Source organism: Phocoena sinus, chromosome 21 (genome assembly GCF_008692025.1).
Source record: "Phocoena sinus isolate mPhoSin1 chromosome 21, mPhoSin1.pri, whole genome shotgun sequence".
Taxonomy (NCBI): domain Eukaryota; kingdom Metazoa; phylum Chordata; class Mammalia; order Artiodactyla; family Phocoenidae; genus Phocoena; species Phocoena sinus.
The window spans coordinates 24,225,642-24,337,325 of NC_045783.1; the positions used below are offsets into that span (position 1 = coordinate 24,225,642).

General features: G+C 39.2%; 1 protein-coding gene across 1 annotated transcript; it reads right to left on the minus strand.

Annotated features, from left to right (window-relative positions):
• Nucleotides 1-2,394: 2,394 nt before the first annotated feature.
• TEX15 (testis expressed 15, meiosis and synapsis associated) lies at nucleotides 2,395-63,842 on the minus strand. Its single transcript, XM_032618294.1, is given in 11 exon segments — nucleotides 2,395-3,005; nucleotides 3,008-3,349; nucleotides 3,352-3,638; nucleotides 6,096-6,154; nucleotides 8,008-15,335; nucleotides 19,472-19,634; nucleotides 20,494-20,640; nucleotides 22,993-23,230; nucleotides 33,497-33,662; nucleotides 42,269-42,419; nucleotides 63,802-63,842. Coding segments are annotated over 10 exon segments (9,480 nt in total). The 5' UTR covers nucleotides 42,408-42,419; nucleotides 63,802-63,842.
• Between the last annotated feature and the right edge of the window lie 47,842 nt (nucleotides 63,843-111,684).

Genomic DNA, 111,684 nt, shown 5'->3' on the forward strand with positions numbered 1-111,684 from the left:
TTATTTCAGTAGACAAAAGAACTATCTTCAATGTCCTGGCTGAAAGCGTTCTTGATACTGTGAAACTGGAAGAAAAAAAAAAGCACAAAGATTTGAGATGAATTACTGAAGCAGATGGATGGTACGTAACAGGATAGTGGAAAGAACCCAGTTAAGTTAGAGCCAAAGAGATCAGAGTTCAAACTGCACATCTGCTCTTTACTAGCCATGGGATCCCAAGAAACTTAACAGTATTGCAGTATTTAAGGCTCTCCAAAGAGTATTTTCCTCATCTGTAAAAGAGCAATAACATCCCTGCATCTCTCCCATGTATCTTGTGAGAATTAAACAGAATAAAGGATGTAATGTGGCCCGCACACAGGGCTCTCTCAGCCCTTCCTTTATTTCCATTATGGTGCTGAATACAAGTATCATGAGCACAACAGCTGGAAGTGGGTCATAGGGATTTTCACATCTTCAGAAGGATGTAGTTCGTTGTAATACAACCAAAGAAATAACAACTAAAATTTTTGAGAATCAAAGCTGGATTTGATTCCAGATAGCTTTCTTAGCATCGCAAACAGCTTAATTATTAAGAACACAAGAAAGCTCAAACCATGAGAACTTTATGAAACAATTTCATTCAAGATTTCCTATTTCAAAAATTAAAATGTCTTTAATTTGTAGGTTTGCCGCATCTACTATGCTTGGTGCGCTTATCATTACAGCAGCTACAGCAATATGTTAATCAAAAAGGAAAAAGCAGTCATATACCTTGCCCCTGCTTTCTCACCTCCTTTATAGTTTTTCTTCAGGCTATGATTTAGCTGAAAAATTTCCAGTCCTGTTTAAACTCATTTAGTGGGGCAGGGAGGAAAGGAAAGGATACATAGATAATTACACCACCACAAAATACTCATATGTGAGAAATGCACACAAAAATACTGTGGAAGTAGAAGAGGCATTCTCACATGAGAGAACAGTAAGAAGTTCAATGTGGCTTGAATACAGAGTGGAAGTGGTGGGAAATGCGGCTGTCTATGCAGGGCTGTCAAGGGCCCTGTGTTCCAAGCTAAAGTATTTGAATTTTATCTCATAGGTTACAGGGCACCAGTGGCAACTCCAATGTAGAGACGCTGCTGTCAAAAGGTTTCTTAATTAGAAATAGAACTATACTAACAGCCTGCTTCTTGTCCAATTCAGGCTAAGGAATTAATTAATTCAATTAATTTTTTCTACTTATTAGTTTGTAAGATAACCCAGGACTGAGAAAGAACTTTTAAAAAAATACAATTCAGCACATTTATTGAACTCTAAATATTTTAATGAATACAAAACCTTGTTGGTTTTAATAGGTTTTCTTCCTTCTTTTATATTGCAGTTAATACCAAGTTGAGGCAAAAAGCCAAATCAAAGCTTTAAAAATATTTTTTGGCTGAATTTGCATGTGGTATTTTTTACCTTATATATATATACAGACACACACAACCTACAAAACTGATTTTCCTTGAGAAACAACTTTTCAATTTAAAGAAATTCCTTGCATTTCTCTGTTTAAGACATTAAGAGATGATTAACTTTATACACAGTACATTTTACCTCTGTTGGTAGAATATTTGGGTGCTAATGTAGTTTTTGCAGAATTATTAATAATTGTTTTAAAATTTTGCTTTAACTATGGTAAATATACATGACAATTTAATTAAAAATTATATTCTAATCATGATATTCCATAAACAGAATTGTGTTTCAGAGAAAATATTTCAAGTCCCTGTGGCAAACTACCAAGTTGTTCTACTAACACATTTCAATTAACTCCATTCACTTATGCCACGATACTATATTAGAATACTGTTATTAGATACTGTATTATCTGATTGAAGTTCCTTTTTCCACCTATTTACTCTATTTTTTTCCTTCATTTATCAAAAAATGTGTGTTCACAATAGGAAATCTAGAAAATAATGAACACTCTCCACAAACTCCAAATTTTATCACTCACAGGGAGACAAGTTAAAATGTTAGTGTACTTTATTTCCGTATCTCTATGCATTTCTTTATTTATGTAAGTAAATTTACACAATATAGTTTTTAAAATTGTCATTAAAAACTTTTATAAACCCTTCAATGGTTGCATATTTCAATAACTATAATTTACTTAACTATTATTCCTTGAAGTTGCGTTTTATTGAAGGACATATTCAGTGATATTACCAATTCTTTCTTTCTCAGTCTTTGACAACTAGTTTTCCACTGACAATGTAATTCAACTCTGCCTGATTTTAAACAATTCTACAAGTCTACACAGAAAAATGTGCCATCTATCACCACCTGCTGTAAATTCCACTTACATAAATGTACAAAGATAAAAGTGAAAACTCTACAAAGCAAGTACTAAACTTGTGAAACTCACCGTTAAGTCCAAGGAACTTCTGGAAGCACCTTCAAATCAGGAGAGCAAGGGTATGCAGTGACCGGTTGATAGTAAACATACTGTGAAAAAACTGGCTGCTGAAAATTGTAAACAGGCATTTGAGATTGAAAATGTCCACTCACTGGCACAAAGTCGTTTGCTTGTCGTTCCCCAGCAAAGTAACCAAAATATGGAGAGTACAAAAGATTAGAATGCGTATTTTGAACAGTACTTGTAACTGCAGTCAGCATCCCAAAAGGAGGTGGCTGTACTTCATAGGATGTTATTCCCTGGTATGTCGGGGTAATGGAACTGCCATTGCTGCTGCTGTAATGATAAACACACGAAGCAGAGTAAGGATGTGAAGTTCCAAATGACTGCTCAGAAGAATTATATACCGGGGTACATGCAGACTGTGGAATTTCATTCCAATATGTGGCAGCATTCTGAGTTAAAACTTTTGAATTCTATTGTTCAGAAAAAGAGTGTTCTACTGTTTGATTCACGTTAAGGGTCATGTTCTCAGATGCTTCAACAGGTGTAGTACTGGAATTCAATGTATCCTTCCTATGTTTTTCTTTTGACTCAGTTTTTGCAGGTTGTGTTTTATTTGCAGAACAGGAATTTTGTTCTGGACATGTATGGGTTCTGGAGAACTGGTGCATTTAGAATTTTTAATGGATGAATTTAATATTTCATTATCTTGAGGTTCAAAGTCAGTGTCATGCATTTCTAAATTGGTATTGATATCCCTCACAAATTAGAAAATAGGCTTTGAGAGCACTGATGCATTAGGCAGAAGAGAAGCATCAGTTTCTGGTTTTATGTCTGAGAGACAAGATTTCTCTGCAGGATCTGAGGAATTCTTAAGAAATTTCTGAGAAGTTGTCTCCTGGTCTTTTGAAAGTGTGCCATCTACACGTTTTTGGTCAGAAATTGCCAAAGGAGAACAATCTTATCACTTTTTGTTTCAGCAACACTAAAATTTACATTTCTTTCCTTCATGTTATTTAAGCTTCCCTGTTGTCCACTAAAATCTTCTGAAGTAGCAGATGAAATATTAGTTAAATCTATTTTGCCCTCTAACTTTGACATACACGTGTCTTTTAGGTTCTTTAAAGGTAAAAGTGAGCCAGGCAGTGATAGCTGAATTTCAACTTTTTTTGGAGAGACATGGTTTCTTTTCAGATTGTCAGATGAACTTGGTCCTATTTCATTTTCACTTTCGGGATGAGATCTCATAGTCCTATTAAGTGTAACACACATACAAACAACTCTAAATATACAGAGTCACAAATTTTCAATATAAATATAGATTTGAAAATTTTATTTAGGAAAAGAATTCTTAAGATTCACATTTTCCTCTTTGTATTGGCATTATACAAGGAACATATTTCTCCAGTTTTCCTCCCTTGGTTTGAATTTAGATACTTTTCTTGCTGAAGGTGATATATTCCACATTTCAAATATATTTCCAATACATCTGAAAATACCGAGTGCTGCCAATATTGTAATAAATCATGTTATGCTTTGGACACTTCCTGATTTCAATTTTTTTGCAGTAGTTTCTAATTCATATACCTCCAACCTATTGACAATCTTCTTTACTTGCAAATGGCCATATATAGCTGGTGAAACCACTAGCTGTGACCCCTACCCCCAAAAGACTATCTTGTCACAAAGTATTGAGGTATTTTGTCTGTTCAAGGTCGAGAGTAGGAAAAGCAGACTTCAAAAATTTCTTGCCAAGTGAATATCCTTGGCATTCCTATCTAAATTTAGACAGTCTCAATCAGGGTGAAGGAAGCGTTCATTATTGAAGGTCTAGAGCCAGAGAGTTAATGCAGGTCTCCAGGGCAATTATATTTTTTTGGTGTCTCATCAAATTCTTCAAATTACAAGTGGAAAAGAACATGTTGAAAGAAAGAAGTAACCATTCCTCCACAGTCAAGAGAAATTAACCTTTGGCCTAGAATTTGTGTATCCCACTCACGAAACTAAAAGCCCCTATTTTACTTAACCCAGCCTCCTTAAAAGGCACTTGAATGACAACCTACATCATCATCCAACCCAACAGAATACTTTGACAGTTTCCAGAAAGGACAATTTTGACTTTATCACATTTCCAATGATGTTTCAGTGATGTCTCAACCTTACTGCCTGTGTGATCTATCCTTTTACCCATTCTCTTAGAGGATGTTCTTCCACGACCATGGCACCTTATATTAGAATTCATTTTCCTGCTAATTGAGGCACAGTTTGATTCTTTGAGCAGCAAATACTACCTGCACTTACAAAACTTAGTTTTGTAAATTAAGTAAAACAAATCATCTTAGTTACAAAACTAAGATGATTACAGAACTGGTTTATGTTATGCCTCTGATAGCCTATTCATCCTTATGCCACTACACAATTATTTAAAGAGTCATCTGTGCCAGGAAAAAGATTCTAGAAATGTAGTAAATTAAACATCATATTTAATTTTTAAAATAATTAATTTATTTATTTTTGGCTGGGTTGGGTCTTCGCTGCTGTGCACGGGCTTTCTCTAGTTGTGGTGAATGGGGGCTACTCTTCGTTGTGGTACGCGGGCTTCTCACTGTGGTGGCTTCTCTTGTTGCAGAGCGTGGGCTCTAGGTGCACGGGATTCAGTAGTTGTGGCTCGCAGGCTCTAGAGCGCAGGCTCAGTAGCTGTGGCGCGCGGGCTTCGTTGCCCTGCGGCATGTGGGATCTTCCCGGACCAGGGCTGGAACCTGTGTCCCCTGCATTGGCAGGTGGATTCTTAACCACTGTGCCGCCACCAGGGAAGCCCTAAAGATGTTAGAGAAGCAAAACCAAATAAGACAGAAATGAGAATGCTTATCTTCTTTTAGTTCATATTATTCATTTTCCTTCATATGATGGAAAAAAAGATGGTAAAAAATGAAGCTTGTCATAAATTGAAAATCTTACAGAGTTGAATGAAACAAGAGATGGTCAACAAGTCCAGTGGTGCCACTTCACGTCAAAATGAGAAAAACATAAATAATGTAGTGGGTTTTTAATAAAAATAACTAATTCAAAAAGAATTTAAAGAACTAGCCTTTATTCTGAAATCATGTTCTTTCTATATATTGTGGTGTTAATACATCCTTTCATGAAACAGTAGTATACTTATAATATGTGAGTGTGTTTGACTAAGCTCCCACTTAGGAATAAAACTTGTCAATTTTTATCTTGTTAGCCAGTCTTGAAATTCGACAGGTCTATAAAATCCGCAAGTTTAAAAAAAAATCTAATCATTTGCCCCATTCTATGTCCTTTTTAGTAATAAGCCAGTCACTAAGCCCCATCAATTCATTAAATAATGTCTGTCAAATACGACTTTTACCTTCTTATTCTGTAAAGTGTCACTCTTTTCTAAGCCCTGGCTGACTTACTACTTTTAACTGTACTTAGAATCTCCTTACCCTTTAAATCACTGTGAAAACGCATTTCACAGGATATTACCTTTCAATCCTTACAGAATGAAATTCAAACTCCTTAGGCCTTACCTAAGACACTGCATAATCTGAACCTTCTTCTCCCTCCTTAGCTAACTCTTCTCCCCTAAGTTACATGTATAACCCAACAGAGGTAATAAATAAAGGTTTTAGTCTTGTTCCTTAATATGTGCTCAATTTTGTTTAGTTTTTCTTCAGACAGGGCTGATGGCAACTCCTACCTTGGATGCTTGAATGTTGCCTTTTCTCTGTTGATTTTTGTGACATCTTTCATGTTAACCTATGTTTAAAAAACACAGAGAAAACGTACATTGTTGATGGTTTAAAGTACAATATTTATTATTTTAATTATCAGACATTTGCAATTGCTTGTTCTGTCATCATCTAAAATGCACTGTCTGAAACTATATTCATTAATGATCCTCTCCTTCAAAACTCAGTGACTCTGCTGGACTTCCCATATTTCATAAATGTTTGGAGAAACTTTTTTAAAAAGCAATCTGCAACATTCTTTCTACCCACATCTTACAACACGTCTATTTATGACTGCTTCCTATTTTATGCCCTTTTTAATCAACCAGTCCACTCAGTGCCACTGTTAAGTAATGTCTGTCAAGTATGGATTTTCCTTTCCTATTCTGTAAAACAGCATCTTTTTCTAAGACCCAGATGACTTCCTACTTCTAACTATGCTCAAAATCTCTACTCCTTAAAATCACTGAAAAAACAGTTTACAGGACACTCCCCTTCAATACGTACAGAACGAAGTTCAAACTCTTCAGGCCTATATTTAGAACATTCTGTTATCTGAAACGATATGCTTCTCCATCTTTAGCTTACTTCTGTCCACTAAGTTAAAATGTTTGTTCCAGACTTAATGTTAAACTCATTTCTCAAATAATATCAATAAGCATTGTGTCTCTGGTCACATTATTTTCCATAGCTTGGATACCCTCTTCATTTTTTTACCTTCATCTGATAACAGTTTTTCCTTTAAGGCAAAGCTTTGATCTGTGTCCTTCTACGAAATCAATGAATAAATCTGTTTTTTAAAAATTTTGCTTTTCTTCTCTATACTTACAACACCTTTTTAGTAATACCCTCATTTTACCCTTGATGTGGAGTACACAACTTGTGTTGTTCTTGTGTTTTGGAAGTATGTTTATAAACTGGTTGTTAATTAAGCATTTTCCCACAAACACAGTGCAATAAATGATTTGTTTCCTAGTCTCTAGAACTAAAGTTTAACTAACGAATACAATTAGAGTAAGCTGAGAAAGAACCCTGCTTTTCATTTTGCATATAGGTCTCTCTTTCTTTGCTTCTGAAATGAGAAATTCTCAAAAAATTTTGAGTAGTCTCTGAGGGTGGAGTAGGGGCAATTATTAATATGGGCTCTGGAGCTAGACTGCCTTGTTTTATATGTAGGCGCTTCCGTTTACTAACTTTGTGACCTTGGGAAAGTTAGTTAACCTTTCTATGCCTCAGTTTCTGTACTTTTTAATAAGATAATAGCAGTGCCTACATCATAAGCATTCTGTGAAGAACAGAAAAAGTTAATGTTTGTACATTCATTAGAATGCTGCCAAGTATTTAATAAATGCTATATAAAATTTGTTAAATAAAATGTACTTATGCAGGACTAACTCCTTCATAATCGTCTATTTTAAAATATCTGTATTATTCCTCTGTGTGGATGATAATGGTCAAGAACACAGACTCCACTGTCAAGTTCTGATATCCACAACATTAAGTATAGCCTCATTATATAGAAGCTACTCAATAAATACTTGGTCACTTGCTTAACTCACATTCATAATATGTACTTTTCCTTTAGCCGTTATTAAAATTCACACCCTTCCAAGAAGTGTTTTCTAAATAAAACAATTAATTTGTAAGTTTAAAAGTAGACATTTGCAAGGCTCTCTCTCACATATACAATTCATTCACATCATTTTATAGATAACATGGATTGTTTAATCCAATAGTTCAGTTAGTAAACTCATTTTGCAAGGCAGTATTTAAAGCATCCTCAATTTTTACAATTCTGCAAACTACGTACTTGTTTACTTAAAGAGTAGCCTTGTTCTCAAAAAGAATACCTACACAGGTTTCGCTTAAAACATTTGTTACCTTTTGTTTTTTACAACTGGAAACGGTAGTATTTTCCTCTTGTTCCTGAGGGTCTTCACACTTGTCTACAGTGAAAGGTCGTTTTTTAGAGGAATTTGAAACGTTTTTCATTATGCACTGTGAAACTGAGGGCACCTTCACACAAGTACTGGACTTGTTGATATTCTTCCTAGGTTTTACATGAATATTCATTTCTTCCTTTCTCTCCAGGTGCAAAGTCTTCTTTCTGTTATGTCGCATTTGGCACAGGATAAAGGAAATGGTTAATTTAGCATTTTTAGCACATATTATCTTCATATCTTCAATAGTTTTCATGACTTTCATAACATGGGCCATTTTCCCTAAGTCCTTCCGAGGGGCAGCCATCACATTTTTGAGCAGGGTGGAAAACTGATTGTAGTTGTATTCTAACTCTGTCACAGTGCTTCCGTAATTTATGGATGCTATACATGGCACAAAGTCAATGTACGTGGAAAGAGAATACTTAGACTTCTTTAGAAGTGTTTTTATTTCTGAAAGTTCTTCAAGTTCTCTTGAGAGCAAATGAAGAGCATAGGAGCAATTAACAGCTTCATTATATTTGTAGATAATATCCAGATCGTTCTTAAGTTCAGAAATAGCAGTCTCTATCACTTTCCAAAGACAATCTGTTGAATTATCTTTAAGAAATGAGAAAGAAGTCATTTCTTCTTGGCACTGAACCAGTTCAGGAAGAAGTGACAAATCAAACCAAAGCATACCTCGAAACCTCTGTTTGTCTAGTTTCTTTGCCATTGAGTTTTTAAGAAAGTGAACTGTTTCTGAGAGCATGACGATTTCAATATAGGTTTCAATGGCCGCAGGTTTTAAAATTACTGCCTCATGGTTGTGGTTTTTCACCATGTCCAAAACATTTTCTTGTGTGATAAAAATATTATCTATGTTATCTTCTTGCAGTAACTGAAAGTATTTTTTTAAAATTTCTAAGTGATCGGTACATCTCAAAGTGAGTTCCTGTAGTTTTTTAAAGTCTGCAAATTCAGCTTGATCCAATATTTCACTAATACAACAGATATCTGGATGTGAAAGCAAAGTACTGTTAAACCTAGAGTTTTCTATGCTAATTGTTGCTTTGTTTACTAGAGCATTTGACTTTCTGGAAGCAATCATAGTATTCTCAAGCCCAGTACTGGAAACGCGTTCACTGCTTAAACCTTTAGACGACGTATCACATATCTTCTGCAACTTAGAAAAAGCATGTTGATTTATTTTGAGTAGTATTTCTTTGCTGTTCTTTCCTGAGTATTTTTTGCCGAAAGACTCTCTCTTTTCTTTCCAAACAAGACTTTTTGCAGCATCAAAAAAGATATGTTCCAGACCATAAAGAGATATTTTAATACTTACTGCCTCATTGCTCTTGATAAAATTAACTTTTGAGGAGATCAATTCTATAATAATCCATAGATGGTCTTGTTTTCCTGGACAGGAATCTTTTTGGGGAGAGTCCCCATATATATTGATCAGATTTAATGTACTTTTTCTCAAGGATTCTAGGTCTCCCAAACTATCTCCAAAGTTAACTCCACAGGTAAATGGAACAGAAAGAGAAAAGTCAAAGCAATCAGAACAATGTTTCATTACTGCCTCACACTCATTAATCTGTCGTTTGTATTTTAAGAACATGTAGTATGAACTGATTTCCCTTTTGGTTTCTTCAAACACTTCAACCAACTGATCATGATAGTTTTGCAACTCACAGAATGCATGATATTTTAACCTGCCTTGAAAAGCAGGATAGAAGTTGGATTGTTGTTGAAACCCACGTGGTCTGCCAAGCAGCTCACTGTACAATGTCTCATCATACCAAAGCAAGCTTCGGAATGTTGGCTCACCTCCTAAGAGCCGTGTTTTGTTTTCAATGAACTGAATAGTTTCCATCATCATTTGAAGTTCTACCAAGGAGTCAAGAGCACACGGTTTTAATTTGCGTCTGCAGTTATACCACAGGTTTTGTTCTACCAACAGGTCTCTTGAAATCAAGATTTGTTTAAATGAACACTCTTGTTTTCTTTCAAAAGCTTCAACAAATAAAGGGAGAATATTTTGACAAACTTTAGTTTCTTCCTGTAGAATCTGCAAAGATGATGCTTCATCTGCCCTCTTCAAAATTTGAGCTATCTTAGCTATAGGAGCCAAATTATTAGTGAAGCAGTGTTCTTCTTTTAATTCATTCATGTATGATGTAGGCATCTTCGGAGGAGGAGAGACGTTGGAGGTTTCAGAGTGGGCATGTAGAAGAGGCATATGATTCATTCCTTTAATGCCTGGTTTGGAATTACAGGCTCTTCCTGAGTGCACTGTGGAGTCAGACTGAGAGTCATGACTAACTTTTCCCTCCTCTTTCTTTCTTTTGTTAAGCTGATTAGAAGCAGTGTTACTCAAAGAGACTGCCTCAGAAGCACCTTTAATGCTTAAATGAGAATCGATCAAGCTGTCTTTCACTGTTTTCTCACTTAAGTAGGAGGATTCTTCTAATGTCTTATTCTTTTGATTTTTGTACTCAGTCTTAACACTTGATCCTTCAGCCACGGTTTTGTGAAATGAATCTTTTGCTTTCTCTGCTTGTTTATCTTTCCACATTCTTCTGTCCTGAATGTCTTTCTTTGCAATATATTTTGGGGAAGAAGAACCCTTTATGTTATCTTTTAAGAGCAGAAAACTATCATGGGAAAATAGTTTCTTCATCATATTGTCCTTACTTTCTTCACTTACTGATGTGAAATCCAACTCAGAATTCTCAATAACATTTGTTCCCTTCCCGTCTATGCGGAAGCAATTACTTGAAGAGGAATGTTCTGTCTTTAGCAGCTCCTTTCCAGCACATCCTTGTTGACAGTGTGGTACAACGGTAGACACTGCTGAAGAATCTACAGCAAAAATGCTCTGTTTATTCAGGTAAGATTGTGAAGATTCTCCCTCACTGTCTGTCACTAGAGTGGCTGATAACAATTGAGGAATAATGTTACACTTTTTGCTTTTTATCAGAGTTAGATTTAATGGGTCCATAAGGAAGTTTCCTGTAATAATGCCTGGTTTGGAGCTCTCATTAGGAGCTGTCCATTTTTCTATAGGAAAATTTACTTCCAGGTTTCTTGTATAACCAGATAAAATAAGGTTATTTGGTTTGTTGATATCAATATTAAAAGCATGCGTCACACCTGATTCTAAGACTGAATTAACTGTATCAGTTTTCACCTTTGCATGGGCTATACAAGTTGCATCATAATTTTTGTCCACACCAAAATTTATGTTGCTTTCTTTTATGCAAGTTAAAGATGCTGAATTCCTTTTACTTATTACTTCGTTAGCTTCAGAATTGTTTTCTTTTGTTGTACCCTTAATATTACCACGTGCTGAATGGTTCTTAAGCTTTTCGTATTTACTAACGTTAGATAAAAACTCTGCATCGATTTGATTTTCTCTTTTAGTTAGTTTCTCATCTGGGCAGTCTGGGGAAGAGGGACACCCAGTTTTTCTAGAAAAGGGCTGAAGTTCTGATGATCTGGGATTTCTCAAACTGCTAGTGCTATAAGCTGACTGACTTGTACTTTGGGACCTGGAGCAGAGGGCTAACTGTGATTCAGGATACTCTCGATCACAACATCCTCTCACGCGAATAGTGGTGGGACTCCTGGAGACACCGGGCACATTTTTCTCAGAAAGGCACTTTGTGACTCTCTCTCCACTTGTTTTATAAGACTTGTGGTTTGATACATGAGTTAATGATTTATCAACTTCAAATCCCAAAGCCCTTTTCTCTCCAGGCTTGTCGTATTTTCTTTTTGACAAAAATTGCTTAGTGGAGTAATATCTTCTTTCAGACACAGAACTATAACCTTCAAGGTCACAACTTTCCCAGAAATTATTGCATATTACTGTATAGGCTTTTGGTAAAGGGCCCTTTCTCTTTTCTCCCACTTTAGCTATAAGCTGCAAAGACGTGTGAACTCTTCTGTGAGCTTTTTTTAAGTGACGAACAGCTCCGTCAAGTTTTCTGGAAAGACATCTCCTTTTGCATAAAGATGCTTCACTAGTTAGAATATCCGGGACACTCCTAATGTGTTTTTCTGACCGTGAAAAGGTTTCAATTCGTCCTTGGGATAATGAAGAAAAACGTTCCGACAAGTCCTGACTGGTTAGCCTCCTCCTATTCCCACAAATTTCGTGATGTCTTAAATCTTTATGTGGTATACTCTGGTCCCTAAAAGGTGTATGTGGCTTTCTTTGGCTAATTCTTGATTCTGTGTCCTTTTTACTTCCAGTATCATAACAATCGGTTTTTGACTTTGTAAAGGAACGCCTGCTTTCGTTATTTACTGTTGTGACATTAGAAGGTTCAGTAAGCAAAGGTCCCTTGTTTTGCTTTTCAGAAAGTGAGGTTTCAGATTTACTCACTAGTCCTGATTCTTGCCTTACATTACCAAATTCACCTTCTGATGGATGATGTGAATTTTCACCAGAACACTGGGAATGAATTTCAAATCGTGGAACTTCTTCCTCCTCCTCCTCCTTTATTTCTGATTTTATGGCTTCAGTTCTATATTTGCTGGAATTATCTTTCAATGCAAGGGATTCAACAGCAGAGCTGAACCCTTGCATAAATACATTAGTAATCCTAATTTCTAGATCAGGAAGTAAAATTGGGTTGAAGAGCTCTGCTTTGTTTTTTGCTGTAGAGAAGTAAAAACTACTTCCCTCAGAGCAACGCTGATCGCTATTCTCCCTCCTTGTGGTGCTTTTCAAAACTTCTGTCTCCCCATTAGTGCTTCCTAACAGACCTTCCCAACCGATGCGAGACTTCAGAGCCTCGTATGAGGCCCCGAAATCTTCATAGAGTACATTTCCATGGCTATGAGCGTCCTGTTGAAATAGAAAAGCACTGTCACTCCGTTCTGATCCTACTTCAATCTTATTATCCAATTTGATGCTTTGAAGAACTGAGTTGTCACTTACTGACTGATGAAATGAGTTGTGTAATTGATTTTTATCCATATCTGTTTCACAATCAGAAACCCTATATTTTACTAACAAACCAAAATCTGGACCCTCAGAAGAACAAGTTTCTTTAAACTGGTATCTTTGGTGATCTTTGAGGTTTGTGCCTAACGCCGGCACTGGAGCATCAGCTACCTGAACTACAGCATGTGAGGCTACATGCCCTGAAGAACCTGCAACCTGGGGAAATGTTGTGGAAACCAAATGCTCTACAGTCCTTCCAGTATCTTTTTCGTCTATGGCAGTTACGGTACCTTCATTTTCTAATAATGTAGATTCTGTGGACACATGTTTTTTTCCCCAAGTCAAATTAAATGTAGTAGAAAATTCTTCAGAACTCAGAATTTCGATGCTATTGTAATCTTTATTCTCCCTCCTTTCATCTACAGTGGTAAAATTTTTGTTTGCATGAAAACTCTGCTTCTCATCTCCATGTATATTCCCTATGTTGTTTTCTGTAGACAAAGCAATGTCTTCCACTTCAGCCTCATTCTGGTTTTCTTTATCATTATCTCTCTGCTCTCTGCAATCAACATTCAGGTGCACATCACTGTTCAACTGTGAATTACAGAACTGAGTGTGATCTTGACCTTTACTGTTAACTTGAGAATTTTCTTTGCAGTCTCTTTCACTGTTCGCTAAGGACACTGGATCATTTCCATTTCTCCTTTTAACACATATATGTTCTCTAGCTATGCTGCAATTTGCATTATGAGCTGTTTTAATGTCATGAGATGAAGTAACAGCCGGCAGTTGTTTGGCCTGGCGAAGGTCTTTTGCTTCCTGCAAAGCATCAGTCATAACGCTAACACAGTTTTGATCTGGTTCTTCCAATTTCAGTTCCATTCGTTTTTGAGAAATGGTAAAACTTGTATGAACGTTATCTTTGTACTCTAAAGAGTGCTGAGGATGCTTTTGTGAAAGGTTCTCCGGTCTTGGAGTAAGATGATTTTGTATTTCCAATACTAGGTGACCTAGCTCATACTTCTCCTCTGTGGTAGATGAGAAAGATTTTGGCTTTTCTAACCCTTGAGTAATTAATATTTGATCACAATTTTCCACCAAATAATCAAGATTCTCATTCTCTTTGTCGTCTTGATGCAAAGAAATGTAACTATCTACTGGACTGATTTTTGTTTTATTAGTAGAAGAATGATCACTTTTCCATACATTTTGCTTTTCTTCACGTTTGGAATTGTCTTCTGGCCCAGTGAAGTTTCTCATCTTTCCAATATCTTGAATGTTCTCACATATGCTTTCTTTGCTTTCGAGCGGAAAAAGCGTAGGCATTTGGTGACCAGTCTGATATACAGTTTTAAAATTAGAAGACTGTGGTTCTGGAGAGACGTCACTATTATATACTTTTGTACAAGTATTCACTGATTCGTAAGAGTCACGTGGCTCACTATTTTGTTCAATTAAAAGTGGAATGTTGCTTCTCTGCTGGGATCTCTGAGCTTTTTCTCCACTGTGTTCTTGGATTTCAACTTCTGAGACTACATTTGACACACACATTGGGAAGGAAGAATTGTCGTGGCTCTCACGCTGTTCTGTCATGGTGATTTTACTGGGCGCTGTACAGTCATAGGTCTTAGAGCCCATGTTGTGAGCCTGGGTTTGTGACTCATTCAAAGAAATTTTGAAGCAAGGGGCATCCAAATAATTAGTAAGAACAGTCTGATCACCAGGCATGACTTCAGATGACGAGGCAGGATTAGTTGGCATAGATGATAGGTTTATTTCTGAATTAGCAAAATCTAAACTCTTCTCCGATGGCAAGATCTCATTTAAACCTGTAATAGTATTATGTTTTCCCATGCTTTCTTTTCTCTTCATCAGTCTTGGGTCTTTGATGTGTTTTGAAGTAATAACTGTGCTTGAGCCAATATTGTTATGAAGGGGAAAAGCAGGAGCAAAACCACTTAAAACATCTTTAAGATGTGTCAAATTTAAGAGGTCATCATTATTAACACTTTCTCTGGTATCACTGGGAATAAATGAAGGACCTGAATCATATGCATGTACTTGAGAAGTGTCTCTACATTCTGCTGAATTGTGCTCCATCTGTCCACTGTATGCTTCAAGTACAGAAATGTTTTCATTTTGCACATTTCCATGGGAGTTAGAAATATCTGAGTTGTAAGGATTTATCTCTGAAGTTAGTGCACTGCATGAACAGTTTTCCTGAACAAATGGATCTATAGGTTTCCTGAAATGCTCAAAGATGACAGTAGCATCTTTTCCTTTTCCAATTCTTTTGGCCACTGTACAGTTATTCAGAGACCATGTTCTTTCTGTGGAAATAATAAGAAAATAAGGAAAAACAGGAACAAAAAGTGTTTCTTCAGGCAACTCTATTAATGCAAGTAAACTATGTCATAAGCGGTTTTAACTGAAAGTCCATCAAATAACCTAATGATGATTAAAGTATGTTCTCAGCAGAAAAAGCAAGAAGAGAAGAGGAAGAGTAACCGACCGATAAAGTATAAATGACATAGCATGAAATTCTGCCCTATAGACCCATTATAAGTATTTGCCATAAAAAATTTGAATTTTGACAAATACTAAGAAATAGAAAAATTAACTAGGAATAAAACCATGTTGCTCACAGACTAGGTAATTCTTATATTAATTAGATATTATTAGATATTTAATAATAGAATCTATACATTATTAGGTAAAATTGTCTCCCTCCACCTACTGTTACCTTGCTTCTTTTCCCTCTACCACAGGAGAACAAAACTGGAAAGGAAAGAGGAATAAGGTAAAGAAACAGGAGGGGGAACAGATCAAAAAGGCTGCACAAAATCCTTCCCAGGAGCCAAAGCAAACCACTACCCCTGCTCCATTATGAAATAAATATTCTGGCAAATAATAAATATAAACAAAAACCTGGAAAATAGAAGCAAATTTTCTTTTTATAATTTATAGAGATTTATTCCTAAAATTTCATGAAGCACTTCAATGTAATAACAAAGGAACTTATAAAAACACATATTTAGCAGGTAAAATGTTCACAAAGCATTCATAGCTAACTAATACCATGAAAATACCATTGTTAAAACAGATTATTAATGAGAAGTTGCTCATGAACAATATATGAAGTTATAATCATATCACTGGGAATGTACCATGAAGTTCTTTTTCACAGAATGTTAAAAAAATAGCTCTGCTGAAGATTTCTAAATTATATAACTATTGTGATTATCCTTTTAATTAGAGTAAGCTATAGTGGAAATATGTTCGAAAATACAGATGTGGGACTTCCCTGGTGGTGCAGTGGTTGGGAATCTATCTGCCTGCCAATGCAAGGTACATGGGTTCGAGCCCTGGTCCGGGAAGATCCCACATGCTGCGGAGCAACTAAGCCCATGCGCCACAACTACTGAGCCTGCGCTCTAGAGCCCGGGAGCCACAACTACTGAGCCCACGTGCCACAACTACTGAAGCCTGCGTGCCTAGAGCCCGTGCTCCGCAGCAAGTGAAGCCACCGCAGTGAGAAGCCCGTGCACCGCAATGAAGAGTAGCCCCCGATCGCCTCAACTAGAGAAAGCCCGCGTGCAGCAACAAAGACTCAAGGCAGCCAAAAATAAACAAATAAAATTAAAAAAGAAAAAAGAAAATATAGAGATGTAGTGCTTAAGCTGGAGTGGACAGAAAAAAAGGAAAGGTGGATCCCTATACCTCCTTATACTGAAATAAAACAAAATTCATTAAAAAATAAAGGCATAAAAATACTGGAAGAAAACATGGAGGGATAGTTTTATAATCCTGGGGATAGCAAAGTACTTTTTTTTTTTTTTTTTGCGGTACACGGGCCTCTCACTGTTGTGGCCTCTCCTGCTGCGGAGCACAGGCTCCAGACACGCAGGCTCAGCGGCCATGGCTCACGGGCCCAGCCGCTCCGCGGCATGTGGGATCTTCCCGGACCGGGGCAAGAACCCGTGTCCCCTGCATCGGCAGGCGGACTCTCAACCACTGCGCCACCAGGGAAGCCCCTGGAAAGTACTTTTTAAGCATGGATGGAAGTCAGAAAACCAAAAATGAGAAATGATGTCAATTACATACACATTAAATATTTTAATAGGTCAAACCCATGGTAAAACTTAGAAAAATAAACTGGTGAAAAGCATATTCTGAATGAGACAAACTTAGTACATAATTACACATATATTGGAATACATAAAGAATATACAGATATCTTCAAAAGATTAATAAAAAGACTATGCAATAGATAGTTGGGCAAAGTACTTAAACAAGAAAATCACAGGTTAAGTAAAAACTGTCAACAAACACAAAAAGACGTCCAACCCCACTAAATACACAAGAAGATTCATATTAAAAAACCTTTTAGATAGCAAAGATTCTAAAGGATAAGTAATTGCCCTTTTCAAGATAAAAACACTCAACAAACTAGGAATAGAAGGGAACTTCCTCAACAGGGTAAAGGACATAAAAAACCCCCACAGCTAACATCATATTTACTGGGGAAAGATGAACACTTTGCCCCGAGGTTCAGGAACAAGCTATACACCTAAGAGCAAAGAAAACACATGTCTACACCAAAACTTGTTCAAGAATGCTCTTAGCATAATTATTCATAATTGCCAAAAGGTGGAAGTGACCCACATGGTCAACTGATGAATGGATAAACACAACGTAATGTATCCATGTAACAGAATATTTTTCCATAAAAAGGAACAAGGTACTGATACATGCTGCAACATGCAAGAAGCCTGAAAACACTGTTAAGTGAAAGTCACCAGTCATGAAAGGCTACTATTTATGACTTCACTTAATGAAATGGCCAGGCCAGGATAGGATCATTTATAGAGACAGAAAGCAGATTAGTGACTGTGTAGGGGTCGTGGGGGGCTTAGGGGAAAAGGGACATGAGAGCTTTCAATGGGTAAAGAGTCTCTTTTTTGGAGGTGATAATGATAACATATCACACTCACTAGGCTGGCAGAAACATTTTTTTAATTTAATTTTTATTTTATACTAGAGTATAGTTGATTTACAATATTGTGTTAGTTTCAGGTGTACAGCAAAGTGATTCAGTTATACATATAAATATATCCGTTCTTTTTCAGATTCTTTTCCCGCATAGGTTATCACAGAATACCGAGTAGAGCTCCCTGTGCTATACAGTAGGTCCTTGTTCATTATCTATTTTATATATAGTAGTCTGTATATGTTAATCCCAAACTCCTAACTTATCCTTACCTTTCCCCTTTGGTAATCATACAGTTGTTTTTGAAGTCTGTGAGTCTGGCAGAAACATTTTTTTTAAAGTATATGGGGCTTTCCCGGTGGCACAGTGGTTAAGAATCCGCCTGCCAATGCAGGGGACACGGGTTTGAGCCCTGGTCTGGGAAGATCCCACATGCCGCGGAGCAGCTAAGACCGTGCGCCACAACTACTGAGCCTGCGCTCTAGAGCCCGTGAGCCACAACTACTGAGCCCGTGTGCCACAACTACTGAAGCCTGTGCGCCTAGAGCCCATGCTCTGCAACAAGAGAAGCCACCGCAAATGAGAAGCCCGTGCACCGCAATGAAGAGTAGCCCCCGCTCACCGCAACTAGAGAAAGCCCACCTGCAGCAACAAAGACCCAATGCAACCAAAAATAATAAATAAATAAATAAATTTTTTTAAAAACAGAAGTAAATGTACTGGCAATGATGTAGAGTAATTAGGTAACCTGACACAACCACTTTTGAAAACTGCTTGACATTGTCTTTGGATTAAGTTGCACATTCCTGATGTAGATGTATACGCTATAGAAAAACTCTTGCACATATGCACTGAGATACGTACATGAATGTTTAAAACAGCAATATTTGGAATATGAAGAAAACTACAAAATGTCAAAACATCCCCAGAGGAATAGTGTATAGTCACAAAATTGAATAATATGGTGTGTGTGTGTGTGTGTGTGTATGTGTGTATACAAATATATGAGTGAAAATGAAGAAACTACAGTTATACATATCAGCGTGGAAGAATCACACAAACATAACACTGAGCAAAAGAAATAACGAAAATAGCTGCAATGGGCTTCCCTGGTGGCGCAGTGGTTGAGAGTCCGCCTGCCGATGCAGGGGACACGGGTTCATGCCCCAGTCCGGGAAGATCCCACATGCTGCGGAGCGGCTGGGCCCGTGAGCCATGGCCGCTGAGCCTGCGCGTCCGGAGCCTGTGCTCCGCAACGGGAGAGGCCACAACAGTGAGAGGCCTGCGTACCGCAAAAAAAAAAGAAAAAGAAAAAGAAAAAAAAAATAGCTGCAATGTAATTCTAGATATATAAAATCGAAAATAGGTAAAGCACAACTATTTTGCTTAGATATTCATAATGTATTAGAAAATCATATTCAGAAGTTGTAAGACCAGCACAAATGCTACTGAAGTAGAAAAATATATGTATCTTACCAGCCCTCTTAGGAAATCCTGTTGAGAGGAGTCTCAAAGATGTCATAAGGTGTCCTTTATCTACTTTTTGACCAATAAATTTTACTGTTACTATTGCATATGGAAGACACTGCCTAGGTTTATCTACTGGCTTTGAAAGATTATTATATTCATAGAAGTATACCTAAAAGATAAAGAAGGAAGAGAACATTTTTATGCTGATTAATTTTTGCAGACTTGAATAAGCTCCTATTTTAAAAAATCTAGATAACTGCATGTTGTTATTTATTAATCAGCTTCCATACAGCCCCACTCTCCCTGGCTTCTTCAACCCTAGTTTTCCCGAAGAGGAATTTTTTTCCCCACAGCATATTTTTTCCTTGATAGGCTTCCAGTATCAGCAGAAACAGACACAATCTGTTTTTAAATAAAAAAGTATTTTTTCATTAAAACTTCAATGGTTTGCATATGCTGGGAACCACTATATTTTATTTGGGAGGAAAAGTCAATTAGAAAAATAACAATAGCTTAATACATCTTACATGTGGGGTATTTCTAAAATATTTATCCTCATTTAATCATATATATGATTATATATAGTATGTATTACATAATTTAATCTTCTATAAAAGATTAAAGGTCTACTAAGTGTCTCAGTAACATATGACAGAAAATTACTGTGTAGTAATTAGTCTACCATGTAATGACTAATACATAAGCCTTTTCTCCTTTTGCGAAGATCAATAACATTTCAAAGTAGCCTTGTTTGTTTTGCAAGTTAGGAATTAATCTATGAAACATCTAAATAAAAGCAGCCACTGTACTTAGAACGAAGTTAACTGTAAATCTGGAAGCCTCTTTATTAATGTTCTGAGATCACAAATATTAAAACAGCTTTTACTATCTATTTATTTAGGTCATATTATGGTGAATGAAGTAAGAGATTTCCATTTAATATTTTGGGCAGTTGTTTTAAGGCTTATATCATACAGTGTGAGGCATGTGACTTTCAAGTTGTCAAATGAACCAAAAAGTTAACATACTGCTGAACTGTAGGCTTGTAGTTCAATGGTATCTTTCAAAGAGGGGACACTTCTTGACATATGGCAGTCAAAGTTAGGAGAAGGATCCAAAGAAACTTTGTTTTTATCCACTGAAGGCTGAATTTTCTTCACTTTTCCAAAAAGAACCTGGAAAAAAAAAGGCAAAAAGAAGTTAAATTAAAATATACCAAAACACTTTAAACTCTCATACTAGGAAAGTAAAGCTAGCTTCTTTTTTAAGGAAAGAAATTCGAATGGAGAGATAATCCATGTCCCAGATGAATGGCATGACTTATTGTAATTATGTCAATTCCCCCTTAAATTAAACTCAAAGACTATAGTAGTTCCAATAAAAATTTCAGAAAATCCATTTGTAGAAATGAGTTTTAGTTTAAAAACTTCCCTGGAAGACTAAACAAGAATAACATATAAAATTTTGGAAACAATTTTTTGAAAAAAATTTGGGTCAGAAATAGAAAATGATGGAACAGGAAAGGTGACATGCACTTCCAGATATTAAATACTTTTTAAAAGAACGGTACTACCACAAAAAAAGGCAGAGAGGGGGAAAAAGCTGCACAAAACAAAAAGCCCAGGTAAGTCCAAGCATCTATAAAAACATAATATGATATTAAAAGCATCATTTGAAATAAATGAAGCAAAACCAGATTATTCAATAAATGGTGTGAACTTGAAAAAGATTAAATTCCTCTCGACCTATAAACCAAAATAAATACTAAACAAGGTAAACATTTAAGTAATATAAACACTGTAGAAAGAAATACAAGCAAATATCTAACCTCCAAGTGAGGATTCTTTTCTAAGCATATTGCCAAAAAACCATGAACTAAAAACAAATTTCACTGTAAAATATTCCAAAACTTCTGTACACTGAAAACAAATGAGTATAAAAATTTTAAAAACCATGAACTAATTAAGTGATAAAAGGTGGGGAAAAAGTGCAATTAATATGAAAACAACCACAAATTTTATTTCAGTCAGCAATTCTATTACTTTTATTTTTTAATATGCTAATAATCCATTCAAAATTGAAAACAATACTAAATGTAATGTGGTACCCTGTACTTGGACACTGGAAGAGAAAAAAACATTAGTGGAAAAACTGGCAAAAGCTGAATAGTCTGTATTAAATAGTACGGTACCAATGTTAGTTTCTTTTCATTTTATTTTATTATCATGTTTTAAATTGAGATATAATTGACATACACACTGTTAGTTTCAGTTTCTTAGTTTTAACAGAGGTGTTATAGTTATATGAAATGTTAACATTAGGGGAAGCTGGCTAAATTGTATACAGGACCTTTCTGTACTACCTTCATAATTTTTCTGTAAATTTCAATTTATTACAAAATAAAATGTTTATTTAAAAAAGAAAGCAATAAGTGATAAAACATTATACACAGAAGAGCCTAGCTCTCAACATTCACTTTAATGAATTGATAATGCTTATGAATCAACTAGAAACAAAGAAAGGAAAAACCAAGAAACTAGCAAAGGATATTAATAGGCAGTTCACTAAATATTGTCAATGAATATACGCAGAATGTTAAGCTCAGCAATAACTATGAAAAAGAATAAAAAACTGAACCAACAATGAGAAACTATCACATGTTAAGACTGGCAAATATCTTTTTAAAAATATAATACACAGAGTTGGTGATGATGTGAGATAACAGACATCCCCCACAGGCTGTGGAAAGGAATGTCAATTAGTATCACCTTTCTCAGGACAACTGGGCATTTCATATCGAAAGCTGTGAAACTGTACACATACCTCTGACTCCTAATTTGACACATAGGAATTAATCAATTAATTCTTAGCAAATAATCACAGGTGTGTGTAAAATGTACCTACATGAATAATCAAAGTAGTATTTAAAAGTACAAAAATAAGAAAACCAAGTAATTTATATTCCAACATTAAAAAATGTGTTGCACAAATTTATGGTAGAGTTGTACAGTGGAATACTATGTAGTCGTTCAAAAGGATATTACAGAAGAATATTTATTTAATGACATGGAAAATGTTGATTTTATAATCAATGAAAAAAGCAAGTTACATAATATATAAAGAATGTATTTTGGGGCTTCCCTGGTGGTGCAGTGGTTGAGAGTCCGCTGGCTGATGCAGGGGACACAGGTTCGTGCCCCGGTCCGGGAAGATCCCACATGCCGCGAAGCAGCTGGGCCCGTGAGCCATGGCCGCTGAGCCTGCGCGTCCGGAGCCTGTGCTCCGCAATGGAAGAGGCCACAACAGTAAGAGGCCCGTGTACCGCAAAAAAAAAAAAAAAAAAAAAAAAGGGGGGGGAAAATTTCAAATGATGATGATGATAGTAATAAATAATTAATATTTATTTTATACAATGCAACTTTAAAACATTAATAATTCATATTGAAAGTAAAATACAAAAAAAATACATTTAGGTCAATTTAAAGCAAACTGAATATAATATTTAGTATTTGTTTTGTGCTACCAACCTTAAAAATTATAATACTTTCTACAGTAACGCTTCTACTGTGAGCAAAATTCAAGGCCACATCAACATGTCTAAATATATAAATTCCAAGAAGAGGGTTGCCTAGTATCTTCAATGTAGATGTTCTGGTACTTATTCCATTCTGATATATCTCAGCCACATCACTCTGAGGAAGTGCTAAAAAGCAGAAATGTTCTTCAAGTTCTCTGCCGTGTCTTCCACTCCCACGCATCTCTGACCTAAAGCAAACAGCATGTAATTAAATGAGAACATCAACAGAATTTTCAAGAAGATGAATACTTGAGCTAGCTTGCTACAGTTATGGTAACTATCCTATGGTAACAAGTTAGGCTGAAAAATCATCTAAGGAAAGAATTCAGGAAATAGTTCAATAACTACTTGTGTAGGCCAATGGAAATAAGGGCTAACATTTCCTGAATGCTAATGTCCCCAGCACTGTTAAGACTTAACCGTTACATGCATTTTGTTCTCAAATCCCCAAGAATTGAATTACTGCTATTATTATTACTTATTGTCATTGTTACACACATTTTTAAAATGAGAAATATGAGGTTCAGAGGGTTAAAACTTGCCAAAATAGTAAAGTGACAGAGTCGTGCAAATTCTTGTCCCTTAAGTTCTGGAGCTAAAGTTCTTATTTGTGTTACAGAGGGAAGGACATGCGTTTCTTAAATATACACAGAGAGGGACACATAGACAATACACTTATACATGGTCAATTATTAGGGCCATTCTCTATTCTCCAGGGATCTAGGTCACAGCTGGGAGAAGCAAGCTAGAATTTGATTACAGGCTCCTATCTTGGCACTATGAAAATTATAAATCATTCTCAGAAAAGGTTATAATCTAAAGTACAGACACTGTTGAACTTTTACCCACATTCCACGAGAACCACTGAAACATATAAAACACCTATCCTTCTCCTCCACTTGGTGCACCAGGGAAGGGAGTTCTACATGGCCCGCTCAGGAGCAGCAGCAGCGGCAGCAACTACCACGGCAGGTGATGAGGACAGAGAGGTTCAATCACTGTGACACAAGTGTGATTCCAAAAGATTATCAGCAATGGATAAGCTACAGAATCGAGAAAGTAATGTGCGTACCACAAAAGGAAAGCTGCTCTTGAAGACCACATGCTACCTGTATTTATTATTTCCTGGAACACCACTCAAAGAATTTGTATAAGTATACTATGCACATTAGTGTATTCATATTTATTTGCAAAAATAATTCACCTTTACAGTAGACAGGCCCATGGCAACAAAACACATGGCAACAATAACAAGCAAGACTAACCGATGAGATCATGACCATTTCTCTCAGTTCTGGAAATGTCAGCCTTAACTTTCAGCTCCACCGTCATCATTTCCTGCTCTTGTTTTTAGTTTGACGTTAGACTCTGTAAACCGCTAAGATCTCCATGTTGACTGTCAAGGTTTAATTCTCACAGAAGAATTACAATACTTTTTTCTGTTTTCCTAATTTCTCATGTGGTTTTTCTTGGGATCTGGAAGGACTCCCACAACAAAAGCACAAAGCATGAGAGGGAGGGAGGAAATCAAAATATACGGTTGTAAGGTTCTTACAGCACACGTGAATCACATTATGTGAAGGTGTGTTGTGATAAAGATGTATACAGGCATACCTTATTTTATTGTACTTCACTGCATTGGGCTTCACAGATATTGCATTTTTTAGGAACTGAAGGTTTGTGGCAACCTTGCGTCAAGTAAGTCTATTGGCACCATTTTTCCAACAGCATTTGTTCACTTTGTGTCCCTGTGTCACATCTGGGTAATTCTCGCAGTATTTCAAACTTCTTCATTATTATTATATTTGTTATGGTGATCTGTGATCTGTGATATTTGATGTTACTACTATGATTCACTGAAGGCTCAGATGATGGTTAGTATTTTTTAGCAATAATGCATTTTTAAATTAAGGTGTGTACATTGTTTTTTTAATGCTATTGCACACTTATACTATAATGTAAACATAACTTTATATGCACTGGGAAGCCAAAAACATTGTGTGAATCTCTTTATTGTGGTCTGGAACTGAAGCTGTGATACCTCCGAGGTATGCCTGTAAAGTAAACCCTAGAGCAGTGGTGCCGTTGACATTCTGGACCAAATAATTCTTTGTATTACCTAGTCATCTTATTGGCTGAACATTATATCCTGTTAATGGACTGAGTAGAATGAAAAAAATACAACTTAATAAAGATCCGATCCAGGGCTCCAAAAACCTTTATAAATTCAAGTAGAAAATATTCCCTGGAGGTTTGTGTTAGTAATAATACTGTTAAAAACTTTGTACTTTTCAATTTATATTCAGAATTACACTTGAAAAAAATTTAGGACTAAATATGATTTACATAATCAAAATTACCAATTAAAAATTAGCCTTTAGAACTACTTCTAGGTCTAAAAAGGTTTGTAAAGGGTTGACTTTCAAAGTTACTCAGACACTAGGATCTATGTTAACTTGTTAAATGACAGTGGCTCTGAGTTTCAACAATACCATTTCAGAGACAATAGGTAAAATGAATCCCAATAGTCTTTTGTCTTTTTTTTTGGCCGTGCCACCGTGCGTGCCTTACAGGATCTTAGTTCCCCGACCAGGGACTGAACCTGCACCCTCGGCAGTGAAAGCACAAAGTCCTAACCACTGGACTGCCAGGGGATTCCCGTACACAGAATATTTTCAATAAATATACAGTTGGCTCTCTGTATCGGTTGGTTCTGCATCCATGGATTCAACCAACCATGGACTGCAAACTTAACTTACAATCCATGATTGGTTGAATCTGAGGATGCAGAACTCGTGGATATGGAGAACCAACTATGGGACCTGAGCATCCGCAGATTTTGGTATTTGGGACAGGTCCTGGAACCAGTCTCCCATGGGTACCAAGGGACAACTGTAAATGTAAAAGACTTAGATAAAACTCATATTGATGAGATGTTATATAAGTTAGCAAAGCACAATGAATGAGTGGTAGGGCTGCGCACTTACACCTGTCACCAACCTAAATTCCTGTGTGTGTACCATGGCAAGACCCTGCTGATAACCAAGGCCCTACAGCAGCATGTAGGCCCACATCCAGCCCTGTCTTCTGTCACTGGCCTGCACCACTAGGCTCACCTGCAGCTAGCCCTTCCACAGTGATGGATACCCCTGGCCCCCATCAGGCCTCCACAGCTACATGTCCATGGCAAGACCCAGCAGTCATAGTAATGCACACCAACAGCCAGGACCACACCAAAGCTGTCAGTGCACCTGCCATTGGCACTTGCCTTGATATCTGCCCTGGCCCCCATTGCTACATGTGTGTTTATTTGATTTCTTTTTAATCATAGAATTCTAAGTATTTAATCACATTTTGAGATAATCGTTTAGTTACAGTAAATGCTTTTTGCTTCCATTTTCCTTTCTTTATTTTATTCACTGTAAGTTATCTTATTGTTCCCAAGAGAGTATAACTTTAAAATGAGTTAACATGTTACATTTTCCTTTCTAACATGAAATTTAATTATATTGCATTTAATTCACGTAAGTGTTCATCTAACAAGTGGATTCTTAGATATTTTTTGAGTTACTAAGAAACAGAACTTCTCTTTTCCTTTCCCTTTGCTCCTCTTCTTCCTTATTCCTCTTTTTTCTCAAGTAACTTCCTCAGCATCGTCTTCTGCTCGCAGATTCACAAAGCTGAGTCCACTAGAGCTGGAAGAGGCTGTAATGATCCTCCTGTCCATGAGTTCCTGACCTGGGGTTCACTTACACAGGAAAAGTCCCAGGCTGGCTATTGTGGGGAGCCCCAAAACCTTAAAATTCTGTGCAAAGCTCTGTGTTGATGTGCACTTCCCTGGGAAGAGGGGCTATAGCTTCATCAAATTCTCAGAGGGCTCCCTGACCCCAAAGGTTAAATAAGTATCACTGATGAGAAAAACAATGGCCAAGATGTCAAAATAGCTCATCCAGGATCACATAACTATGTAGTGGCAGAACCAGGAGTAGAAATTTGGTCTCTGGCTTCTAGTACAAGGCTTTTTCTGCTACACTAAGAAAGCGGGCCTAGCTTCAATTTTTATGGGGTTGTTGATATACAGTTTACGTCTTCTTTTTTAAAATTTTTTCTTTGTTTTTTAAAAATTTTTTATTGGAAACAACGTAAATGTCCACCAATAGAGGAATGGATAAAGAAGATGTGGTACAGATACACACGGAATATCACTCAGCTGTAAAAAAAGAATGAGACTGGGTCATTTGTAGAGACGTGGATGGACCTAGAGATTGTCATACAGAGTGAAGGGAGTCAGAAAGAGAAAAACAAGTATCGTATATTTGTGGAATATATGATAATGCATATATGTGGAATCTGAAAATATTGGTATAGACAACCTTATTTACAAAGCAGAAATAGAGACACAGATGTAGCGAACAAACATATGGATACCAAGGGGGAAAGGAGGGGTGGGATGAATTGGGAGATTGGGATTGACATATATACACTATTGACACTATGCATAAAATAGATAACTAATGAGGACCTACTGTATAGCACAGGGAACTCTACTCAATGCTCTGTGGTGACCTAAATGAGAAGGAAATCCAAAAAAGAGGGGATATACGTACATATATAGCTGATTCACTTTGCTGTACAGGAGAAACTAACACAACATTGTAAAGCAACTATACATGTGTGTTTATAACCAGCCCTGTCACAACTCAGGCACCTGCAACTGGCCCGCACAGCCGAGCGTGTGCATACAAACCAGCTTGGGCCACTACTGCTGCGTACTCTGGTCCTCTCCCTAGTTTATGGACCTGGAGGTGCTGCTGAGAACCCCAACAGCCATTGTAACCTCTGCAGACCCCTGGCAGTGCTTGCCAAGACCACACAAATTGTCGATGTTGTGGATCCCAATGGCCTGATCTACTGAGTTACACCGTGATCCCCAAGACATGTAGCCACCACATGCCCCTCCACTTGGCACCTGCAGCACTAACCCAGGGTCACAGCACTCTCCGGCATGTCCCCACCCCAGGTGAAAGTCTTTTCTTAGCAAAGTCAGTCCATAAAGTCTCTTCTTTAAATGTGCAGACACCTATGCAAGGCTAAAGGACCATGAAGAATCAGGGAAACGTGACTCCACCAAAGAAACACAGTAAACCTCCAGTAAATGGCCCCCCAAAAATGGAGATACAGGATTTGCTACATACAGTTGTGTAGGTCATAAGTCTGACATGGGTCTCATGGGGCTAAAATCGAGGTGTCATCTAGACTGCGTTTCCTTCTTAGGCTCTAGGGGAGGATCTCTTTCCTTGTTGGCAGAATTCAATCACCTGCAGTTGGAGGACTGAGATCCCACTTCCTTGCTGGCTGTTAGCCAAAAGCGATCCCCAAATTCCAGACAATACCTGCGTTCATAACACCTTTCCTGCATCTTTAAAGCCAGCAAAGGCAAGCTGAATCCCTCTCATACTTTTCTTTCTTCCTTCAGTCTCTCACTCTTCAGTCTTCCTCTTAAGTTTTTATGATTAAGAGCTCATATCATTAATCTGGCCCACCCAGATTACCCAAAGTAATCACCCAAACTCAAGGTCTGTGACCTCAATCACATTTGCAAAGTCCTTTTTGTTAGGTTAAAGGCTGTGGGGATCAGAGTGTGGACATCTTTGGGGGAGCATTATGCTGGCTACCACAGGAAGAATCTGAACTTATTTAGTCCCTCAACAATATTAGGAACTCAAGTTTCTTTTCCTTGACTCTCTACACTGCTGTCCATAGCTTTATCTTTATCTCTGCCTGGCTCCTCTTGTGGTCATAAGAGAGCTGCCAGCAGCAACTAGGCCTACCTGCTCCCTTGCCCACAGACACCAATAGAGACACTGACTTCACCTTCCCAGGATTTCTAAGAAAGCCTCATACCGTGTTATACTGAACCATATTGACTATGCTTGTACATCAGTAAACCAACAAAGGCAAGGGGAATGGGACAAAGAATAGTTTAGACTAATTACACGAGACAGTCTAGAACTATTAGGGAGGCTGCAGCCCACTCGTCTGGCTCTCCTTTAGTCACACCCTTCCTCCAACACTTACACTTTCAAAAATGCTCATGCTCACACGGAGCAGGTCAATCCACCTCACAAAATGGGGACCATCCAGTCTCATCGAGTTACTGCATCTAACTTCAGATCAATGATGTGAGTAACACGCCTTCCCTTAGAGCGGGTCTGGAGGTAGACTCATGTAGTCAACATCCATTTAGGCAGCGTATGGTTACAAGGTTAGGTTACCTACACGAAAAATAAATTGGTGAAGAAAACGTAGGGTAACCACAACTAAATTTAGAGAAGTGAAGAATGACACAATGGTCAGTGTTAACTGGCCCTTAGCACAAAGTATATCCTTCTAGAAAGAAATAGCTAGGATTCTTGGCCCTCAAAATTCCAAAGGCTAGGAACCACAGCATGATCTTGTTTAGACAATGGTTGTCATTAGGAATTTCAGTCTCCTGGCAACAAGCCTCTGAGACCCTCCCATTTCCCAAGGCCCTGAATTTAGAATGGTCATTACCCACTGCATTACAATTTGAAACTATCCATTTCTTTCCCCAGACTGCATTTAAAATATATCTTTATTGCGCTAAGTTGAGCAGTTCCATTTACCAGGTAGAAAATGCTTAAAAGGAGGTATCTGGGAAAGGCTGAAGGCAACAGATTTGTGCCTCAGACTTCTCTCTTGTTAAATCTCCTTTCTTTCAAACCCATATTCACACTAACTTTGGAAAAGATGAATTCTTTACTTCAGGCTAATCTTGCAAAGCTGATCTGTAAAACTAGGCCATAAGTACAAAGGATTTTCTTTTTTTAACCAAATCTGAATTTTAAAGGCCTCTTGGATCTAAGCAGGAAATGGGCAGGGCACTTCAATATCCTGAATTTTTTTGTACAAGTTCCCCCCAAACCACAGCCTCATAAAATATATGGTCTGTGCCCCCACATATCATCAACTGCCCATTTAGGAACAGTGAGACATCATTACTGCCCTCTTTCCAAGTTAAATCCATATCTTAGAATCTTCCACTAGCAAGTGGAAGTACCAAGTTCAACACCAGTACCAAGTTCAATACCAGTTTAAATGCTATCGACTTCAAGTATGGAAAACCATTCAAACTGGCTTAAAATTGAGTTAACTTCTTCTTTTTTTATATACATTTATTTATTTACTTATTTTTGGCTGCGTTGGGTCTTCGTCGCTGCGTGCGGGCTTCTCTAGTTGCGGAGAGCGGGGGCTACTCTTCGTTGCAGTGCGCGGGCTTCTAATTGTGGTGGCTTCTCTTGTGGAGCACGGGCTCTAGGCTCATGGGCTTCAGCAGCTGTGGCACGCAGGCTCAGTAGCTGCGGCGCACAGGCTTAGTTGCTCCACAGCATGTGGGATCTTCCCTGACCAGGGCTTGAACCCACGTCCCCTGCATTGGCAGGCAGATTCTTAACCACTGCACCACCAGGGAAGTCCCGAGTTAACTTCTTACAACAAGAAATTCAGAAATCAGGCAGCCTTTATCAGTTGACCTATTCCACAGCTCCAGATGTTTTCAAGGATTCAGGTTTTTTCCATCTCTCTGTTTTGCTGTCATCACCTCGAGGGTCATCCAACTGGTGTCATCATTATTCCAAGAGTGCTGCCATCAACAGGTTGAGCAACATGCTTCCTTGTTCACAGCAGATTGGCTTCTCTTTTCCAGAGACGCCCCCCCTGCCCACAAGCCAATCTGTCCTCAGTGTGTCACTGGCCCAAACTGATTTAGTTCTGTACCCTCTCCCCAAACCAATCATTGATAAAAGTAGATGAAATTAAGCATGGATGGCTCAGTCCACTCATCTGGGGTAGAATGTAAACTGAGATGCCAAGTACAAATTTAACCACAGTGTCAAGACAGGTACTGACAATTTTTAAAATGATACCCTTTCACATAAATTTGAAATGTTTAAAGGTAAGTTATCTTAAAATAAAAAAGGGTCAAACTGATACAAATAGCACAATATACTTAAGAAGAAGTGAATTCAGTTCTCTTTTACCCATTAAGACCAGCTCAAGTTCTTAACTCTTCAGAACATCTCTCAAGACTCTTACGAAGAATACTCAATCCCTCATCTATGCACCTACCTCTTACTATAACGTTATTTTATATTTAGCTGTATGTCTTCTCCACTGGAATGTAAACTCTTTAAGGCTGAGGAGAAAACATTCATTTTTCTCTGAGGGTATCAAATACAACATCTGACACAGTAGGCACTCAAATGCTCAATGAATGACTTAATACACAGATGTTTAGATGATTAACGTGTTTTTGCTGATTTCACACTTAAGAAGTGGTAGGTGCAATGTGGATAAAAAGTGGAGACTGGGGAGTTCCCTGGTGGCCTAGTGGTTAGGATTCTGGGCTCTCACTGTGTGGCCTGGGTTCAGTCCCTGGTTGGGGAAATGAGATCCCGCAAGCTGTGCAGCATGGCCAACACAACAACAACAACAAAGAAGTGGAGATTGGTATCTTTCTGGAGCTACTTGCTTTTGCTGAGATCACAGATTTATAAACTCCTCTAAGGGGAACAATAAAAAGAAAAGCTAGAGGCAGTCAATGTTATTAATACTTTCTCTTTTCATCTCTCCATCCTATTTTTCTCTTCTGCTAACCAATTCTGACTTTTCCTTTTATTTTTTTTTTACCTGTGCCTAAGACTACTTAAGGATACTTTCTACCTTCATTGATTTAAAACAATGAAATAAAAATGTAACTTAATTTAACAGTTAAGTGCTCACTGTGTTGCCAGACTCGGTTCCATACTATGGACACAAAAAACAAGATAAAACTCATAATGTAGTAAGGGAATCAGACAAAACCAACATAGTGTGGTAAGTCGTGTAAAACGAGTATAAAGTACTATGGGAGATAAATGAGTTTGTCTAATTGGGCAGACACCTAAGAAACCAATAAATCCTATACACATTAGTCATTCAGAATGTTCTATCAAGTCTTGTATTGTTGGGTAGTTGTTCTAACTTTTCTGTAATGTTAACAGGGAGAAATAAATGGTTGAAAATTAAGTGTCAGGGGGCATTATGAAAAAGGACACAATTTAAAAATGCCTAATATAACCAAAATCAAGGAACAATGCAGGAATTCATTTTTGATCACACTACTATTTCAATCTGGAAGGGGCAGTGTATGGCCAGTCCATTCTACTTTTGCTCAAAACTGTGATTTTTAGATGAAAAAATATGCCATCAACTAATTCTGTCATTCTCACCAATTCTCCCCAACAGACAACAAGTGGGATAGCATGTCTGAGTCAAGAGGCATTGATTCTAAAACAAAAAAAAAGAGACCAAAAACATTCCAAAATGAGTTCTAAGTGTGGGTCCATCAAACTATAGTTATGTTCTAAGTTAAAAATGCAAAATGGTGAAGGAGGCAAGTTCAGAAAATGAAAATGCTAAAACTGTGTTCACACAAGATCTAAACGTATTAAATACAAAATGTTTACAATGAGAACTCTGCATGTGCTCTTATTTTTTCTTACTAAGATAACATAATGGGGCTTCCCTGGTGGTGCAGTGGTTAAGTATCTGTCTCCCAATGCAGGGAACATGGGTTCGAGCCCTGGTCCAGGAAGATCCCACATGCCATGGAGCAACTAAGCCCGTGTGCCACAACTACTGAGCCTGCACTCTAGAGCCCGTGAGCCATAACTACTGAGCCTGCATGACACAACTACTGAAGCTCATGTGCCTAGAGCCTGTGCTCCACAACAAGAGAAGCCACCACAATGAGGAGCCCATGCACCACAACGAAGAGTAGCCCCTGCTCGCCGCAACTAGAGAAAGCCCGCGCGCAGTAACGAAGACCCAACGCAGCCAAAAATAATTAATTAATTAATTAATTAATTAACTAACTAACATAATGGAATGTGCCTTCCCAAAAACCAGAAGGGGTACTTTTTAAAAGTGTCAGAAATTGTGGCTCTTGTGGAGTAGTTGGAAATAGGCAGATACAACTCCGCCAAATTAGAACATCAACTCAGTCTCTGAAGGATTGAGTCAAGAAAAAAAATTCCTTTCTAAATATTTTAAGCGCTATTTTATATTATGCAGGAGGCACAAGGATCTACAAAATGGCTCCTTAATAAATGTGCTGATGTATGCTTCTGAAAAACTTACAAAGATTAAAAAAGAAGGGAGTGTCCGAAGTCTGGCTACATTAATGTGCAGGAATTACTAACCAAATCCCACACTTAGCTTTTTACTATTACAGAAGGCTATGAGATGGCAACAAAATAAGGAATAAAACACCTCTGTACTTATTTTCTTAGTAATACTTATCAAATCTCAAGTGGCAGAAATAACAGATTCGTATAAAACCTCACATCAAAAACAAACAAAATCTCAAACTTCCTTAGGTCACAGTAACTTACCTCTTAGAAGTAAAATTTTTTTCCAGCTCTTCATTGTGAATCAGTTTTGTATCTCCAAACTGCCATGAAGACTGTAGATCACAGCTTACATCAAGCCGGCACTGATTAAGAGTATCGTGTATGAAATTATACTCTCTAGTATTGGTGCAACAAGGTGACAAGTAAACTAAAAATAAAGAAAAGGGCAAGTGGTTATTTGTGTTTAAAATGACATTGTTGGGACTTCCTGGTGGCGCAGTGGTTAAGAATCTGCCTGCCAATGCAGGCAACACCGGTTCGAGCCCTGGTCCTGGAAGATCCCACATGCCACGGAGCTACTGAGCCGGTGCACCACAACTACTGCAGCCTGTGTGCCTAGAGCCTGTGCTCCGCAACAAAGAGAAGCCACCGCAATGAGAAGCCCAATCGCCGCAACTAGAGAAAGCCCGTGCACAGCAACGAAGACCCAACACAGCCAAATAAATAAATAATAAAATGACATTATCGTACACCTGCACAATCACAACTGTGTATCAATATAAGACACAAAATAAACAAATATTTGGAATTTTCTTTAACCATCTGGAGGCATTTATATTTAAGATTCTATAACAGTAATACAGACTTCCTATACCTCGTATATATGAAAATATGAAACTTGCTTTTCTCCACTACCTATAGGGAGTTCTTAAAAGTTGACGCAGATATACTAGATAGTACTAGAATTCAGGTGACTTGTTTTCAACTTAAGATGTACAGACTCTATAACATACAGTGCTACACAAACCTGGTAGCTACTGTTAATGCATGAATATTTCTTGAATTTCCCCCAAATAAGGCAACCTATATACTAGTAAACTGGTTATTTTGACTTGCAAAAATACCAGAACATCGCTGTAAACTCTTGGCTGACGTGGTGGCATGACCAAGAGGCACACTTTGAGAAGACAATAAGCAGTGTTTAAGCATTGCTATATTAAGTAGATGCATAAAAGAATAAAACCCTCAAGGAAGAGGACTCGGAGGAAACTGGGGAATACAGTTGATTCTTGTTATTTGGCGAAGGTATAGACTATTAAAGTTGCTGCCAAGAGTGAATTAGTGAATACTGAACTATTAATCTTAGGAGAAATACAGGGCTACGTTCCTGTCAGCCTCTGGTCACATTTTTGACAACTGGAATGCCATCTGCAGTAAGTTTGTTTGCCAACATCCCGGTAAAACAAGCCAGTCTCATCAGGGATGGAAACTTGCCACATAACCTTTTCCTGTATAACACTTAGCAGGTGTCTTTAAAATTCTCCCCCAGCCTCCTGTTCTGCAGAACCTGCCTACCTGCATCCGTTATCACCTTTTGAAATGTGTGAGTCAGCCAGCACTAGCCAAGAGGGACCTAACATTTTCCTGCCCCTGGGGACCATGACTGTAAGTCTCTTTGGCTTTTTGCCTCACAACAATGCTGCCCACAAGCTATTTATTTATTTGTGTGTTGGGTCTTCGTTTCTGTGCGAGGGCTTTCTCTAGTTGCGGCGAGCAAGGGCCAATCTTCATCGCGGTATGCAGGCCTCTCACTGTCGCGGCCTCTCTTGTTGCAGAGCACAGGCTCCAGACGCGCAGGCTCGGTAGCTGTGGCTCACGGGCCTAGGTGCTCCGCGGAATGTGGGATCTTCCCCGACCAGGGCTCGAACCTGTGTCCCCTGCATTGGCAGGCAGATTCTCAACCACTGCGCCACCAGGTAAGCCCGTCACAAGCTTTTTATTGGTGGTCATCTCATGAATCTATAAATGTAGATTCCATCCTTTCCACAGGAAAGGAACCACAAATGTTCCTTTAACACTTTCTGGAGAGGCTTGATGTACAAACTGGCAAATTTCCTCTTCCTTTTCCTGAAGGTTCCATACTGTTGGTCAACAGCACTATAACTTACCTTACAGTGTAGCTTTTGTGACACATATTTTCTCTGTAAGGCACATCATAGACTCCTTGAGCTTAGGAACACCAGACAGCATTTCAGCATGATATGGTGGAGACCATTTTAAACGCAGACATCACCGACAAAAATGCAAACAACACAGCACTAAGTAGGTGACTAAATGGACACATTTATAATGAGAGCTGGAACAAGATGCAGAGCTCCGTTTCATCTGGCCTCATCTAGGAACGTGTGCATCAAGTGACTCAAATTTTTCACCACTCGCACGTGTCTGCAAATGACTGTGAAAGCACTGCTGCTGAGTACTGATGCTGGGGGTTACAAGCAAATTTTAGCAAGTAGGAGAATTTGCAGATATGGAATCTGTGAATAATGAGGAACAATGATATATATAATTTAAACAAATTTCCATGTATATGAATCTAATTAACATAACAATAGTCCTTTGTATTTAACAATCAACAGAATAAGTTACAATGGCAAAACTAATACAAAATATTACAATCCTCTGTTTATCAAAAAAACCTCATTCTTCATCCCCTTCCCATCTTAAATTCTATTATTAAATTGAAATAAAATTAATCCAAGTAAAACTAATTTTCGCTTTAATATTTTAAACAATTTAATTGTTACAAATTTTGATCATTTCATAAGATATGAGATATGATTTTGTGCATGTATGCCTGTGTTTAACTTCTTATTTTGAAGTGAATATAGATCACACAACATTCTTATAGAGGCCCTGTATACCCCTAACCCAAACTCCCCGGTGGAAACATGTAATTATAATAAAATATCAAAACCAGAAAAATGACACTGGTATAATCCATAGTCCTCATTAACATTGTACCAGTTTTATGTGCAGTTATGTGTGTGTGGGTAGTTCCATGCAATTTTATCTCATGTGTAGATTCATGTAACAACCACTATAATCAAGATACACAACTTTTCCACCTCTCATGCTACTCCTTTACATACAGTCATACTGGTACCCCATACCTCTTCTCTTCCTCTCAGTCCTGGAAACTACCAATCTGTTCTCCATCTCTGTACCCTTTATCGTTTCAAGAATGTTTTGTAAATGGAATTTTGTACTTCAACCTGTGGAGACTGGCTTTTTTCTTTTTTTTTTTTTTTTTTTTATAAATTTAGTTTTATTTATTTTTGGCTGCGTTGGGTCTTCGTTGCTGCACGTGGGCTTTCTCTAGTTGCGGCGAGTGGGGGCTACTCTTTGTTGTGGTGTGCGGGCTTCTCATTGCGGTGGCTTCTCTTGTTGTGGAGCACTGCCTCTAGGCACGCAGGTTTCGGTAGTTGTGGCACACAGGCTCAGTAGTTGTGGCTTGAGGGCTCAGCTGCTCCGCAGCATGTGGGATCTTCCAGGACTAGGGCTCGAACCTGTGTCCCCTGCATTGGCAGGCAGATTCTTAACCACTGCGCCACCAAGGAAGTCCAAGACTGGCTTTTTTCATTCAGCATATTCCCTCTGAGATCCAACCAAGCTGTTGTTGTTCCAGTAACTCATTTTTTAAAACTGCTGATAAGTATCCCATGGTATGGATGCATCATACTTTAACCACTCACTCACTGGAAATCAGGGTGATTACCAATTTCTGGCTATTACAAATAAAGGTGCTATAAACATTTTTGTTTGGACTTAAGTTTTCATTTCTCTGGGATAAATGTCCAAAAGTGCAATTGCTGGGTCATATGGTAGTTGCATGTTTAGTCTTTTAAGAAACCATCAAACTGTTTTTGTTACCTGACCATCGGTTGCATGACTGATTTGGGTTCCCCATATTCTTCCTAGCTTTTGGCATTACTATTCTTATTTTAGCCGTTTTAACAAGCATGAAGTGACACCTCGCTGTGGTTCTGATTAGCACTTCCTCAATGGCTATGATGAGCATCTCTTTGTGTGCTTATCTGCCATCCACACCTCTTTAGTGAAATGGCTGTTCGTGTCTTTGCCTGTTTTCTGCTTGGATGTAACACTCTCTTTTCCCTTACTATTGAGTTTTGAAGGTGCTTTATATGTTCTAGATGAGAGTCCTTGGTTAGATTTATGATATGTAAATGCTTCCCCCCACTCGTAGCTTGTCTTTTCACCTTCCTAACAGAGTCTTTCACAAAATAAAAGTTTTAAATTTTGATGGAGTCCAGTTTACCACATTTTTTTTTTTGGATTGTGCTTCTGGCATCATGCTAAGGACTCTTCATCTAACCCTAGATCCTGGAGATGTTTTCTTCTAAAAGTCTTACAGTTTCCCGGGATTCATTTTGAATTAATTTTTGTGTGAAGTTTGGGTGAAATTCTTTTTTTTTTTTTTTGCCTATGGATAGCTTTCAATTGCTCCATGATATCTGATGAAAAGGCTACCTTTCCTCCACTCAATATACCCTTGTTAAAAATCAACTGAAAGGAAACCAATTGAGCATATTTGTGTAGGTCTATTTCTGGAATCTCCATTCTGTCCCACTGATTTAAGTGTCTATCTTTGTCAATGCCACAGTGTCTTGATTATTGTAGTTACACAGTAAGCCTTAGTATTGGCTACAGTAATTCTAAACACTTCTATTTCAAAACTGTTTTCGCTATTCTAGTTTCTTTGTCTTCTCATGTAAATTTTTAAATTTTATTTATTTATTTTTGGTTGTGTTGGGTTTTCGTTGCTGCACATGGGCTTTCTCTAGTTGCAGTGAGAGAGGGCTACTCTTCCTTGTGGTGCACGGGCTTCTCATTGCAGTGGCTTCTCTTGTTGCAAAGCACAGGCTCTAGGTGCGCAGGCTTCTGTAACTGTGGCTCGTGGGTTCAGTAGTTGTGGCTCACAGGTTCTAGAGTGCAGGCTCAGTAGTTGTGGCACAAGGGCTTAGTTGCTCTGCAGCATGTGGGAATCTTCCCAGACCAGGGCTCGAACCTGTGTCCCTGCATTGGCAGGAGGATTCTTAACCACTGGGCCACCAGGGAAGTCCCTTCTCATGTAAATTTGAGAACAAGCTTATTTATTTACAAAAGGTCTTGCTGGGATTTTGATAGAAACTGCAATAAATCTACAGATAAATTTGTGGAGGACTGACATCTTCATTATGTTGAGTCTTCTAATCAATAAGCATAGTAGGGCTTCCCTGGTGGCGCAGTGGTTGAGAGTCCGCCTGCCGATGCAGGGGACACGGGTTCGTGTCCCAGTCCGGGAAGATCCCACATGCCGCAGAGCGGTTGGGCCCGTGAGCCATGGCCGCTGAGCCTGTGCGTCCGGAGCCTGTGTTCTGCAACGGGAGAGGCCACAACAGTGAGAGGCCTGCATACCGCAAAAAATAAATAAATAAATAAATAAAATAAGCACAGTATACCTCTCCAATAACTTAGAATTTCTTTGATCTCTTTCATCAGCACTTTGTGGTTTAAAGCATAAAAATCCTGTATATATTTTATTAGTTTTATACATAAGTATTTCATGTTTTGAGCTATTAGAAATGGTATTATCATTTTGATTTTCATGGGTTCTTTGCTAGTATATAGAAATTCAATTTATTTTTGTATTTTGATTTTGTATTCAGTGACCCTGCTTAACTTGTTAGTTCCAGGGTTTTCTTCTTTTTCTTTTTTGTAGGTCCCTTGGGATTTTCTATGTAGACCATTGTGTAACCTTCAAACAGGAACAGTCTTATTTCTTCCTTTCTAATTTCTATGCTTTTTATTTCATTTCCCTGACTTTTTGTGCTGGTTAGAATTTCCAGTACTATGTTGATAGTAAGAGTGGTAAAAGAGAACATTCTTGCCTTCTTTCCCTACAGAGAAAACATTCAGTTGTTCATCATTAAGCATGATGTTAGCTATGGGTATTTTTTATATACTTTTTATCAAGCTGAGGAAGTTCTCTATTCCTAGTTGGCTGAGTCTTTATCATGAATGACTTTTTTGTCAAGTGCTTTTTCTGCAAAAATTGATATGATCATGTGATTACTATTATTTATCCTGTGAATACAGACTGACTTTCAAGTACCAAACCAGCCTTGCATCCCTTGAATAAAACTCTCTTAGTTATAGTATATAATTGATTTTATACCTTGCTAAATACAATTTCCTTATATTTTGTATAGGATTTCTGTGTCAAGGCTCATGATGGATATTGGTCTGTAGTTTTCTTTTTTTTTTTGTATTAATTTAGCTTTGGTACCAGGGTAATATTGTCCTGATAAAATTATTCTCTCCTCTGCTATTTTGTGGAAGAAATTGTAAAGAATTTGTATTAGCTCTTTTCTTTAATGTTGAGTAGAATTCTCCAGAGAAACCATCTGGGCCTGGAGATTTCTTTTCCAACAGTTCCTGTGGGTTACTTGAACATTTTTAAAATGGCATTTTGATTTATTTATCGTGTTTTTATAAAAAACGTTTAATTCTGAGATAACTGCAGATTCATATGAAGTTGTGATGTATAATAGAGAGAGATCCTATATCCTATTCACCCAGTTCCCTTCAATGGTAACATCTCACTTTATAATTGCCTTAAATACCTCCTCTACATATACCAAGAATCACATTGAAGAATGTCATACTTTTTGTTCCAACTGTCAAACATAATTAAAAAACTCAAGAGGAGGACTGTCTATTGTATTTCCCTATATTTTTACTCTCCTTCGTTCTTCCGTCATTACAAATGTTCCCAGCTTTTTTCTTTTGTCATTTTCTATTTGGAGAACTTTGTTTAGCCATTCTAAACTAAGATCTACCAATAAAAAATTCTTAGTTTTACTTCATCTGAGAATGTCTACTTCAGTTCTATTCCTGAAGAATATTTTTTCTGGGGACAGTTCTTTTCTTTCTGCACTTAAAAAATGTTGTGCCACTTCCTCTGGGCTCCATGGTTTCTAATGAGCAATCTCCTGTCATTCAATTTTTTCCCCTATAAGTAACATTTAGTTGCTTTCAAGATTTTTTCTGTTCTTAGTTTTCAGAAGTTTGATTATGATGTGCCTTGTCATAGACTTCTCTGGGTTTATCGTGTTTAGGGTTTATTCAACCTTTTGATTGTACAGGTCTATGTCTTTTGCCAAGTTTGGGGAATTTTCAGCCAGTATTTATTCAAATACTCTTTCAGCTCTATGCTCTCTTCTACTTCTGGGTCTCTGAGGACAAAGACATTAGATCTTCTATTATTATTCCACAGGTTCCTGAGGCTCGGTTAATTTGATGTGTTCTCTGTTGTTTAGGCTGGGTAATTTCTGTTATTACATCTTCAAATCCACTGCTTCTTTCCAAAGTCTTCTTGATTCTTCTCTGGAACCCATCCAATCAGTTTTTTATTTCAAATATTGTATTTTTTCAGTTCCAAAACTTCTACTTAATTCTTTATTACATTTTCCATTTCTTTGTTGAGATTTTCCATTTTTTCATTTGTTTCAAGAGTGTTTGTAATTGCCTGTTGAAACATCATTACGATGGCTGTTTTAAAAGCCTTGTCAGATAATTCCAACATGTTTTATTGTGATGTTGGCATCTGTTGATTCATCTTTTCTCATTTGAGTTGGGATTTTACTGGTTGTTGGTATGATGAGTGATTTTTTTAAATATCTTGGTCATTTCGGATATTGTTAAGAGACTCTAGATCATATTCAATCTTGTGGTTTAACAAGCCTCTACTAAAACTAAGCCAGCAAGGGACTGTGCCAGTAGGGAAAGGCTGGGGGTGGGGAAGACTCTGACTCTTTACCACCAGGACGTCCTGGCTCTCTACAAGGTCTCCATGGACACCATTGTTGGGGGGGGGAGGGGTGGCTGTCTTGTTACCATGAGAAAGGGGTGCAAGTCCATGCTCCTGACTCAGCCTCCACTGACACTGTGGGAGGGGGACAGATGCTTTGTTACTGGTGTGTGTGACAGAGTCTAGGCTCCCCACTTGGCCTTCACTGACTCTACTCCCACTGAGACGAGGCAACTCATCACCACAAGGCAAGAGTGGAAACCCACTGACACTGAAGGGGCATGGGATAGCAGAGAAAGGAACGTATGAAGTTCCAAGAAGGGGAGAGGCACAGGTGGAAGGGGAGAGACACAGGTGGAAGTCTAGGCCCTCCACTTAGTCTCTGCTGACAAAGGTGTAGGGCCTATTTCTTTTTATTCCCCCTAGTGTTTTGCAGGAATAGCATGTTCACTGTCAAATAGGTTTCTATCATTCTAGGATACCCCATTCCCAGTCCCTGGCAAGACAGAACAGACTTTTCTTAGGGCTTTTTGTGTTTGTAAAAGTTGGCATTCCTGGGTTGTGGTCACCCAATCTGAGATGTGGAGGAAACAAACAGAAAATCCAGAGAACTTAATGCTACATCACTCCGTAACTCTCAGGGTCCCACACTGATCCATCTTCTTCTCTCCACCTTTCAAAGTCTTCTTATGTTTGTTTTATGTATGACGTCCAGTGTTTTTAGGTGTACTTAGTGGGAGGGATAGGAGACGTGTCTATTTTATTTTGTGTGGAACCAAAAGTACATGTGTATTTAAGGAATTAAAAGCCTGACTTAACCTAATTTTATGTAGAGTCAACCTAATTTTATGTAGAGTCAAAATAGAAGACGAGGGCTTCCCTGGTGGCGCAGTGGTTGAGAGTCCGCCTGCCGATGCAGGGGACACGGGTTCGTGCCCCAGTCTGGGAAGTTCCCACATGCCGCGGAGCCACTGGGCCCGTGAGCCATGGCCACTGAGCCTGTACATCCGGAGCCTGTGCTCCGCGGCTGGAGAGGCCACAACAGTGAGAGGCCCGCGTAACACACACACACACACACAAAAAGAAGACGAGCATTAACTAAGAATCAGAGAAATGTAGTAACAGTTAAGAAATAATCCCATCTTCCATAGAAATATTACCTTTCTCAGCTGTCCTCCTGATCTTGGGAATGGTGAATTTTTTCAAGGGATTGACATCTATACCAGTAACAAATAAAGGTTCAGTAGTTGAGTTCATTTTCCATAGCATCTTGTATTTAGCAGTCTTTTTCATTTCCATTTTGCTGGTGGCCTAAAATCAACCCAAAGTTATTAAACAAAAGGTCAATAAATACATAAGAGGCAATGGCAGTAAAACTATTTAAAAGTTATTACATGAAATTGAATAAAGATATATTTTTGGTCACACTCACAACAGATTTCCATCTCAATTTGGCAGGTTACCCAAAAGAGAAAATGAATTAACAATTTTGGGTTTTATGCAATATAAAAATATTTATTTTGTAGGTTCTAATATACATTTTCCTCGCAACTTAAAGCCTGTGTGTTTCTGAAAAGCTTAATAACATCCAAACAACAATTTCTGTTAACATTTGGTTAAGCTCTTGCCAAGTATCTATTTTTTAAAGTGTTTTTCCTATACACTTCTGTGAATTGAATGATATTCTCTAAATTAGAATCTTTGGCTTTGGGAGAAACTTATGAAAGTTTTAAACCAACTATTGCATGGCTATCCCTACAACTGATAGCCTAAAACAGTCACTATCACTCACTGGCTATTGCTCCACAGTATTACTACCAATGGTTTAAGACATCATATATTGTTATACTACTAGTAACATATTCCTTTTCCTTCCTCCTCCTTTCAACCCTTTTCCCCAAACATACACACACATTGATTAACCTTTCCAGTAGAACTCATACTGGATATCAAAGGAAAGCTATGGTGCCCACACACAGAGAAATATATGCAAAGATATATTTTTCATACCATTTCATAATATGTTTCCTGGGCCTCCTGATACCTATCAACTGCTTAGTTCAAGCATTAGATCACAATCCAAATTAAGAGGTGCCAAAATTCTACATAAGCGTCACAAAGGAAAAGATTCTAGCGAAGGTTCACAAAGGATTATTCCCCACAATCCCCACTCCTTCACCCTTTATGAAAGGTGATCTTGCAATCAAACATGGATCAGAACAGGGAACCGACCAAGACCTCTAGAAAGCGAAGAAAATCAGCCTTTCTCTCATCCAGTCACGTGGACAGACACTAGTGGTGTAGCCTACTAACAAGAATACCCTTAACACATACTAGCTCCAGAGATATTTGTCAAGACTGCCATGTCCATGTGGAAGTTTAATAAGGTGGAAAAGGGAGAAAAATTTACTTAGAATAACTTTTATTACAAAAAACTCTTCAATTCATCATGTTCTATACCTATTGCACGCAAAGGTATACAGCCATCAGTTAAATATACTTTATACTTGAAGAGTCTCGTGCTGTGACAATCAGTATTTTCTTTAACTACAGTAAGATGGGTGATATTTCAGCCACATGGTTCCTTAAAAAATGTTTCTCTAGTAGAATTTACTAATAAAGACTTCTGAAATTGACTCATTTTGTTCCTCAGTGCAATACTTAGCCACAAAGTAGCTATGTTAAAAATCGTCTGATGAAAGACGAATATTCAGGAAACAATGTATTCAACGTCCTTCATTAAGTAAGTTGTACCCAGCAAGTTTTCAAGTATAATCTTTCAAGTAGGAATGATACCCCTTTTACTTCAGTCCAAACAAATCAGCCACATTAAAGTGGTAACAAACTTATATATTTTTTCACGCTTATAGATCACAGTCCCAGAACCACTTATTTATGTTATTTATTTTTATATATATGTGCAAAAATATGTTATATATTGCAAAATATATATAATAGTCCTATAACCATTATCTATGTATTTATATATATTATTTATTTTTCTATGTATAAAAATGAAATCACAAAGTTTGAATCCAGGGAGTTCATACTATGGCTGTGCTATGGGGTCCTGGATTATTCTAGGTGACAGTAAAGGGAAAAATCAATACTAAAAGTTTCAAGAATAGTTAATGCATAGGACACTGAACTTAGTAGGTCCTTAACAGATACTAAAACGGATGAACTAAAGATCAAACAAAGAAACCAAAATCAGAAAGCTTCCCCAACAACTAAAACATCTATTCATATAGGTCCTAAGAGCACGTATATTATGAACAACTATAAGTCAATACATTTAAAGATTACACAAAATAATAAATTCCAGGAAAAAATTTATTAAAATTGATTCAAGAAGAAATTAAAATAATGCATCATCCTATTACTACTAAAAGGAAGTTAAATTAGTAGTTACAAATTGATTCTAAAAATGAAAAAGATATTATTATATCATAAATAAGCCAAGTACATCCCAGAAATGCAAGAGAGATTTAATAACAGGAAATGGGTATACTTCATTTACTACATAAACCTATTAAAGGAGAAAAAAATCAAGTGACTATCACAACAGATGAAGAGAAAGCACCTAATCAAATTCTAAATTCACTTATAATTTAAAAAATAGTCTTAGTAAAGGAAACATTCATAACTTGATGACAGGTATCTGCCGAAAATTTATAGCAAACTGGTAAATGTCTGATGCACTACCTTTTAAATTTAGAATAAAACAAGGATACCACTATCTCTGCTTCCTTTTAACAGTGTCCTGGAGGTACTCATAAGGGCAGAAGACAAGAAGTAAAAGGTATAAAGGAACTAAAAAACTAAAGGGGAAAGGAAAAGGGCTTGGGAATTTCTGGGAGTGACAGAATGAGTCTAAGCTTGTAAGAGAAAGCTTAGACCCAAATAACAGATGAAGGATGAATTTTAGGTAAAAGATCATAATGATTCAAATTTTGGTTCTACTATTAATTAACTATGCTGTTAGGCAAAATATCTAACTTCTCTGAGACTAACTGTATCCATACCTCACATGATTGCAGAAGCCAGTAAAAAACAACTGCACACTATGAACTGTTAGTGATATCCTGAAGTCTATAATGTGGACCCAACTTACAGAGTTTGTCCAGAAGCAGTATTGTAAAGATAACTAGGTTAGAAGTCAAGTGATATTGGTTCTAATTTTCGATCTGCAATTAACCAATTAACCTCAGTTAATCAACATGTCACTAACTTCCTTTGCAGCGCATTACTCTGCTTGCATTATGAATGCTGATACATTCTTCAGAACCAGGTTAGCAGCAAAGGAATAAATCCCTTTTATGTCAAATAGCCAGTCTAAAGACTTAAGCCTCTTAAAGTTTATCTTAAAAGAATATTTGTACTGAGTTTCCTAAAACTATCATTAAAAATTAAGGACCTGAGGGAGGGAGACGCAAGAGGGAAGACATATGGGAACATATGTATATGTATGGCTGATTCACTTTGTTATAGAGCGGAAACTAACACACCATTGTAAAGCAATTATACCCCAATAAAGATGTTTAAAAAAAAAAAAAAAAAAAATTAAGGACCTGAATGCTTGAGACCACTGGTTATGGATTAGAGATTACTAAATAAACCTGCAAAATCTTTTACCCGCTTACTATCAAAAAATCTTGGGCTTCCCTGGTGGCGCAGTGGTTGAGAGTCCGCCTGCCGATGCAGGGGACACGGGTTCGTTCCCCAGTCCGGGAAGATCCCACATGCCGTGGAGCGGCTAGGCATGTAAGCCATGGCCGCTGAGCCTGCGCGTCCAGAGCCTGTGCTCCGCAACGGGAGAGGCCACAACAGTGAGAGGCCCGTGTACCGCAAAAAAAACAAAAACAAAAACAAAAACAAAAAAACTTTACAGAACTTGGTGTTTCAATTGAACAACTTAGAGAGCCCTAGAGTTTCTTTACTAAGACTCAACTGCTATCAGTTATGAAAAGGTTTCCTAGTATAACACAACTCAAGATGACTGTAGCTACATGAAGCATGAGAAAGTTTCTTTTTCAGTTCCCGTTCAAACTTCCACATTAATCAGTTTGTTGTTAACTTACCTTTAACATCTCTAAAAGTTTGCTAATCTCTTTTTAACAAAAACAATGACTCAGTTTCAGGATTTTCTGGCAAATGACACTGTTCTATTTTTACAATTACCTTTGATTTGTTCCAAATAATACAGATTTTCTACTTATTTTCCATCCCAAAATATACTTAAGTTAAAAATAAGTCTATTATAAAATATTAAAGACACTATTCTAACGGTGATGTGCAGATATGGCAAAGATCATCCCTCTTCCAGTAATCTCAGGAAGGAGTTCCTGATGAATAAATAAATGACAAATAAATAATGTTCTTGAAACCTGAGTCACAAACACATAAATTCTAAGTTCTTCAGCAGAGTTCTAAATGGTTAAGAGTAAGAATTACTTCTGATAAAAGGTTAAATCAGGGCTACCCTGGTGGCGCAGTTGTTGAGAGTCCGCCCGCTGATGCAGGGGACACGGGTTCGTGCCCTGGTCTGGGAGGATCCCACATGCCGCGGAGCGGCTGGGCCCGTGAGCCATGGCCACTGAGCCTGCGCATCAGGAGCCTATGCTCCGCAACGGGAGAGGCCACAGCAGTGAGAGGCCCGCGTAACGCAAAAAACAAAAAAAAGGTTAAATCATATCATACATATGATAAACTACATACACATTTAATGAGATTAAATCAAGAATCCCCCAGTTAATAAAACTAGAACTACCATATGACCCAGCAATCCCACTACTGGGCATATACCCTGAGAAAACCATAATTCAAAAAGAGTCATGTACCACAATGTTCATTGTAGCACTATTTACAATAGCCAGGACATGGAAGCAACCTAAGTGTCCATCAACAGATGAATGGATAAAGAAGATGTGGCACATATATACAATGGAATATTACTCAGCCATAAAAAGAAGCGAAATTGAGTTATTTGTAGTGAGGTGGATGGAGCTACAGTCTGTCATACAGAGTGAAGTAAGACAGAAAGAGTAAAACAAATACCGTATGCTAACACATATATATGGAATCTAAAAAAAAAAAAAGGTTCTTATGAACCTAGGGGCAGGACAGGAATAAAGACACAGACGTAGAGAATGGACTTGAGGACACAGGGAGGGGGAAGTGTAAGCTGGGATGAAATGAGAGAGTAACACTGACATATATACTCTACCAAATATAAAATACCTAGTGGGAAGCAGCTGCACAGCACAGGGAGATCAGCTCAGTACTTTGTGATAACCTAGAGGGGTGGGATAGGGAGGGTGTGAGGGAGACGCAAGAGGAAGGGGATATGGGGATATACATATGAATATAGCTGATTCACTTTGTTATACAGCAGAAACTAACACAACATTGTAAAGCAATTATACTCCAATAAAGATGTTTAAAAAAAAGGCAAAATTAAAAAAAAAAAAAGAATCCCCCAATTAAGACAATATGATGTCAAAATGAAATATATTTTAGTCCAACTTTTCACTTCATAGATCAAGGGTTGGCAAACTATAGTCTGTGGGTCAAATCCAGCCCATTACTAGTTTTTGTAGGGCCCACAGCTAAATGACTTTAAAAAAAAAAAAAAGGAATATTTCATGTCACTTGAAAAATTATATGAAATTCAAATTTAAGTGTCTGTAGTAAGTTTTACTAGACTATAGCCACACTCATTCACTTACCTATCTGTCTATGGCTGCTTTCCTATTACAATAGCATAGCTGAGTAAATATGACAGAGACCCTACGGTGCACAAAGACTGAAATATTTACCATCTAGCCCTTTACAGAAGTTTGCCAACCCCTGTTATAAATGAAATAACTAAGTATCAAAGAATTGGAACAATAAAAACTAGGTCTTTTTTTTTTTAATGTCTTAAGTTAATCTTTTTTTTTAAAAAATATTTATTTATTTATTTTTGGCTGTGTTGGGTCTTCATTTCTGTGCGAGGGCTTTCTCTAGTTGCAGCAAGCAGGGGCCACTCTTCATCGCAGTACGCGGGCCTCTCACTATCGCGGCCTCTCTTGTTGCGGAGCACAGGCTCCAGATGCGCAGGCTCAGTAGTTGTGGCTCACGGGCCTAGTTGCTCCGCGGCATGTGGGATCTTCCCAGACCAGGGCTCAAACCCATGTCCCCTGCATTGGCAGGCAGATTCTCAACCACTGCACCACCAGGGAAGCCCAAACTAGGTCTTATGATTTCCACTTTGTGGCTTTTTCTTCTATACTCCCATTGTCTCAATTATCTCTCCACCATATTCTGAATTTCATTCCTACCCACTTTGCTTCTCTGTATCCAGCCCTACAGCATTTAAACATACTCACCTGATGAAGTAAAAAGTGAAACACACAAAACTTGCCAGGGTCAGAAAGATTTGCCCTTATCTATATCACCTCCTACTTCCTCCTCAATCTATTGTGATTTCCACCTTCATTACTCTACCTAAACAGCAATCTTTGTTACCAATGATTTCCACGTGAGTCTCTCATCCACATAGTATGTTTCTGGCTCATAACTTACTTGGCCTCTCTATCTTTGAAACTTGTGACTGATCTCTTCCTGAAACACTACGCTGACTTGAAATAAATGCCCTGACTTCTGTGATGTCATAATCCTGATTTTACAGCTGCTTCTCAGGTGGTGTTCTCTTAGTCTCTTAGCAACCCATCTGTTTTAACCTGACCTTTATTATTGTTTTAATTAATTTTCATTTTTATAAGATAAATTTTAAAATATCCTCTTAAATTTTCTTTTAGTATTTTTTCAAACTAATCTTCATAAATAAAAATAAAACTTTGTGTTTTTAATTTGCATTTCTTTCATTATTAGCGAGACTGAGTCATCCTGTTTATTTTTTCTGTGAATCACTTGTTCCAATCCTTTTCTCGCTTTTTTTTTTGTTAAAATGGTCTTCAGTGAATGATTTATAAGGACTCTATATACACAAAAATTAGTTTTTGCCTGTCATAAGTGTTGCAACATTTCTGTCTTTTAATTTTGTTGATGCAATTTTCCTCCCATAGCAAAACTTTAATTTTTGTGTTGTCTGCTTTCTGAATATTTTAGTATACTGGATTTTTATACTATCACCAGGAGTATATATACCCTCACTGACACGTGATACTTGCAAACTTTAATTTTTGTCAATCTGATGCAAATATCTCATTGTGGTTAGTTTGCACTTCTCTGGTTTTTTTATGAGACTGATCTTCTACTGGGTATATTTATTGGTCATTTGTGTTTTCACCTTTGTGAAATGCCTGATTAAGTTTTTTCCCACTTAAAAAAAAATTCCTTCCTTTTATTTATTTATTTAGGCTGAGTCAGGTCTTAGTTGCTGGCATGTGGGATCTTTTGTTGCAGTGCATGGGCTTCTCTCTAGCTGTGGCGTGTGGGCTCCAGAGCACATGGGCTCAGCAGTTGCGTTGCACAGGCTCTCTAGCTGTGGCACGCGGGCTCCACAGCACATGGGCTCTGTAGTTGTGGCATGTAGGCTCAGTAGTTGCGGTGCATGGGCTTAGTTGCTCCGCACCCACGGCACGTGGAATCTTAGTTCCCTGACCAGGAATCGCACACGACTCCTCTGCGTTGGAAGGTAGATTCTTAATCACTGGACCACCAGGGGAGTCCCCCACTTTTCTATAAAGCTGTTTATTCTATTTAATGTATCTGTAAGGAATCTTTTTGAGATACTAACTCTTCACCAATTATACTTGTTGCAAATAACTTCCCCTACGTTTTTTAAACTTGCCTTTTCACTTTTTGAAGAGAAAAAGTTAATTTTTTAATGTAGTCAAAATTATGAAATTTTTCTTTATATTTGGTGCTTTCTTTTTCACTTTCGATCAACTTTGAGAAATAATTATCAAAAGTGGCCAAGATGGTGGAGTAAAAAGACCCTGAGCTCACCTCCTCACGTGAGCACACCAAAATCACAACTATCTGCAGAACAACCATCAATAAAAAAAAGACTGGAACCTACCAGAAAAGATCTTCTACAGCTGAAGACATAAAGAAGGAACCACATCAAGACCACTAACATCAGGGACTTCCCCAGTGTTCCCGTGATTAAGAATCCGCGCTTCCACTGCAGGGGGCGCAGGTTTGGCCACACAGTGTGGCCAGAAACAAAGCAAAGACCACTAACATCATACTCAATGGTGAAAAGCTGAAAGCACTCCCTCTAAGATCAGGAACAAGACAAGGATGCCCACTCTTGCCACTTTTATTCAACACAGCTTTGGAAGTCCTAGCCACAGCAACTGGAAGAAAAGGAAATAAAAGGAATCCAAATCGGAAAGGAAGAAGTAAAACTGTCACTGTTTGCAAATGACATGCTACTATACATAGAAAACCCTAAAGGCACCACCAGAAAACTACTAGAGCTCATCAATGAATTCGGTAAAGTTTCAGGATACAAAATTAATATACAGAAATCTGCTGTAATTCTATACACTATGAATGAAATATCAGAAAGAGAAATTAAGGAAACAATTCCATTTACCACTGCATCGAAAAGAATAAAACACCTAGGAATAAACCTACCTAAGGAGGCAAAGGATCTGTACTCCGAAAACTATAAGATGCTGATGAAGGAAACTGTAAGACCACACAAACAGATGGAAAGATATACCACGTTTTTGGATTAGATGACTCAATGTTGCTAAAATGACCATACTACCCAAGGCAATCTACAGATTCAACACAATCCCTATCAAATTAACAATGGCATTTTTCACAGAACTGGAACAAAAAAAATTTTAATTTGTATGGAAACACAAAAGACCCCGAATAGCCAAAACAATCTTGAGAAGGAAGAATGAAGCTGGAGGACTGCTCCCCAACTTCAGGCTCCATGACAAGGCTACAGTAATCAAAACAGTACGGTACTGTCACAAAAATAGACACAGAAATCAATGGAACAGTATAGAAAGCCCAGAAATAAACCCATGCACCTGTGGTCAACTAATCTACGATAAAGGAGGCAAGAATATACAATGGAGAAAAGATGGTCTCTTCAATAAGTGGTGCTGGAAAAACTAAACAGCTACACTTAAAAGAATGAATTAAAACATTCTCTACCACCATTTACAAAAATAAACTCAAAATGGATTAAAGACCTAAATTTAAGACCAGATACTATAAAACTCCTAGGGGAAAACATAGGCAAGACACTCTTTGACATAAAATCACAGCAATATTTTTATGGATCCATCTCCTAGAGTAATGGAAACAAAAATAAACAAATGGGAACTAATTAATCTTAAAAACTTTCACATAGCAGAGGAAACCATAAACAAAAGACAACCTACTGAATGGAAGAAAATATTTGCAAATGATGTGACCGACAAGGGATTAATTTCCAAAATATACAAACAATTCATACAGCTCATTATCAAAAAACAAACAACCCAATCAAAAAATGGGCAGGAGGGAGACGCAAGAGGGAAGAGATATGGGAACATATGTATATGTATAACTGATTCACTTTGTTATAAAGCAGAAACTAACACAGCATTGTAAAGCAATTATACCCCAATAAAGATGTTAAAAAAAAAAATGAGCAGAAGACCTTAACAGACATATCTCCAAAGAAGACACACAGATGACTAATAGGCTCATGAAAAGATGCTCAACATTGTAATTATTAGAGAAATGCAAATCAAAACCATAATGAGGTATCACATCACACTGGTCAGAATGGCCATCATCAAAAAGTCTACAAATAATAAGTGCTGGAGAGGGTGTGGAGAAAAGGGAACAGTCCTACACTGTCGGTGAGAATGAAATTGGTGGTCATTATGGAGAACAGTATGGAAGCTCCTTAAAAAACTAAAAATAGGGTTACCATATGATCCAGCAATCCCATCACTGGGCATATATCTGGAGAAAACTCTAACTCGCATGTACATGTACCCCAATGTTCATAGCAGCACTATTTACAATAGCTAAGACATGGAAGCAACCTAAATGTACACTGACAGATGAATGGATAAAGAAGATGTGGTATAAATATATACCATAATGGAATACTACTCATAAAAAAGTCATAAAAAAGAATGAAGTAAATGCCATTTGCAGCAACATGGATGGACCTAGAGATTATCATATTAAGTGAAGTCAGAGAGAGAAAGACAAATATCGTATAATATCATTTGTATGTGGAATCTTAAAAAATGATACAAATGAACTTATTTACAAAACAGAAATAGACTCACAGGTGTAGAAAACAAACTTATGGTTACCAAAGGGGAAAAGGGGGGGTAAGGATAAATTTGGAATCTGGGATTAACAGACACAGACTACTATATATAAAATAAGCAACAAGGCCCTACTGTATATAGCACAGGGAACTACATTCAGTATCTTGTAATAACATATAATGGAAAAGAATCTGAAAAAGAACAGATATATATGTGTAACTGAATCACTTTGCTGCACATCTGAAATACTGTTAATCAACTATATGTCAATAAAAAAATAAAAATTAAAAAAAAGAAATAATTATCCCTAAGGTCATTAAGATAATCTCCTATAGTCTCTTCTAACAGTTTTATAGTTTTGCCTTTAAGTCTTTAATCTGACTGAAATTCATTTTTGTCTAAGGTAAGAAAGTAGGGCTCAGTTTTTCTTAAGACTATCAAACTGTACTAGCATTGATTAGAACAATCTTTCCTTTCCCTGTTTATCTATAATGCCATCTCTGAGAAAAATCAACTTTCTATATACACAGGAATTCTATGGTCTCTGTTCTGTTCTACTGGTTGGTGTATCCTGCACCAACACCATACCATAATAAATCTTGATATATGTCGGGGCATGGCCAAAAGAAAAAAAAACAAATCTTGTTCTTCTGAAGCATTTTTGCTCTTAAAAACACATTTTAAAATGAGCTTGTCTAATAAGGAACCTTGTTTAGGTTTTAATTAGAATTTCATTGAACCTACCGACGATCAATTTTACAATATTGCTTCTGTTTTTATGTTTTGGTTTTTTGGCCCTGAGGCATGGGGGACCTTAGCTCCCCAACCAGGGATTGAACCCACACCCACTGCATTGGAAGGTGGATTCTTTACCACTGGACCACTAGGGAAGTCCCCAATGATCAATTTTAGGAGGAATGACATTGTTATATTAGTCTTCCTATCTGTGAACATGATATCTCTCCACTTATTCATCACTAATATCTTTCAACAAAGTTTTACAATTTTTTCCATGAAGGTTTTACACGTTTTAAAGAATTTACTCCAAGATACTTTATAATTTTTAAATTACTACACTGTATACCATGTCATGTATTTTTCAGATTTACATTTTATTCACTAATATGTTTTAAATGGTGTTGATGATAATGATAATAGCAAAGGATAACATTTATCTATAACACTTACTAGCTACCAGTTATCTAAGTGCTTTAGATATTGACTGATCCATTTAATCCTCATTATATCCCTATGAGATACCATTATTTTTAAATTAGAAAAACAAGTACAGGGAAGTTAAATAATGTGCCCCAGCACACAAAGCTAGAAAGTGCTGAATCTGGAATTCAAAGCCAGGCAGTTTGGCGTCAGATTGAATGCATTCAACAATGAGGCAAACTGACTTTCAGTGAAACTGATTCCTGCATATGAACTATCCAGCAACCTTGTTAAGTGCCTACTAATTCTAATAATTTCTCTCCATTAACAACTATATCCTCTACGAATAATGAAGGACAATATAATAATGACTTACAGTTGTGTTTCTTCCTTTCCATTTCTTATACCATTTAGTTCTGTGCTTGCCTTATCTTGCTGGCTAGGAATTCTAACATACATCAAATACGTGATAATGGCAGGCATCATTGTTTTTTTCCCTTGATTTAAAATTTTTTAAGGGAATGTTTTAAATCTTCTGCAATTGAGTGATAAATGTTTTTTGGTAGACATGCTTACAGCATGTTACAACAGGTTAAATATTCCTGGGTATAAAATTCTAGGCTGCCTGCTATTTTCTCTCAATACTCTGAAAACATTATCCCACTACTTACTGTCCTTCACTGCTCTTGTCAATGAAATTGCCTGTCATTCACTTATGGGCAATCTTTTTATCTGGCAGCTTTTAAATTCTTCTCTTTGGGGTTTTGCATTTTCATAATGATGCTTTAGTCTCTTTTTTTTTTTTTTTTTTTTTTGCGATGCGCGGGCCTCTCACTGCCGTGGCCTCTCCCGTTGCGGAGCACAGGCTCCGGACGTGCAGGTTCAGCAGCCATGGCTCACGGGCCCAGCCGCTCTGCGGCGTGTGGGATCTTCCCGGACCAGGGCATGAACCCGTGTCCCCTGCATCGGCAGGCGGACTCTCAACCACTGCACCACCAGGGAAGCCCTAGTCTAACTATTTGATGGACTTTTTGTATCCAAGGTTTCGTATCTTTGACAGTTATATAAAATTCTCAGCAACTTTATCTTTGTTGCTGTGGCATTGTTCTATTTCCTCAGAACAGGACTTTTAGTTAACTATGTTCAAACTTCTACCTTTATTCTTCATGTATCTTAACTCCTAATTCATATCGTTCATGTTTTTTCCTTAGGCTGCATTCTCAGTAAGTTGATTTAAAATAAATGAAGTTGGTTTAATACACACCCACAGGAAACAAAGGTAGAGATAATATGGTATCTGAATTTGCTTAAAACATATATAGTTTATAACTGCTGAAGCTTAAAAACAGGCACATTGCAGTATTTTATTCTCAGGTATGTTTGCATTTTCCATAATAAAAATAGAAATATAAGAGTGCTTGGTTAAATGTGCATAAATTATCCAAAAGAAGTAGTTGCCTGTGGAGAAAGGAACATTAGATGATTTAGAAATGGGGAGGAGGGAGATTTATCAGTTTCTGTCTTTATTACATTTTCATTTTTATCTTTGTAAATGTATATCCTCTTAAAAATTGAAAAGACTTCCTTCACTATTAGTGAAGACTCCCTTCACTCCCTCCCCATAGCAACAAAAAATATAACATACCTAAGAATAAACTTAAAAATGGACTGGGCTGACATGAAGACTTGTAAAAAAAAAAACAAAAACCACACACACAAAAAAAACTCTGAGGGTTATAAAAGTTTTGCTTAAAAGCATAATATGCACTTTATCTTTGAGCAGAAGTATGTATTATATTGAATATGCAAAAATCTTCCCCTATTAAGCCTTTAAAGTTGATTCAATCTCGAAGTTGACAAAAATAATATTAAAGGTCATATGGAAGAAAAAAACAGAATGAAATTCTGAGAAATAATTAGAGGAGGAAAACTGGCACTATTAAATATTAAAATTTATTTAATAGTTACAGCAATTATAATTAGCTAGGTACACTACCACTCAAATCCAGATTCTATTAAAAAGAAAGAAGGGATCATGAATAATAGGCAACTTGAAACTGTGCAACAGACTTAATAATAAACAATGGAACACCGGGGTCAGGAAAAAGACCAGAAAACCCCATGCTTTTTAAGATGCTATTATTGGTATTCCAAATCAGCAGGAAATCTATGGTATTGATTAAGTTAGGGTGGAAACAGCCGATTCTAACCAAAATCTCTAAGAACCACTGCCCTAGAGATGCTCTTGCACATGTATTCCTAAAGGTAAGTAATCTTCCAAGCAGCACTGTCACTGAACAACGAACTGAGATGTCTATCACCAACCAGCAGATAAATAAGCTGCAGTATATATACCAGGAAATACAACACACGAATGAAAATGAATGAACCCCAACCATATGAAACAGAATGCCAAATCAAGTTGCAAAAGATTAAAATATGATTCCATTTATATAAACTTTAAAAAAACAGGCAAAACTGAATAATCTGTAAGAGTGGAAATATGACAGCAGGCAAAGCATTAGCTCAGGTGTGTTAACAAACTTGTAGAGTCTCCATAGAAAATTTTCAATCCTACATAGGTGAACAACTGAGGCTAGAAAAAAGTACATACAGAAGGGTTTAGACAAACTTGTGCTTAACAGATCTATAGTGATATCCTTCCTCCTCGTCACCATTCATTCATGGTGATCCATAATGTAGGCGTGATTGATGACTGATAAAACTACTGTATTATTTTTATTCCAGGAAACATTTTTTCAAATTCCCATGCTTTTCAATCATTTATTAAAGTCAATATGAATTGGAATGTAGTATTTTTATCTCCCCCACCAAAAGATCACTATTAGGTTAATAGTCGATATTATATCAAGTAGCAATCTATAACAGAAAAAATATGACAGAAACAGAAAAAATATGACAGTTACATAACTGAGTGGTAACTGAATGCTGCCAAAAGAAAAATCTAACCACTAAAAATGTACTATTTTTCAATAATCCCAATTCCCTTTACCATTCCATACTGTACCTATTATATTTTATACATTTCTTCAAGTATTATACTAGGCTTCACCCTGACCAGCCCATTACTGACAGCAAACAGAGGCCTAAATGTTCCAGGAGGAACTGCGTACAACCAGAATTATCTTAGTATATTAAAAACTTACCTTTTAATGATTTAAGTGAGTTTTACATTTTCAGATTTTTACATCAATCTGAATTTTTAAGTTTGTTAAAGAAGTAATCATAACCCTAAAAATAGTTATAATTACTCTGTGTTCATCCTAATTGAAAACATTTCAATGTTCTAAAATTCACTGATCTCGTGACATGTAGAGAAGGTAAGATCAAATCTCTAATACGACCACTGATATCATATACTGAATTATATAATAATCTTATCAATATACAAAGGATACTTACTTTGATCAAATACTGTTGTCTTTGATAGTTTTAGCTATAATCACCACTGAATATGAAATTGGTATAAAAAGAGACATGGATTGTGCAACCAGAAACCAGCTGGTCTTATTGGTAGGACTAAAGTTTCACAAGTCCAATAACATCAGTAAAAAGAGGGCTGGGGTGAAAAGAGACAACATACTAAAGTTATGGAATCCTTAGTTCTTTTGCTCTTCCTGGCTCACAGAATGTCAGTACTACAGAGAATGCCCTCTGCAGGTATGGAAGGGCTAAAGTACATCTATATTTAACATGTACCCTTTTGTAGAAAGCCACCATAAGATGTGCTTTGGGGAAAAAAAAAAAAAAAAGAGAATGAATCTAAAATGAAGATGACATGGGATAAAAAAAAAATGAAAGGTTCCAAACAGGGTAGTAATCTTAGGATGGATGAGAGTGGCACATAACTTCTAGGAAGCCACCAGTCTAGACTAAAGCAGAAAAATGGAGGCTCTAAGAGACAATTCTCCTGGTCAAAAAGAAAAAGGAACTTATATGTCTTAGCCAATAAAAACAAGACTGACAAGTTATGGGTACATTTGCAGAAAAAAATTATTAGACTTATAGAAAAGCAGGCTAAAAAAAGCAATGATTATCCTACGGAGAACAGACAGCCACAGCTGTAGTAAAACAATATCTGTATCATAACAATGTGAGCATTGACTTCTAACAAAAATTTTTATGTTGTTAGAATGGGGGAAGGTAGCGGAGTGGTGGTGGCTGGATGGAAGAGCTTTGTTCTCATTGACCATAAAGACAAAAATCAGTGGATAATTTCTATAATTGATAAATCAAGAAATACTATTGAAACCATATTATCTCTAAGTGTGGAGGGGAATACCCAGGAGAGTAACTGTTAAGAGTTGAAGGTGGCTGCCCCTAGGAAGTAAAACTAGGAACAGAAGAGAGTGGGACAATGGACAACTGTTTTCCAGTATACATCTCTAGTATTATGACTTTTTAAATAATTCCACGTATTAGTTTGATTAAAAGAAAAAGTTAAAAAGTAACAGTTTTTATATGTCATATTTCCATAAAAAATAATACAAATGAATATATATACAAAACAGAAACAGACTCACAGATACAGAAAAAAACTTGTGGTTACCGAAGGGGAGAGGGAAAGGGGGAGGGAAGAAGAAGGGAAAAACTAGGGGTATGGAATTAACAGATACAAACTACTATATATAAAATAGATAAGCAACAAGGATATACTGTATAGCACAGGGAATTATACCCATTAACTTGTAATAACCTATAATGGAATATAATCTGCAAAAATATTGAATCACTATGCTGTACACCTGTGTACTATTGCTGTACACAATACTGTAGATCAACAATACTTCAATTAAAAAAATAAGGATATAAGGCTATGCTATTACATGTGGCAGCAACTTTGATAGGAATCAGAATATCTAGGAAGAACAGTGTAACATCTTTCAGAAAGAGGCAGAGTATTCACTTTGATGGAAAAGTATGAACTTTGGTATCAGATACTGAAGAGTTCTCACAGATCCAGGTAACATCCCAAGGAGTATGGGGGAGAGCTTGCTTTTGTTGTGGGAGTGGTTGTTATTGTCATGTAAATGTTCCAAGTCCTTTTCCAACTCTTAATGTTATTTGGCTATTTGTATCATTTAGTTTTTGTAACACACTTGACATTTTTATAAGCGATGTTTGTCTCTTGTTGGAATTGTCTAGTTCATCGAATGCTAAATAGAAAGTAGCGGTATTTTGTATAAGAAAGAAAATTAAGGCTAAAAGAATAGCAACTATAAACTAGGATGTAAAAGAAAAATGTTCAGAGGTAAGTGCTTTTATTCAAGTAACAAAATCTTGATACAGGGATTAAATGATAAAAGTATCAACAAAGTTTAAAAAAATCCTTTCTCACTAGAAATGTGCCTGGAAAGGAATGGTTCTTGGTATCCCTACCCGTCCACAATAAGAACTATGCACAGTAACAGCTTTTTAATGTAAACATGTAACTTCAAACTCAGTCTGGGTTGTCACACAACTCTTCACTAAAAAGAATGCATGAGGAGACAGTCTGAGACACTTTAATCAGGAAGAAGAACTGGCTTGTTTCTACTGGAAGGAAATACCATGCGTCACAAAGTAAATTCAGCAAGGAAAAAAAACCGTGGCAGATGATATAACAAAAGTTAAACAATAATTATGGCTTGGGTTATTGGTAATTTCCTTTTTACTTTCTACTTTTATATTTTCTAATATATTAAGTTCAGAGGGTTAGAGTGAAGACTGTTCTAACACCCTATATTACATAGAAGGATAAATATACTGATTAACTTTAGACCTAAGTTACATATGTATGTTTTAATTTCTAGGCAAATAAGACGGAGGAATAATTGGTTTGGTGAAGAGTCTCACTCATTGATTTGTAAACAATGACATCTAGCTTTTCAATAACTGCTACCTCTCCCAATATGCTGAGTAGCATGTTCTCTTACAGAGTTCATAACTTCTTTTTAGCAGTGAAATCACAGAGTCCTAACCACTGGACCACCAGGGAATTCCCCAGAGTTCATAACTTTTAACTCACTCTTTATTATTAAGTCTCACTTAATTAAGAGAAAGAAAACAAACTTATAATAGAGAAAAAGAACAAAAGACAAAAATTATTTTTTTGTAAAAGCCAAAAAAACCTTTTAAATACTTCTGCTAAGACTGATCAAGAGGGAAAAAGACATATTTAAGACAATTCCTTTATGAATCCTAATAAGATTTTTTTTTTTGCAGTTAGAAAAAAAAAAGATTTAAAAATGCATGCAAGGGGCTTCCCTGATGGCACAGTGGTTAAGAATCTGCCTGCCAATGCAGGGGACATGGGTTCGAGCCCTGGGCCAGAAAGATCCCACATGCCACGTAGCAACTAAGCCCGTGTGTCACAACTACTGAGCCTGTGCTCTAGAGCCCATGAGCCACAACTACTGAGCCCAGGTGCCACAACCGCTGAAGCCCACATGCCTAGAGCCCATGCTCCACAAGACAGCATGATGAGAAGCCCATGCATCGCAACAAAGGGTAGCCCCCGCTCGCCACAACTGAAGAAAACCCGTGCAGCAATGAAGACCCACTGCAGCCAAAAAAAAAAAAATTGCATGCAGAGACTTCCCTGGTGGCGCAGTGGTTGGGAGTCCGTGGGTTCAAGCCCTGGTATGGGAGGATCCCACGTGCCGCAGAGCAACTGGGCCCATGAGCCGCAACTGCTGAGCCTAGGCTCTAGGGCCCTTGAGCCACAACTACTGGGCTCATGTGCCACAACTGCTGAGCCCACGTGCCTGGGGCCTGTGCTCCGTGACAGGAGAGGCCACCACAATGAGAAGCCACCGCAATGAGAAGCCACCGCAACGGGGCATGGCCCCTGCTTGCTGCAACTAGAAAGCCCGTGTGCAGCAACAGAGACCCAATGCAGCCAATCAATCAATCAAACAAATAATATGGCCATTAAAAAAATGCATGCAGAAAAGTAACTGCCTGAGAATAGCCAACATCCTTAACTGTTATTAAATTTATTATAATGTTACTATAATCAAAATGATGACGTATTGGCTCAGGACATATATAGACAGCAGGACCAGAACAGAGTCCAGAAATAAATCTAAGTATCTGTGAAAAATTAATACATAATAAAGGTGTCAAATTGTTAGGAAAGAGATGGCTTATTTATTAAACGGTGCCAACATAAATGGTTATTTTTTAAGGAAACAAGACTAGATCCCTAATTGAGAACATAATATAAAAAAAGTCAGGTTCGATACAGTAGAATTAATCATGATACTCTCTAGCACTGCTAGGCATTTCAGGGGAAAGGAAATCTAGAATGTTAGGAAAATTATTAATGAAATGGAATGAGTGACCATGGGCAAATCCAGCTTCAATAATTGTACAAAGTATGCCAAGAGGCTGATAAAAAATACAACCGTGAAAGAGGTTGAGATTATAGTGAAGATAAAAAAAGCAGCAGGGGAGAGATGAAATGGGAGGCATGGAAAAAAGAGATGGTAGTCAAAAAGGTTACGAGAACGTCTGCAGTCCCGTAAGAGTGGCAGTTTCTGGTAATGTGTTTCCAAGCAGAAATGAAGCACTACACTGAGGAGGCCAAGAGCAAAAAGGTCCAGGCGCGTGGAAAGGAACTGGATGATGACAGAGAACTGGAAGGAGAATCCCTTCTGAGGTCACAGTAAACACATAGAACACTAAGAGGGAAAACATGAATACTGGAGGATCTTTAGAAGATCTCCCACTGGTCAAGCTGAGCTGACCATTAGAGGGTAAAGGATTATGATCTGTATGATGAGAAGCAAAAAGGCTCAGATGAAAAAAAAGTATAGCTTAATGACTCAAAGGTTAACACCTAACTTCATACAAACAGATTTTCAATAAATGTCTCTTGAATTGAGGTGGGGGGGAGTTAGAGAGGTAAAGTCAAACAATACACTGTTTGTCATGGGCTGGGAAACTTGAAACCAAATTTTGTTGAAGGGGCAGAGAATGCCCCTACGCTGCTATCAGTAAAAAACTATCTATTAAATAATCGCCTTGTTTCACTTAAAGAATGTTATGGACCTTTATTTGTCCATTAATTTGGGCAGGAGCACCTGGCTGAGCATCAGACCATTTGTTCTTATTGATTTCAGATTCAACATCCATGAAACCATTATTGTGTGTCACATATCGCATTAGATATAGAGATTATTCAAAAGGTTTAATGTCAACGCTTTGTGAACATACACATTTAAAGAACGCTCGACTTCATTGTAGTCACTTAGAAAGTTCTATTCCTAGTTCTCTCAAGTTCTTTAACTTGAGGTTTAGCTATAGGTGACTTGGAGCTCTGGAGGAGAGAGGGACATCTGGAATGCCTAAATGCAGAACAATGATAATCATAAAGTTGTTGTGTGTTTTTTTAAACTGCTCCTCAGTCTTATACACAGAAGGTGGAAGTTATTAAATAAAAAATGTCTCTGGATCATCTCCACCCTCTTCACATAAAGTCAACAGAAAACTAGAAATAAAATAGCAAAGGAGGTTCAAGAATAGTTTTAATTTGTTTCTAATTTTATTAAACATGGCCATTAGGTCTATCTTATCATTTCTTTTCCACTCATCATGTTTACTTTGCCATTGCCAAATCTCAGAATCTTTTAGAAAGAGCACCATGTGGAGATTATCAAATCCTTTTGGAGAAGATGAGCCATCTGTTGAGTCCTAGTTCCCTGAAGGGCATTATTCTAAATCAAGACGAGGGCTTTTAACAGCTACACAGTAATTCTAGTAGGTATCTGGACTCACTACAGAAAAAAAACAAGGAAGATTAAAAAAAAAAAAAGAAGAAGAGAAAAGACAAAGCAACAACCCCCAAGAGAACAGCTCTGCTCTTCTCATACTTGTTTTACTTAGGTTTAAAAGATTTTAGACAAGCAGAACTGTGTGCTTCTGAAATCAGTGCCCGAATGAACCACTTCCCCAGAAAGACACGGCTGTATCCAAAGAAAATACCTTACGTTAGAATGCACTACATCTTTAAACTCCTAGAAATTTATAGTAAAACGTTACTAACTTGAACTATTCCGGGAGAATAAAATCTTACTGCCTTGGGGTGATCTTAATAAATATATTATGGAATGTTACCAAGTAAAAATCCGAGAGAAGCTCTCAGATTTGTTCTGAAGACTTTACTAAGATTGAAAAAGCCAATTTTTCCCCAAATGGAAAAAAGTCTAGAACTAATCACAGTGACCAGTTAAAATATATGGGAAAAAATCTAAATTGTCAGCCCCAGTTACAAGTAGCTGAGGGTAACCTGGCTAGAGAGTTCACCCTCTTGTGACTTAATCCAACTTCTCACTTTCCTTCTAAATTTTATGGAACTGGTTTGAAAAAGAATTTTTTCACCAGTATTTATGATATAGTATACAAGATATCAGCAGACATGGGTTTCCTGTCCTGATTCTACCACTCACTAAATGTCTGCTCCTAAGCTTTACTCTTCTCATCTGTGTTTCAGTAAGGCTTAAGGCTATATTGTAAACTGTACTACCTACCCTTCTCTCTACCACTTTCAGGCTCTATTTATTTACATTTTCTCTGTCGTTCCATGTATATGCAAGAAATTGTATACTGTATGCAAGCTGATGCCATTAAAGTTTGATAGCTTCATAAGTTAAACAGCCCTGATCCCTCCACTAACTTTCAAGTGACTAAGAAAATGTATTTCCCTAGAGTACTTCTGTCTATGACTATGGCACTTCTGTTTTTTTAAATGTCAACAGTTGGTTCACTTTCTATCCTCTGAGATGTTTTGTTTTTAGAATCAACTAAATATCATTTAAAACCCATCTGATTAGTATGTGGGTGACCAAATGTGACAATACCACTTTTGATTCAAAAATACATAAAAATGAAAAAATCTGGATACCAAATAACTGTTTCTCATTCTGCGTATGTACTGGTTCAAAAGACAATTCCAAACTTTGATTACCACAAATGTTCTAAGCAATAATTGCATACTGGCCTGACTTGCCAACTGATTCAAAAATTCAATACTTATGCTAAATTAAGGTCAGTTTTGTATGGGCCAGTCTTCTCCACTGGACTATATTACCCATTTTTCTATCTCCAGCACCAACTATAGTTCCTTATAAAGTTAATGAAAAAATACACAGATTCTTCAGGTATTTTTTTATTGCCAATTATTTATGGCAATCATAAAGTGGAAGAGCTTACCCCAGGTGTGTTAAAAAAAAGTAACTACTATAAGTAATAGCAGTTGTGAAACCATTACTTGAAATACTTACCACTCTTCAATGGAATGTACCGTCATATGGTTATGATCAGGACTCAGTCCATACATGAAAAATGACAAAGGAATGTCTACAAAAAAACAAAAAGGCAGAAATATGTACAGAATTACGGTCAGAAGCTCCTTCCAGAATCACCTCTTCATCGTCCTCTTCATCCACTTTTTTCTTCCTGATTTCTGCTGGCCTTTCACTCCTGTTTCATTTGGGGGGAAGGAGGGGTTGATTTTCTGCATGTCTCAGTGCCTTCTCTCTTACACCCTTGCATTCTCTTCTCCTCTCTCATTCCTCTTTTCTCACTTAAGTCTTTCCCTTTCCCTTCAGTACATTCTCATCTGCTATTCAGAATCAGCTCACCACTAGCCACCTAGTAGGGAAAACGACACTGTGACACAGGAGATAAGCAGGCTCTTGGATTTCATATACAGCACAAAACACTAAACAACATTGCTAGTTTTATACCAAAATTTTAGTTAACAGTCATTGTAAACAGTTGTGATACATGCCATGCTCTGTGTACTTTCTATACAGTATCTCATTTAATTTTCACTGATTGTAGTATTATTCCCATTTTCCTGATGAGAAAACAGAGACTCAGAAAGTTTAAAACACTTGCCTAAGGTTACCCAACTGTGAAGTTGGTTTTCAAGTCCAGGCATGATGTCTGGATTCTAAACCACTATGCTATCCCAACCAGTTCTTAAGCTTCTTTCTAGAGGCATTTAAACCTTAACTCTGATTATATGCACCGTTATGATTAGTCCAAATCTTGGTACCTTGTTATAATTAGCTTCACGTTTATATGTTGATTTCAGGATAATACTACTTATGCCCTCATTTCAGGATATTACTGAAATATTACTTATGCTTTGACTTCAGGATAATACTATTGATTACATGGTAATATCTATATGTTACTAAGCCATACATTAAAATGCTACACATTTTTTAAGATAAAGTACTTTTTATTAGTGAAAACATCCAGCAAAATTTTGGACTGACCTCAAATTCTAGATTTTTTCTTTTCTCCAAGTTAAACATTCAAGAATACAAAAAAGGGCTTCCCTGGTGGCGCAGTGGTTGCGAGTCCGCCTGCCGATGCAGGGAGCGCGGGTTCGTGCCCCGGTCCGGGAAGATCCCACGTGCCGTGGAGCGGCTGGGCCCGTGAGCCATGGCCGCTGAGCCTGCGCGTCCGGAGCCTGTGCTCCGCAGCGGGAGATACCACAACAGTGAGAGGCCCGCGTATCGCAAGAAAAAAAAAAAAAAAAGAATACAAAAAAGTATTTAAAACAGACATTGTAGATCCATTTTTGAAAATACCATTACTACACATTTTAAAAGTCAGTGTATAAACAAAAGAAAATCTTATCCTTTACTAATTTGCCTATGTTTTACTCAAGTGCTTTAATGAAGTGTCACTGCCCAAGAGACCCAATAAATAAAAGGATACAATATAAAAAAAACAGTCGGGGGTAAGCGTAGTCATGTAGTATCAATGTAATAAGGATGAGAGACTGATGTATAAAAATGAAATGCCAAATAATTTAGGAAGTAGAAATTCTGAGCAATTTGATAGTGATGGTTCATCCTATAATGTGAGCTGGCAGTCACATAAGAATATCAAAACTGGGACTTCCCTGGTGGCACAGTGGTTAAGAACCCACCTGTCAATGCAGGGGACATGGGTTCGAGCCCTGGTCCGGGAAGATCTCACATGCCACGGAGCAACTAAGCCCGTGTGTCACAACTACTGAGCCTGTGTGCCACAACTACTGAAGCCCGTGTGCCTAGAGCCCATGCTCGACAAGAGAAGCCACCGCAATGAGAAGCCTGCGCACCGCAACAAAGAGTAGCCCCTGCTCGCCGCAATTAGAGAAAGCCTATGCGCAGCAACGAAGACCCAACGCAGCCAAAAATAAATAAATTTATTTTTAAAAAAATATCAAAAATGGTATGAAATATTTAGTAATACTTAAATGGATAATATGTATATTTGGAAGTTAATGATTAGTGGCATCTGCAGTAAGTTAAAATAGAATTTTTAAGTCAACACATCAGTAAGAATCTGAAGCAAACTGGTAAGTTAATTTGACTGGTGTGTCTAAAAAACAAGTATGTATGAGAATATAAACATTTCCAATTTTCTTTTTTTTTTTTTTTTTTTTTTTGCGGTACACAGGCCTCTCACCGCTGTGGCTTCGCCCGTTGCGGAGCACAGGCTCCGGACGCGCAGGCTCAGCGGCCATGGCTCACGGGCCCAGCCACTCCGCGGCATGTGGGATCTTCCCGTACCGGGGCACGAACCCGTGTCCCCTGCATCGGCAGGCGGACTCTCAACCACTGCGCCACCAGGGAAGCCCCCAATTTTCTTTTAATTTGATCATGAAAGTTGCTCAAGGAAGGATGTTAACATAAAGACACCTGCAGAGCTGATCCAGGCTTTCTGGAATAGCAAAACAGTGGCAAACAAAACCCCTGGAACAGGGGAAAAAACTGGTATGGGGACAGTGAAATTACTGAGCAACACCAACCACAGGTTGTAACAAAGAAGGTACTGATCTGGTAAGCCTTTCCACAAATTCACGGGAGACACTCTATTAAGAGAAAAACTAGATGCGTCTTCAAGACTTTTTTCCTCTACTAGAACCTATCTAGTATAGAAACTCTGACTTGAATCTGCAGAGGATGTATGCATTTGATCTGTGTGGGTATGGCTGAAACATTCAATTAAAGTTTTTATTGAACTTAAGAATTCTGGGGAATTCCCTGGCATACAGTGGTTAGGACCCTGCACTCTCACTCACTGCCAAGGGCCTGGGTTCAATCTCTGGTTGGGGAGCTAAGATCCCACATACAAGCTGCATGGGGGCTTCCCTGGTGGCGCAGTGGTTGAGAGTCCACCTGCCGATGCAGGGGACACGGGTTCGTGCCCCGGTCCGGGAAGATCCCACATGCCGCGGAGCGGCTAGGCCTGTGAGCCATGGCCGCTGAGCCTGTGCGTCCAGAGCCTGTGCTCTGCAACGGGAGAGGCCCAAACAGTGAGAGGCCCGCGTACCGCAAAAAAAAAAAAAAGCTGCATGGCGTGGCCAAAAAAACCAAAAACCAACCAAACAAAAAAACCCAACAACAATAAACTTAAGAATTCTGTATTCGTTGATCTATTTCAGATTTTCTTCTTTAGAACAATTCAGCAAGAAAAAACGGCTTATAAAAGAGTTGGGGGAAAAAAGCCTGAGTTCCACTTCATTTTAATCTGTTTCAGGAGATGCTAAGAACATGTTGTGTAAGAATTCAAGTGACAACGAATCAAGTCTAGAAAACTGTGTTTAGTTGTGAGAAAAAAATCCGAAAGCAATGTCAACTTTCCCATCCTTTAGGAAGTTGTATTAGAGAACAGAAAATAGAGGAACAAACATCAACTCCAGAAGATAAACAAGCAACACGTGTTTGGGTATAAAATTACTTTGGAAAACTAGGTAAGCTTGTTATGAATTTGTCAAATCAACACTTATTAAGTGGAGCACAGGGTACCGGGTGGTAAGCCAAGGTTCAACAACAGATCACAAGAGGAAATGAAATAAAGAAGTTTATTATTCACAGGTCCTAACGGAAGTACTCGACACACCTCAAGAAACCACATGGGGAGGTCAAGGCAGAGTGCAGACAGAAAGAAGCAGGACCTGAAACATACAGCTTTATCAGGGTAGGTGTGTGAAGTGCTTTGGGGTTCCTGGGCTAAGCCTGCATTGATCAATTCAAACCAAAAGAGCAGGGTTTTGGTAAGCCACATGGGCACAAAAGGGGAAGGCAATGGGGACAGGTGACTGTCGGGGCAGTTCTATCAGAAACCTGCACGTGCTTGTGACTCTGAGGGCTACTATTTAGGGCATGCACTTGCATAAGGGGGCTAGTGTCAGTTTAAGGTCACCGCAGGCTGCGTGGCCAAACCAAATGAATGCCGAGGCAGCAATACCATGCAGTAGCTTAGCTAAACTCTTGACAAATCGTGAGATGAAAAGCAGAGAAACGAAGTGATCAGTGTGGCAAGTTTTGGGTAAAGAATCTATTCCACTCAATTAAATTCAATTATTTAAGCAGGTGAGTTTTAAATCAGTTTTTAAAGAAGTCTGGAAAAAAAAGTCTCATGTTGAGAAAGAAGACCTAAACAGAGACCTCTGGAAAAAAATATTATTCAGTAAGTTTGCTATCCAAGTATATATACTTTTACAGATTACAGATCAGTGGTGTGCAAGCACCAGGAACTAACATTCACATTCATGAAATTACCTGTATTTCTGGTCTTGGTGAGCCAAGGGCAGTGGTTCTCAAATTACAGTCCATAGACCAGCAGCATCAGTATCCCCTGGAAACTTACAGGCAATGAAAATCTTCTGGCCAGATCCTAGACCAACTGAGTCAGAAACTCTGCAAGTTGGGACCAGCAATCCGTGATTGGACAAGTTCTCCAGGTGATTCTGAGATAAGCTAAGTTTGAGATCTACTGGTAGATAATGCTGAGGAAAGCATCCAATCAGCTACATTAACAACCGTTCCTTTCTTTCACTTTTTCTTTTTAGTATTAGCAATCTCTTTCAACCAGTGTAACTATTAGGAGAAAGAAGTGCTCTTAACTGGGAACCTCACTTTCAGACTTAATGCTCCTGCAGAGAAAGAATCCAAAAGAAATTTTAAAAGAATGTGGTTTTGCTTTCTGGGAAGGGAAGGGAGGCAGTTATTCATTTAACAAGTATATAACAAGCAGCTACCTTGTTCCAGGCACTCAGCAGGATGAAAAGACAAGGAAATAGAAAAGAACTCTGAAAGCCACCAACAATTTTATTTTGGGTACCATTCAATGTAATACTAATAACACAAACTGCCTATTCTTGGAGTACACATAGGCAGTAATACCCACATGAGTAATTGGTATTTATATTGAAGCAATGGACTAACAAAGGAAAAAAACCATGTTATCCCTGATGATCTAGGATTAGTGGTTCTCCAGCTTTTAACATGTATCAGAATCACCTGGTCAGCTTATTAAAACACAGATTCCTAGGTCCCATCTCCAGAGTTTCCAATTTATTATGTCTGAGCTGAGGCCCCCAAATTTCTATTTCTAATAAATTCCCAGGTGATGCTGATGGTCCAGGAACCACATTTTGAGAACCCCCAATCTAGACGGTCAGGCACAATAAAATTTGGGCACTCCACAAAGGGAAAGTCTAAGGATTACCAGCACATTTCTCAACACTTACTCATTTATATTTATTGCTCGGATTTAGTCTGTCGCCCTCAGGGCAAATAGAACAGGCAAGAGAGAGATTACTTTTTAAACTATGTGTCCTTTAACAATTTTATCAAGATAACCCACGATCAGTTGTCTATGTTGGATCAATGAAACTCCAATATGAGGGATTTCCTAAACTAGAAGCAAAAACTAGTCCTCAAACATTTCCATGATTTTGTTCTGACTCAGAAATCTGAATCTTGTTTTAATATTCTGTCCCATACGGATGGACTACTCTAAAAATTTGGTGCAGGCTCTCCTTCTGGGCCCAAGGAAAAGCCTGTATCTACCTAATTATACATAGTCAAATGACAGTAAAGTTAAAAGTAATTTACATGCTTTACAGACTATCCCAAGAGCCTAGGCTATGGGAAAGAGTACTTCCAGTCCAGCTGCTTTTCAACAGGAGGATAATTAAAGTTAAGGGGCCCCCAAGGCTTCAGGGTCCCCTGGTTCCTTTCCCTTTAGGGTCTAGAAGCTTTGAGAAAAATAGATCAGGTTCCACAAACAGGTCAAGGTCATTGTGGCTACAAAGGTGAGAAAACAGATCAACTCTTCACTAACTCAATCCTCCAGTCTAGTCCTTCCTCCAACCTTCTCAAATGCCCAAATTCTGACTGGACTGACCTAAATAGAATCACTCAACCATGGAGTAAATTAGCAAATGATAACTTGCAACCTATTCCATAACAAGGAAGATAACCTGGATTATGTAAATGGATTATCTACCCGTATCCTCCATATCAACCTTGTTTTATAATATTTATAGACAAACACAAAGAGAAAGTAACTGCTACTGCTAAGAATGCCTTCCTCTAAGTTACTGAAACTCACTGTATTGTAAACACAGTGAAAAGCAAATGACAACAGCAAGAAAGTTGCCACCTTGCCTGCTTAAAGTCACTTCTTGTCCTCCCTATGCAGATATAAACAGAGAGATGAGTGCCTGGCCAAAATCCTGGAAATTAGAGGTGTTGCTGGAAGGGTGTAAAATATGGAAGTTAATTGTGTTACCAGGCTGTGAAAGATGAAGACTAGATCAATCAATCAATATAACCCCAAGCTGAGTGCATTCTCTACTCAGCAGGTGGAAATAACATGCAAAAGGAATTAGGGAATTGTTGTAAAAGCAAGGGGATAAGATTAGCAGCTAATCTACTATGGCTGTGAGACTTTTTAAAAGACATTAGGGAAATACAAAAGGACTAATCAAATGATTAATGATAATGACATACAACTTTCAAGGGGATTAAAAACATAATACCCTTGGAAGAGAAAGAATAATAAGAGCACCCTATTTAATCCTTGTAGAAAGCTTATCAGTTACTTTCTCTATCAGCAAAGTAATCTCTAAAATTGGTCAGATCTACACCAAGGGGGGAAAGTGGCGGGATGAATCGGGAGATTGGGATTGACACTGACATATATACACTAATATGTATAAAATAGATAACTAATAAAAACCTGCTGTATAAAAAAATAAATAAAATTCAAAAAAATTAAATTAAATTAAATCGGTCAGATCTAAAATCCACACAATTCATTTTTATTTATGTAGGAAAAATAATTGTATAGGTAACACGAGGCATTGCTAGATAAATGTCTAACTAGGACTGAATCAGCTTTTCCTCCTGCACTGGATTGTTTTCTAGTTAAAAACCAAGAGTATTTGTCAGATTGCCCTCTAAGATCAATGAACTGTTCACTGAATCATTCTTGGTATTCAAGATGTTCTCATCAAAAATATTCAAAATATTAAGCTCATTAAAAATATTAGGCTATCTTTCTGTATAGGTCCAAAAAATTCAACAGTAGTTTAATTTTCTACACATCTTGGTATGGAAAATATAGCTACCAATCATTATTCACCTAATATGTCCGCTGAACCTAAAAGTAAATGTATGGCTGAGGCCAGAAAAATAAGGTACAAAAATTTTTTTAAACATAATTAATATTGAACTATGTATATTTGTAATGCAGTCATGCCCAGAAAACAATAATATGCAATTATAATTCCTAAATAAATTTATCTAATTATACATCCTTCTCATGAAGAGGCAGAATGTTCATTTAAAAATTAGTCATTTTTCCCCATATTTAAATTTGAGAAGGTAACAACGGTCAATTATCCAATCTTCTTTTGTATTGGCAACAGACTAATAAATGTGCATACTTACTAACATTAGAATAGATCTTTATACATAAAGAACAAACTAGTGGTTACCAGTGGGGAGAGGCAAGAGGGGAGGGGCGATACAGGGGTAGGGGATTAAACTGTTAGGTATAAGATAAGCTGCAAGGATATACTGTACAACATAGGGAATATAACCGATATTTTATAATAATTCTAACTGGAGTATAACCTTTAAAAATTGTGAATCACTATATTGTACACTTGTAACTTACACAGTCATACATCAATTATACTTCAATAAAAAAGAATAGATCATAATATAATTTGTCTATTTATAACATCTCATTCATTTTAAGACTCTACCTAACTCTAATAACAAACAGGCTTCTCAAAATTCTGTAGAAGCCGTTTAATCATGCAATGTCTAAAATACTAAAATACACCTGGTGGGTATAACACCAAGGAGGTAGACTGGAAACTTAAAAAGACTTCAAAGAAACCTGTAGGCAAATCTTGAATATTATCGAGTTCTCAGAAAAAAAGGAACTAGAATACAAGTCACAGCACCTTAGGCAGAGAATGAACTTGGATCAGTTTTCTTGCCTTTGTTGATGCTATTCTTTTACTAGACTTTCAGTGCCACTTTTGGATAGTGTATAAATATCAAGGTGACCAAGACAGAAAAATGTACCATTAGCTTTTCTTCAGACTCAGCAAATTTGTAGCAAATAATTTTCCTTTAAAAAATTAGCATAAGTAGCTCAGATAGATTGTTTTTAGAGGAAAATTATTTAACTTATGCCATAGATCAGAAATAAATATCTTTAGGGGCAGTTTGGTAAAGCCAGATCACCTGGTCAAATCCTGTTCTGCCTCTTACTAACTGTGCAACTTTGGGCCACTTACCTAATCTCTGTGCCCCAGTTTCTTCATATATAAAAATAGGAAAACTAATAAATATCAACTCAGTTGATTCAGTTAATTGACACTCTCCTGTTGTACTGGTTAACTAAATTAATATACGCAACATGTAGAAAAATGTCTGCTTTATAAAAGTGCTATGTTAAGTGTTGGCTGTTATCGGTGCATGTTTAATCACATAAGGAGGTGTAATTTTTTAATCTTTAGAGTTTAATACTAATCATCTAACATTCCTCCATTCTTTTTCAACTAGATACACTATTTATTGACCTGTGAAGCCCTATTCTCTTTTCAGCCTTAAGAGAGAACAAGGGCTTCCCTGGTGGCGCAGTGGTTAAGAGTCCGCCTGCCGATGCAGGGGACACGGGTTCGTGCCCCGGTCTGGGAGGATCCCACATGCCGCAGAGCGGCTGGGCCCATGAGCCATGGCCACTAAGCCTGCGCGTCAGAAGCCTGTACTCCGCAACGGGAGAGGCCACAACAGTGAGAGGCCCGAGTACCGCAAAAAGAAAAAAAAAAAAAAAAGAGAGAGAACAAGCATATATAAAGTGCTTGTATTTGTATGGGCTAAATACCTCAGATGGGTAGGCAAACAGTAACTTTGGAGAAACTAAAATAGTAGGTTTAGTTGATTGGAATGGGCTTGAAAGACACCTGCAAACATAACATTTGGGTCTTCTGGAGACAGAGAGAAGATGGCTTTGTGGAGCTTTTAAAACTTGGTCTTTTGCGGTTCATTGAAGTTGCTTCCTATTCCTTGGCTAAATATGATGTCATACAAACACACCTCAGAGAATGTAAAGGATGTATAAACCTTAAGTAAGATTATCATTCCAAGCTCAAAGGGCTTACAGACTTCCCTGACCACCACTACAATATGCAATTCTACTAGCAAAGAATCTGACTTTATAAAAGCTTTGTCCTTTTTGGATTTGTTCAATTATACTAATGGCACAAAATTGCGGTTATGTTTTCATCTATATTAAGAAGTATTTGTTCATATCTCCCTTTACAAATGACAATTTATTTTTTGCTCATGGTTTCTGTTGAGATCAAGCATTAAAATGCTTATGTGAGCTTTAAAGATCTCTCTAAACAAGGCTTTACTTGTAAGTCACAGAGTACAGGACACTGCCCTATCAAAAAAGAGGTCACTACAAGATGCAATAAATGTGGATCAACGGAAAAAGCAAAGGATTGTCAGTCCAAAACCTAGGCTTGAGGCCTTAGCTCTGCTACAAACTAGCTATTTCAGTTTATAAAACTGAAAATGGATTCTTCTAAAAACAACCTCTCTCAAGTTTATTGCTAAATTTGTTTTGGGGGGAGGGAGTCTCATACCCTTAAGAAAGTCTGAAAAAGCCATGTATCTTTTCCTCAACAAAAATTAACACAATTTACTCATTTTTTGCAAAGAATTAGGGGCTTCAAGTAATCACTGGAGTCCATATATCCCAAGTTAAGAATTTCTAAATGAGAGAATTATAATGGTCCCTGATTTAATATAAAAAATGCCATTTAGTCATTTTCATCCCCCCCGGCCCCGCCCACACTTTGCAGTCTTGCTGTTCAACCTGTAAATATACCAGTGCTAACAAGCTTATGCTTAGAAAAGTGTAAAGGAAATGTTGTTTTAGCTTCATTGGCAAAAGGAAAGTATTTCCCCATCTTGAGGCGTGTGTGCTCCCATAGGAGGTTTTAGATTTCCATTCTGACAAGCTAGATCCTCAAATCAGTGATTTTCTCTATTGCATTATTGTCCTCAAAATCCTCAAGTTGAATTACAGTAAACCTCTCAGAGAAACTTAAAAATCAAAATATTTTTTGTATATCTAGGGTCTAATAAGCACTACCAAAGCTATCCAAAAAGGAAAATTAGGTTCTGATAAGGATTTAATCGTCCACATATAGTCACAGCCGCACTGCTGAAAGCCAAAGCTGTAGTTGCAGCTTTGCCAGAGTCTCAGCTGTTGTAATTAAAGGCAGACCCTCAGGAGCAGCTATCATTAGTTTTGAAGAGCAGTAATTACACAGGCTTTGCATTCTGTGGATTATACATTCCAAGCATACAGAGTTGCTACCAGACTTCAGGGACTATCTTAACAGGCAAACTTGCTCATTAAAGCAATCATCAAATTTATTCTATACATGTGTTTAAAATTTTCTAAACTTTGCTTAGCTTGTTGTGCAACTTTACCTCACCTCATAAAATAGAGATACTTCTAAAAAAGTTAAGTTCTGACAATCTAACTCTACTACTGAGCTAACTTTAAAAAACAAAGCATGACAGTGCTTCTCTGGTGGCACAGCGGTTAAGAATCCGCCTGCCAATGCAGAAGACACGGGTTCGATCCCTGGTCCGCGAAGATCCCACATGCCATGGAGCAACTAAGCCCATGCGCCACAACTACTGAAGCCTGCGCACCTAGAGCCCGTGCTCCACAACAAGAGAAGCCACCGCAGTGAGAAGCCCGCGCACCGCAATGAAGAGTAGCCCCCGCTCGCCGCAACTAGAGAAAGCCCACGTGCAGCAAGGAAGACCCAACACAGCCAAAAATAAATAAAATATATTAAAATAAATAAATTCCATAAAAAAACAAAGCATTACAAAGTAAAAACCAACTACCCTAGAATATCACTTATAAACATATCAGATCAACAAATAGAACACTGGTGCTCTGGAAATATTTGTTGAACCAAAAGAAGTTACTTTTTGATAAATAAGGATAAGTAACAAAATATGAACTGAAAAAACGGTAAGATTTAGAGGAAAACCAATTCCAACTGTGCAACACAATCACGGTTTTTGATCTGACAGAAAACCATGCAGGCACTTCAAACCCCCAAATCATCCTTCATGAAAGCACAGATGTTTTTAAATAAATGAGAAAAGAAATAGGAACACAGCAAAAGCAAGCCAAAGTAACACGTTTACCAAAAATCCTAATTGCCAGTTTTCTAAAATTAATCTTCAAGTACTGTGAAAATGGTGACTGTTTCCCCTAAATTAAAAATTTTGCAACCCAGGTACAGTATATCCTTCAGCATAATAAAACATAACTTTATAATTTACAAGTGCCCCTGTACACTAGTTGGTGTACTGAGAGAAAAAGTGATCCTCAGGTAACTTGCTCTTGAGTAAAAGTACAATAATAATATTTCATTAATAAAAGTACGATAATTATACTTTACTGGTTCTGTAATTTTTATAAATAATTGACATATATTGAGCTATAACTGACGTAACATATCACTTTCAGGTGTACAACATTATGATTCCATACGTATATACTGTGAAATAGTAAAAACATTTTTTTAAACATATTAAACTATAAAAATAAAAAACGGCTGAAAAATACACTAAAGGTGAAATTATCACTAGCCACTAGAGTTAAAACTCCAGAAAACGTAAATAAAAGTTATGCTATTTTTCCTATTGTTCAACAACTGACCTCTACGGATAATTCCTATTTTTCCCTAGTCATATGAACTCTTCAATACATTTTTAAAAAGAAAATGTGCATGGGTATTCAAGACACTTAGCCATTCTTTCCAAATTCTGACATCTTTATGATTGGGTAAGGTTCAGATTTTTAAGTATCTGCGCAAAAAAGAAGAGTTGTTTTTGTTTTAATTAGAAGCTTTTAAAACAGTGAGCAATGACACAGTATTGAAATTGTCTCTATACACTGATTTCACGCCTCCGATCCCCTTGGGCCTCAAATCTTAAAACGTACCCTCCTTTCCAATCAACAATGTCTTTTGAATGAAGTCTAAAACCTGTTTAGAGTACCTCATAATTAAAATTAACCATTTTCTAAATGTGAACTCAAGGACACTTAAAGCCTGTACTATTTCTAGTCCCTCTACGCAAACACGCTTAACACACTGTCAAAGACGGAATTCAAACACTTAAATTACAAGTTTGTGCCACGTCGACTTTGTCCTTTGAAACAGTCCCATATTCATCTGTCAGCCCCAAAAGCAAATAATGAACTCACAGAGTTGGGACGCTTCACGATGCACGTGGAATCCCCAATTTTTAAAAGTGGAAGGGAACTGTGGTATCTTTTAAAGCCTTACAGTTACCAGTAACCTCAGCCTTTCCGTTTTCTGTAACATTACTAAACGTTTTTTTCCACACGGCCACCACGGCGGCTGGGTACCCCCAAACCGAGCATTCCAAATAAGTGGAGTAAATTCAACCCCAAGCATGGAAAGGATGGAAACGGCCTTAAAAGATCTGAGTAGGGCTGGGCTTAGGAAGTGGCTCATACTAAGCTACCTGGCAGTCAGGAGACGTTTTGTGCACGCACACTCCCGTGGGATCCACAAGTTTCAGAATGTTCAAAGAGCTGAACCCAGGAGTCAAGAGCTAACGAGGCGAAGCAGCCTCGCAAACCCTCCATTCAGCCCTTACAACGGCCAAAGCGCCCCGAACACGCGACGGCCGCATCCCCGGGCGCGTTAGGTCCGCCCGCACGTCGGGGCTGCTCACCCCTCGCCGGAGCCCCAACGCCCCCCGCGCCCCGCTCCCGAGCCGCCCTCGCCTACCCGAGCGCCCCCACGACCACCCGCTCCTGCAGCGAGACAGCGGGAGGCCAGCGCCGGCGGGCATCGTCGGAGCGCGGGCTCTGCTAGCTGGCGACGCAGCGCGCGGACGGCCGGGGAGGCCCGGGCGGCTCAGCGCCTCGCGGCGCCGCGAAACCAGCCGTCACCCGGTCGGCCTTCCCAGTCTCCACGCTCCCGGGGCCGCGTGTCGCGCGTAAGCCCGACATTGCGGCCCCCGGGTGAGCGGTCCCCAGCGAAGCCGCGCCCAGCAGGAGCCCTCCCCCAGACCCCGAGAAGCCGCGCCCGAGTGTCCGCAGCCCGGAACTAATTGAGTAGAACTTTGGACACATCACGCTCCGTGCGGAGGCACCGAGGATTCCAAGCGCCCCCTTCCGCCTTTGGGCTACTGGGAACCGAGGACCCAGGGGGCGGGGGCGAGGCCACGGCCAAGCTGTGGGGCTTTCCCCTCCCGCTGCCTCAGCGTCCCTAGCTGCTAACCCAGGCGTCGGGCTATTTCAGTGGCTCTTGGAACCTAGCAGAGGGGGCGCGAGAGCGTGCGAACTAGCTCATCCGAGAGAAGGTAACATTTCACTTTCAGTGTCGGGGCGTCCACGCCCCTCGGAGGCCGCACCTTTGGGTGCAAATCCTGCACTTAATGGTCATTAACATTCTCTCTTCAATTCAACCTGGAACCTTGCTAGCTTCTAAGCCTCGCCGCATCCGCCACATTCCCCACAAACCTTGAGCATCCTTCTTTGCCCAGACAGTTCCTCAGAATCTAAATTTTCAAGACGAAACCGAACTTCTTTCTCCGGCACCTGAGGAAACTTCAGGAACTAAGGGGTGTTCCTCAGGCACGTGTGCGCACGCGGTGGAGTCTGTTCCCGCAAGAGGTCACGTCTGCGCCTGCGCAGTGGGCGGAGCCAGAGACCCTGTAGGGGGAAACCCGAGAGGGGGAGGGGGGAGGGGAGGGGGGGAGTGGGAGGCGGAAGGACTCCGCACACTGGTTGGTGTCCCAACGTGAAATGTGTGTTTAGCGAGTACTCTATTTGCATATAGGAGGCCTTAGATAAACGTTTCTCGGATGACTAAATGAAGGGTCTGTACTTGCTACTGACATCCTTTCGACTCTGATGAGGGCCTGGGTTCTCCTCCATAAAACTGAATAGAGTGGGCGTTGCTTAAGTAAGCTTCCAGGCATCCGCAATACTTAAATGAAGGGGCCATTCTGGTACATTTTTTGATGACTTTGTAATTCACAAAGTTTTCAAAGAACTATACATGTTCTACAGCTAAAAGCCAACTGCCTTAGCTGGAAGGCTTGAGCTTGGAGGTAGCAAACACTTCACACCAAGTTTGGGGGAGCTAAAATGACAAGATTTTAAAGACTCCTTGCATTAATTATAGCATGGCCTATTACAGCCAGATTCAAGAGCTGTGTAGATCATAGAATCCAGCTACTCCAGTCCAGTCACTTACATTTAATTCCACAGTCGCAGGCCTGAAGCGTCCTTCGCTATTCATGGGTGAAGACTTTGGAACAGGGAACCCAAATGATGCACCGTCCCATTTCCCAGTAATCACTTATCATAAGGCACATTTTAAGTGTGTTTTACAACTTGAATGTAGTGTATCATAGATAATTTTTAAAAATTCAGTCTACAGCAGGGTGTTTGTTTGTATGTTTGTTTTAACTTGAAAGAGGAGCTTCAGGAATATGTGAACACACAAAAGCTATATGAAAATGGAAATGATTAAGTCCAATTTAGTGGGAAAAGATTCTGTAACTTCATCAGATTCCCAGATATGTGACTTCCCCTAAAATGGTAAGAACAGCTTTATGTTTATGTGCCTGGAAAATGCTATTTCTAAAAATTATTTTAAGCTCCGGTTTTATTCCATGTGAAATAAAATTTTATTATTCCTCTTAATCTATTTTGTCAATAAACAAAAGTTCAAAATTAATCTGTTTCCCATTTTCTCATTCATTGACCCTATCCCTCCTCTTAAACTTAAGAATTAGGGTATTCAGCAACTGTACTCCTAGGACTTTCCACCCAAGGGACATGTATAAGAATTTCATACCAACACTATTCATAATTAGCCATATTAGCCATAATAGCCATACATTCATAATAGTACTGGAAACAACCCAAATATCCATCAACAAAAATTGTGGTATATTCATCTACTGGTGTATTTAAAAGCAATGAAAATAGAATCAACTACACTTATATGCAGCAACATAGATGAATTTCACGTTGAGGAAAAGAAGTTAGAAAATAATATATATTGTGAATTTCCATTTATATACTGTTCAAAACGGGTAAAACTAAACTCACATTTAGGGATGCATACTTACATACTTAAAATATCAGAAAAGCAAAAAAGTGATTTCCATTGAAGTCAGTGTGTTGCAGAGCTATAGGTGACTATTTTCTTCATTACGCATTTGTCTAACCTCAAAATTTCATACAATGAACATATGTAATCAGTAGAGGAAAAATAGATACTATTTTTAATAGTGAATAGAAAGGACGAAGATAGAGTGCTACAATGAAACTGAAAAAAGAATTATCTTGTGAACAACACTATATAACTATATCAAACCTATGACTTTAGTTTCTAGTCCCTCAATTCCCATCTTTGTATCCTTTTTGAAATCTGAAGAATTTCAAGTTCTGAAGAAAAAATAATCTACCATTTATTTTTTATTACCTAAAAATTAATTTTTGTTTTATTCCCTATCATTTTCTTAGATTTATTTATTTTCTGTTGTCTTCTTGGTTTGGTTAGTTTATTTTCATCTTATTTTTCATATTAAGAAAATGTTGTTAAGACTGTGAGTCTGGGGACTTCCCTGGTGGTGCAGTGGTTAAGAATCCACCTGCTAATGCAGGGGACACGGGTTCGAGCCCTGATCTGGGAAGATCCCACATGCCACGGAACAACTAAGCCCTTGCACCATACGTACTGAGCCTGCGCTCTAGAGCCCGTGAGCCACAACTACTGAGCCCATGCGCCACAACTACTGAAGCCCACGCACCTATAGCCCGTGCCCCACAATAAGAGAAGCCACCACAATGAGGCGCCCGCGCACCGCAACAAAGAGTAGCCCCAGCTTGCCGCAACTAGAGAAAGCCTGCACGCAGCAATGAAGACCCAACGCAGCCAAAAATAAATAAATAAATTTATTTAAGAAAAAAAAAAACTGAGTCAGCCTCTGAGGTCATACATTGGCTTCGTCCTATGAATTTTTATGTATAGTATTTTCATTATTGTTATTTTCTAAATAATTTGCATTTACATTTTTAATTTTATGTCAAGAGTTATTTTGGAAGCCTTTTAAATTTCCAAGTGATTTAGAAGTTGTTTTTTCTGTTCTTATTTCCCAGTTTAATAACAACACAGTCAGAAAATATGATCTGTACAACTTTGGGGAATTTATTGGGGTTTTTTATGTAGCCTAAAATGTGTTAATATTCATAAAGTTCCCATTGCTGTTTTCTGTAGTGTACAAAGTTTAGCATACACATACCTTACAAATCATTATTTAGAACATTCAATTCTTTTTTTCCAACTTATTGTTTTTGCCTTTTGATTTTTCCAAGAAATCAGAGAAATGTGCACTCAGAGAAATGTGCTTCTATCAACTTCTCCTTGAACTTATGGCCACTTTTCTTCATATTATTTAGTACATAAAGCTTTATGAAGATTATATTTTCATGTATGTTGGATCTTTTCTCAAAATAAGATGAATCTCTTTATCACATTTAATGTTTCTTCCTTAAATTCTGCTTTAATTGGTATTATTATTGCTATTCCTTTTTACTGTTAACATTTGCATCTTATTTCTTTTACTTTTCTGTGTTATTTGGTTTACCTATTTTTAGAACTTGTTCGTTCTAATTGTCACAAATGAAAACTCTGCCATTTCTTCCACTTGGCAACTAATTCAATTTCTATTTCTACCTGCTTCCTTTTTACCACAGTCTATTGATTTATAATCTCATCCTATGTTTAAATTTTTAGCATTATAAAAATTATTTAATACTTGGGAAAGTTTGTCACACAACTAATACATAGGAAAAATATTGAGTACCTTAAATTTATAAGTGCAAGTCAAAGAATAAGTTCAATTATCTAAGTTTATAAATAGGACTAAATGTTTAACAAACGCCCTTTAAAGTAATTTTTATAATTTACTACATTTATAAATCAAATAATAAGATTTGTAAGGTTATTCTTAAGATTTTTTAAGTGTTCCAACACTAAGCTTAAGAGTTACGCGTAAGGGCTTCCCTGGTGGCGCAGTGGTTGAGAGTCCGCCTGCCGATGCAGGGGACACGGGTTCGTGCCCCGGTCCGGGAAGATCCCACATGCCGCGGAGCGGCTGGGCCCGTGAGCCATGGCCGCTGAGCCTGCGCGTCTGGAGCCTGTGCTCCGCAACGGGAGAGGCCACAACAGTGAGAGGCCCGTGTACCGCAAAAAAAAAAAAAAAAAAAAAAAAAAAAAAACAAAGCAGTAGGGTTAGCAATAAGAGCAGGATTTTACCAAGGTAATGGTGAACTTTAAGTGGCATCTACACCCCAGGCATGTAAAATAGCATGTTCTAGAGTTGGCAAGGACTTTAGAGATTCTGGAAACTGAGGTCACAGATGTTAAGTAAGTTGCCCAAAGTCACACAGCTATTACTTTATTAAATATTTGTAATTAAATAATATTGTTTTCTTCCTATTAAGAAATCACTTATTCCCCACACGTTGTACTCCATGTGAAATGAGATTGAAGAGGAATGGGTTATTGAAAGAATCAGTCTCTTTCTAGAGAGAAAGACAGTGCCACTTACCGAATAGATTTCATGGTTAGTTTGTTTGTGTAACTGGGTTTTAACCCAAAACATCTTTGCATCAAGACATATTGGTGTGTTCTTTCCTCTCACTCTCTCTTTCTCCAACATTGAGACAAGATAAAACTAACTTATGACGCTTTCAAATGGTTGGATCAAGTTGATTTTCTGTTGAATATTTTCTAGTCCTTAAGGACTTCAGTAAATATTTTTGGAGAGACACTATGCTTTGTATATGTTACCAGACACTGTGCCCTTTACATATATTCTCAGGTAATCTTCACAACAATCCTGAAAAATGCTGTTAATTTCATTTTACAGTTAGAGAATCTGAGGCTCAGATGAAAGCATTTCCTAAGCACATACAGCTAATAAGCGATAGAGCAAGAATTCAAATCTAAGATCTTTGGCTCTTAAAACCCACCTCCTTTCCACTGTACCACACTGAGTGGAAATTTGAAAAGAGCAAGTAATTTTCTTACCAAATTCCAAAACTAGAGGCAGTTTATTTGTCAAAGTTTTAAGTACCTAACAATGAACCTTCATAAGTTCAGGTCTTTGACATTTTGTAAGCTAATTACTGTAGTTTCAGGGCAGTACTGGGCACTTTGAAAGAGCTACTCAACAAATGCTGTGGACTTCAGTCCAAAGAAATGATATTTTCTCTTGAATGATTAATTATTAATTTCCCGGCAAGAAAGCTACTATGTAAAAGTTTCCAGCATCTTCTCCATATAGTAAATGACCTAGAAAGAATCGCTTGAGTAGTTCTGTATTTGCAAGACAAATATGCACCCAGTTCCCTAGGGGAAGAGTGTAGTGGTAAATTTTCCATGACTTAAAGATGGCTGCATCTCCCAATACCCTCTTGTGCGAAAATCTTGACTTTGGGGAGAAAATGTGCACATTTAATCTAGAACCAGTGAGCTTCCTGAGAGCAAGGAGTGGGAGGCCTTGACTAACTTTAGAGTCAATATAAAACTTCTCTGATGAACTGAGATAGTCCCCACCAGGATATGCTGGAAGGATAGCTCCCTGAAGGACCCCCAGGGATGAGCACGGTATAAAGGAAGAGAGAGTGTGGTGACAGTGGCCAGCATCTATTCTCAGCCTGGCCTGAGTGTGGAAGCTCTTCCAGACAGTATGGGATTACCCCGGAGTTACAATGGGGCTGTGTAACCTTAGGAGCACAAGCTTGGAACAGAAAACTGGAGAAAAAGACTTCTCCACGAAGCTAGATGATCAGTGGCTCTATCACAAACATAAGCAAGGGTGCAGAGGTAATGCAGGAAGTGCTGTTTCAGTGGTACAGTGGAGTGACAGGAGTGGCATTGGCAGTGACAGACGCATCAGCTGCAGAAAAGGACAGTCCATTAGTAGGCTGATCACTCAGGTTTTTCTCTACATAGCCTTCCCAAAGCAAAAGTGACCCTTCTGTACTTACTAAATCCCTGGAGTCCTCGGACAAATCATGGTGGGGAGGTGGTCAGATTTAGCAAACAATAAACAAATAAAAATACAGGATGCCCAGTTAAATTTGAATTTCAGATAAACAACAAGTAGTTTTTCAGTATAAGTATGTTCTATGTAATATTTACCTGAAATTCAAATTTAGCTGGGTGTCTTGTATTTTTTGTCTGTCAACCCCACTTCCAAGGTAAAAGTTACAGAATTTTTGGACAATTATGTCAGATTAGGCTTTAAACAGGGGTCATACCAGTTAATAAGCCAAAGTAGACTATAAACAATATTTTGTCTGTAATCTAATAACATCTGTGCCTACCGCTATTATAGCACTTAACCCTGTACTGCAATCACTGATTTTCTTACAAGTCTCCCCCAATTTTCTGTGAGCTATTTGAGGGAAGGCACTGTGTTTTCCCCATGTCTGCGTCCCTGAAGCTCAACATAAAACCCAAGATAGCCATATTTGTTAAATGCTAAATGAATACTTGAGAAATTAATTCCAGTTTCAATGAACTTGGGCAAATTGTCATTCTCTCCAGTAGAGGGCAGCTGTGCACACAGTACTGTACAGAGCAATCTGTCCATAAGGGCAAACCAGCATTCATAACTTGAAAAATTGTATACCCCTGGCTCTGTAATTACAGCAGTGCTGGCCAATCCCCCACTCCCACCCTAACCCATGCCTGGGTCAATACACGCAGGATCCAATCAGTCTGTGGGAAAGGCTCACACATCCTACACAATTCTTAAAGTTCCATTGAAAAGCTCAATCAAAATCTCCTCTTTTGGGCTTCCCTGGTAGCGCAGTGGTTGAGAGTCCGCCTGTCGACGCGGGGGGACACGGGTTCGTGCCCCGGTCCGGGAAAATCCCACATGCCGCGGAGTGGCTAGGCCCGTGATCCATGGCCGCTGAGCCTGCGCGTCCAGAGCCTGTGCTCTGCAATGGGACAGGCTACAACAGTGAGAGGCCGCATGTACTGAAAAAAAAAAAAATCTCCTCTTTAGAAATACAGAACTCTCCATGGGGAAAAAAAAAAAAAAATCATCCAGGGACTACCCTGGTGGCGCAGTGGTTAAGAATCCGCCTGCCAATGCAAGGGACACAGGTTCAATCCCTGGTCAGGGAAGATCCCACATGTCACAGAGCAACTAAGTCCGTGCGCCACAACTACTGAGCTCTAGAGCCCACGAGCCACAACTACTGAGCCCGCGTGCCACAACTACTGAAGCCCGTGCGCCTGGAGCCTGTGTTCTGCAACAAGAGAAGCCACCACAATGAGAAGCCCACGCACCACAACGAAAAGTAGTCCCCGCTCCCCGCAACTAGAGAAAGACCGCGGGCAGCAATGAAGACCCAAAGCAGCCAAAAGTAAATAAATAAATTTATTTATTTAAAAAACCTTGGGCCTGAATGTTCACAGCAGCATTATGCAAGATAGCTAAAAAGTAAAAATCCAAATATCCATTAACTGATAAATGCATAACCAGAATGAGGTATACCCATACAATGGAATATTATTCAGGCATTAAAAAAAGGGAAGTTCTGATACCTGCTACAACGTGGATGAACCTGCAAAACATCATACTAAGTGAAAGAAGCCATACACAGAAAGGTCACACGTTATATGATTCCACGTATATGAAAGATCCAGACTAGGCAAATCCATAGAGACCAAAAGCAGATTAGTGGTTGCCAGGGGCTGAAGGGAGAGGGGAGATGGTGAGTGAGTGTTAATGGATATGGGTTTCTTCTGGGGGTGATGAAAAATATTCTGGAATTAGGTATTGGTGTACAACATAGTGATTATACTAAAAGCCACCAAACTGTACAGTTAAAACGGTGAGTTTTATGATATGTGAACTGTATCAGTTTAAAAAATAGGCCAGGGCTTCCCTGGTGGCGCAGTGGTTGAGAGTCCGCCTGCCGATGCAGGGGACACGGGTTCGTGCCCCGGTCCGGGAAGATCCCACATGCCGTGGAGCGGCTGGGCCTGTGAGCCATGGCCGCTGAGCCTGCGCGTCCGGAGCCTGTGCTCCGCAACGGGAGAGGCCACAGCAGTGAGAGGCCCGCGTACCGCAAAAAAAAAAAATAGGCCAAAAAAGTTAAATTTCTTATTCTGAGACATCTTTTCACCTACAAAATCATGACAAAGTGATACAAAAGATTAAAGTTTTAGCATGCTAGCCAAGATATGGAAACAAGCAACCCAAATGTCCACCAACAGATGAATGGATAAAGAAAATATGGTAAGTGCTATAATAGCGGTAGGTAGGCACAGATGTTATTATTAGCACTAGCACAAGCTCCGGCTTGCTCTCTTGGCCTCATAACAAATGTAACATCGGTCCATTATTCAGTTTCTCCAAAATATTCCATTCACATAAAGTATTCAAAGTGTGGATTCTAGGGCTTCTCTGGTGGCGCAGTGGTTGAGAGTCTGCCTGCCGATGCAGGGGACGTGAGTTCGGGCCCCGGTCCGGGAGGATCCCACATGCCGCGGAGCGGCTGGGCCCATGAGCCATGGCCGCTGAGCCTGCGCATCCGGAGCCTGTGCTCTGCAATGGGAGGGGCCGCAACAGTGAGAGGCCCGCGTACCGCAAAAAAAAAAAAAAAAAAAGAAAAATCAGCAAGTCCATGGAGATGCAGCAAACTCTAGGTGAGTCTAGGTCAACAGCACTCTCTAAGAGGGGAAACTTGACTCAGAAAAATGGGCATAGCAGTGTGTGCAGGATTTTTGGACATCAATGATTCTCAGCATCAGGTGGGCTTCCAGGATTGTGAGTCAGGGAGGACTCAGAGTCCAGTTATTGCAAAAGGAATAGCAACGAGTCCTGGAGGGAAGTGGGAGGAATAAACTTGGTGAAGGGAACCTGGGTTATCGTCTACCAAGCTGGGATTCAGGGCCAAGCTTTGTTCCCAGTGGGGAAGCTGCATGGGGCCACAGAACCCTAGTGGACAAACCAGACAGGCTGGCTATATCTGGAAGTGGTGAGTGTGTGTGAGTGTATCTGTTTGCTGGGGGTGAGGCTTAGAGGCAGGCTGCGGCCCAGTGCTCACATGGTCATCCAGAAATCTCTGCACCTTTGGTGTGTCAATTATTTCCATACCCCCTCTCACTATCAGGGAAAGCTTCTCACTTCGTGCCAGACTGGGTTTTCACGTGTTTGAAAACTGGGTAGGGTGAGCCAGCAAAGAGCAGGACGTGAGCAATCAGTGACTGACATTTGGCAAGTGGAGGAGGGAGACGACTTCTCTGGGGCCGTCAGAGGCTGGAGGTTTCCTGTTGGTCTCAACCTATCCATAGTGATGCTATGGGCTAGACATGCCTGGGGGCCACTCACATGGGCCCAAGGGGAGCACCCGCAGACATTTCCCCTTTCAGAGTTAATATTGTGACTGGACCAACCCTTGTGGTTCTTATGCTGATTGCAAGACACTCAGAGGTTACCAGGGAGGGGTTAGGGGAGAGGGAATGGGAGTCAGGGTTGAATGGGTATAGAGTTTCTGTTCAGGAAGATGAAAAAATTCTGGAAATGGATAGTGGTGATGGTTGTGCAACATTGAATATTCTTGATGCCACGGAATTATACACTTAAAATGGTAGATTCTATGTTTTGTATACTTTACTGCAGTCAGCAATAACCATCAGGGAACTTTAGAAAAAAACAAGGTTTATTGGGACTTCCCTGGTGGTGCAGTGGTTAAGACTCTGAGATTCCACTGCAGTGGGCACGGGTTCCATCCTTGGTTGGGGAACTAAGATCCTGCATGCCACACGGCGTGGCCGAAAAATTAAAAAACAAAACAAAACAAACAAAAACACTCCCCCAAAACCCAAGGTTTACTACTCACAGGTCCTGGAGGGCACATGGCACACCTGGAGCCACACAGCAAGGTCTCTGGTAAAGAGAGAGAGGGTGAACATGGGCCTGGAATTCTGCTTTCTTTGGGGGTTGAGGCTGGGGTACCTAGGATTTCACACATTCACTCTTTATTGTTGAATTTAAAGCAGGAATTAAAGATGGCAAGGGAAAAACAAGCAGCCAAATGGGGCCAGTGATCTGAGTCAACCAGAGAGCTCGGAAACAAAGGAACTTCAGGGGTGGGGTGGCCTGGCTCTTTAGTCATGTAGCTGGCAATGTGTTTATTCGAGAAGACAGTCTTTGAAGTGCATGCCTCAGCAATCAAAAGCTTCATGTCAGGCACTGGTATGACAATCAAAAAGGTCAGGTGTTTACACTACACTGAGCTAGGACCACGTGGCAAAGCCATGTGAGGCAGACTTAGCCCACCACAGAAAAGAAGGTTGTCAGTTCGAACTGTCCAAAAGTGAATTCTCTATCACTTAAAAATGTTAGTTGAATTAGAGCTGTCTGAAGATCTGTAAGGGATACCATGGAGGGAATTCTTACCTAAGCCCTTAGCATGCTGGTCAGCTCTGCCTCCAAAGTCTATCTGCAGTCTGAGCACTTTCCCCCACCCTTTCCCCAGTCCAGCCACCATCATCTCCTGCCTTGACCACTGCAGACACTTCCTCACTGGGCTCCCTTTCTCAGGAAAGGCCTAAGCAGTCTTTGAAAGGCTCACCTGATTAGATCAGGCTCACCTCAGATAATCACCTTTTAAATTAATTCAAAGTCAACTGATTAGGGACCTTAATTACAGCTGCAAAATTTCTTCACCTTTGCCATATAATGCCACTTGATTATGGAACAATGGAGTGAAGTCCATCATAATCCCAGGTCCTGCACACACTCAGGGGAGGGGATAGTACATGGGTGGGGTCATTGGCAGCCATCTTAGAGTTCTGCCTACCACAGGTGTATTACCAGCCTCAGCATAACCCCATGGGGAGCTCTGCAGTGTAAATTACACCAAGCTAAATCAGCCTTGGTGTGAGAAAGCCAATGCTGTTGGGCCCTACAGTGCCTTCATCTTGGTCATCTTTGTTCAGGTACTAGGTGGCTGGTGATACAAGCCTGAAATTTTGGGCAAGTCCTTAGTTGTTTAACGCCTCTTCTGCAGTGACTCTACTCTGGTGGGCGTTCATGGGGATACAAAGATCCTCTCACTTTAGCCCACTCCTGTAAGCCCCCAGGCTGTCATGTCCCCAGTCTTAATCCTTCCAGACCTCTGACCAACCAACTGAATTATTCACCAGAGCCTATGAGGAATGGTGAACTACGGGGTGAATGATGGAAGAGGCCCACTCCTGTGTAAGCAAGAAGGGTCTGTAGAGAATTTACAAAGAAATGCTCAAAAGACACTTCACTTTGTATTATCACTGGGCAGTGGCAATTCTAACAATGTCGGTATTAAACTATTTCTCCATGTCAGGGTGGTCTATTCCCACTCCCCCCCGCCCCAGCTTGGTATAACCTTATAGTATCTGCCCAACAGTCCACAATACCATTACTCCAGTCATTTCTCTCTTCACACACGTAGATGACCAGGTGCACTGCTTGAAACTCAGCCCATCAGGAGGGCTTCCCCTCACCAGTGTCTTTCAAGAATACTACCACATGGGGTTGTAGTGCATCTCATTCTATTTGTGGTTCCCTCTGATGAGTTGACCCATCCAACCTTGCCAAACATTACAGTAATTAAGTTCACCTTGTTGCTGGTGGTTAAGGTCTGCCACCTGGCCTCTACTGTTCTGGAACCCTACCACCCCACTGTTATTAAAGAGAACATTTCCATAACAGCCTCTGGAACAGTCAACCCTGGGCACTGGAGGACCCTACAACTGTGTGTCTCAAGAGTGCTCTGTTCTCCTCATTACTACATCCTGCATTGTGTAAGTGAAAGGAACATCCTTTGTGCCTTCATGAGGAACAAAGTGTGTCCTTGAGTCTTAAATAATTGATTCATTCGTCTCTGAGCCTTTAGCTACTGTCCTTAACACTCTGCCAAAGCATTTCTAACATCTCCACTTCTTTTAATGTGGGCCATTTCCCCCACAGATTCTAAAAGCCATCCCCACAGCACATTAGGACTGGCTTCACTGCCAGGAAATGAATTCCTGAGTCACAGGATACGGACCTCAGATTAACAAACTCTCCCTTATCCAGATTAGTGTGCTGTCCCCCACTCAGGTCCAGCACCATCCTGATCCACTCCCAGACATGTTAGCCAGGACTTGAAGCTTCTTCAGTGAATACTCTCTCTCTCTCTGTGTCAGGACCAGCTCTTTCTTAATCAGGCCACAGTGAGATTTGTCTCTCATTCTTGATCTAGTGGCCAGGAGGGAAGGAGGTTGCTGAACTTGAGGAGGATGGCAAGTATTATCTTGAGGAGCACAGGGCACCTGCCACACTTGAGGCTTTAAGTGGTCTTCAGGAAAGGGGTGGGCTGCTAGTCTCTAGCCAGGAGCCCAGAGACCACTTCTGCAGACTCAGAGGGTTCGAGTTTCTCAAGTGCATCTACCCCAGTGTCACCATTCCAAGTCTCAGGTTTATACTCCTTCCTGAATAAGGCCCTGACTCTGATCTAGGAGACTTGATGAGGCTGAAAGTACAGCCTTCTCTGAAGTTCTGCTACTCTTAAAATTAGGTCCTGGCCTGGTCTTTAGCATGCTATGTCCTCTGGTTTTGGAATGTGAAAGTCTCTTTCTTAGTGCTTTCTGTGCTAAGGAGGCCTTCTGACTGTCACATCTGAGCCTATTTTATCTTCAATGTCTGGAAACAGTTAACCAATTTCACAGTCCTTACAATTACCATTTCCTTCTTAACTTCTCAGACACCAGAGAAGTCACACAAGCCACTGGCTCTCCTCCCACTGTGTCGTATCAGCTTCACCGCAGACGAGTCTTAGTGATTGCAATTCCACAGTGTGACAGGGACTATTGACACTGCACTTACCCCAGTGAGGAAGTTCTGGTTGCCATCTGGCTGGCAAGTGACCAAACTTAGAACCCATACTTAGAGTCAGCTTCCTAGGACCCCCTTCAGAACCAACTGTCTTAGGCTCAATTCCCCCAAAGCAGACACTGAGACAAGGATTTGTAATCAAGTCATTTAGTAAAGAGGTGCTTCCAGGAGACTTCTGTAAGGAAATGTGGAAGCAGGATGAAAGGGGAAGAAGTGAGGCAAGTGTGCACTTTGGGGCAAAGTCTCAGCTTCAGCCTGTCGCTTTGGGATCTGGAGTATAAAGTACCCTTAAAGTCAGAGTCCCTCAAGACAAGGGAGGCGGGCTTTCGTACACCACGTGGGGCAGTCACAGGCTAAGTAAGGCCTCTCCAGGGAGAGATGAACTCCCGGGCCCATCTACTTCCCTGCAAGTGTGGGTCGACTGGCCCCACAAGGTCAACTACGCTGATCAAAGCAGCGTCATGGTACATCTGTCAGCTATTCCAAGAGACTTCCCTGATTACCTGGGTAGTTGGACCTCTGGGTGAGGGAGGAGAGCAAACCACAGGCATATGAACGACAGGGCCAAACCAGTAGGTTTTCTGTGCTGTGTCTATTGAATTGGGGCGATGAGAATTCTATTTCGTGTGTGTGTGTGTGTGTGTGTGTGCTTTTTGACTCCTCAGTACTGGCAGGCTTCTTCTGGGCACATGCTTGTATTCCCCATTACTTAATTGCCATCAGGATTAATGTGTCCACATTCTAATATTAGCATCATAAAGGAAGGGTGTAGCTATTTCTGTCCTTTGCTTCACAGTGGATGGACGTCTACCCTGCCTACTTACAGAAACACAAAGCAAATAGAACAGTGGATATAGACCTGAGGATTAATGAGTACCCATCAGTTTAAGGCCTGATTTACAGGCACCTTAGATGGCTGCACATATAACCATAGCTTAAAAAAACTGTTCAACGCTTAAGAATCATCCAGAATGAGAACTTTCAGGAACAGAGCAAGGTTAACTAAATGATATTTATCTACTCAAACATCCTGCACACCTATTACTTGCCAAGCGTTTTGTCAGGGGAGAGGTACACAGTGATGAATAAGGCACAGTCCTTCTCCTTGAGCTTGCAAATGAGTGGAGGAAGCACACCGATATATAGTTACGTAATACGAACACATACACATACGATCTATAGTTGTGCTGGATGCAAAAATAGAGGTAGATACAGGTTAAAAAGAGGGGTAGAATAAAGTTGCTAGAGGATATCTTGCTTCAGCCTCAGGAATACTTGATAAAACTGTGATGAAAAATTGCAGACAAAGAAGCCTACAGAGTCACTGAGTTTTCCACAACTGGAGATGCGGTGGGAGTATCACGTTGCATCTGCTTCTGACTCCTTCCCAAGCCTTGAGTATGATGCAAAGAAGATGACTTAACTATAGTGCCTGAAAAATGATTGTTAACGCTTGAAGGCGCTATCGTCATCACCCTCAACAAATACTTGTTTTCTCCTAACACAAGAGATGCTGGGGGTGGGGTGAAGGATAGACAGGTTAAAGGCCACCTTTACAAAGACTTTCCTGCTCTCTCTGGCTAAATATTTACCTGCATGTTTTACCTCTTCTTTGGCACTTATCACCTTATATATTACCATTAGCTCTATCTCTCTAACTAAGGCTCTGATTTTTGGATGTAGAGGCTACGTCTCACTTATCCTTGTCTCTTTAATAATGCCTAGTGCTATAGCTTACATGTGAGTGGCTTTTACTAAATGTTGGTGGATAAATGAATGAATGAGTGAATGCAATGCGAAGACCTCGCAGTGAAGATGGGGAGATAAATTACATACACATGAAAAAGTAATTATAATATTATAGATCTAGTTCATCGGTAGTATAGAATAATAAGGAAATGCTTTGCAGCTATACCATCAAGGATGGGTAGAATTGAAAAAAAATGAAGGCAGACATTCTGGAATAATTAATAAATGAATGAATGAAGTGAGCATCTACTAATGCAAGGCATTGTGTCAGGGTCTGAAGATACAAGAGTGAGCGAGACTGATACAGCCCTGCCCCACATGAGAAGTAGATACAAAACAAAGAAATACACAAATAACTATACAATGAAAATTGCTGTAACACCACAAAAGAATGCAATGAGGCTGTGTATTAGGGGGACCTAATTTGGGGGACCTATATTAGGGTGACATTTACGCAGAGACCTGCAGAGTGAGTTCAAATTATCTGGGTGTATTAGTTTCCTAGAGCCACCTTGACAAATAACCACAAACTTGGTGGCTTAAAACAACAGAACTTTATTCTGTTACATTGCTGGAGGCCAGAAGTCCAAAATCAAGGTGTTGGCTGGGCCATGCTCCTTCTGAAGGCTCAAAGGGAGAATATTTATTTGCCTCTTCCAGCTTCTGGTGGCTCCTGGAGTTCCTCGGCTTGTGGCTGCGTCATTCAAATCTTTGTCTCCATCTTCACATGGCCTTCTCCCCTCTGGGTCTCCTCTATGTGTGTATCTCAAGTTTTTCTCTCCTTTCCCTTATAAGAACATCAGTCACTGGATTTAGGGCCCTCCCTAAGTCCAGGATGATTTTATCTCGAGATCCTTAATTACATCTGCAAAGATATTTCAAAACAAGCTCACATTCACAGGTACTGGTTTGGACACATCTTTTGGGGGACACAATTCAATCTATGCACTACATTAGATGAATGGATATCCTGGAGGAAAGGAAGGAGGAAGAGCCTTCCATAGACAGAAAACAGCATGTCAGAGACCCTGCTATAGAAAGTAACACAATACTTTTATTCAAGCAATAGAAAGGAGGACTTTTTTTTTTTTTTTGCAGTACGCGGGCCTCTCACTGCTGTGGCCTCTCCCGATGCGGAGCACAGGCTCCAGACGCGCAGGCTCAGCAGCCATGGCTCACGGGCCCAGCCGCTCCACGGCATGTGGGATCCTCCCGGACCGGGGCACAAACCCGTGTCTCCTGCATCAGCAAGTGGACTCTCAACCAATGCACCATCAGGGAAGCCCCATGCCTGTTATTTTAAACAGTATATACATATATGCTCTTAACACACTAGGAATAGAGGGCAACTTCCTCAACTTTGTAAAGAACATCTACAAAAAACAGCAGCTGGACTTCCCTGGTGGCGCAGTAGATAAAGAATCCGCCTGCCAATGCAGGGGACACGGGTTTGATCCCTGGTCCGGGAAGATCCCACATGCCGCGGAGCAACTGAGCCCGTGTGCTGCAAATAAGGAGCCCATGTGCTGTGACTAAGGAGCCCCGCCTGGCACAACCAAGACCCGTTGCAATCAAATTAATTAATTTTAAAAAAACCCAGCAGCTAACATCATACTTAATAGTGAGTGTCACGGGCTGGCTTGTGTTCCCCTCCCTCCACTCATATGTTGAAGTCCCAACCCCTAGTACCTCAGAATGTGACTATATTTTGGGACAGGGTCTTTAAAGAGGTAATTAAATTAAAATGATTTCATTAAGGTGGGCCCTAATCTAATATGATTGGTATCGTCATAAGAAATGGAAATTAGGACACAGAGAGGTACAGAGGGAAGACCACGTGAAGACATAGGGAGAAAACAGGCATCCACAAGCAACGGAGAGAGACCTCAGAAGAAACCAACCCTCTGACATTTTTGATCTCAGACTTCTAGCCTCCAGAATTGTGAGACAATAAATTTCTGTTTAAGCCACCCGGTCTGTGGTATTCTGTTACAGCAGCCCTAGCAAACTAATACAGTGAGAAACTAGATGCCTTCCTAATAAGATCGGGAATAAGGCAAGGTGTCCCCTACCATCACTGCTATTCAACATTGTACTGAAAAAAACAACAACAAACATCACAATGGAACTCCTAGCAATGCAATAAATAAGACAAGAAAAGGAAATATGTATATGGAATGGGAAGGAAGAAGTACAACTGTCTTTGTTCATAGGTGGCATGCTTGTCTATGTAGAAAATCCCAAAGAATCAACCAAAAACCTCTGGGAACTAATAAGCAATTATAGCAAGGTTGCAGAATACAAGGTTAATGTACAAAAGTCAATTGCTTTCTTATATGTCAATAATGAACAATTAAAAATTGAAATTTAAAACAGAATCATTTACATGAGCCCCCCCAAAATTAAACACTTAGGAATAAATCTAACAAAATATGTATAAGAGATATATGAGGAAAACTACAAAGCTCTGATGAAAGAAATCAAAAAAGCTCTCAATAAGTGGAGAAAATATTCCATGTACATGGATAAGAAAAGTGTCTCAATATTGTCAAGATGTTTGCTCTTCCTAACTTGATCTATGGCTTTGATGCAATATTAATCAAAACCCCAGCAAGTTATTTTGTGGATTTATGTATATACTTTTTTGTATGCGTAGAATATATTCAGAAAGATTCATTAGAAACTGCTGACAATGTTTGCCTCTGCAGTTGAGGAGCAGGGGACGTGGGGGGAGCCTTGCTTTTACATTTTTTGTATCTTTTTTTTTTGCGATTCGCGGGCCTCTCACAGTTGTGGCCTCTCCCGTTTCGGAGCACAAGCTCTGGACACGCAGACTCAGCGGCCATGGCTCACGGGCCCAACCACTTTGCGGTATGTGGGATCTTCCCGGACCGGGGCACAAACCTGTGTCCCCTGCATCAGCAGGCGGACTCTCAACCACTGCGCCACCAGGGAAGCCCTTGTATCTTTTGAATTTTGTACCATGTCCGTGCTTACGCAGATGAAAAAAAATTCAAGCTAGAAAAGAATTTGTACAAGGTCACACAGGTAGTAATGGATAAAAAGGGACTAAGGTGGAACTGTAAGGTGGAAAAGAGAAGGGGTTTCTCTTTGTGCAGGTTGATAGTGACAGAGAAAGATGGAAAGAGGCTTATCGTAGGATTAGGAGTGGGCTAGGCAGAGTGCCAAGCCTAGGAGTGTGGACATCATCCTGCAGATCATGGAGAGTTGCCCAAGTTTTATGCAGAGGATAATCTGATCAAAGGAATATTAGGGACTTTACTGCTCTCCTCTCCGACCACTGCCCAGAATCCACCTAGTCAGGCTTCAGAGGAGTGAATTAGGAGAAAGAGGAATTCTGTAAGAATTGAAAAAGTAAGACATAGAAGGATCCTCTCTTAATAGAAGCAGACAGCTTATTTAAATAAGCCTCAAAGGGCTGCAGGAGTGATGGGAACACGTGGGAGCACAAGAGGCCATATAGGAATAACCTGATAAGTAGCTAAGGAGACAGCATACGCATAACTAGTGAGCAATTAGGAGACAGCAAGCCGTTCTGGGAAAAAGTATTAGGAGTGACTCTAACATTCCTAGCTACCCTTCACAACGACTGCTTTTTCTCTTGGACAAAAAAAATTGAGTAAGCTGTGTTCAGATTAGAATGACTTCTGTTACGAGAGAATAGAGGATCTAAAAGTCATTGCATCTGTACATGGAAGCCTAGCTGTAATGCGATCATTTGCATTTATATAGAAACATTAGTCTAAGGCAGAAACGTGCTTCCCAGCATTAACTTATTAATCCTCACAACATCCTTGCGAAGGAGCCGGTGATTATCTCCATTTCACAAATAAGAAAAACTGAGCTGCAGAGAGGGTAAGTGATTTGGGTGAGAAAAGGTTGGGTCTATATAGGGAGTTAATACTTGTATTAATACAAGTCTCTTGAAAATGAGTTATAAATGAGTGATTGGTTCAACACAGCTTAGTGTTCAGGTTTCTCAAAAGTTTTTAATAAATGGATATCTTGCTTTGGCTTTATAACCAGCAGAATCTGATTATTATTCAGTCTTTATTCGCTCTGATGAATAACAGAATTTGTCTCTTGGGATTCAAAGCCACATTTATCCCTGACTAATAACTTTAGAACCCAGAAGTCATGGACTCTGTGAAAGGAATCGCAAGGTCAGGGAAGTAATAAGAGAAAGTCACTTGGCTTAATAGGTTATTAGCACTTAGTTTTAGTTTTTGAACGACAAGCCCCCCACCCCCCCAAAAAAAAAACCGAAGATAAAGATTTGGGTGCAAGTAGTTTATCCAGAGGACATCCCGAGAAGCTTGTTGAAGGAAAGGTAAAATAAGACAGAGAAGAGGGGAAAGTTAATAAACCGTTCCTGATTGAGCAGCTTACTGCTGTGGGAATGGCTCTCTCTATTCTGTGGGGACCTGTGGTGAGACTGTGTACAACACACCTCAGAACTGTCTCATCCAGGAGCAAGGAAGTTGGGTTTTTTATCCACTAACTCCTGCACCTCTTTAGTTGAGCATTTTCCCTGCAGCACTTTGTGCCCAGGCTGAATAGCTCCTGGAGCCAGAAAGCACTGAGGCAGAGAAATGCTAGGAAGCTGCAGGTGAAGTGCCTGACATTACCGGTTTCATTGCTGACGTATCCATTGCAAAGACACCCACCCTGAATAAACACATTGCCAGCTGTATGACACAGCTACTAGCAAAACTACTAGGTAAGAAATCAGGCTGCCCCTACCCTCGAAAGTCCCTTTTAGTAAGCCCTGGGTAACTTAGATAACTAACTACTGGAGTGTCCCGGCTTTTCTTTTCCAAAGCCCTAATTCCCGATCTTATATGTTTGAAATTAGCCACTCTGAGAGTGAAACCAGGGACTTCCCCGGTGGTCCAGCAGTTAAGACTCTGTGCTTCCAAGGCAGGGGGCACTGGTTCAATCCCTGGTGGAGGAACTAAGATCCCACATACTGCACAGTGCTGCAAAAAAAAAAAAAAAAAAAAAAGAAAAGAAAAGTGAAACCAGGAAGCCCTTAGGAACCCCACCCTGGACCCAATTCTGTGCTTGCTCCCTCTCTCTTCCTGCAATTATAATAAGAACCAAAAGGAGGCGGCCCAGGCATAACGTTGGCTCCGGGGAAACGTCTGGGGGCTGCCACCAGTACAATAGTAGGGGCCCAGATGACAACACTACACAAGCTTTCAGCAAGTAAGGGATGTCACACCTGAAACTGCTGGTGACCTCAGGGCAGGTAAGAGGAAAAGATTAAAGCTCTGACCGCATCTGCTACACTACTCAACGATTCAACATTTACTGACCTACTATGTGCCACTTTGCTAGCTGTAGGAATACAACATAGCTAAAACGTGGCATTTCTCTGAAACAAATTCTGATCATGACACTCCTTAGATGCTCTGTAGTAGTTCAGATCTACTTCAAACTGCTACTATATTATGAGAGATGCAGAGAAAGTTGTAAGCTTGAGATGGAAAAACATTAAATAGCCTTAATATATTCTATTCAATTGGGGTTGACTGAGGGAGTGATTCCCCAGGCTGCTTCTCCAATCTTATCCCAATAGTTAAGCTATAAGGCTTTCGTTTCATGCGGGAACATGGCAGAATCCTCTCGCTTTATGAACCCACTTTCACCACATTTCAATTACTTCTTCCTTAATGGGGACAATATCTATTTGGCTTCAGTTTTTGCATCTCTCCTAGATTGAATCACAAACATACCGATTTGTCCCTTTTTAATTTCTTTGCCTGTTTTTTTCTCTTTTCGATCCGATCCTCCCTTTTAAAAAATCTTTCCGATGACAGTGAGCTCATTTTGAGCTTTCCTTCCCTAACCCAGTGCCCTCATAATGCCTGCTCCTCCCTGACAATTTCTGGTCTCCATTTAAATTGAATGATATTATTATATAATATTGAAATTGCATGCTCTTTTCTGATTTCCAAGATAAAGCTAGGTGAACTTTTCCCTGGGTTAATAGATTGTGAATGAGAAAAGACAAGCTCTGTCTCCCTGCCTCACAAACATATCCTAATAGTATTTATGGATTTTAAGCATGGCTCTGCCGACTGAAAAAAAATGCACAATGTGAGAGTTATGAGTTAAGTTGGATTTTTTGTTTTTTTGGGGTTTTTTTGCGGTACGCGGGCCTCTCACTGCTGTGGCCTCTCCCATCGTGGAGCGCAGGCTCAGCGGCCATGGCTCACGGGCCCAGCCGCTCCGTGGCATGTGGGATCTTCCCGGACCGGGGCACGAACCCGTGTCCCCTGCATCGGCAGGCGGACTCTCAACCACTGTGCCACCAGGGAAGCCCCATGAGTTAAGTTTTATTTGAGGCAAAATGAGGACTATAGCCCGGGAGGAAGCATTTCAGATAGTTCTGAGAAACTGCTCCAAGGAGGTAGGTGGGAAGGCCAGTATATATGTGATTTTGGTGAACGGGGATTACACGTAATCAAGCACATATTTTTTGCAGGTTTCTGCTAGTCTCGTGAAGATTACTGCTAGACACGAGAAGCAGACGTCACTGTGAGGGATTTTAGTGCTTTTCTAGATACGAGGAGATGCAAGAATTGGGCTCATTAAAATCATCTCCTGAAAATATCTAACTATCTGAAGACCTGTTCTGCCAGTTTTTCCCAGAGCACAGAGTGCCTCGTTTCTGATCTCCACGCTGAACTCATTTCAGGGGGTGTTAAAAGTCAGCAACTGCAGTGGCTCATAATTAATCCTTGCAGAGGTAGATGGCAAGTGCCAATTTGTAGGTGACAGCTCTCAGGAATAAACCTTCCCCTTCCTGACCATTGTCTGGCCCAATGGAATAATGATGACAAGACCCTCAGTTTAACGTAAAGGCAAAGGTAATATGTTTTCTAGACACAGTGCTATTTCTGCTTAGGACTTAAATCTCATTGAGTGTATTTCCACATAGTCTTGTGAAGAATGTGGGAAGCCGTTGTTCTGCCATGCCGCAGATAACGTGGAAGCCGTTGTTCTGCTGGTCGCAGATAACGCTTATCAGGGAGTAGCCCAAAGGCTATGTGCCACACATGCGCCACGACGAGCCAATATGCTAATAAAGGCTCAGAATTGCAACCAATAAATTGTGAACAGCACATATCTTGTTGAGGTAACCAGCCAACCACAGATTGAGTTAACCAGCCAACCACAGGTTGAGTTAACCAGCCAACCACAGGTTGCCACAGGTTCTAGTGCATTATAAAAAGCCAGTGTGAACAAAGCTCGGGGTCTTCCTTCCATCTGTCTATAACCAAGCTGTACTCCAATAAAGTGTGATACGAGAAGAATCTAGCGTGTGGTGACTTGTCTTTCTGCTGGTCAGAAGAGGCTCGCCGCAGAAGAAGTGAAATAAAGTAGTTTGGTGTGGTGGGGAGAATTCAAGTTATATTTCTGTTAACTACGTGGTTAGCATCTATGCTTACTGTCATGCAACTCTTTCCTTGGCCATTTGTGTGCGTCCTGGTCATTGTCAGATATTAAAAATGCACGTGTGTATACACACGCGCACAAGTGCTCAGTAATAATCCAAGAACAAGGTCAGATGAGCCTTGAGTGTTAGCCGTTGTAAATTATCAGCACCACACTGAGGAACTCCAAAAGCTGGGAGTTAATGCTCCCGCTGCTTGATTTGTCTTGGTTTGGGCTGCTGTAACAAAATACTGTAGGCTTGGTGGGTTAAACAACAGACATTTATTTCTCACAGTTCTGGAGGCTGAGATGTCCAAGATTAAGGTCCCGGCTGATTCGGTTCCGGTTCCTGGTGAGATCCCTCTTCCTGGTTTGCAGATGGCCACCTTCTTGCTGAATCCTCATATGGCAGAGAGAGATCACCTCTCTCATGTCTCTTATCACGGCATGAATGCCATTCATGACCTAATTACCTCCTAAAGGCCTCATTTCTAAATATCATTGCAATGGAGATTAGACATTCAACATGTGAATTTGGGGGGGCACGTTCACTCTGTAGCATTCAAAGTATTGTAGAAAAGTACCTGTATTTACAATACAAGAAAAGCTTTATTAAGTAATGAAACTAGACTAAAACTCAAAATCAGAGACACTGGTGGATGTATAAACACTACTGCATTTGCACTGGCAAATCAAACCACTCCAGGTCCTTGATACTATGATTTGCAGTGTCCTCACTCTTCTGAGCCTTTAAAAATAATTTTGAAAGCATTTTAAAACTTGGATAAAAAGAAAAACAACTTGGAGCAAAGAGAGTACAAGGCACTGAAGTGAATTGTTGATGGAAAATACACATTAGAATGTATTCAGGTGACCTCGTGTGTGTGTGTGTGTGTGTGTGTGTGTGTGTGTGTGTGTGTGTGTGTGTGTGTCTGGTAGTAGGGTGGGGAGGTAGAATTTAGAGAAAGCTGAGAAAGACACCGTCTCAAGTTCATCTGGGTAGACCAGCGGTGGCCTTCACTTAGCATCCTAAGGGACCATTGGAGCCCATCTTTCACTGTCCACCCCTCAATTATGCCTATTTCCTTTTCTCTCCCCATTGCCCCTCTTCTCTTTGTTGAACGACTTTCCCTCCCACATGTGCTCTTTTCTCTTTCTTCCTTTCCTTTGCCTCCATCCTGCGCTCAGTATCACAAGCAGTAACAGATAACATTTAAACAAGTCCCCAGAGCCTCTTAGAAATCCAGAATGAATCCATTCAGGTCAAGAACCTCCTTAATTTCCCAAAGGAACTCAAGATTTGCCCTGTTCTCATGGCTGGCTGCATGGGAGTTCAGAAGTATTCTGTTACACGCGCATGAAATTTCCTTGTAGATAGTGGATTATTGTGATTTCTGATATTTCAAGCCCTCATGCATCCTTCACTGAAAGATTCAGGAGAAATGATAATAGTCCCAGCCATGAATTCCTATTAAAGCTGAGTATAATGTAAGTATAATTTTTTTCAAGTCCTAACTAAGGACAGTGGAAGGAACTAGTGATCAAAGGCAATTAGGAGTAATTCACAATGATTAAAACACCTACCCTGCTTGTTACTATACATATGATTCTTTTATGATATTAAGGTTACTGAATTAAATCGAGATTTGGTTAATATGTTGCAGATGTTGGGGAATCAGACAGCCTTGTAAATAGAGTGAAGGTTTTCTCTGAAGGGATCAATTATTTCTGGTGTCATTTATCCAGTTGGACTTAAATTAGAACTTAGAATGTGTAGCAGGGAACATGTGTCCCATTTGAGGTCTTGTTCTTTTTGGAGATAGATTTTAAAGGGGGCCTTTCAGGGAGGTGAGTGTCTGGGTGTGGGATCCTGAGTAAGAGATGCAAAGATGGCATCTGTAGTAAATTTGACAATCATCTCTTTCCCATCCACAGTGCTGTTTTCAAGATATTGTTCCACCCACAACCCCTGGAAAACACCATCCCCCAGCACAGCTTGTAGGACAGGTTGTGGATACCCAATACTAGAAAACATCAATTAGACTTTTGCTTTTGAGAAGTTGGAATTGTGACAATGAGAGTTTGAGTCACTTAGATGCTCATGGGTATTTGAACTGAAAGGTCATGGACAGTCAGGGCTGAAGCTGAATTTAGGGAAGCTCCATGTTCAAGTCAAAATTATAGGGAGCTGAGAGTTTGTCTTCAAAAGGAAGCAGGAGACTAGCAGAGCAGTGTAGCCAAAAAGAGACTAGAGATCATGCAGCATCCCTGATTACTTAGGGGAAGTAATGCTGGCTGTAGTTTAGTCCTTTTCATTGCTGAACAGTATTCCGTTCAATGTACTACGCCATCCCATAGTAAAGCACAACTCACTTATCCATTAATGAATTCTCTAGTAAGAAAACTCATTATACACCCAGTAGATTTACCAGGTTGTTCAGGTAGAAAGATTCATAGCGCAAAGGGATTCTTCACTTTCAGAAGGATTTTCCCCAGAGATCCTTTAACTAGAAATGACCCTAGCAGCACTTAAAATGCAGATCTATTTACCGAAAATCAATTTACATTTTTTTAATGTAAAGATTTAAATTTACATATTAAATTCCAGAAGGCCCTTGGTAAAAATTCCTTGTTCTAGTCCTAAAGCTTATTGATACTTGTTATACATTTAATGGTTTTCCCTCCTCTTTGGGGAAAAAATAGAAATACAAAACTGTGACTAACTAGTTTTCTCAAGCAAGTCTCACCGAGATCCGTGTGCACGTTTCTTGGGAAAATAATTTGTATTTTCATCACAAACAGAACATGTAAAATTTGCAAAGTTCCTACAGGAAATCACTAATATTTGTACTGATATTAATATAAAGTATACCATATTAATATTATACTAATCTTTGAACTAATATAGATACTAACATTAGTACTAAATTATGGAGAGGGACCCACATACTGAATGCTTCTTAACTGAGATAAGGGAACTACGATTAGATGTCATCATTGCCCAGCTTTTCTGCATCAGAAGTTTTGAAAAGGGTCAGAGGGGCTTCCCTGGTGGCGCAGTGGTTGAGAGTCCACCTGCCGATTCAGGGGACGCCGGTTCGTGCCCCGGTCCGGGAGGATCCCGCATGCCGCGGAGCGGCTGGGCCCGTGAACCATGGCCGCTGAGCCTGCGCGTCCGGAGCCTGTGCTCCGCAACGGGAGAGGCCACAACAGTGAGAGGCCCGCGTACCGCAAAAAAATAAAAATTTTTTTTAAATTAAAAAAAAATTGCTTTATCTTCACAGAAAAATTGAATTGTATTGGAAATCATTCTTTCAAGGTAAAAATGGACAGAAATTCAAGCTTGAAGAAATATTTTGGGTATTTTTTTCTTCAGTGAATGAATTTTGTTAGCTCTAACACCTTTCTACTATTTTGTGATGAGTGAGAAAGCCTCAAATATAAATGCTAAGCATTGGCACTGACCGTTTTCTACAGCTACCTATTCAGCAGACTTTGTCCAGAACAAGCAGGAATTGCCCCGAAAGACAAGAGCCATCCCTCGCTGTTTAAGTGACTACTCCTGTTGGCAGTAATTTTCATAAAGAGAACACAATGGCTGCAAGAAAAGGAAAGTTCTTTTCCATTGTCTATTCCTCTATAACGCCAAAAATAATCTGCTGAAAGGCGGCAGGGAAAAAAATTGTTACAGACAACTTGTGGTTTGTCTGTACTAGGTCAAATGATTTTTTTTTAATGAACTGATTGCAAAGAATTGTTGTTTTTGCATTGGGTGGAAACAACTTAAGCTTTTAAGATTTACCAGCTAGCAGACTCTGCTAGCCCAGTAATGATGGTGGTGGTGGTGGTGATAGAAGATATTATTTATTGAATGTTTACAACATGCCCGGCATTATTCTGCCCACGATCTAATCCCCAATAACCTAATGTCTTTGTTGTACGAGGAGGAAATGTCTAAGATCACACAGCTAATATGAAACCTAGCTGGAATATGAGCTCACGTTAATGAGTTTGAAAATACACGTGTAAAATATACCATAGAAGGGCTCATCTTTGTGAAAATTTACTTTGCAAATGCCTACAAAAATAATGTACCTTGATATTAAAACCTAATAATAATAGACCCCAAATGCCTTGGATTTAAATAACCCTTTTTTCTTGAATAGTCATCTTTAGAAAACAGATTTATCAACACTATTTTATACCACTTAGTCATCTCATTTTGAAGAGATTGCAGAAGATGGTTTTTATGTCTGAAAGTTCCTAAAAATTGAAAGTGGTATTCATCCATTTATGTAATCTTTCACAGCGTGTGTAACATACTTTTGGATGATAATGGTGGTGAAGGTCCGGGGATGGGGTATGAGAAGAAAATAAATAAGTTTGGAATGAGAGTAAGAAATAATATGTCTTGTATAAATCTAGGCAAGCCAACCCATTGCTGAGGGGTTCAACATATGTATACTTGGAGTAATATAGTAGCATAGATTCCTGGTTTATCTGACAAAGATACATTAAAACAAAAGAGATCATGTACAAGAAGCATTTAGAATGCCAAGTATAAAATGACCATGGTGCTGTATTTCGCATGTATGACATATAAAACTGCATTCTATTTTTAAATATATATCCTCTTTTTTTTATATGTCGGGCTTCACCTTTCTGACAATTGGTACTCTTCTTCTTTCATATCTTACATATTACCCAAACCCTGTAGCCTCTATCTTCAGAACATTCTTATTGCCCTTCCATTTCTCACTATCTCCACTGCTCCCCTGGTTCAAGCCACTGACACCTCTTGCCTGGGTTACTGCAAAACCTCCTAACGGGTTTCTCTGCTTCCCCCTTGTCCTCTTGTGGTCTTTTGGATCCTATTAAAATGCATGTCATATTGTGACACTGACATGCTTAAAACTCTCCGGTAGCTTCTCACTTCACTCAGAGTACAAGTCCTTATGACGGTCTACACATCACTACAGGGTCCATCCCCTTTCCCCATCAACTCTCCCGTCTCATCTCTTATTCTCTCTTGTTAACTCTGTTCCAGCCACGCTTACTTCCCTGCTGTTCCCTGAACAAGCCAGGAACAATCCTGCCTCATGGCCTTTGCACTTGCTGTTTCCTCTGCCAGAAATGCTGTTCCCTCAGTATCCATACTGCTCATTTCCTCACTTCCTTCAGGTATTTGTGTAAATTCAGCACATCAGAGAGCTCTTCCCTAAGGGCCACGACCTTTTTCTTGGCTGCACCGCACAGCTTTTTTGGATTTTAGTTCCCCGACCAGGGATTGTAACCTTGGCAGTGAGAGCATGGAGTCCTAACCACTGGACCACCAGGGAACTCTCCCTCCCCTGCACTCCTTATTCTTCACATTCTGCTTGATTTTTTTCCTCCATTAGTTCCTAGCACTTTTCATCATCTGACAAATTCTTGTTTGCTGATTGTGTCTCTTTTCTCGAATGTAAGCTTCTGAGGTAAGAACTTTTGTTCAGCTCACTGCTGTATCCCCCAGAACATAATAAACACTCAGTAAATAATTGTTAAAAAAAAATGAATGAGTGAGTTCATCCTCATGGTATTTCAGGATTGAAAATAAGATGGAAAGGATCTTCCCCTTTAAAAAATTGTCTTGAGGGCTTCCCTGGTGGCATAGTGGTTGGGAGTCCGCTTGCCGGTGCGGGGGACGCGGGTTCGTGCCCCGGTCCGGGGGGATCCCACGTGCCGCGGGGCGGCTGGGCCCGTGGGCCATGGCCGCTGGGCTTGCGCGTCCGGAGCCTGTGCTCCGCGGCGGGAGGGGCCACAACAGTGAGAGGCCAGAGTACCGCAAAAAAAAAAAAAAAAAAAAATTGTCTTGAAAGCAGATTTCTGTAATACAAGTTATGTTTGCACATTACATAAACTTTTACACGATTTAGGAAAAGTGGTTCTAAGTTTCCAACAGTTTCCATTTTGAGCTGGTGATAACCAGTGATAAAATAATACGAGAGAGATGCATTAAAAGTTTGAGGCACATCTATGTAAGCTCTATGAAAGCAGAGATTTTTCCTGTTGTATTCATCACAGCTTTCGTAGAACTTTGAACAGTGCCTAACATAGTAGGTGCTCAATAAGTGTTTATTGAACAACTGGACACATTTTGTATGTTCCCTTTATGCAAGCAAATAGCAACCTAACTCTTTGCTTTTGCTAATGACCCTAGGCTGCTTTCCAAACAGTGAGTTTTAGTAGGTACATCTACTAAAGTATTTGTTGAGCACCCTCTATGTGCAAAGTATGGTTTGATGCAGTTATCGGGCTTTTTGCAGAGCCCCATGAGGGGCAATGGGCCCAAACTAGGCTACTGGCCATGAGGGTATGTGGAAGGGGCAGAATTTAACTTCATTATGGCAGGAGCATGGCCCGGATTCGACAACTGATTGAATGTGAGGGGCAAGAGGAAGGAGGATTGACTTTTCTTGACCTTGTTGCTGTTCATTCCACCCTTCAAATAGCTATATGGAGAATGGCCCTGAACTCCTTCAACTTGAGGCCCTGTGGAAGACCTGCATGCTATGCACAGCATGAAAAAGCTTACAAACAAGACTCAGATAAGGACTTGAGACTCCAGGGACAGAAAAGTTTATGACGTGATTTTTATGTTAGGAGGTCTGTACTTTGCCTGAAGATAATTCAGCATAGACTGAGTGTTATTATGTGTTTGTTACTTACATTAAGCTACAACCTAGTTGCAGCTAACATTCTGATCAGAGATTACCAGGGATGGCTGTCCTACACGGCTGGTGTTTCTGTGATTATGTGTATCTTGATCCACTCATGGTTACTCTACTACTTAGCAGAGTGAATGTCAAAAAGGTCATTTTACTGAGGTGTTAACTAGCATGAAGAAAAGTAGAAATGGGTAATTTCAAGATATATTGATTGGTGAAATATTTTAGAGACATTCCCCACACTTGCATATATAGGATACAAGAATCAACAGAATCCTATAGCATGTATCCTTAGGAATGTAACTGTAGGCTAAGAGGATTCTTGTCTATTGTTCTGCCGTGTCTGTCTAGAGTGGTAAGAGAATCTGGAAAAAAAGAAAAAGGAAGGAAGGAAGGGAGAGAGGGAAGAAGGAAGGAAGGAAAGAGGGAAGGAAGGAAGGGAGGGAGGGAGGGAAGAAGGAAGGAAGGAAGGAAGGAAAGAGGGAAGGAAGGAAGGAAGGAAGGAAGGAATTTCTTTTGAGCTCAGAATGGGTTGTGTGAACAGCTCCATGCTTGCCTGTTTAGTGAATGGTTCAGTAGTAAATATGTGTGTGTTGGCAGAATGTGGTCTGAGGGCTCCTTTCTTCATATCCAGGCACCAACGTTGTGGTAGATCGCTAATCTTTATTCAAGGCAAAATTTTGGGCAGCTACTGTCATCTTTCCAAAAGAACCCCAGTGTTCCAAAGTGGCTTGAATCAGTTTGCAACACCTCACCACCGTATGGTGTAAAATAAAGCAATCCTAACATAAAATAAGTGTAAGTCAGTCCAATTATTTTAAAATTTATACCAGGATAACTATGAGATGATTTTTGAAAACATTAAGCATATGATTATTTGTATTTCTTCTTGTCTGGCATCCCTGCTGTGCTGAAGCCTTAGTCAAGACTGTTTGCCAAGTGTACAGCCCAGCAAAAGCTGCAGTGATGAGGCTGCCACTTTGAGCTTCAGGAGAAGAAAAAGTCACTTGGGCAGTTTGTGCCCGGTCACTTGCGTTATCTTTCTCTGTGCAAGGTGCACCTGTTGACACCGGAGCAAATCAAGGCCAGGGAGAGAAGGCAACTGAAAGTCAAAGGAAGGTTAGAGCAAAGAACCATGAAGGGACCTATGAGACCCTGAGAAGAATTAGGGTGAATTGCTGAACGATATCATTGCTGTCTGGTGCCTCAAGGGCAGCTGACAATTAGCATGATATTTTTCCTGTTTCTTTTACACAACAGAAAACCCATGATCTTGCTTTATTTACGAGGCAACTGAATATTCTTACTCTGAAATGAGATTTCAGACCTCTGGTATTTGATTAAAGGAAAGCAAACTCTTCATCTGTTTTCAAGCACCTATTTTCTCTGGCCCTTCAGCTTTTGTGTGTGTGTGTGAATGGATTAAAACTATTAACTTTCTATAATATCTATGAATTTTGAGAAATGGAGAAATATCAAATCACCAAATTTAGGGTATGAAACATGTCTTGCTTACTTTAGTCTATTTTTTAAAAAATTTATTTATTTTGGCTGCGTTGGGTTTTCATTGCTGGGCACGGGCTTTGTCTGGTTACAGCGAGCTGGGGCCACTCCTCACCGCAGCTCGCGGGCCTCCCACCGCGGTGGCCTCCCGCCGTGGAGCACGGGCCCTAGGCACATGGGCCCCAGCAGTTGCGGCACGCAGGCTCAGCAGTTGTGGCTCGCAGGCTCCAGAGCGCAGGTACAGCAGCCGTGGCACACGGGCTTAGCTGCTCTGCGGCAGATGGGATCCTCCCAGACCAGGGCTCGAACCCGTGTCCCCCGCATTGGCAGGCGGACTCCCAACCACTGCGCCACCAGGGAAGTCCTAGTCTTCTTTTTTTAATTTTTTTTTATTTTGCGGTACGCGGGCCTCTCACTGTTGTGGCCTCTCCCGTTGCGGAGCACAGGCTCAGGCTCTGGACGCGCAGGCTCAGCGGCCATGGCTCACGGGCCAAGCCGCTCCGCAGCACGTGGGATCTTCCCGGACCGGGGCACGAACTCGTGTCCCCTGCATCGGCAGGCGGACTCCCAACGGCTGCGCCACTAGGGAAGCCCTAGTCTTTCTTTTTAATTATCATTTTCCGAACTTAAATTATACAGCTGTCTATAAAAATGTGCAAATAAAAAAATCCACACCTTGACACAATCAAAACAAGATATTCGGTACCTAACTAAATTACATGTTTATCTTCAATATACCTTATTCATTACCTCACAAAGAATGTTTTTAATTTTGGTATTAAAAAAGCCTTCTTTGTAAATGAAGTACTGATTCATGCTACAACATAGATGAGCCTTGTTTCCATTTATATGAAATGTTCAGAACTGGCAAATCTATAGAGACAGAAAGGAAATTAGTAGTTGCTGGGAAGTGGGGCAGAAGGGAGGGGAGTGGGTTGTTGGGGATAGGGATTAACAGCTAATGGTATGGGGTTTCTTTTGTAAGGGATGAAAATGACCTGAAATTAGATTATAGTGATTTTGTGAGCCATCTTTTATTTTCCTTTAAACCGCAACAAATTTGCACGTAGGAGCATATATCACGTTAAGTACTGACATAGCAAAATCACATAGTTACATTTAGAGTTACTCAGTGGTGAGACACAGTTTATACCTCATCTTTCACAAAGTTGGAATATGGCCAGTGATTTCAAATCCATACACAGGGTGCAACAGTTTTCCTGTGTAATTAACAAGTGAGAGTTTAAATGAAGGATGCTATGTATCTAGTTTTAGCTCATCTACAAACCATCTTTTAGAACCAGGAACTACAACATAAAGAAAGAAATTATATTTAAATAACAATGCTCCATCTGTAGGAAATCAAAGCCAATTACACTTACCCTTCATTTGCTCAGTCCTCAATGTTGAGGATAAAGGCAAGTCAAGAGGGATAAATCCCTGTTAGAATTTTTTTCTCCTGCTACCAATTGTGCAATGAGTGAATAAATACACACACACAAAAGAGATACAGTAAAGGAAATCACTTATGTGAAAGAAAATAACATTGTGTCTAGCATATGGTGCATATGTGATAAATGATATGGGAGTTTCTTAATAAGTAGGAGGGGGTGTTTTCTGCTAAATAGAAAACAAGCTTCAGCTTGAAGCTCTTCACTAATACGTAATTGCTATCTTACTATATGAGGGATCCAGAATTTAATTAGTGATTTTTCAGTATTTAGACCCTTGCTTATTGGGCAAGAGTGAGAGTACAGAATGTAGAAAGGAGATGATTTTGTTAGTATCTACACTTTGCAAGCATGGAGGAAAGAACATTTAATCTGTTTGGTAGGTGTGGATGTGTTTAACCTTTCACTCTCTGGTCTCCTTGGAGAACTGTCAGGAAGTTTTAAAATTCTCACACTCTGCTTTGAGACCTACAAATCAGGAAGTTATAGAAGTCCTGTTCTGAGACACGAGGACATTTTCCAACGTGGCAGACCAGCCTTCAACCTGATTTGAGAGAGGTGTTGAGGGCACAGTCATCAGGCCAAATTGCTTTGAACTGTAACAGTAATGGGTGACAGAGAGATTAGAGAATTCAGAGAAAACAACAGGAAGCACAGCAAGCTGTCTCTGCAACATCATAAAATATCCCTGTGTTGTCCGTCTTTGTCTGTCCCGTTCCCGGCACAGAGCTCCTAAAACCCTCAAAATTTCCTAAGTGCTAAGGGAAGTGATAAAAGTGTCTTTTGTTATTCATTACAAGCCTGTTTTAACCACACCTGGGTTTATGTTAATGACCTGACTTCTGGAAAGCCCAAGTGGAAGGGGGTTGGTTGCCAGGGGAACCAACCCGGCTGAAAGGGGCTGCAGATTGAGCTCAATCACCAATGGCCAATGATTTAATCCGTCATGCCTGTGCAATGAAGTGTCCCTAAAAATCCCAAACGACAGCGTTCAGCGAGCTTCCAGGTCGGTGGACACATGGAGGTCTGGGAGAGTGGTGGGTCCAGAGAGGGCATGGGCTCTCTACACACCTTGTCGCCATACCTTGCCCTTGAGTTTGGTCCAATTTCACTAGGAGTCAGATTGGAGAATTATTTAATACGTAAAGATGTATAAGGACTTCCCTGGAGGTCCAGTGGTTGAGGCTCAGCGCTTCCACTGCAGGGGGCGTGGGTTCGATTCCTGGTCAGGGAACTAAGATCCCACATGCCACATGGTGCAGCCAAAAAAAAAAAAGAAAAAGAAAAAAGATGTATAATATGGATCACTAACCCCTACAACCTTTAGGTCTTTAGGGGTAGAATCAGTCTCTGTCATTCCTCCCTGGGATACGGTATTGTTTCTGATTTATTATAGTATCTTTGCTGGGGAAGGGGAGTAGTTTCAGAGACTTCCACTTGCCTTTTTCCATTAAAAAATGTTTTACCCCACAAACCAAGGAGCCAGTGTAGGATATTCTGCTAGCTACTTATCTAGTCCAATAATACATATGCATATAGATAGATAGATATAGACATTGGCAGGATACAAATTATAAAATTTCAATCATATACAATATATACAAATAACAGTTGTATTATAAACTAGGAATGGACAATAAACAAATTACAGAAACATGATTTATAATATCAAAATTATGAAATACTTAATAAATTTGAAATAAAGATGTGCAAGACGTGTACATTTGAAACTGTAGTTCACGGAAGAAATTAAAGAAGAACTAGATAAATGGAGAGATACAAAGTATTCATGGGTTGGGACACTCAATACTGCTAAAATGTAATTTCTCCTCAAATTGATGTATAGATTGAATTCAATCCCATCAAAATCCCAGCAGGCTTTATTGAAGAAATTGAGAAACTGATTCTCAAATTCATTTAGAAATGCAAAGAACCTAGAATAGCCAAAACCACTTTATAAAGAATAAGAGAGTTGGTATACTAACACTTCCTGATCTCAAGACTTATTAATCAAGACATTATGCTAGTGGCACCTAGATAGACAAATATATCAATGGAACAGAATAGAGTCCAACAATAGAGCCACATGCATATGGGCAACTGATTTTTCAACAAAGATGCAAGGGTAAGTCAGTGGAAAAGAATAGCTTTTGCAACAAATGATGCTGGAACAATTGAATATTCTATTGCAACAAAAGGAAATTTGATTCATATCTTATACCATGTATAAAAATTAACTCAAAATGGATCATAGACCTAAATGTAATACATAATACTATAAAACTTGCGAAATAAAATATTGGAGAAAATCTCTGAGATCTTGGGTTCTATAATATGGCACCAAAAGTATGATTCACAAGAAAAAATTGATATATTGGACTTCATCAAAATTAAAAGCTTCTGTTCTTTCAAAGACATTGCTAAGAAAATGAAAAGGCTAGCCCCAGAATGGGAAAATGTCTGCACTCATACAGCTGATACGGGACTTGTATAAAGAACTCTTAAAATTCAAATAAGGCAATCAAAAAATTTGCAAATCAAAAATGGGAAAAGATTTGACACTTTACTGAAGATTCTATAGATAGTAAATAAGTATATGAAAAGATACACAGAGTCACTAGTCATTGGGGAAATGCAGATTAAAACCATGTGAGATACCCCTGCATACCTATTCAAATGACAAAAATTAGAAAAACTGATCATAGTAAGTATTGGTGCAGACGTGGAGGCATTGCTGGTGGGAATGTAAAATGGAAAAACCACTTTGGAGAACAGTTTGACAGTTGCTTCAAAAGTTAAACATACACTTACCATATGATCCAGTCATTCCACTCCTAGATATTTAGTAAAGAGGAATGGAAGCAAGTGTACATAAGATACTTGAACACAACTTTTCACAGCAGCTTTATTTTTTAACAGCTAAA